The 114,207-nt window shown below is 37.4% G+C and overlaps 7 protein-coding genes across 7 annotated transcripts; 3 read left to right on the top strand and 4 right to left on the bottom strand.

Moving 5' to 3' along the window:
• The first annotated feature begins 6,089 nt into the window (after window positions 1-6,089).
• Window positions 6,090-7,276, top strand: LOC141620931 (uncharacterized). The gene is made up of 5 exons (XM_074437674.1): window positions 6,090-6,181; window positions 6,331-6,528; window positions 6,621-6,744; window positions 6,830-6,959; window positions 7,059-7,276. Exons 3-5 carry the CDS (start codon window positions 6,673-6,675, stop codon window positions 7,274-7,276), a joined length of 420 nt encoding a protein of 139 aa, XP_074293775.1. The 5' UTR covers window positions 6,090-6,181; window positions 6,331-6,528; window positions 6,621-6,672.
• Window positions 7,277-11,561: 4,285 nt separating this feature from the next.
• On the bottom strand, window positions 11,562-13,938 carry LOC141620930 (uncharacterized). Its single transcript, XM_074437673.1, has 5 exons — window positions 13,799-13,938; window positions 13,003-13,080; window positions 12,787-12,883; window positions 12,462-12,647; window positions 11,562-11,666 (listed from the first exon to the last, which is right to left on the bottom strand). The coding sequence occupies exons 1-5, from the start codon at window positions 13,936-13,938 to the stop codon at window positions 11,562-11,564; spliced, it is 606 nt and encodes a 201-aa protein (XP_074293774.1).
• Window positions 13,939-17,906: 3,968 nt separating this feature from the next.
• LOC141622388 ((-)-germacrene D synthase-like) lies at window positions 17,907-41,212 on the bottom strand. Its single transcript, XM_074438426.1, has 7 exons — window positions 41,065-41,212; window positions 40,705-40,990; window positions 32,778-33,150; window positions 25,521-25,739; window positions 25,197-25,335; window positions 24,730-24,978; window positions 17,907-18,524 (listed from the first exon to the last, which is right to left on the bottom strand). Exons 1-7 carry the CDS (start codon window positions 41,176-41,178, stop codon window positions 18,231-18,233), a joined length of 1,674 nt encoding a protein of 557 aa, XP_074294527.1. The 5' UTR covers window positions 41,179-41,212; the 3' UTR covers window positions 17,907-18,230.
• Window positions 41,213-64,970: 23,758 nt separating this feature from the next.
• Window positions 64,971-66,353, top strand: LOC141620928 (F-box protein CPR1-like). The gene has a single exon (XM_074437672.1). It carries the CDS (start codon window positions 64,971-64,973, stop codon window positions 66,351-66,353), a length of 1,383 nt encoding a protein of 460 aa, XP_074293773.1.
• A 4,267-nt stretch (window positions 66,354-70,620) lies between these two features.
• LOC141620927 (uncharacterized) lies at window positions 70,621-71,349 on the top strand. Its single transcript, XM_074437671.1, has one exon. It carries the CDS (start codon window positions 70,621-70,623, stop codon window positions 71,347-71,349), a length of 729 nt encoding a protein of 242 aa, XP_074293772.1.
• A 10,336-nt stretch (window positions 71,350-81,685) lies between these two features.
• LOC141622384 ((-)-germacrene D synthase-like) lies at window positions 81,686-83,024 on the bottom strand. Its single transcript, XM_074438421.1, has 3 exons — window positions 82,893-83,024; window positions 82,426-82,674; window positions 81,686-81,980 (listed from the first exon to the last, which is right to left on the bottom strand). The coding sequence occupies exons 1-3, from the start codon at window positions 83,013-83,015 to the stop codon at window positions 81,687-81,689; spliced, it is 666 nt and encodes a 221-aa protein (XP_074294522.1). The 5' UTR covers window positions 83,016-83,024; the 3' UTR covers window position 81,686.
• A 181-nt stretch (window positions 83,025-83,205) lies between these two features.
• Window positions 83,206-86,953, bottom strand: LOC141620926 ((+)-delta-cadinene synthase isozyme C2-like). Its single transcript, XM_074437670.1, has 4 exons — window positions 86,800-86,953; window positions 86,448-86,727; window positions 84,679-85,051; window positions 83,206-83,437 (listed from the first exon to the last, which is right to left on the bottom strand). Exons 1-4 carry the CDS (start codon window positions 86,914-86,916, stop codon window positions 83,206-83,208), a joined length of 1,002 nt encoding a protein of 333 aa, XP_074293771.1. The 5' UTR covers window positions 86,917-86,953.
• Between the last annotated feature and the right edge of the window lie 27,254 nt (window positions 86,954-114,207).

Here is a 114,207-nt window from a genome sequence, read left to right as displayed (position 1 = left end):
GTCAGTTTCGGGTCAACTATTATTAAGTTATTTATGAATAATAATCAATTTGCAGCGATAAACATTCGGATCGGGTTATTAATTCAGGTTTAGGTCAAACTCGGATTTTGAGTTCGAGTGTCGGGTGACTCGGGTCAGGTTAATTTTCCCAGGCCTAAGTAGGAAGTCCAATACCGAGCCTCCCACATAACAAGTCTAGAAAGGAAACTTGAACTATTGACAGAAACCTACTAAAATAAACTCGGATGAGTCGGATCCAAGCTGACCCGACCAGAACCCTTGGTGGGTGTAAAGGGCCTACATTTCAAACTGACCGATCATGTAAACTTATTTCAGCTGCAATGCAATCAGTACTTGATAATGATACTACAGAACCCTTGCGTTAAATCTTGCACACTTTATTATAACGAGCACATTTTTTTCAAGTTCGGGTAAACATAATTTTACATAAGATTGTTGAAAAATCTTGTGGCCTAGGGCTGTTTTCTAGACTTTTAGCTCGTCACCCTAAGAATCCCCCTAGTACTAAGAGAATAAAAATTCTCTTAGTTTTCCCTCCAAAAAGTATCTAGCTAAATAAGGTAATAAATAAAATTTTCTTTCATTACATTATTACCTTTTCAATAAATATATTCTTATAAATAAACTCTAATTTTTTAAATAAATTCATAATTATGTTTTTTTCATTAAAATAAAATAAAATTGATATTAAATTATAAAGTATAAGTTGCTAAATTTTTCAGTAATGCAATAATTATTACTGTAGAGAATAACTTGTCACATGCTTACTATTAGCTTCGTGACAAAAAAACATTCACTAAAAAAAATTCACAACTTAAATAATTTTTTTTATTAGTTTTCCATTTCAATTTTTTTGTTTCATATCAAAATACAATGGAGTGAACTGATAAATATTAATGAGGTGCAAATTTTAAAAGTATAAATCCTCCTATGTACTAAGACTCTGTTTGGCAAAACTATCTGAAAAGGTAAAAAAAATCGAAAAGGTAAAAACCGAAAAGCTAACTGAAACTCGAAAAGGTAATCGATAAGGTAGTGAATATTACGAGTTGATAAGGTAATCGATTATATAAAAATGTGTTTGAGACTATTTGAAAAGGTAGTTGATTTTGGCAAAATGACGTAAAAAGATATGATAATTATTTAATATTATAGAAGAAATGGGTACAAAATGGAAAATAAGTCATTTCGTGTACTGATTTCTCAAATGCTACCCGAGGTAGCATTTCATTTCAGATACCTTATTTGACCAAATAAGCTACTTGCCAAACACTTAAAAAATCGTATTTGAAATTTTGGTCAAATAAGCTACCTGAAGTGTCGTGCCAAATGGAGCCTAAGAGAATACAACTTCTCTAAAGTTTTCACTCCAAAGTGCTCAAACTTATATATGGAAACAAATTAGATTTTAATTTATTAAACTAATTTTCCATTTAAAATAATCTCACTACAAGAATTCAGCTCTCGGGCGACTAGTTTAAGCGACTGATTTGCTTAGTCACCAAGTTAGCGACAAATTAAAAATTCGGGCGACATATATATCGCCAAAATAGCGACCAAACCCAACAAAATTGGCGATTTGAATTGACCAAAATAGCGACGATTTCCGTCGCTAAAATAGCGATCATGACTGTAGTCGGTCGCCACTTTCGATCGCCCGTCTCTTTAACTCTATTTCCAATGACTTCTCCTTCTCTCTTTCATACTTTACCAAAAAAAAAAAAAAGAAAGAGAGACGGACGACACGACCAACAACCACCACCACCGACGACACCTCCACCGCCATTGTCACCGCCGGGTCCTTTGTTCATCACCATTCTTTTGATTTCATTCTCTTGTTGTTTGAAGGTGTGTTATTTTGTTTTAAATATCAATTTATTAGTTGGTTTTTGTATTGTTTGTTTAATTTGTGATTGTAATTAGTTGTTTTGATGTTATTATGATGTTTATGTATACTCATGTGATGCTTAAATTGTTTTTAATTGTTAATTAGTTAGGGTTTGTGTAAATTGATAATTAGGTTGAATATGAATTGGGGGTTTTGTGGAATTGTGAATATTAATTGAATTAGGGTTGTAATTGACAATGTAATTGTGATTTTGATATGTTTGGAGTGTATAATTAAAATATAGTTTAATGCTAGTATTGTTGATGGTGTTTGGAGTGTATAATTTTAGTATTGTATAGGGTTTGGAGTTTATAATTAAAGTTAGTCTAATATTTGTTAATGTTAGTATTGTTGAATTTACCAAGTTAGTCTAATGCTAGTTTTGTTGAATTTATTTAATTAGTATAATGTTAGTGTAATGGTAGTATTATTGAATTTATCAAAATTAGTATAATGTTATTATAATTTGTATTGTGTAATGTTAATATTGTTGAAGGTGGTAAATTAGTATAATGTTAGGATGATTTTAGTTTATTCAATTATTGTTAGTCTTGTTTGGAATATTTTTTAGTATAAGGTTGTAAACTAAGAAGTATAATAATGTTGTATGAGTTATATTGTTAAAAATTATTGTTTGGAATATTTTTTAGATTAAAATGAAGAGATCGGAACGCAAATGGATGTACGAAGATAGGGTAGATAAGAGGAAACGTCCCACTGGTAGATTTGTAAAGGGGGTTCTTGAGTTTATTGAGTTTGCTAAACAACAAGATGGATATGATTTGGTAGAAAATAAACTTAGGTGTCCTTGTAATAAATGCAAAAACTTGAAATATTTTCATTACATTCAAGTAGAAGAACATCTTTATACAAATGGGTTTTCTCCAAATTATTATAATTGGATTTGTCATGGAGAACCATATTCTCCAATTACTGAGCAACCTCAAGCCGAACAAAATGATAACCCATATAGAAATATGGTAGTTGATGCTTTGGAGTTTAATACTTTTAATAATGACAACCACGAGCCTATCATTGAACAAGAACCAAACCCACAAGCAAAATCCTTTTTTGAAATGTTAAAGGCTTCAGAAAAACCTTTATATGAAGGGAGTAGAATGACATTGTTACAAGCCGCCTCTAGGATAGTAACCTTAAAATGTGAGTTTAATATGCCATTTAATGCCGTTGATGCTATTGCGTCTTTGCTTGAGGACGCTATCCCCGACAATAACGTCATGACCCGAAGTTTCTATAATACCAAAAAAGTAGTTAAAGGCCTTGAGCTTCCGCATCAAAAGATTGATGCATGTCCTGAAGGATGTATGCTTTTTTGGGGAGATGATGCTTTGCTTGACAAGTGTAAGAAATGTCAAAGGGGTAGATATGAGACAAGTGAGGGAGATATTGTTTTGAAGGGAAAAGGCAAGAAGGGTAATAAGACGGGTCAAAAGAGTAAGAAACCAATATCACAAAACCAATTAATTTATTTTCCTCTTGCTCCAAGACGTCAAAGAATGTATGCAACAAAAAACATTGCTGAACAAATGAGATGGCACAAAGAAAATCCTCGTACAAGGGGAAGATGTGTCATCCGAGTGATGGAGAGGAATGGAAGCGTTTTGATAAGATGTACCCTGATTTTGCCGAGGAATCTCGCAATGTTCGACTTGGCCTATGTACGGATGGCTTTGCCCCTTTCACCCAATTTGGTAAACCTTACTCCTGTTGGCCCGTGATGATCACGCCATACAACTTACCACCTTGGTTATGTTTGAAAAGGCAGTTTATCTTCTTGTCGCTAATTATTCCCGGGCCTAGTAACCCAAAAGCCAATTTGGATGTTTATTTATAACCATTGATAGAGGAGTTGAAACATTTGTGGGAAGTTGGTGTGGAAACATATGATGTGTCCTTGAAGCAAAATTTTCAACTAAGAGCGTCACTTTTATGGACCATAAATGATTTTCCCGCCTACGGTATGCTATCTGGATGGTCTACCGCAGGACAAAAGGCATGCCCTTGTTGCATGGATAAGAGCAAAGCATTTTGGCTTCCTAATTCCAAAAAAATAAGTTGGTTTGATTGTCATAGAACCTTCTTATCGGATAGAGATCTAAAAAGAAGAAACAAAAAAGCTTTTATTAAAGGTAAGGAGGTGCTTGATGATGCTCCGGATCGGCTACCAGGGGATGAGTTATGGGAGTTGATACGTGATTTGCCATCTACTGTTGATGGTACTGAAGAAGAGTTTAAAGAGTTGAAGAAAAAGAAGAGCGGTTGGTTTAAAAGAAGCATTTTCTGGGACCTTCCGTATTGGAATATATTGTTACTCAGGCACAACTTGGATGTAATGCACATAGAGAAGAATTTCTTTGAGCAACTCATTCATACGATTATGGATGTAGAAGGTAAATCCAAGGATACTATTGCTTCAAGAAAAGAGTTGAAGAGATTTTGTGATCGTCCCAAACTACACATTCGTAAGGATGGGTCTAAGCCAAAAGCTATTTTTACTCTTGATAAAGCTCAAAGGAAGGCATTGTGTCAATGGTTAGGAAAGTTGAAGTTTCCTGATCGATATGCATCCGATTTCAAACGTTGTGTTGATCTTAAGAAACTGAAGTTGCAAGGGTTGAAAAGCCACGATTGTCATGTTTTCATGGAGCGCTTATTACCCGTTGCATTGAAACATCTCCTCCCAACTACCGTGTGGAATGCAGTTACCGAGATTAGTCAATTTTTCCGAGATTTATGCTCTTCAACCATATCGGTTGATGACATGATTCGTCTTGAAGACCAAATTCCAATTATCTTATGTAAACTTGAGATGATCTTCCCTCCTTCATTCTTTAATTCCATGGAGCATTTACCGGTCCATTTTCCTTATGAAGCAAAAGTTGGTGGACCCGTCCAATATAGGTGGATGTATCCATTTGAAAGGTATGTAATAATAATTTACTAGTATTTCAATTATAAATATTATTCATTTATGTATTTTATTCTAATAATAAAGAAATAACTACATTTTAATTTACATGTATAGGTTTCTTAATCATTTGAAGAAAAAAATTGGTAATAAGGCTCGGGTTGAAGGTTCTATATGCAATGCGTATTTAACGGAAGAGATTGCAAATTTTTGCTCTCTTTACTTTGAAAAACATATAGAAACCAAAGCAAAGAACTTAAATATTGATAAAGCCGATGAAGTGGACACAAGTGTACCCGAGTTTTTCCAAACTCATGATGATGAAGGGTGTTCATCAAGTGGGGAGACAAGATATTTGGATGACAAAGAATATAATCGTGCTCATCTTTACGTTCTTTCTAATTGTGAAATCTTAGAGCCTTATGAAACACAATTCGTGAACGATTTCATTAAAGAACATCCTAATGTGAGCAAGAATGATGTTTGGAATAAGCATGAGGATCAATTTCCATCATGGTTTCGGAAACATGTCATTGAATGCAATATCCAAGATGATTTGGTAAGGAGTTTAGCCTTAGGTCCTTCACGAAAGGTTAAAACTTGGAATCGGTATTCAGTTAATGGATTCAATTTCCATACATTCAATTACGGGAAGAGGAAGGTTAGATGCAATTATGGTGTTACAATTTCCTCCCTTGATGACAATGAATATTACGGCATATTAGAGGATATCCTTGAGTTGTGCTATAATGGGCGTGAACGTGCTTATAAAACAGTCTTATTCAAGTGTGAATGGAAAGATAATTCCATAGCGGGAATGAGAGTCCATGATCGTTACAAACTCGTAGAAGTTAATCATACCCGAACATACATGACTTATGACCCATTTATACTCGCACATCAAGCTCATCAAGTGTATTTTGCTTCTTATCCAAGCACGAGTAATGATAAACATCAAAAGCAATGGTGGGCGGTCTTTAAGACAAAGGCTAGATCAAAATTTGATACAACATTTTTTCAAGAAGAAATTGTATCAAAATCAGTTTTATCTCCAATTGATGATGAAATAATTCATGAGAATGAGAAAGAAGCGGGAGGGGAGGAGTTGGAAGAAGAGGAAGAAGATAATGTGGAGGGGACAGATGATCACATGGAGATGGAGATGGAGATGGAGATGGAGGAGGAGGAGGAGGAGGAGGAGGAGGAGGAGGAGGAGGAGGAGGAGGGTGAGGGTGAGGGTGACGGTGATGACGATGATGACGATGAGGACGATGAGGATGATGATGAGGATGATGATGATGATGATGAGGATGATGATGATGAGGATGACAAAGAGGATTAGGGTAATGAGGTTTTTACATCTTTTTGTTATCAATTTATTTATTATTGTGTTTCCTAGCCATTTTTTATGTTATATATATATGTTATATCCATTTCGTTTTATTTAATTTTAATTAACACTTTCTAACAATTTTATTTGTTCAATTTGTAGTATAATGGCACGTGGTCGTGGTGGTAGACAGCGGGGCGGAGGTAGTGGGGGCCGTAGTACGTAGGAGGAGGAGGAGGAGACCACTGAGGTCGAGCAGTCCTTAGAGGATGACACTGACGAGGAGGAGGAGGTCGAGCATGGGATCCCTGTCACATACACCGAGGATAACAAGATCATTATTGACATTAGGGGTCTTTGGTAAGAAATTCTCTTTATTTATTTTTTAATTAGTAGTTGATTTATTTTTAATATGAATATTTTTAATTCGTATTTAACATGTATAATTTCAGGTTTAATTCCAAGTATGTAGTTCGGGGAGTCACCGCTAGCACTCAACAAAAGATGACCAGGGGTATTACTTGTTGGTCAGATGCAAGCGAAGAAGAGAAGGAGAGATGGTTCAATAACTTCCGGGTATATATATTTTTAAATAATTTTCGTAAATGTATTCTAATTAATTAGTGATTTGTGTTTTCTAACGATGGTTCTATACGTCTAGCAAAACTATCATTGGCCTAAGGAACAAGAGCGTGCTGTTTGGGAGAGATACAATTACATCGGCAAAAAGAGGCTAAGAGATAACATGTATAAGGTTTCTAAGAGGAAGAAACCCCCTCAGTTTATGGAAGGTATTTAGTTACTTTTGGTGGTTGTATTTAATTAGTTAAATTATCGTCATTTGTTATCTATTTAATTAAATACTAATATTTGGCATTTTTTTTTAATAGGAACCGCATATAAAGAACTGATGGAGAAGAGAGATACCCCCGAATTTAAGGAGAAGTCGGCTCGAGCAGCGATCAATAAAAGGGGAGGGAAGAAGGATGCCCACATTGATGCTACGCATTACGGAGGTTCTCAATCATTCTATGACCGAGCAATGTCAAATGTACCTCCTGACTATTTTCTCAAATTTATACACGATAGCGACCAAATTGGCGACTGAATCAAAACGCGTCGCCAAAATGGCGACTGTGCTGGCGACTGAAAATGGTCGCTGATTGGCGACTACTCCCTCATCCGTCGCTATTTTTGCGACCAATAGTAGTCGCCATTTCCGTCGCTATTTTTGGCGACTACTCCCTCATCCGTCGCCATTTTAGCGACTGAAATCCGTCGCCCGAGTGATTTTAGGCGACTAACTGTTGCGACCACCACTTGGCGACTGATTGTAGTCGCCCGAGCACTTTTAGCGACTATTTTCTGTCGCGTAAGTCAGTCGCCTGAGAGCAGATTTCTTGTAGTGTCTATACATAAAAACTGTATCTCCTATTACTAATTTCGTGACGAAATTTTTTTTTTTTAAAAAAAATTGATGTAGTTAAAATATTTTCATAAAAAACACAATTCATGGAATTATTCAATTCTTTTGATTAATTTTAATATTAGTTATTTTTTATAAAAATTCTCGAGATATAAATCTAAAATCTATAACTAATACACTAAAAATTAAAAGGCCTATATTTACCGCACATTTGCGCGGGATCTACACTAGTTCGCTATAAAGATGTTGAAAAATAAAATAAAGTAAAAAAAAACTGTCATAAACAAGATCTCCATTTAAATGGAAATCTACATGGTATAAAAGATGTGTTTTTTAAAGGATTCCTATTGGTTGTTGGCTTTTTTTCCTTTTTTTTTTCTTCTTCTATTGTGGGTCCTCCATGATGTCCATAGAATTAATTAATAATCTCCCTACTACACTTATCCTCTCTTCATTATTATTCCTCTCTTAATTATACTTACATTAAAACCATACATTATACATCAAATGATTTCGAAAAAGAAAAAAACGAAATAAAATAGCTGCAAAAAAAAATTGATTCAAAGAAAAATTTCAAGGATCAAATGATATTATCAATCAATCATTCACTTTATGTACAAACGTAAAAATCTTGAGAACATTAATTGGACTAACTATTTAATTGGACTAACTATTGCAGAAAACGGAAAAAATACGTCTTATTAGAAAATTAACAAAGCGAAAACATTTAAAGTAAATATTTTGGAAAAAAAATATTAGAGGACTATAATTAGCGAAAACAAATTAAAACTAAGAAGTTACAAACACACTAAAATTGTCATTAATTCCATAATATCTTATAAATCGACATCAACAACATGCATGTACTTACCGAACTGATGAGTCGATCAAACTGAAGAAAAAATTGAACATTATCACATCGAACACCTAATCAAATATGAAAATATTCGACTTTATATCAGCAAATTTTCAGATTCACTTGATCGAATATTTTTTGGCTAACGATTTTGATAATTATTTTGAATATATAGATTAATTAATTGACAGGCTAGCTGAAAATTTAAATCTGTGAAAGAAGGTAAAAAACAAAAAATAAAATAAAAAAATAAGAGAGATAGCATGAGAGTGATGGTGAGGTGAATTATAGAAGTAGCTAGGTTAATTAATTATGTTTGCAAAAATATAGTAGTACTCCGTATGTGTCTCTTTCTAAGTACTGGGAAGTATATGATTTGGTTATGAGCCCAATTATATCTGCTTCTATAATACGAAGTATCATCCTACTATTTTCTTGGATCATATATGAGCTATTTTAGGATAACTTAATACAAAGTATTTTATTTGCGTTAACAAAGTTGATATGTTTTCATATACATTTATCATAAACAGTGTATCGTATTTTAGCCATTTGAGGATAACTTAATACGGAGTATTTTATTTGCGTTAACAAAGTTGATATGCTCCCATATACATTTATCATAAACAATGTATTGTATTTGAGCCATTTAAGGATAACTTAATACGGAGTATTTTATTTGCGTTAACAAGTTGATATGTTCTTATATATACATCTATCATAAACAGTTGTAACATAGATCTATCTATAGTAGTAGTTTAATGATAATTCTAATTAAATTATTTCATACTGTCTTCGTTTCGGTCAATTATTTACCTTTAGTTTTAACACAAAAGCCAACGAAAGTCGAAAGGGAAGGGTAATAATAGCGTCAAATTATAAATTACTTAACTAAAATTCATATTTATGTATTGTTTAATACTATTGAAAGGGTTTTATAATTAATAATGATCGAATAATTTCAATAAACGATATCACACTTAGACTGATAATTAATAGTTATAAGAAATTGGTCCGACCCAATAGACACTTTGATAAACATATTAAAATGGAATTTAAATGTAAATGATCAGCCATATATGTGTAAAATTGATAAATGAGTATTTTTTTCATTATATGTGAGTCTACGCCAATTATTTTCACCACCATAGGTTCATAAAAAGTAATGTATATCATAAATAAAATATTTTGCATGGTGAGTACACAATTTAAATTCTAAACTATTTAATTCCTGTATTCAATGGTAGCGCCTGCTACTACAGTTTACGACAATACAACCCGTGCATTTTTTGCACGGGTTTAAAACTAGTTTTCTAATCGTCCTTGGTGATCAAGGAACTCAAAAGCATATATATGCTCAAAATCGCAATACCCCTACACATCTCACTCTCGCGTGTATATGATAGACGGTTTTACATTACATGAGACTTACTCAAACCCTAAAACAATAACCTAGCGACCAAACTCAATTAATTTTATCACGTAAAAATGACAAAGAGGCGACGAAACTACAAAGGTAAACAACGACGGCGGCGATATCAGACGTTAATTCTATCAACAATTAATCCGCTGCCGTACCTTCCCGAAAACATCATCGAAGAAATATTACGCAAGTTACCTTGTAAGGCCATGGCGCGGTCCAAATCAGTTTGCAAGACATGGAATTCCATAATATCGTCTCCCAAATTCATGGATTATTATCATAAAAATCTTCGTCAAATCCAAGGTAATCTTTTAATCTTGTTCAACCACAAATACAGTCATGCGTCCGGGAATGAATTTAATTTCTACACCTTAAGTCCTAGTAATGGTACTATAGTCGAAATCTTGACCCGTTGGAATATTATATAAAACGAACAAAACCTTATAAAATAGAGTCTGCAATACTTTTGGGATCTTGTAACGGTTTGGTAGCGATATTGTATAATAAGAAGTTGATATTGTGGAACCCTTTAACTAAAGAACAGTCATTTATTCGAGTTAAAAGAAATCCGATACTTGACTTTGAAACTAAATTTCCCTATCGCTTTTTATTTGGGTTGTGTTACGATAGTAGTAAGGATGAGTATGTTGCGGTGATTGGGTTCGAGTATCAAAGGCCCTTATAACCGCAAATTTCGACGCTGATCAAATATATGGTCAATATGGAGGTAACGGAAGCATGTTTGTTTACTTCTACAATTTCAAGAACGGTTGTGAAAGAATACCTTTTATCCGGACTGGATTCCGTTTATTGGATAATAATTTATTCCATGGAGATATAGGAAAGGTTATTCATGGTTTACCTCATTGGGTTATCCAATACTACGATTTTATACATCCGATTGTGAAAAAGGATATTTTTTACTTTGATTTGAATGAAGTGAAGTTTAAAAAAATAGCACGACCGGATGGGATTGACGATAAAACAATGCTCGGTTTAGCGACATTAGATGGAGAAAATCAACTTGGTTGTGTTCTACATGATATCGCTTGTGAAAATTTAGAGGTTTGGGTAATGAAAGAATACGGAAATTCAGAATCGTGGAGTAATGTCTTCACGTTTCCATACATGAATATGGTTGACGATTGTAGATCGATAAATTATATGAATATCCTTGGATTTATGCCGAGTGGGGAATTAATTGTTTATTTGGATGATAAAGATTTATGGGTTTACGATATCCACAAAGGCAATCGTAAGGAAATGAAGTCGTGGTATATAAGTTTTGATTTCTTAATTGTATGTGAGCCTAAGTTAATTTCAACACCGGAACCCGATGAAGACAAAGACATATACGAATACAAGGACCATGTTGACGAGACTTACTATAGTCTCTATGTAAATGATTTCCTATATGAAATTTATGTAAATGACGTCGTATATGACATTTATGTAAATGAGGTTTATGCCAAGTGGAGTCGCTTAAGGTCTAGGGTCGGAAAAAAAACACTGCAATATCTGTATGCCTGATGTATGTATGTATGTTTGGTCTCATTTTTCTCGAAATAAATGTCGTTTGTTCTACAACATCCGATCCTAGTTGGTTCCGTCTTATTAAATACTTGTATTGTATTGTTGTTATAGGATGTCTGAGAGGAAACAAACAATGTTGAAATAGCTGCGTTGTATTAATTCGGATGCAGTCGGACTGTATAGTCCTTAAACTTAAAGACAGTGCTTTTACTGGCAAGTATTGGAAGCCCAAAAAGGGAGGGTTTCTCAGTCTTAAGGTGCTACATGTTTTTCATTAGAAATGATTTAATTAAAATCAAGTTGTAGTTATGAACTTGGACGTTGGTTAAGTTTTCGATTGCAATTTGAATGTTATCTTCTTTTGTTAAAATCATTGTCAATTAAAACCCACACACATCCATATTGGAATCAATTAAGCCTTTCCAAGGATGTGGCTCACTTTGAATAGGAAACATTTCGGAACCATGATAAATTGATAATTGTCGACGTTATTTAGTAATGTGTAGACGTTATTTAACACGCTCCTTGATAATATACATGTTCCTATCATTGTGAAGCGAAACATCCTAATCATTTTAGGAAACATGCGTGTCATCCTTACACAGGGGTCGTGTTAATCTGCTTTGTACCATAATCTCCAATAGGATAGGGACACTCGAGATCATGGCAGCGGCAGAACGGTGACTATAATCTAATACTCCCTCCCTCCTCGTCATTAGTTTACGTTTGGTTTTGGCATAAAGACCAAAGGAAGAAGTGATGACCAATTAGACAGTAGGGTTTACCAACTACAACCACAATTCAATAAGCCCCATGAAATGAGCTAGTATCATCCGGATGGTAAACATAAACTCCGATAGGATCGGGGCATTCAAGATCATGGCAGTGGCGACAAACAGGACGATAACCTGAAATCAAACATGTGACCAAACACTCAAATGTCTTTTGTTTTTTTATCAATTTCAAAGGATATCAATTGAGTAATAATAAAGAGACGAGTCAAACTTCAGATTATTAGACAATCTACAAACTAAAATGCATGATCATTTTTATACCTGAAGAAGAGTCGTTTCACGAAAGCAGCTAATGTCCTGATCTATCATGTCATACTCAACAAAATAAGCTGATGTCGAAGAATCTGCAGCACCTTTCTGCTTAGCTTTAAAGTTCAAATGAGCGAAAATTCTGGAGCCGTTGAAAACAGATGTATACAAGGGCTCCACAAGTTCATAATCGGACATCTGTAAAATTTTCAATTAAATAAGTTCAGCTAAGTATATTGTGAGAAAACGACAGTCGTTAATGACTACTGAAATCAAGGTGAAACGGGATGGGGTGCGTAACAGGTTTAGCAGAAGAACATAAGAGCAAAGGGTAAACCTCGGGAAACTTTTTCTGGATTATTAGGAAACATTCTTGACAAATTTCTGCACTTTGTTCCTTATACGTGTTAGGATCATCCCATCCAGGTGGATGCCTAAAGTTGCCAAAAAAACAAGGTATATTGAATTAAACAGAATACTCAGTCTATGATAATCAGACGGTGAGTCGATGACAAAGATGTAACGACTGATGGTAATATAAGATGAAACTTACAGCAAGAATTCATCAATTTCCTTCTGGTTTGCTGCATACTCTTCATAAGTCATATACGAATAGAAAGTTGCACCATGCCTGGAATATATTACAAAACATATTACAAAACAAAGTGTGCTCGAATGCTCGATCATTTCAATGTTTCTTCATTATTCAGACAAATAAACATGTCTTCTTATAATATACAGGACTCATTAGTCTCCCTTAAACAAAAACAAAAACATCCGTTTTACAGTTAAAACGAGCCAACTAATACCATTTTAAATAGATAGGACAAACTTTTTATTATTCCCTAGGTTATCCGCTTTTGTACTTATATTTTTTTCGAGGGATTTTTTTTTTTAAATGAGTAATACTTAACCCGTTTTAACTATAGAAGTATACCTCAGTCTTAAACAGTAATTTGTATTACTCTTTTTTTTTTATTGAACATGATTAAACGAAACTTGACCATGCTGAGCATTATGAATATGCACTTGTTTAGATACACAGATTAAATCAGAAAAAAAAAAAAATTGCATAACCCTAACAATAAAAACCCGATTTTTTCCCAAAAACTACCCTAAATCATTCAATTGAAACGATTAATTGTCAATTTATTAGTCTCTAAGTACTATCAAACAATCATTTGGATATTTCTTGGACCTCCTTTGATTTTACCTCAATTTTAATCGGATGTACCCGAAATTACGTCGAGAAAACCCTAACACGACAGAAGAATGATAGATAAATCATCGATAAAAGAGCAATGAAGATGAAGATATTAATAACAAGAAGTAGAAGGGGGAATACGAACCATGTGATTTTATTGAGCTTACGTTTCTCAGTTGATCGACTACTATCATCGCTACTATCTCGTTTTCGACATCGATTTCCAGAAATTTCACCGTCATAATCGCTTGATTCACGGTAATCAACACCCTTGACAACCTCCATTGTATAGTAATTGATAAACTAACGAGATGTATAATGTAGAGAATATGTGTGTCTCATTGAATACATGGACACGATTTATATAATAAACCACATTAGTCTAAACCCTAGACGGTAGCCGTCATAACTTAACCCTAATGATATTCGGCCCTAATGGGCCTAATATCCTAATACCCTCCCGCAATCGTAAAGGCAGTACATACGAACTTTACGATTGGAGAATTACAATAAAATCAAGATAAAATTAAAATAAGAAAAATCAATCTTCATCGACTCCTTCGTCTTCATTATCCATCTCCGTCTTCGCAAGGTTGGTAAAATAAACGAGTATTAAGACTCGTTAGAGATTTCTTCGAACAAGAACGTTAAGTTTTTCGGACTTGTCGAACATCAAATAATTTGTTAGGAACACTAATCGGACCTAAACAAATTTCAGTAAAACGGAAAATTATCCATTAATTTAAAGTTAGGAGAACGCTAAGTTTTTCGAACTCCAAATAGATCGGAACCACCATCATGGTGATTAAAGTTGCGTAACTCGCAAGTCAATTTAAATACCACCTTAATCGAAGAAAAGAATTTTAAATCAAAATAAAGAAAAATAGGGACGAAGTTGTGCCCCTGCCACATCGATAAGATGATGATGATTCTTGATTATTGTACCTAATGACAAATCCTACGTAGTGTGAATTTTTTTTTTTTGAATTCAGAAAAAGGAAATTATTGTTTGTGGTTGAAAAATCCTACCGGTGGGTGTAAATTTCCGGCCACCCATCGGTAAGAAAGCGGAAGCGGTTTATAGAGACCTCAAGAACGAGGCTCTGATACCATGATAAACTAACGAGATGTATAATGTAGAGAATATGTGTGTCTCATTGAATACATGGACACGATTTATATAATAATCCACATTAGTCTAAACCCTAGACGGTAGCCGTCATAACTTAACCCTATAATAAACCACATTAGTCTAAACCCTAGACGGTAGCCGTCATAACTTAACCCTAATGATATTCGGCCCTAATGGGCCTAATATCCTAATAGTAATCCTAATTTCAAGAAATCCCCAATTTGATCAGTTTATCCTTTCTTTTGTGTGGGAGATCAAGGGACATTGTTGGTCTGATCTATACAAGGGCAATAGACCTATCTTATCTATATTAATGCAAAAGACAATGCTCAACACAGGATGCCCCACGTCATTCATCCAATTTTTCTTTCTTTTTTTTTTTTTTGGGAAATTCAGGTAATGTTAGGTCCCGTTTACGTGGAAAGAGTTTATTTCTACAAACATGCGACAAATTATGTCATAGAAAATATTTTATGAAATAAATAGATAATCGGCAGAAGTAAAAGTAATTGCATATAAACGGAATGAATTAAAAATCGAAATAAATGAAAATAATTACATATAATCGGACTGAATTACATAGTTAATGAAATAAATAGATAATCGACAGAAGTAAAAGTAATTGCATATAAACGGAATGAATTAAAAATCGAAATAAATGAAAATAATTACATATAATCGGACTGAATTAAGCAAAGGCTGGCTCGATTCAAAAATCTCGCGAGCGGCTCGAACTTGGGTGATTACATAAGATATTACTCATATTTTATAAAAATATATTTTATCATGATTTTGTATCACATATATCACATGTCTCGTTGATTTGCCAAATATTTTTACATATAACCTTCGAGCCTTGTTATTGAAAATATCGAAAGAAAAGAAATAAACAATTTTATATATGCTCGATTTGGGCTCGAGTTTGACTCGAGCTGGCAAGCTTTATAACAAGCACATTTTTTCAAGCTCAGGTAAGCTCGAGCTCGAGTTTTTGTTTCGAGCACAAACCGAGAAAGGTCAAGCTCGGACTCGGCTCGGCTCGTTAACATCCCTAACTATGGGTGCGCAATAGAGATGTTGAAAAATTTTATGGCTTAGAGCTATGTTTTCTAGACTTTTAGCCTGTCATCCTTAAGGACTTAGGGTTCGCTATAGAGATGTTGGAAAATAAAATAAAGTAAAAAAACTTGTCATACACAAAATCTCCTTTTAAAATGAAAAGTTCCTAACCGTCTTTGGTGAACAAGGAACTCAAAAGCATATATATGCTCAAAATCCTAATACCCCTACACATCGCACTCTCATATAAGAGACGGTTTTATGGGAGACGTACTCAAACCCTGAAATAACCTACGACCAAACTCAATTAATTTTATCACTCAGAAAAATGACAAAGAGGCGACGAAACTACAAAGGTAAACAACGACGGCGGCTGTAATACCCGTCCTTTTAGGGACCCGTTGACTGACGTTGACCGACCTTAGAAGCATGTTGTAGCCTTTGGGAATTCGTACAAGAGATGTCTGGTGTCAGGATAGGCTTTGAGTGAGTGGTACTCGATCTAGTCGAGGTTACTCGATCGAGTAGCTTGAGTACTCGATCGAGTAGGGGTCACTCGATCGAGTAAGTTGGTTACTCGATCGAGTAACGTCTTTTCAGCGAGGGTTTATAATCGTGTTTTGATAGAATCGCAAATCATTTCCGCCTCCTCTCTTCAGACCTAGATGTCGTCTTTCCTCATTTTCTTCACCATAATTCCTCCCATGGGAGCCTTTGAGGATGCTTGTGCCTTGGGGATAGGTTGCTTGAGTCGGGTAGCGGTCTTGACACCGATATGCTGTGCGTAGGTATGTCATCATCGTCATGTTTGTCGTTGTTGTTTCTTGTAGGGTTGTGGTAATAGTAATAGGTGTTTGTACTGTTTGTATAGGGGTTTTGCTTGCTTGGTTGATGTCATGTGATTGAACAAGGAATCGCTGCGGTTGGCTAAAGGCAGGTTCGCCTACTCAGTTTTTGTTGGTTGTCTAGTGTGTCAGTTGTTGTGTTGATTGTAGTGTCGGTATGATTGGATTGATTGTGTTGTTGGTTGGTGTTGTGTTGTCTCGATTGGCGTGTTTGTGATCATTGTATAGCTGTCTGTGATATTCGGGGCGTGTCCCTGGCTGAGTGGAGTCACTTGCGGGAGTGGCTTCACGCCCTAGTTTTGCCCTCCGTGGAACCCGCCACGGGAGGGGATGTCACATTAATGGGACAGGGTTATCGCTCGGTATGATGAGCGGGGATTTGGTGGGTACGGCTGCGGTCCCCCACTGGCAGGGCTGGTCCAGTGGACAGTCGGTGACGGTGATTGGCTGGAGTGGTTGTGACTTGCGTGTGTGCTTGGTTGTGTTCGTAGTAGGTTGGTCATTGATGTGGTGTCTTGCCTCAGTTACTGACCTTGTGTGATTGTTTCTTGTTTGCTTCTGTTGTGTCTTCCATGATCCCTTATGGTGAGCAGTCGGTCTTTCAGGTGATGTCTTGGAAGTTGGCTGGAGTCTTGGCAGGGATGGGTCTTTCACAAGTTACGTCAAAAGATAGTTCACCTAAGGATGTCGAGTTGTATCTTTGTATCAGTAGTCTAATCACTTGTAATAATTCATAAATGTTCTTTTATCGACTTTTGATAATTACTTTCCTCGGGCAACCGAGATGGTAATGCCTTTATATGCTAGGGAAGGTCTTCTTAAGGCTCCTTGGTATATGGGGGTGTTACAGCGGCAATATCAGACGTTAATTCAATCAACAATTAATCCATTACCGTACCTTCCCGAAAATATCATCGAAGAAATATTACGTAAGTTACCCTGTCAGGCCATGGTGCTGTCCAAATCAGTTTGCCAGACATGGAATTCCATAATATCGTCTCCCAAATTCATGGATTATTATCATAAAAATCTAAGTTACCCTGTAAATTGGCCAAAGGCTACTCGGAAACACGCCATAGACTACACGGTGTAATCCTAACAAGTTGTTAAAGTTGTTTAGAAAATAGCCTTTTTCATCCGTTGTACAAGATAATATTTAATAAAAATGCAAATATATAGTACTAAATCAAAAAGTGAGAACTTCAAAAGCATCTTAAGAACATGTCCTATACATTAATTATATGGCGTCTTGTATAGAATTGTGTAGACAACACAATTATTATTACTTTTTGGTGACAAATATGGATTAGTCCATTACAATTATAACAAGCAATTAAAAAGAGTAGCAGAAATGATTAAATGAACTATAACAAACAAACTCAGACATAAATATGGTGCACAAGATTACTTAGCTTGATTTTATTTTTTATTTTGACATAAATAAATAGTGTAAAAAGGGCTTAGAATCCACGCAAGAAAGGAGTTGATCCATTAAACAGTATCTAAGATACTCCTTAATAAATCCACTCCTTTTTTTTTTTCTATATTATTTGTAGGGGAATAAGGAGCAATGAGTCAACAAGAGGCTTCATTTTGTGAGAGTGAGTGTACATATCTTCTCCCGTATAAAGCAGCTCTATCACTCGAACTGAGTTGAGAATTCGCATCAAAACAGGCATTGAAGGTGCCTTGGGATCCAAGAAAGCTTGGTTAATATCCTTCCACGCATTTTCAACCTCAATGCTCAGCACTTGACATGCTTCCGATGCTGTCACCTTATACTCCTTCATGTAGCATTCTACTGCTGACGGTATGTGCGCTCTTTTCCGCTCCAGCTGCATTCAAATTAACATTTAAAGTTAATAATAATAATAATAATAATAATAATAATAATAATAAGCGTTTTTCTAAAGTGTGCCCTTAGGGCACATATTAATAACACATGCAGTATTTGGTAAGATTATCAACATATTCACATGAGATACTGAAGAATATTCTCATTTTTACAATATTTAATGAGAATATGTTGATAATCTTACCATATATGGATTATTAATGTGTGCCTCCAGGGTACACGTTAGAAAAACCCTAATAATTGTTGAAAAAGATGGCTGCAAAAGCCAACTTGGTTTATCCAAGTTTTCAATACTTGTCCCACATCGGTGGGTTAGTGTTGCCTTGGTCAGTTTATATTGACTATTGTCTCCCACTAGTTAATTGTGTGGACTAAGGAGGCTTTTGTTGGAAGTATTGGGCCTGTGGGTTTGGGTCCAAACACACACGCGTGCGCGCCAGTCCGGCCAGGCTCGGGCTCGAGTTTGAGTTTGGGTAGAGCACCTGCGGTGCGGGCCAAAGGCCCCTTTTTATCTTTTTGGGCTTGTGTGTGAAGTGGGTTGTCCAACTAGTTGTGTGTGAGTAACAGTCAGTCAAATGTGAGTGTTAGTGGGCGCTGTTAATGCTCCACTAATTACGTCATTGACTGCTGCTTTTATGGAGTAGTTTTTGGCTCCGTCTGTTGCCCTATTTTGCTATAAATAGAGCGACTGCCTTTACTCTTTACACACAACTACAACATACTTCTTCTTTCTTTCTTTTTCTCTTCTCTCTAAAAATTCTGGGTAAAGTTCTGATCTGTTCCAGGTCCTTCAGTTTCGAGTGGGCGATTCTGAGGGGCAGCAGTAGTGTAATCCTTGGGGAACTACCGGTGCATTGCTGATTGCCACCACGGTCGTACCGAAATAATAGTTTTCAAGGCAGTGGTTCCGCACCACGTCACTACCTTTCACTTTTGGTATTTCTGGTCCTTCTCTAGTTACTGCATTTATTTTCCAACAATTTGAAAACTATTATATTATTGCAGTAGCTATGTCTGTTATTTCGAAAATTGTTCCTGAATTGGCGAAACTAGAGTCGTTGGATGGTCACAATTATAAGCGTTGGTCCCAGAAATTATTGATGTATTTTGAGCAGTTAGAAATTGATTATGTTTTATTTAATGACCCGCCTAAACCTATCACCCCTACTGATGTTGAGACGACCCCTCCTGCTGCTAAAGATGTTAAGTCCAATGAAGAGGATATTGCAAAATTTGTGAAGGACAACAAAACTGCTAGGTGGCACATTCTGAATAATATGACAAACACCCTGTTCGGCTTATTTGTTGTGAATAAGTCCGCTAAGTTTATTTGGGAGGCTTTAGAAACTAATAAGTATGGGGCTGATGATGCGGGGAAAAAGAAATATGTTGTGGGAAAATGGTTGGGATTTCAAATGGTTGACGGGAAACTTATCATGGATCAAGTCCATGTCTATGAAAACTTATGTGCTGATGTTGTGAATGAGGGCATGAAACTTGATGATATCTTTGTAGCTAATGTTCTGCTAGAGAAATTCCCTCCCTCCTGGTCTGATTACCGAAACCAACTTAAGCACAAAAAGAAAGACATGTCCCTTAAAGAACTTATAGGACATATGAGGACCGAGGAGGCTAATCGCCTTAAAGACCTTCCTGCTAGTCAATCTGTGACTGTTCCTGCTGTTGCTGCTGTTAAAGCTAATCTGGTTGAGTCTGGTGGTCCGTCTAATGCTGAGAAATATAAGGGTAAGGGTAAGGCCAAGGTTGGTCAGGGTAAGAACCAGGGTCCTGCTAAGAAGAATGGTCCAGGGAAGCATACCAAACCGGTTCCTAAGATTCAGAAAGCTGCTAAGGGTCCTATTGTCTGCTATGTCTGTGGAAAAACTGGGCACAAAGCCTACCAATGCTCTGAGAAGAAATCTGTTGAGGCCAATGTTCTTTGTGATGATGATGTTATTGCAAATTTTGTGGTTGTGGAAGCTAATCTGGTGGGTAATGTTTGAATGGGTCTTGATACTGGAGCTTCGAGACACCTCTCGGCCGATAGGGGTTTATTTCCGAGATTCGAGGAATTTGCTGATGGGGAATGCGTCTACATGGGTAACTCTTCATCTGCAAAGATCACAGGCAAAGATAAGATCTTTCTCAAACTCACCTCGGGGAAAACACTTGCTCTCAGTAATGTTTTATTTGTACCCTCATTGCGTCGAAACCTTGTGTCTGGTGCCTTGTTAAACAAAGCTGGTTTGAAACTTGTTTTTGAGGCTGACAAGGTGGTAATGTCGCGTAATGGGGAATTTGTGGGCAAGGATTATCTTTCTGGGAGTCTTTTTGTATTGAACACTGATTCTGCTATTATTAATATTGCATCTTCTTCTGCCTATATCGCTGAGTCTATTGATGTTTGGCATGGTAGGTTAGGTCATGTGAATGTGGATTACATTAAAAAACTTAGAACTATGAGTTTAATTCCGAGTTTGACGAGTCAAGAATTCTCTAAATGTGCTAGCTGTGTTGAGGCTAAGTTTACAAAGAAGCCTAGTAAACCTGTGACTACTAGGAACACGAGTCTTCTTGAGTTAATTCACACCGACCTAGCTGACTTCAAAAATGTTGCAAGTAGAGGTGGCAAGAATTATTATGTTACGTTTATAGATGACTGTTCTAGATACACTCGTGTCTACTTGCTTAAGACTAAAGATGAAGCAGAACAATCTTTTATAAACTTTAAGAATGAAGTTGAGAACCAACTTGACAGAAAAATTAAAAGGGTAAGGTCTGATAGAGGTGGTGAGTATAAATCCAGTTATCTAGCTGACTTTTGTGCTGCAAACGGTTTAATACATGAGACTAGTCCACCTTACTTACCCCAATCCAATGGTGTAGCTGAACGTAAAAATAGAACCTTAAAAGAAATGATGAATGCTATGCTTTTAAGTTCGGCCTATCCGACGATTTGTGGGGAAGCAATTCTTTCAAACTTGTCACATTCTTAACCGTGTACCTCATAAGAAAATTGACAAGACACCCTACGAGATTTGGAAGGGCTATCCTCCTAACCTGAGCTTCCTTAGGGTATGGGGGTGTTTAGCTAAAGTGGGTTTACCTGAATTTAGGAGACCTACCGTTGGACCTAAGACCTATGATTGTGTGTTTATAGGTTATGCTCAAAATAGCTCTGCTTATAGATTTATGTCTTTGAGTGACCGTTCTATATCTGGGGCTAGAGATGCCGAATTTTTTGAGCATGTTTTTCCTTTTCAGAAAACTGTTGTACCATCTCCTAGTTTATCTGTTGCATCTCCTAATTTGTCTTCACATGCTAGTGCTAGCACTTCTATTGATGTTTCTGTTGAACCTAGAAGAAGTAAAAGACCTAGATGCCCAAAGAACTTTGGTGATGATTATGATACAACTATGTTGTCTGAACTTGGCTACACTGTTTGTGCTAGTGATGAGTTTGTTTCAGCCTTTTTAATAGAAGATGACCCAAAAACCTATAGTGAGGCAATGAAATCCATTGATGCTAATTTTTGGAAAGATGTTATTAAAAGTGAACTTGACTCTATTGTGTCAAATCAGACTTGGGAGTTGACTGATTTACCTAAAGGTAGTAAACCCATTACAAGTAAATGGATCTTTAAAAAGAAAATAAGACCTGACGGTACAATAGAGAGGTTCAAAGCTAGACTTGTAGATAGAGGCTTTACACAAAAGAAGGGCATTGATTATTTTGATACTTACTCTCCTGTGACCAAAATTTCGACTATTAGGACTCTTGTCGCCTTAGCTGCTATTCATAACCTTGTTATACATCAGATGGATGTTAAAACTGCCTTTTTGAATGGTGAACTAAGGGAAGAGATCTATATGTCTCAACCTGAAGGTTTTGTGATTGAGGGTCAAGAGAGTAAAGTATGTAAACTGAACAAGTCGCTTTATGGACTGAAACAAGCACCTAAACAGTGGTATGAGAAATTTAACAACACTTTGATAAGTAATGGGTATGTGGTTAACAATTCTGATTCATGTGTTTATTCAAAATTGATGGGATCTGATTGTGTAATTATATGCCTATATGTTGATGACATGTTAATACTTGGTAATAATTTGGAGGTGATAATTAGAACCAAAGAATTTTTGTCATCACATTTTGAGATGAAGGACTTAGGAGAAGCTGATGTTATCCTAAGAGTTAAGGTCATCCGAAACCCCAATAGAATCTGTCTAAGTCAATCTCATTATGTTGAAAAAGTGTTGAAAAAGTTTAACTCTTTGATGTTGTGCCTGCTAGAACACCCTATGATTCTAGTATACATTTGTGTAAAAACTCGGATAACAGTGTTTCCCAAGAAGAGTATGCTAAAATCCTAGGTAGTGTGATGTTCCTTATGAACTGTACTCGACCAGATATTGCATATGCAGTTAGTAGACTGAGTCGTTATACACATAACCCTAACATTGAACACTGGAATGCTCTTCGTCGCTTGTTAAAATACCTAAGAGGAACAGTTGATCTGTGTTTGCATTATGGTAAATTTCCTGCTGTGTTAGAAGGATATTGTGATGCAAATTGGGTTGCAGGTAACGATGAGATTTGTTCTACTAGTGGTTATGTCTTCACCATGGGTGGAGGTGTCATATCATGGAAGTCTTCTAAACAGACTTGTATAGCACGCTCTACCATGGAGTCGGAGTTCATAGCTCTTGAGTTGGCAGTAAAAGAAGCTGAGTGGTTGAAAAACATATTGGTTGATGTACCAGTATGGGGAGGACGGCTTACACTGGTCTCCATGCTGTGTGACTCGAAAACTGCTATTGGCGTTGCAAAGAATAGTGTCTATAATGCGAAAAAGATACACATGCGAATAAGGCACGCTGCAGTTAAACAACTCCTTGAGAACGGAGTGATTACTGTGGACTATGTGAAATCCGAAAGTAATCTTGCCGATCCCTTTACTAAGGGGCTTACTTGATGAATTATACACCAGGTTGGACTTATGTCCTTAATGGCTCGTGTGAGAAGTGCTAGTGGGAAGCACTTGAGCCACCTACGTAGGTGTGATGATCCCAAGACTATGAGAAGTCTTGTGAACACATCTATTAGTACCAAGGTAACGCATAAGCTCTAAAAGGCGCGTTGCACTCTGAAAATCGTGGAACGATCAAATTCGAAGGTATGATATGTGTTGTGGGGGGTATCGACTGAAGCTCAGTTAGGAATTCAAATCGCAAGATATTCTCTCGCTGTAAGTAAGTTGTTTCCTCACTTCACTAAAGTGTCAATTCAAATTGAAAGATATTGATACCTAAGTATCCAAACTTTCCTTTACTCAGAAATTTCTTCTCTTTGCTTTTCTTCGCCATCTGTGGGGGATTGTTGGAAAAGATGGCTGTAAAAGCCAACTTGGTTTATCCAAGTTTTCAATACTTGTCCCACATCGGTGGGTTAGTGTTGCCTTGGTCAGTTTATATTGACTATTGTCTCCCACTAGTTAATTGTGTGGACCAAGGAGGCTTTTGTTGGAAGTATTGGGCCTGTGGGTTTGGGTCCAAACACACACACGCGCGTGCGCCCCGGCCCGGCCCGGCTCGAGCTCGGGCTCGGGCTCGGGTTTGGGTTTGGGTAGAGCACCTGCGGTGCGGGCCAAAGGCCCCTTTTTATCTTTTTGGGCTTGTGTGTGAAGTGGGATGTCCAACTAGTTGTGTGTGAGTAACAGTCAGTCAAATGTGAGTGTTAGTGGGCGCTGTTAATGCTCCACTAATTACGTCATTGACTGCTGCTTTTATGGAGTAGTTTTTGGCTCCGTCTGTTGCCCTATTTTGCTATAAATAGAGCGACTGCCTTTACTCTTTACACACAACTACAACATACTTCTTCTTTCTTTCTTTTTCTCTTCTCTCTAAAAATTCTGGGTAAAGTTCTGATCTGTTCCAGGTCCTTCAGTTTCGAGTGGGCGATTCTGAGGGGCAGCAGTAGTGTAATCCTTGGGGAACTACCGGTGCATTGCTGATCGCCACCACGGTCGTACCGAAATAATAGTTTTCAAGGCAGTGGTTCCGCACCACGTCACTACCTTTCGCTTTTGGTATTTCTGGTCCTTCTCTAGTTACTGCATTTATTTTCCAACAATAATAATAATCAAGTAAAAAGTATATAAACACGAACATGAACAATGAAATACCTCACGTGACACAATGTCATCCATAAATCTACAAATGCAGCATATAGAATGTAGAAGTGGAGGTTCACTAAGTAACCAAAGGAAGACATCCTTAGTTGCGACTTCTTCCATTCCAACCAATGAAACCACTGACAACATTGGATAACCTGTGGATGGCAAGGCTATTCTCAAGTACTCTTCCATTGTTGGCACCTTTTTTTCTACAAGCCATTTTGCTTCCTCTAGATACGCTTTCACTAGCCTTTTCATCTGATCATCAAATTATCGATCTTAATTTTGATGAAATTACTGAATTTTAATATTGACAATTTTAATTATGGTTAATTAGCGTTATCAAGTGACATTGATATTAAATACTCCCTTCTATTCACTTTCATTACAACATTAGTTGAATATATGTGAGTAGTATTTTAATGAAAACTGCAATTTCAGGGAACTGGGGTGAAAATTGACATAATCCAACTTACCGCTTCTTTTGCATAGCATATTGCAAAAGACCGCCCTCTTTTGACCATTTCTTCCTCCATTTCGCTATAAATTTCAAGAACTGCTTGATAAATTGTCTTCATATACTCCGGGAGTTCATCCATGACATGAATATCCCACCTAATTTGGGGTACTCGTAAATTTGTTATTGTTCAATAAAATCTTATAAAACCATAGAACAATAATGTTTTTTTTTTTTAACAAAGACAATTGAATTATTATATTGTGAAATCAACGATCTCTCGTCTATAGACTCATTATTATGTGGCTATGCTAAATTTTGTTCCCAAAATTACGTATTGTACCTCTCGAAAGCTTGTGTGAGACGTTCTAGCTCTTCATATGTACCATAGACATCATAGGTATCATCAAGAACTGAAGCCAAAGCGATGACTTTGACAGCAAACTTACGGGCCAAGGCATATTGAGGCTCATAATAAACTCCAAGTATCCAAAAGTAACACTCTGTTATTCTATCACGAGCGTATGGCAACTTATTCTTCACATCAAGGTCTTTCCACCACCTACACGTTCAAAATCAATGAACTAATGCTAAGATAGAGGTAAATAATCGTACAGATTGATACGTTTAATCTTGGTTAAAGTACGTATGTTTGAAGGGAAAATATTTAAGAATTAATCTCTTAATACATATAATAGGGGATGTTTAAACACAATTACAAATTTATAACAATGTTTAAACTTGGTTGTCAGTATCGTCTACTCATCGTCTTGGTATGTATCGTAGACTGAGTTTTATTATTGTGTTATTTGTGCACTTAGTTTAATCGACCAATATTATTAGTTTTTCTTTTTGACATATATCACATTTGGAATAATATATGCGTTTATTTTAACAAAATGCAATACCTATTTGGCAAATTCAATGAGAAATTATACCAAAATATTTATACGTTTTTATATGAAATTATAAATCTCAACATCACAAGTTTAATTTCTAAACTTTACATGTTTATATTAGATGAAACTAAAGATTAATTAAATAGATTATTAATACGACCTCCCAAAGAGCCGTTGCAACACAACACAAAGAGCCGTTAGGCTCCAGCAAGAAAACAGGGCAACAAGTTATTTCCTTCCCCTGTTTTGGTACATAATATAATTAGCTTAATTTGTTTCCGTAAATATTTGATTCCCTTTGTTTGTATAAATAGGCTTCAGGAATTCTTTGTACAGAACAAGTTTGATAATAAGAATATAATCTCATGTTAATATCTCAATATCATCTTATAATATGGTATCAGTGACCTAATTCTGTTTTTTTTGCCAATCTGCCGTCTTCTTCTTCTGCATCTATTCAATTTTTTTCTCCATTTTTTTTGAGTCTCTACTATGACTAATCCTCCTAATCCCGATACAACCAAATCTCAGTCTGTGTCGTATGTTCACGTTGAGAACACGGGCCACAGCATCACCCCCGTCGTTTTCAACGGGAACAACTACGATGAATGGTCTAGATCTTTCAAACTCGCTCTTATGGCCAAGGGCAAACTCGGATACATTGACGGCACTATCGAAAAACCATCTACGACTGCAGCAACTTTCGAAACATGGCAATCAACGAATGCGTTGCTCACCATGTGGATCTACAATACTATTGATTCTACTCTCCGGAATCGTTGGCCAATCCGAGGCCAAACTGGTATGGATTGATATTAAAAATCGTTTTTGTCAAATTAATGAGGCTCGTCTTTACCAACTGCAGGCCGATCTATTAGCTTGTCGGCAAGGTCCCACAGAATCTCTGGTTGCATACTACGGGAGGATGACCGCTATTTGGAATGCTATCTCTGACTTGGACGCACTTCCGTCTTGCTCGTGCAATCCTTGCAAATGTGACTGGTTGCCTCTTATCAATGCTAGACGGGAAAAGAAAAGAGTCCGTGATTTTTTAATGGGTCTTGATGAACGTTTTGCTAGCACTCGTTCTCACATTATCGGTATCAACCCTCTTCCTTCTTTAGATCTTATTTATAATCGTTTGTTACAAGATGAGGGCGTTCGTAATTTATCTTCCCACGTTACCGATCCTACACCCACTGCCATGGCTTTCGCTGCTCGTCTCAATCATGGGGCACGACAGTCCAGTGGTGGGCGTAGCGACAATAGAAATGACCGTCGCAATTCTTCCGAACCTTCCAAATATTACTGTATTGCTTGTAAGAAATCTGGTCACAGTCTCAAATTTTGTTATCAAGTAACCGGGAAATTTCCCGATTGGTGGGGCGATCGTCCCCGTGACCGTATCTATATCGACCCAAATGCTACTGACTTGAGTGGTGCAGTCTTTGTACCGGATCCCCGTGGTAAATCCCAGGCTGACCGCTCCAAACCAAGAGTCTCTGGTGCTCCACCCAAGGCGCACATGGCCACTGTCAATGGTGCTCATGGTGCATCGTCTTCCTCCCAGACGCCCCTGGCACAATTTGATAAAATTGATCTTAATTCATTGACTCCCGATGAATTGGACAAACTGGGGAACTTGTTACAGGCTCGGAAAACAGAGCAGTCTAGTGACCGTCTCAATGGTAATTTTTCTCCCTTTACTTGGATTATTGACACCGGAGCATCCCACCATATGTCGGGCTGTCTCTCCTACTTTTCGAATTTAACACAGATTACTCCAATTTCTGTCGGTCTTCCTAATGGCGATCTTACGATCGCTACACAAAGCGGTGATGTCAAACTATCACCCCGTCCAGTTTTACTGAAATGTTCTTTATCTTCGCCAATTTAAATTGCAATTTAATTTCAGTGTCTAGCCTTCTTGTTGATACTACGTTAACAATCCAATTTTCTCATAATTTGTGTCTTATTCAGGACCGTTTCTCGAAGACGGTGATTGGGGCGAGTGAGCAATACGAGGGACTATACTACCTCAAAAGCGTCCGAGATGAGCAAGCCTACGCCTGTATGACTGGGTCTCCTAACCCTCTTGAGTTGTGGCACCGAAGGTTGGGGCATCCATCTTCCAATATTTCCCGTTTTTTGCCTTTCTTTAATAAAACTCAAACTTCTCGATCTCAGGATGTTTTTCACAGTAAGACTTGTGATATTTGTTTACGCGCGAAACAAACTCGCGAACAATTTCCTTTAAGTAATAGTCATGCTAATTCTCTTTTTGAGCTTATACATTGTGATTTATGGGGGCCATACTCCAAAAATGCGTCATGCGGGTCTCAACATTTTTTAAATATTGTGGACGATTTTTCCCGTTCCACATGGGTTTATCTTTTGCGTCGTAAAAGTGATACAAAACAAACTTTATTAAATTTTTTTGCTATGATAGAGCGTCAGTTTGACAAGAAAATAAAAATTTTTCGCACCGATAATGGTACCGAGTTTCGCCCCCTTATTCCTTTCTTTCACAAAAATGGTATTTTATTTCAAACATCGCAAGTGGACACCCCTCAACAAAATGGTCGGGTGGAACGCAAGCATCGTCATATTTTAAATGTCGCCCGCGCCCTTCTTTTCCAAGCTAGCTTACCCTTATATTTCTGGGGATAATGTGTCTTAAGTGCGGTCTACCTAATAAATCGTACTCCGACATCTCTTCTAAATGGCAAAACTCCTTACGAAATGATTCTTAATAAACCACCGCCTTTCGAAAATATTCGCATCTTTGGCTGCTTAGCCTATGCGCGCAATTTAAATCGCTCCCATGATAAATTTGCATCTCGAAGTCGCAAATGTGTTTTTATTGGTTACCCATTTGGTAAAAAGGGGTGGCGTCTTTTTGATTTAGACAACGGATCCTACTTTGAGTCCCGAGATGTTATCTTTGTTGAAAACGAATTTCCCTATAAACATTTAAACATTCAGGAATTACATACAGAGGCTCCTTCTCATACTCTCGACGACGCTTTTTCTATTGAAGCACCCGTTTTTATCTCTTCTCCACAGACCTCTAATGACACCACAACTCCCTCATCTAGCACTATATCAGACCCGTCCACTATACCCAGTACAGACCCGACTTCTACCGCTACAGACCCGTCTTCTACACACACTACCATACCCTCTCCCGACCCTTCTACATCCGCTGACCCGACTACTTTGAGACGAGGCCATCGAATCAAAATCCCAAATAGCAATCTCAAAGACTTCGTTTTATCAAAACCTCGTCCCTCGTTGAACTCACTCATCGCCACAACATCGTCTTCAGGTACCCCTTATCCCATTTCTCGTTATCTTCATTATAAAAAGTTTTCAACTAATCACCGTGCCTTCTTATCGGCCGTGACCAAAAATCACGAGCCTAGTCTCTATAAAGATGTCGTGCAGGTCCCCGAATGGCGTGACGCTATGAAGCTTGAAATTGACGCTCTTGAAAGGAACAATACTTGGACTCTTGAAGATCTCCCTCCCAATAAGAAAGCAATTGGTTCCAAATGGGTCTACAAAATAAATACAATGCCGATGGCACAATTGAACGCTACAAAGCTCACCTAGTTGTAATGGGCAATCGTCAAATTGAAGGCGTTGATTACAATGACATTCGCTCCGACTATAAAACATGTCACGGTCCGGACATTGCTCGCTATCGCTGCCGCCAAACAATGGGTCATTCATCAAATGGACGTTCATAATGCCTTTCTTCATGGCGATCTTCACGAAGAAGTTTACATGAAACCTCCACCGGGTTTTCTTCCCTATAATAATGGCAAAGTATGTCGGCTACGAAAATCTCTATATGGCCTCCGTCAAGCCCCTCGATGTTGGTATGCTAAACTTGCTTCCGCTCTCTTACAATATAGGTTTAAACAATGTCCGTACGACCACTCCTTATTCTCTATTTCACGGCCTGATGCCGAGGTCCATGTCTTGATATATGTCGATGACTTGGTTGTTTGTGGCAACAATCTCAACTTCATCACTCGTTTAAGGCATACCTCAGCAAGTGCTTCCACATGAAAGACCTCGGGACGCTCAAATACCTTCTTGGTCTCGAAATTGCTCGTCACAAATCGGGTATATTTATCTCGCAGAGGAAATATGCACTTGATATCTTGACCGAAACAGGTTTGCTAGGCACCAAGCCCGCCTCTACTCCAATGGAACCCAATCATAAGCTTGCTCTCTCCAAAGCCGCACCCATGCCTAATCCCCAGCAATATCGTCGTCTCGTGGGTCGACTCGTCTACCTCACCATCACCAGGCCAGAATTGACGTATTCAGTACATACACTTGCCCAGTTCATGAATAATCCGACAAGTGAACATTGGGCTGCAGCTCTAACTGTCGTGCGCTATCTCAAAAAATCCCCGGGACAAGGGATACTACTACGGTCTGACAGTAATCTCCGACTGAACGCATACTGTGACGCCGACTATGCAACATGTCCCACCGGCCGCCGTTCTTTATCTGCTTATCTAGTGTTTCTCGGGTCATCCCCGATATCGTGGAAAACAAATAAACAAGCAACTGTGTCACGCTCCTCGGCCGAATCAGAATACCGAGCAATGGCGTTTACAGTTTGCGAACTCAAATGGCTAAAAGGTTTGCTTACTTCACTAGGTATACATCATCCTCAACCTATTCAACTTCGATGTGACAACAAATCTGCTCTCTACATTGCCCGGAATCCGGTATTTCAGGAACGTACGAAACATATCGAAGTTGACTGCCATTTTATACGAGATGAAATTACGAGAGGTGTCATTGCCCCGAGCTACGTTCACACCAAAGCACAACTTGCAGATATTTTCACCAAAGCTCTCGGCCCTGCCTCCTTCGACACTCTCCTCTCCAAGTTGGGTGTCTCGACTCTCCACAGCCCAACTTGCGGGGGGGTAATACGACCTCCCAAAGAGCCGTTGCAACACAACACAAAGAGCCGTTAGGCTCCAGCAAGAAAACAGGGCAACAAGTTATTTCCTTCCTCTGTTTTGGTACATAATATAATTAGCTTAATTTGTTTCCTTAAATATTTGATTCCCTTTGTTTGTATAAATAGGCTTCAGGAATTCTTTGTACAGAACAAGTTTGATAATAAGAATATAATCTCATGTTAATATCTCAATATCATCTTATAATAATTAGGGTTATTTCATGAGAATAATCCAACCTATGCCCTTCCTTCCTATATTAATCCAACCTATGTTTTAACTCATATTAATCCAACCTATACACTTATTTTTCTCATAATAGACTAGATAACCGACTACTTGTTTATCAGGTCACTTCGAAAAAAAAAAAAATCATTAACAATAATACAGCAACTTTTTTAACTCCTTCCCTTCTTCAACCCCTTCATTCTCATCACCAATCACCAAACACCCCACCACCATCACCACTACCAGATTCCACCATCAACGCCACCAGTTTCGCCTACGACCACCCACCTTTCCCACTCACCACTAACCTCCTACAACTCTCGCCACGACCTGAGCCTCCCCCCGCCGGCGTACAAGATATACCAGATCTGGTCGACCACCATTTTCGAAGCTTCTCTCCTCCACCATTCGAGATGCGGGTGTTATGCGTGGTCGTCAACTTGTCATGGAGTACGCTGCGAATCTCGAATGGATAAATAGATGGTTCAATATGTGGGGTGTTGGGGCGGATGGCGAAGGAGAGAGAAAGGATGATGGCGGTGGTCATGAGTAGTAAAATGGGCAAGTTAGTTTGCAATGATTATTGTAGTTCAATAAATAAAATTGGAGTTCATGTCTAAGGAAATTATGGGATTTTTGTATTTTGTACTGCTAACTCAAGGTTGGCATCATATCGTGTATTTTGTCTTTAGATTGTAAAAGATTGCATATGGTCAATTGAGCAAGAACAGGCTCTAGGCTTTAGTAGTGTTTCGACGAACATCCGCAAGACAGTGATTTTCTCATGGATCCCTTTAATTAGGTTATTTGATTAGTGAGTTTTTCTGGGTTGTATGAGTGATTGATTGAGGGATTTTAGGAATGTGATTTTCTGGATTTTGTTTTTAATTTGGAAAAAGTTGAATGGAGAAGATGAATTAACTCAATTTAGTGAAGAAGAACAAAAAAATAGGGGTCATAGCCTTGTGACCTGAAACTTTACAGGTTGTAACAGGTAACAATTTGGCCAAGTTCACTAAAAGATAAATGAGTGTATAGATAAGATTAATATGAGTTAAAATAAAGGTTGGATTAATATAGGAAGGGGAGCCATAGGTTGGATTATTCTCATGAAATAACCCTAATAATTATAAAATTATAAACTTTTACTGGTGAAGTCGTCATCCCTTTCATTGTAATTTCCTTTCATTTGTTTTTGAATGAAATGAAATGATAACTTTTTTTTTTTTTTATGACGAGGGGGTTGAATCCCCCCGGGCCCATGCATTCCCGCACCACCACATGGACCATGTAAGCCACCCCTTCGGGGGCTGCAGTGGCCAAGTGATCATCGCCCCAACTGGTAGTCGAATTCGGGACCTCTCAACTCCTGCATTTATGCAAGCTTCAAGGTTTAACCCGGCTACCACTGGACTAACACCACTTGGTTAAATGATAACTTTTTGAAAAAAAAAAAAATTGTAAATGACATACAATACTTACTTTGTAATAATAGTAAGCTCCTCTTGATGTTGCAATTGCAGCAAGTTGAAGTCTAACTTTGCAAACTTGAGAAGAACTTCGTTGTGAAGCTCTATTTCTTGGTAAAGGGATATGTATTTTCTTGCTCCTACTCTTGGAAGACATTTCTGAACCGGCCACCGCAACGTGTGCGATACACGCGCCGCTAGAGAGGGTCTAAGAGATGGTAACTTGAGCTCAAGGGTATTCTTAGTAAACGCAAGGGCTTTATCCAATATGAGTTCGCCTCGCAACCTGAGGTGTGTTGCTTCGTATAGGCATAACATCCCTTCTACATCCTCGAGAATTAAGTCCTTAAATCCATCTTTGTTGCCCCTAAATTTATTGAAAATACCTGCCAAGTATAGCATAGTCGTGCTTCTAGTTAGAATAATCCGCGGGTCAAAAACTTTGGGACCGCAAGTAGGTAGATTCGTAGCACCGAAATGAATACGAATATGGACACGAAAACGAATGCCGACACAGACACATACACAAATAGAATGAACATGTGATACGGTATCATATATAATAATATAATGTAGGTCACGGGACACATTTTTAAATTTAACAAAATACACTCCGTATATTTTGTAGTTATACAAGAATTTGTTTTGTTTATAGTCATATTACTCGTATAAATTTGTTCTCTTTTGCGCTTACCTTCAAGTCTCCAATAACATACGTGTCAGTTATTTTCATATTGATTTTTTTTTCTTCATATAGCTTAATTTGCATATATTAAAAATATATAGCGATTTTCTCACTTATTTCCCTCTAAGGTGTATCCCTCCTTTTTTCACTACACTTTGACCGATTATAACTCTTGGCTATAAATTCAGAAATTGGTATTTTTTTCACATTGACCGTAGCTACGAATTCAAAAAACGATGATGTTTTTTTTTCAAATTCAATGCCTTTATGAGATATTTAGAATGAAAAAAAATTACCATTTTCTGAACTTATATCCAAAAGTTATCGGGGTCAACGTTTTTGTGCAAAAAAGGAGTGATAGACCTTAGAAAATAAAAAAAAGTTGAGGGTACAAATGAGAATCTCAAACATATATTATTAGAATATTAAAATATTGATTAAATTTCAACCATCACCTTAAACTTTTGGTTGAGATGGTTTTCTCAACATGGTATCAGAGCCAGGTGACCGAGACATATCTAATTAAAATATTGAGGAGGCGTATTAGGATAATAAAATATTGATTAGACCTCTATTTATGATGTTTGATTTCGTATTAACTTGATATCTATACTATCTAATTAAAAGGCTACCTTAACACATTTAATTTTATTACACATCACCTTAACACATTCGGGGGGTGTTTGGTTCACGCGTGGGTATGGGTTTTTATTTTGGGGGTATGGGGTTAGAAATCAATCAAAGCTAAAAAAATCTTCAAAATACAATATTTTTGATAATAATTTTTATACTATTAAATCATGTAGAGTAAATTTAATCAAATAAATATATAAAAAGATTTTTTTACAATTATTTTTATCATTTTTTAATATTTCTAATTTGATACTATGGTATCAATCTCATACCCACCCCACCTCTCTGGGTATAAGAAACCCATGCCTCATGGGTTTGAGGTATGGGTATGAAACCTTCATTTTTGTCAAACAAACACATGGCATTCCAAACCCATACCTCATACCTATATTAGGTGAACCAAACACTCCCTCAATTTTATCCCACATGCGATTTGTACACCTCATTAATTTATATCATTTTCAAATATGGAATAATAATTAAATCTATACAATATAGTTAAAAGGCTAACTAAAACATTCAATTTTATTTCAAGTGACATTCTTATAATTAATTTTATTTATTATTTGATTATATAATGACCATAATTAAAAATTTAGAATAACAAAAAAAACATTTAAAATAAAAACCGCAAAATCTCAAATGATTTTCACACAAAATTAATAATTTTAACCCTTGAAAAGAAAACGAGGATTAAATAGGAAAACAAATAAAAGAGTTGTTGATCAGAAGATGATAAGATTATAGAGGGGATCAGAGAATCGCATAAGAAAATATTATTATTGATCATCTATCTAATTCTGATTCAATACATGGGTGTATATATATAATAAACCCTACTAACATAAACCCTAGACGATAACCGACCTTAATGAGCCTAATATCCAAATACCCTCCCGCAATCGTAATGGCAGTACATAGTACGAACTTTAAGATTGGAGAAATATAAAGAAAAAAATATAAAAAGAAAAAAAATGAAATCTTCAATCTTCATATTCTTCGATCTACATTAATCTTCTTCGTCTTCAAAGGTAGGTAAGAAAAGAGTTTACACTCGTTAAATTTCTTCGAACAAGAACGTTAAGTTTTTCAAACTTATCGAATATGAGTTAATTTGAAGGACCACTAATCGAACCTAACAAATATCAATAAAACGGAAAATTATTCGTCAATTTCAAGTTCTGGAGAACGTTAATTTTTTCTAACGCCAAATAGATTTGGACCACCATCATGATAATTATAAGTGCGTAACTCGCCGGTCATTTTTATACCACCTTAAACGAATTTGAAGATTTTTAATCAAAATTCAAAAGAAATTATTTTTGGAATCTTTCGATACCATTGATCAGGGATTGAGGGGTACTCTCATGATAACCAATTGGCTAAAATCAAGATGAGGAGAAGACACAAGGTGTCGTACACAATTATGGGATTTTTCTTTAAAGCTTAACAAATTGTTGTAAAATCCCGCCAGTGAGCACCATAACCTTTTACTCACCGGCAAGAATGCGGAAGCGGTTTTCTAGAGTCCTCAAGAAAGAAACTCTGATACCATGATAAGATTATAGAGTGGAGAGAATCACATAAGGAAATATTATTTTTGATGATCTATCTAATTCTGATTCAATACATGGGTGTATATATATATATATATATATATATATATATATATATATATATATATAATCCCTACAAGCATAAACTCTAAACGATAGCCGGCCCTAATGAGCCTAATATCCTAATACAGTACGGACTTCCGTGTTATTATGTTTAATTTTCATAATGCACATCCTATTTTTTCATTTGGCATGTTTCCAAATCATTCGTGCTTATATATAAAGATAGTATTAACTATTGACCAAAAGAGAGAAACTTATACAAGGTTTCAAAACTAGTTGTCTTTTAAATAAGAAGTTGCTAAATCTTTCCAATTCGCGGTATTATACTCTATAATAAACAAACAAAATAATTTAATAACATTCTAACCTTAGCTTAGACCAACTAATTCACAATTTTGCGTATAATATCCCATGACATTAAGTTTATAGACAAATTAATTCAACTACCCATTTATCTATACACTAATAGAGTATTACTTCGTATGATATAATACTAGTGTAAATCCCGTGTATAAATGCACGATTTTTTTAGTTCGGGATGTTAGAGAGCTTAACAAATAAAGATGATAAAATTAAAGCGAATTTAAATATTTACACACTATGGATAAGAGATATTAAGTTAAAGTCGAAGAATATATATTTATTTGTAAGTTTGTACGTAGTATTAGAAGCTAAAACTCTATGTGAATATCTTCATAGACAATGCCAATTAAAATTGCGTAAAACATTTAGCGGAGAATATATGAATTTTCATATTTATAAAATTTAGATTAAATATATTATTACAAAACGACCTATATGAAATGTTATTAATTACGTAGTAGCGATTTGTTGTACTGCAATCATGTTTTATATGTAGACTAATACATGATATAATATTGAGATCATATAAATCAGATGTAAGACTCAACTTTTAGAATAATGACAAATTGACAATTAATAGAACCAAACTCCTTACTAAAATAGTTGAGTAGAAAAACTTAGAGTAAGACTTATTCTTTTAGTTCAGGCAGATGAGAAAAAAAAAATGAACTTGAAAATTAATAAAGAAAATTGAGTGAAGTCGTGAAATGTATATTATATTGTTTTAACACAATTAATGATTTCAATTTATACATTTTATCAAATAATTTTCTTGAATTTTTTTTATGAATCTAATAATAGTTTTATAGTTTTTTTTATACAGGGTAATTATGTGTTAAGTCATTCTCTAATATATAATAATAACACTAATAAAAGTGTTCCGGGTGTAATTCCAGAGCAAGTATAGTTACCACCCGTGGCTTGTTGAATGATGTCTTGAGTTGAATTCTCCCTTGGTCTTAACCGTTCCTCTCGGCCTCTCCTGCAACAATGAACGAACTGAGGGCTTGGCTTTGAGCCAAGCGTACCCACTCCGACGCCCAAGTCAGTAAACTTAGATGTATAAGTTGTATGCTAATTGGCTAGGAATATATTGTAGAGAGATAAGGAAGATTATACCAGATGAATAGTGTATTTAGGTCAAGTTATGTATTTCTGGATTGGATGGGATCCTTTCCTCAATGAAGGTTGAGGAGTATTTATAGACTTCACCTTTTGTCACGTAGTGGCCAAGTGGCCAAGTGGCTAGCAGGTGGAAAGACTGATCTACCCCTCGGCCGAGGGACCTATGGCTGGCCGGCGGGCCCTGGTGACCCGCCACCGAGGGGTCTTGGATATGAGTACGCGGATATGGGTCCCGGCTGGCAGGTTGTCATTGCCGGGACCCAGATTGGCAGGCCGATGGGCCGCATCGGCTAGGCTGTCTAAGTCGTTGACTTGCTGTGGACATCTTTGACCTTGCTCAATATGTTGACTTGGTCAGCGGTGCAGAATATGCCCCATCAAAAAGATTTAGTAATTTATAATTTTTAAATTTATATTAGTTTTGTTTTGTTTTAATTAAATGATTACAATTCAGAGTTTAGAAAAGATTATATAATGTAAAACTAGTTTGAATGCCCGTGCGTTGCAACGGGGTAATTAACTTATTTATAATGCAAAAAAAAAACATAAGGGTTTAATGTTTACATTCCATGTCTAATGATTTGTTTACATATTATTAAAATATCTCTTTTAAAAAAAAAATAAAAGATTAATATATACGTGGGTTAACTCTTATTTAGAATCATATAATCACCCCACCTTATACTAATCTTTCGATGTGGTACAATTCTACTATTTATAAGTAATATATTCACCAAACTTGGATTATTTTTCTAATGTGGGACAATTCTACTATTTATACGTAGTATATCATCAAACCCGCATTGTTTTTCAATGTGGATAAATAACATACTCAGAATTACACCATCTTTTTTGCACTTAGTTCGACATTCAACCAGATCCCGAATACCGAATACGGTTAATTGTTACACATTATATTTAATAGTTATATTTAAATTTAATAATATGATTAAATACTCTCCATTAATATTTGTCGCTGTTTTTCTTCATTTTTTTTTTATCATAATTGAGATACGGAAATTTCCCGTGGTACCCCTTAATTTTGTCAGATTTTTCATGTTACCCCTACTTTTAAGAATCTACCTACGGTATCCTTGAAGTTCCATTTTTTTGCCCATGGTACCCCCTAATGTAAAAATTTGTTAAATAGACGTTAAGTTTGATGGCGTGACAATAAAATAACAATTAAAAAATAATACCCCTTTATTGTTTTATTGGTACGGATATCTCTCTCTTTTAAATGAAAATTTAATTAAGTATATCATTATAATATTGGAAATTTCTCATGGTAACCTTGAACTTTGATAGATTACACATGGTACCCCTAATTTTAAGTTTCTACAAATGGTACCCATGTGTTCACCTTTTCTTTAAGAATACCATTTGACAACTTCCGTCATAACGTCATTGCTCCTATGACTTTTGACCCCTTTTTCTTTTGTTATCTAGTACACAAACACTTCATCATCTAATTCTTAAATCCAAATTTTATTTAATAAACTAACATTTAATACCTAAATAACAAAACACAAATAGCATGGTATGCTCAATTACTCAAGTTACTCATAGGAGTAACGACGTTATGAAAAAAGTAAACACAAGGGTATTATATGTACAAACTTAAAATTAGGGGTATTATGTGTAATCTAACAAAATTCGAGGGTACCATGAAAAATTTCCGTTATAATATTGACCATTTTATCGATCTTTCTCCCACCTAAAAAAATGTTACAACTTTAAAAATTTAACATTTAATTCAAGATTATATTTAAAGTCTCTTATATAATAAGTATACTTTGAGAGATTCCATATATTTGGGGTGATACCTAAGTTCCAAGGATAAATTCTATTTATAATTATGGGATCACCCCACCTTATGATAATCTTATGATGTGGGGACAATTCAACTATTTATACGTAGTATATATTTATCACACCTACATTATTTTTCAATGTGACGAATAACATATTTAAAAGTACACCATATTTTTTGAACCTAATTCGAAATTCAACCCGATTTAATAATAAGCAAATACTACATTATCTATTAATATTCATATGTTTGTTTTTTATTTATTCTTATCATAATTAAAATATGTGCAAATGATATGAACCTATACTCTAATGATAGAATTTTTTTTAACACAATTCTAATTATATTATTTAAACGTAGTACATTTACCACACCTATATTATTTTTCAATGTGGGACATATAAAATCTATAGGTAGAAAATATAATGACATAAGAGACTCAAAAGATTTTGGGTTGATGCCTAAATTCCAAGTATGCCTCCTATTTATAATTATAGAATCAGCCACCTTATACTAATCTTTCGATGTGGGACAATTCTACTATTTATATGTAGTATGTTCACCACACCTACTTATTTTTCAATGTGGGACAAAACATACTAAAAAGTACACAATTTTTCATATTAAGAAGTACACCATCTTTAATATGTGCAAATAATATGAAATTTATACTCTAATGATAGCATTTTTTACCACAAAGTTAATTATATTATTTTCATAATTTTTTTAACGATATTTTTTTTGACAAATGAAATGTAAAAGTTTGATATAAAAATTGGAAATATCACTTGAATATAATTTAGGAAATATACATATTATAATAATTAAAAGATTCTCTACTTTATTTTTTACATCAAAAATTATACTTTCCTAAATTAATTTTTGATGATGTGGACGCTCTCAGATCGCTCGAAAAAACTCTCTTTTATATATATATATATATATATATATATATATATATATATATATATATATATATATATATATATATATATATATATATATATATATATAGATATTATATAAAAAGGAAAAAAGGTAATGAAAGAAAGACTTATTTCCATATTTAGCGAGATTTCTTTTGCAGGAAAACATTGGAAAATTTTTATTTGGGATATTCTACATGGTACCCCTCAACTTTTCGACTTTCTACGTGGTACCCCTACACTTTTTAAAACATACATGGTACCCCTAATTATTGTCATTATCACTAAATGCACCCCTAAACTTTATTTTCCGTCAATTAAACTCAGTTTTAGGCGTTAAGTGATGACTTGGACGTGTAGCCAAGCTTGTCATTTATTATCCCATGACATATAGACTCTATTAAGCTCAATATCCATCTCGATCCTAATATTTATTGATATATATGGGCTAAAAAATTTTTGACGGAAAATTTATTGATCCCATGCCAAATTATCACGTCCAAAGATGGATATTGAGCCTAATAGAGTCCTTATGTCATTGGATGATAAATGACAAGCTTGATTACGCGTCCAAGTAATCACTTAACGTCTAAAACTGAGTTTAATTGACGGAAAATAAAGTTTAGGGGTACACTTAGTCATAATGACAACAATTAGGGGTACCATGTATGTTTTAAAAAATATAGGGGTACCATGTAGAAAGTCAAAAAATTGAGGGGTACCATGTAGAATATCCCTTTTTATTTTCTTAGAATATAGGAGGATGTGTGACATACCAGTTGAAACATTGTAGCCATGTTGCCGTAGAAGTCGAAACAAGAGGGCTAAGGTTACTAGTTCATAATGTTCGTGATTATTCTCGTCCTTAAAATGCTCGAAAACTCGTCGCAACATATCTTGAATTTCCGTCTCAAAGTGGTACGCAATCCCCAAACGCTCAACTGCATCAATAATGCTCAACTTTTCACTAAGATGTTCAATGGTGAAGTCATCTTCATGTTTGAGCATTTTTTGCACTTTTTCTTTCAGCATTTCAGCTTCCTCAAGCCATACACGAATATTCTGTCAAAAAAAGGACAATTATTGTTAATTTACATGAATCTGGCCGGGACGAGTATCGTATTTAGCGAATGTACCTTATTGTCACAGGCATATGTGACGAAGAAATCCCCCCAAACTGAGGGATCGTAATTTGCAGACTGACGTTGCTGCAAATTTCCTGCACTATTGTTTGATGCCGTTGCTGCCATTTTTCTTTTCTTTTTTTGAAATTTGTTGTCTATAAGAAATTAAGAATTTTGATATTGGTGATGAGTTGAATCAAAGTTGTACGTTATTTATAGGGAGCATATGTGCATGTCAATGTCATGATCGTGGGAAGGAGAATCCGAAGGCAATTTAATACAACATGCGAAATTTGACAATCCCTCCAAATGTATTAGACCTTTGCTTTAACAATTGCTCTTTTATAAACGCTTAAGAATAAAACGGGTCAAATACTATCTCACAAGGCTAGATAAGACAATTATTTGGTAGTGTCTAGGGATGGCGGTCTCCCTTACTGCTGTGGATATCCATCCACCGAAATGAAATGGGTGGGATATGGATGACGAATTTTTTTCGAATTTAGGATAGGATATGGATATGGGTGAATTTAGGGTGGGATATGGATTATCGTCTCACCCGCTTAACCACCCTGTGGATATCCGAAATTACTATTTATAATTAATTTTTTATTAAGTTAATAATTATTGGAAAATGAAAGGGCGCCACCGGGTGACACCCAATTTGGGCGCCACCCTCTCACATGGGGTGAGTGGGGACCCCTTCATTAAAGAATGGTTGTGAGAGGGTGGCACCCAATTTGGGCGTCACCCGGTGACGCCCTATCACTATCATAATTATTTAGGTCATTAACGATTTCCCTTCAAAATTATATTACTTGTGTTTATGTGGATATTGTTATTTTCACTAATTAAAGTAACTTACTTTTGTTAGTTTAATCAATAATATAATGCGTTTGGTGGTTTCTTTGTAGTTGGCGTGGCGTATTTGTATGGTCACTTACTTTGCAAAGACACTTTGTTGTTGGATATATACTGGGTTGCTATTTGCTAACACATATTGTTACTTGAATTATGTATGCCTTTTAATTTTATCGTCACAATTTTTTTACGATATATTATCTTTAAATTTTATAAGCCGTGAAAATATCCAACGGATACCCGCTCCACCCACTTCACCCGGTGGATATGGATATGGATGGATGAAAAAATATTAAATGGATGAGGGTGGGATATGAATGACCATAAATTAAATGGATATGGCTCCACCCCATCCACATCCCACCCATTGCCATCCCTAGTAGTGTCTAAGAACTTTCTTTTTATCCTATCTATACTAAGTGACCCGTCTTACAATAAAAACGAATATATCCGTCTTCAATGAGAATTTGGTTGCTAAAGTCATACTGAGGGCCACCAGGCCAAATACGAGTACTATCCACTTACAAAAAGGTGAGTAACTTTGATAATTTGAACTTGTTATATTTTTTTTTTTTTTTTTTTTTTTGGTGACGAGGGGTTGAATCCCCCCGGGCACATGCAATACCCTGCAAACCACGTGTGCCATGTAAGACATCCTTTAGGATGACAGGTAACCGCAGCACTCCCGTGTAGGGAGTCGAACCCGGGACCTCTCAGTTCGTTGCCATTGCAACGCTTTGAGGTACTCCCGCACTCCACTACACTCAAGCCACTTTGGTTGAACTTATTATATTAATTTCGAGTACTTATGTTTTGATAACTTTGATATCAGTGGTGTCCTCAAATTACTGCGAATCATAATTGTTCTCTATGTAAATCAATATTTGAGGTTGCCTTGATTGAGAATGCCGTATCCTTCTGACAATTGGTCTATAAAAACTATTTCAGATTTTGCGTGATGCATATATGGCAAGTCATTAAAAATGAAGAAAATCCAAAAATGAATACTTTAAGTCCTTTTCTTGCCCTTAACTCATTAAAATTAGGAAAATGAGATGGCGGCGCTATCGGGTGGTATTCAAATCTGGCGCCACCGAGGATATTATAGTAATTTACATAACTATTTTCAGTTCCCTTCCTAAAGTTTGAATTTTAAACTAATTAATTGGAAAAGGGTAGCTTAGGAAGTAAAAATTTTCTTAAATTGCATGATTAATTATAGTTATAACAATAATGAATAAGTAAATAACAATAATCAGTAAAATTTGCCTATTTTGGTGGATTGTTGGAACAACGACTGAAACTAGAAAAAGGATCACAAATTATTACGGTACATTGCATATCAAGTTGTTGGAGGTCAAAATTAATAAACTTGTGGTTAAAGGTGGATTGTTGGAACAAGCGATTGAATGAATTTGCTATCCGATGTATATACAACTAATCAGAAGTCCATTTATATTTTTCGTGGTCACCCAAACCTTGGACGATAAAAACATAAAGATTGAGTATTAATTCGAACATGGTTGATTGATATGCAAACAATAAACCATGGTTTACTAGAAGGAAAAAATTACAAATAACCACCACGTATTTGCGAGTTTTTATAAATTACCATCTCGTATTTGCGTATTTACAAATAACACCCAAACTTCAATGTATATTCCCCATTTACCACCGTATTTTTGCCCCGAGCATCATTTTTCTTATTTCCCGACTTGTTTAGTGACAATTTACGCAAAATACCAAGACTACCCTTATCGACTTACACGGCCTAAATTATTAACCAACTCTTATAACATTTCCCCCTTTTTTAATCTCAATTACCCTAGCTAATTCCCCCAATTATTTTCCAGAATTTGAGACACTACTTGTTGGATTTTCAAATAATGGTTTTCATAATTATGCTTGTGTATTGTTAAATAGGCTGACGTTGGTTGAGCGTGTTGATTTAAGAGAGATTTAATCTTCTGAAAGTCTGGAACTCAAAGCTTAACAAATTTGCAGATAGTGGTTGTGAATTAGAGGTAGTCTTCTAAATCAGATGGTAGGTCGAGGAGGAGTTAAGTAGCTAATACACCAGTACATAGATACAAATTAAAACATAAATAGCTAATTTTATCACCATCCAATGCTTCGAATTACATTCATACTTACAAATCGTCTTAGAACATTACAGGCGAAATGCGGAAAATGATGAGAGTGAGAATGTGAGGAATTTGAGGATTTAAGGTTGGAAATAATTGGGGGAATTTGTGAAATTGAGATTAAAAAAGGGGGAAATGTTAATAAGGATTGGTTAATAATTTAGTACGTGTAAGTCGATAAGGGTAGTCTTGATATTTTGCGTAAATCGTCACTAAACAAGGCGGGAAATAAAAAAAATGATGCTCGGGGTAAAAATACGGTGGTAAATGGGAGATATACATTGAAGTTTGGGTGTTATTTGTAAAAACGCAAATACGAGGTGGTAATTTGTAAAAACTCGCAAATACGTGGTGGTTATTTGTAATTTTTCCTTACTAGAATGACCAAACAATCAACATAAGAATCTGGGCGACTTTTGACGTCCATACTTTGTCGGGATATATGAAATGTCTTCTTCTACGAAAGGATTGTATTAAAATTGGTTCTCATTGGATATAGATGAGGAATCCAATCGATAAAAAACATATGAAGATCACAATATAATGTTGAAGAAAAGTAAAATCACGATGAAGATAATTTAGAATAAATTAGGTTTTATTAAATAAATTACATACTTATCCTTGAAATTTTGGCGCAAAAACGAAAACTGACATTTTATTTTTTTTTATTTTTTCATTTTATTAATTAGGGTGGCGCCGAAATTAGGTACCACCGGGTGGCGCCCTATCGCCATCCTTAAAATTATGGGATATGCTAAATCTCGCACAAAATTTTGCTTAAACCAACATATTTTTCCGCCTTATTCCGACTTTATCCCTCTCACTTATCACACCCAAATAGAGAGGTAAGTAAAACAAATAAAGAAAACCCCAAAAAAACTCAGATCATTGTCCATCAGCCGCCTAACCACCGCCCCCCCCCACCCTTCCCCCCCCCCCCCCGGCTCTCGCCGCGCCGACCACCACCTACACCGGTCGAATTCGCATTCCCCTTCGCAACCACGACTAGTACCTCAACGAGCCACCGCAGTACTCTGAAACAGCCACCGCAAGCGTCTGCCTACTGCGCCCTCCCCATAACGTCGACCCTTCTTCGACCACCCTACCCCGACGAATTGAACGACCACCAACAACGACTCTTTCAACCACCCAAAATCCAAACCCTAATAGAAAAAAACCTTTTTTTAAGAAAAAAAACATTAATTCAATCGATTAAATGATGTATGCTAATAAAACTGTTGATGAAACGGTGAAATTGTTGGAGTATGTGTCCTCAACAATAGTGCGATCACATGTTTAAATCTCATATTAAGAATACGTAAGGGATGATTCATTATATAGTCAACTGATCATCATTAATCAGTAATGATTGGCTAATTAGAGTTTGACATTACCGTCGTTTGACGGTGGTGGTCAGTTGCTCCCTTAAGGTCACACCTAAAGGACAATTCCCTTAATAGACAAATTGATTAATTGTATGACGATACAAGTTAATCAATTCCTTAAAATTGAACAATTCATTTGTGAGAGAGAATATTGCTATCTTATTGTAATGGGATTAAATAAGATTTATTTTAATAATTGAAATACTTTATTACTAAAATTGATTATTATTAGTGAAACAATTGAGATAAGAATGAATGGTCAATTATATTTACAAGATGTTGTGAATTATAATTATATGACCCATTTTATTTATGTGATCAAGTATCACTAGTCAATTTGTTGTATGTGATTTATTTAATTTATAAAATGATATTTATTTGATAAATATGCATTAAATTAATTAATAACATGTAACATACTACATGTGACATATTGTGTGACAAATGACAAATTCACAAAATAAAATGGCAGTCCATTTTATATGTGTTGGACCGAAATGGAGGGAGTTATGGTGATGTATAGTTGATTTATTTTATGAGAAATAATCATGGCTACTTCTTACTAGCCTTACAAACTTACACTACTTTCTTACACACCTACATAATTGATAAGAGTAAAAGGAAAAGGAGATTCCAATTTTTGGCTTGTACTCCTTGACCCCCACCGGTTTTCTACGTACTCTTTCTATAAGAGAATTGTTCTCTTATTTTCCAATTCATTCATTCATTTTTACATCACATGCATGCTTGCTAAATATTCTCTCTACCTCTCACAAAACAAGTTTTAGAACTTATTAGAAATTGTTCATCAAAATTCTAAAACACAATACAAAATTACTAGTGTAGTAATAAGTATATTATTAGAATTAATTTTAAGGGTACTAGTGTATTAATCTAGTTTGTTAAGAAACGTAATGTGTTGTGTTATTTATTGATTGGCCTTAACTCGGCTTAAATAGATTACACATAGACGGACTCCGTCATTTGGGTTTGGGCTTTGTAAAGTACATATATAATCCTAATACCCCCTCTCAAGCTTGGAGCATGGAGATCAAGAATGCCCAGCTTGCGGACGAGATAGGTAAACTGTGGAACGCCTAAAGCTTTCGTGAAAATGTCAGCCAACTGTTCACTTGTCGACACATGCTGCGGAGAGACCAAACCATCAACGATCGCATCCCGAATAAAATGACAGTCGATCTCGATGTGTTTGGTTCGTTCATGAAAAACCGGATTACGGGCCAAGTCCAATGCGGACTTGCTATCAGAGAAAATGGAAATAGGAGCCGTGACGGGTACGTCGAGGCTAAGCAAGAGGCCTTTGAGCCACTTTAATTCACACACCAGCTGAGTCATGGACCGATATTCTGCTTCAGCAGAAGAAAGAGAGACGGTTTGCTGTTTCTTGGTCTTCCAAGAAATAGGTGAGTCGCCAAGAGTGACAAACCAGCCTGTAACGGACCGTCTCGAAGTAGGACAACCGCCCCAGTCCGAATCACACCAGCCAGAAATAGAGAGAGGACGGTCAGCGCGTAAAAGAATTCCTTGGCCTGGACTACCTTTGAGATAGCGAACAGCACGATGAGCAGCTGCCATGTGCTCACTACGCGGGCTGCTAAAAAAACGGGACAAAATGTGCACTGCATAAGACAAATCAGGTCGGGTCACAGCAAGATAAACAAGACGACCAATGAGTCGTCTATAGGCCTCGGGATCGTCACACAAAGGACCGGCGAGCCCAAGCCGGTGATTTTGCTCGATGGGCGTAGCGCGGGTTTGGAACCAAGGAGACCTGTCTCAGCAATAATATCAAGAGCGTACTTCCGTTGACTAAGATAAATGCCCTCTTTGCTTCGCGACACCTCTAAGCCAAGGAAGTATTTAAGTTTGCCCAAATCCTTCATATGAAAACATTCACCCAAATAGGACTTGAATTTAGTAATTGCAGCTGAGTTATTACCCGCAATGACAAGATCATCCACGTAAATAAGGACAAATAATCGGACTGTATCTCGTGTGAAAGAAAACAAGGAGTAGTCGGAATAAGATTGAACAAACCCAAAGTCTTTCAAAGCAGCGGTCAATTTGGCAAACCAACACCTCGGTGCTTGACGTAAGCCGTACAAAGATTTCTTTAAACGACATACCTTGCCTTCCTTACCTCGACTGAAACCCAGAGGGAGTCTCATATAAACCTCCTCGTCAAGTTCCTCGTGTAAAAATGCATTGTGCACGTCCATCTGGTGTAATTCCCAATTGTTTACAGCTGCAACAGTCAAGAAGGCACGAATGGTGACCATCTTAACCACTGGTGCAAACGTTTCTCCATAATCCAATCCTTCCACCTGATGATTACCAAAAACAACAAGGCGAGCTTTAAGGCGTTCAACTGTACCATCGGATTTATATTTAATTTTATAGACCCACCGACAACCAAGAGCCTTTTTGTCAACGGGAAGATCGGTGAGCTCCCATGTTTCATTTCTTTCGAGAGCATCGATTTCGGCCTTCATGGCTTCACACCAGCCATTGTCTCGAATGGCTTCCTTAAAGGAGGGAGGTTCAACACCGGAAGTAATAGCTGCAATTAGTATACTAGTTTAAGGGATTAGTCTTGGGTACAATCAAAGAAGAATCTCTACATTGAGATTTTTGGAGGATCATCCAACATATTAAGCTCAAGAACAAATAAGGTAGGTGACCTTATTTGTGCCCATTATTTCGAACCATACAACAATGTATGTATGTAACAACCCGGATTATAAAACAAAGGAAAAACTTATATAACGTAAATATCAGAGTACGATACTGATAAAAGGGTCAAGGTGGCGGAAACACCTGACCAATCCGGTTCGCTACTAACTCCAAAACAAACTAATACATTATTCAAGGTTCTTAAAACATAAAGTAAGGTCCTAATTTATTATTAAGCTCGCTTCGCACATTCCCCAAGCAAGCATCAACCAAACAGCAACGAACTGAACAACCTGAAAGGGGGGTCGACAATCAGTCGGGAGTAACTAGATGCTCTCCCAGTCATGTTTACAACAATTGAATATAATCAACAATCATTAACAATTGAAATGCAAAATCAGTAAACATGCGAGATCATCTATACTCATGAAAACCCAACAAAGCTTACCATGTCTTATCAACCCTAGACGAATGCAATCATGCAAACCTAGACCATATGCAATCACTAGACCATGAATACTTACAAGACTAGTAATGACAAACGACCCACCAACAACCTAAGGCACAAAGCTAGCATTAAAGCATAGCAAACATGGTGACACACAATCCACAGCAACAGAAGGCACAAAGCTAGCAACAAAGCATAGCGAATAGAGCGAACGCCCGTTAGAGCGTATAACCATCGCCTCTAATCGATGGAGCGTATAAACCATCGCCTCCACCGGTACTATGTATAGCGTATAACCACTGCCTATATGTCTAAGACCTGGCCAGACTCTCGGTAAACCGAACGACACTCGGGGAACAGAGCGTATAACCACTGCCTCTGCTACCCCCCCGAACATAGACCCACAATCCCGCATCGACGGGTGACGTTATTTCGTTCCGATAGTATATAACTGATACTACTGCCATCTATTCAAACTAGCAAACAAACCAATGCACAGTATAATCGATCAGTCGACATGCGTGAACAACATCACGACTCAACTCATAGGACAGTATAACTGACCACCCTACTTATCATATGAACAAGAGTAACCAAAGATATATGCAACACAAGGACACAACATGTTGAACACAATACAACATATGAAACAAGTATAAGCAACCAATGTTATAGTAACTTCAACTATAACTTTAAGATTAATAATTCAATGCTATAGTAACCCTAACCATGACATAAACTCACGGATGCGAGGTTATAGTAACCTCTACTATAACTTCGATAAATATAACTCGGAAGTTATACTACCTCAACCATAACCTTGACACGAAATACAAAGTTATACTAGCAATAACCATAACCTTGAGCCATACATCTCGTGGTACGTTAGTTCTGACTATAACCTTGACTCGTACTTCAATGTTATAGTAGGTCCAGCCATAACTAGAGTAGCTACCCAAAGTTGTATTAACTTAAGCTATAACACTTGAATCATCATCAATGTTATACTAGCTTTAGCTATAACTTTGGAAAGAACCCTTGGCCGCCTATCATGCCGCCACTAGGGTTTATTCGTAAACCCTAATTACACTCATGACACCCATAATAAACATGTAAACAATATACGATATATAATTAATGCATCAAAACATATACGAACATGCGAAAACATAAGTAACATGATAACAAACAATCTAACACGTACCAATCATACAAGACAATCATTAAATCATATTAATTACATCAATTGGCATAAACACAATTAAAAGAAAACACCTAGTTACCTTATTAAGCAAATAACCCTAAAGATCGTCTTCAACGATGTAAACGTCTTCTCCAGGAGCAACTTCCACACCTTTATGAATCATCACGTGCCAAAGATAACAAATCTAATAAATATACTAACTATATATATATAAACTATAAAAAACTATAGAACTATGCGAAAACGTAAAACTTACGAAGAAGATAGATAAATCCAAGAAGTAGGATCGATCTAAGCACGAAAGAACGATGAAGAACGAAGAAGAAAGAAAGACGGCACGAAACCCTAGGAGGGGCGCGCGGCACGAGGAGGAAGAGAGGAGGAGAGAAACTAGGTTTAGGGTTTTTGTGAGAATTATAAGAAAAGAAGAGCAAGGGTTTGGTTTCCCTTCATATTTATAGAGAAGCTCATGGGTTTATTCTAGGTTTAGGCCCAAAACTCACCCATATACACTAAACCACACGTGAGACCCAAGAGAGAAACGGGTCTTCACCGTTTTTCGAGCCCAACGAGCCCAAAAGACGACAAACGGATATTTTCCCGAAAATAAAATATAAAAATATGGGAAAATAAAATTAAAGAATTATATTATGGAAATTAGGGGTGTTACAATCCAACCCCCTAAAAAGAAGTTTCGTCCTCGAAACTTGATAAGAGAACTACCTCACTCGAAAAGATGTGGATGCTTCTCTCGCATAGACGCTTCGGTTTCCCAAGTCTCCGCTCAAACTTCCGACTCCTCCATTAACCCGAACCAAAGGTACAACCTTATTCCTTAACCTCTTCTCCCGACGTTCCAAAATGCGAACAGGACGTTCCTCATAAGTCAGGTTAGGTTCAACCTCGATAACATCAGCCTGTAGAACATGAGAAGGATCACTGCGATAACGACGCAACTGCGACACATGGAAAACGTCATGAACCTTTGACAAGTTCGGAGGTAAAGCCAACCTATAGGCTACCTCGCCAACTCTCTCGAGCACCTCATACGGTCCAATGTACTTAGGACTAAGCTTGCCCTTAAGCCCAAACCTCTTAACACCTTTCATCGGCGAAACCTTAAGAAAAACCTTATTGCCAACCTCAAACTCAATCGGCCTACGCCGCAAGTCTGCATACGTCTTCTGTCGATCCTGGGCTGCCTTAAGCTTCTCGCGGATCAACCTCACTTGCTCAATCGATTCTTGAACTAACTCTGGACCAAGAACGACAGCCTCACTAGAATCGTCCCAACACAAAGGACTACGACACTTCCTTCCATAAAGTGCCTCAAACGGAGCCATCCGAATACTCGCTTGGTAACTGTTGTTGTAGGAGAACTCCACTAGCGGTAAACTCTTCTCCCAACTAACCTGAAACTCCAAAGCACAAGCTCGCAACATGTCCTCAAGCGTCTGAATCGTACGCTCAGTCTGACCATCAGTTGCAGCATGAAAAGCTGTACTCATCTTAAGCTCACTACCCAAAGCCAACTGAAGCTTCTTCCAAAACTGAGAACAAAACCTCGGATCACGGTCGGAGATGATATCCTTAGGAACTCCATGAAGACGAATGATCTCACGCTGATAAGCATTCGCTAGTTCCTCGAGACTCCAAGTCTCCTTCATCGGAATGAAATGCGCGACCTTAGTCAAACGATCAACCACGACCCAAATCGCATTCATTCCTCTCGGCGACCTCGGCGAACCCATAACGAAGTCCATCGAAATCGAATCCCATTTCCATGTGGGAATCTCCAAGGGTTGCAGTAGACCACCAGGTCTCTGATGTTCGAATTTGACCTTCTGACAAACCAAGCAACGACTCACAAACTCGGCGATCTCTTTCTTCATACCAGGCCACCAAAACTTTAGCTTCAGATCCTTATACATCTTATCACCACCGGGATGAACCGAATAGGGAGTACTATGAGCCTCTTTGAGAATCTTACATTTTAAGACCTCGCAGCTAGGCACACACCAACGACCATGGAATCGTAGACCATCATCAGGTCCAACGTCGAAGTCTTTGGCGCGCCCTTCGCTTATAGCGACTCGAACTCCTTCTAAGTATTCATCCTCTCTTTGCTTAACTCGGATCTCATGAAGGATCTCGGGTTCAGCAACCATCGCACTCAAATCTAAAGTACCAGGAAGAACTACCTCAAGGCTCATCTTCTGGAACTCTCGACTCAAGTCATCAGGTAACACCAACACAGATCTCATACCATGGCACACCTTGCGACTCAAAGCATCGGCAACCACGTTTGCCTTACCCTCGATAATCTGCACTCAATCTTGTAGTCGTTAAGCAGCTCCAACCAACGTCTCTGCCTCATGTTAAGGTCTTTCTGAGTGAAGATGTACTTCAAGCTCTTATGATCCGTATAAAAGTTGCAAGAGACTCCATACAAGTAGTGTCGCCACAGCTTAAGTGCAAACACCACTGCTGCTAACTCGAGATCGTGAGTCGGATAGTTCGTCTCATGAACTTTCAACTGACGGGAAGCATAAGCCACAACTTTACCCTTCTGCATCAAGACACAACCCAACCCAAACTTTGACGCATCGCAGAAGACATCGAACTCAACGCCATCTTCTGGTAGAGTCAACACAGGAGCGGTAGTCAACCTCTTCTTCAACTCCTGGAAGGCAGCTTCACAAGCCTCGGTCCAAATGAACTTGGATTCCTTCTTCATTAACTGAGTCATCGGTCTCGCGATCTTAGAGAAATCATGTACAAACCGACGATAATACCCAGCTAGACCAAGGAAACTCCGAACCTCGTTCACATTCTTTGGACTTTCCCAATCGACCACGGCTCGAATCTTCGACGGATCAACCATAACTCCATTCTCAGATATCACATGACCCAAGAAGGTAACTTCCTTTAACCAAAACTCGCACTTCGAGAACTTAGCATACCACTTCTGCTTACGCAGAATCTCCAAGATAACACGAAGGTGATTCTCGTGTTCAGCCTCATCTTTCGAGTAAATCAGTATGTCGTCTATGAACACCACGACACACTTATCCAAATACTCACTGAAAGTGCGGTTCATCTGATCCATAAAAACGGCAGGTGCATTCGTCAACCCAAACGGCATCACCACGAACTCATAATGGCCATACCTCGAACGAAAGGCAGTCTTAGGAATATCCTCATTCCTAATCGGAATCGATGGTAACGACCTCGGATCGATCTTCGAGAACACACTTGCACCACGGAGAGTGATCAAACAAATCCTCGATCCTCGGCAAAGGATACTTATTCTTGATAGTAACCTTATTCAGCTCACGGTAGTCAATGCACAACCGCATACTACCATCCTTCTTCTTGACGAACAAAACAGGAGCACCCCACGGCGAAGCACTCGGTCGGATAAAACCCTTATCGATCATCTCCTCAAGTTGCTTCTTGAGTTCCGTAACTCTTTGGTGCCATACGATATGGAGCTTTCGAAATGGGACCATTCCAGGTAGCAACTCAATCGAGAACTCTACATCTCGCTCAGGAGGAATACCAGGTAGATCCTCAGGAAAGACATCGGGAAACTCCCTAACAACAGGGATATCCTCTAACTTCGGCTCAACAGAAACACCATGGACACTGCACAGATAGATTTGATGACCCTTTCTACCCATGTTAACCATCTTCATAGCAGAAACCCACTTGACCGTAGGTGTAACCCTAACACCCTGATAAGAAACCCTCGAACCTGTAGGACTCTTAAGCACGATCTTCTGATCACGACACAGGAACCTAGCGTCATAGCGAGATAACCAATCCATACCCAAAATCACATCAAGCTCTCCGAGTTTGAATTGGACGAGATCGGCGGGGAAGGATCGCCCCTGCGATCTTCGCGGTACGTCCTTGAAAAGAACGGAGCAAGAAACAATCTCACCCGTAGGAAGGGATATAGAGGTATGAACGGATGAAGAAGAAGAGAGTCCAGCACGGACGGAAAAGGATTCGGATACGAAAGACATCGATGCACCCGTATCAAAAAGAACAAAAGCAGATAGAGAATGAACGAGAAAGGTACCGTAACCACGCCTCGGGATTAGCATCTGCAGCAGCGCGACTCATAACGAACACTCGTCCAGCCTTCGGAGCTTCAACCTTCGGCGTTTCCACCTTCGGTTTCTGGGGACAGTCAACCGCTTTGTGTCCCGGAGCTCTACACGTGTAACATGTGATAGGAGTACCAGGAGCACAACTCTTACCCGGGTGGTAAGCCTTCCCGCATCTGAAGCAAGACATACTCTCCCTAGCTTGATTCTGATCACGCGGGGTATAAGGACGAGCCTCATACTTCTGTTTCTTCTGGGAAGAACTGGGAGCAACATAAGGCCTCTTCAAGAACTTATTCTTCGCACTCTCCTCGGCCTCGGTAGCAAGGACAGAATCATAGATGCTAAGAGCACGATCGTAAGCCTGCTGGAAAGAAGTTGAAGGAATGCGGACATAGCGATCCAGGACCTTAGGAGCTAGATTCTTCTCATAGCGACGAGTCCTCGAAACCTCGTCCATAGCTACGTATAACGAAACGTGACGGCTTCACGAACTTGTTGGTGTACTCCTCAACGGTCATGGAACCTTCTTTGTAGACGAAGGAACTCCTGCTCCTTACGCCGCATCTCCTCGGGATAAAACCTCTTCTTGAGCTTGAGAAAAAGCCCAACCATATCCTGGTTGAACTTCCGGACAAACTCTAGCGAGAGCCCACCAGTTGTCGGCCTCGTCCTTCAGATAATAGGTGGCGATATCCACCTTCTGATCCTCAGGACATCCAGTAGCAAGGAACAACTTCTCGATCTCTCGAATCCAGGCCTCCAAAGCAGTAGGATCATTCGCACCATCGTACGTCGGAGGACGGTGACGAGCAAAGCGATCAAACAGAGTCTGCTGCGGATGGTTGTTATTGTTGTTGTTGTTGTTGAGGTGATTAGTGAAACCTTCGGCCATAGATGCCAAGGCAGCCTCAAGTCTCCTGATGCGATCAGCATCGGTCTCACCATTCGCGTTACGCACCATCTGCAAGAAAGAAATCTCGTTATAAGTGGTAGAACCTAGGTACCACTCCAAACAACTACTCATACACTTTACCAAGATAAGAAAACCAACCAATCTTATTGGTTTCTACCCCCATTTACTCTCACTCATTAACTAGGTCATTTATTTTAGTCATCAACTAAGCGAGAGTTGGGAGCGTGTTCGCTCTGATACCAACTGTAACAACCCGGATTATAAAACAAAGGAAAAACTTATATAACGTAAATATCAGAGTACGATACTGATAAAAGGGTCAAGGTGGCGGAAACACCTGACCAATCCGGTTCGCTACTAACTCCAAAACAAACTAATACATTATTCAAGGTTCTTAAAACATAAAGTAAGGTCCTAATTTATTATTAAGCTCGCTTCGCACATTCCCCAAGCAAGCATCAACCAAACAAAGAACGAATCGAACAACCGAAAGGGGGGTCGACAATCAGTCGGGAGTAACTAGATGCTCTCCCAGTCATGTTTACAACAATTGAATATAATCAACAATCATTAACAATTGAAATGCAAAATCAGTAAACATGCGAGATCATCTATACTCATGAAAACCCAACAAAGCTTACCATGTCTTATCAACCCTAGACGAATGCAATCATGCAAACCTAGACCATATGCAATCACTAGACCATGAATACTTACAAGACTAGTAATGACAAACGACCCACCAACAACCTAAGGCACAAAGCTAGCATTAAAGCATAGCAAACATGGTGACACACAATCCACAGCAACAGAAGGCACAAAGCTAGCAACAAAGCATAGCGAATAGAGCGAACGCCCGTTAGAGCGTATAACCATCGCCTCTAATCGATGGAGCGTATAACCCACCGCCTCCACCGGTACTATGTATAGCGTATAACCATTGCCTATATGTCTAAGACCTGGCCAGACTCTCGGTAAACCGAACGACACTCGGGGAACAGAGCGTATAACCACTGCCTCTGCTACCCCCCCGAACATAGACCCACAATCCCGCATCGACGGATGACGTTATTTCGTTCCGATAGTATATAACTGATACTACCGCCATCTATTCAAACTAGCAAACAAACCAATGCACAGTATAACTGACTGTACTGACATGCGTGAACAACATCACGACTCAACTCATAGGACAGTATAACTGACCACTCTACTTATCATATGAACAAGAGTAACCAAAGATATATGCAACACAAGGACACAACATGTTGAACACAATACAACATATGAAACAAGTATAAGCAACCAATGTTATAGTAACTTCAACTATAACTTTAAGATTAATAATTCAATGCTATAGTAACCCTAACCATGACATAAACTCTGGATGCGAGGTTATAGTAACCTCTACTATAACTTCAGTAAATATAACTCGGAAGTTATACTACCTCAACCATAACCTTGACACGAAATACAAAGTTATACTAGCAATAACCATAACCTTGAGCCATACATCTCAGGGTACGTTAGTTACAGCTATAACCTTGACTCGTACTTCAATGTTATAGTAGGTCCAGCCATAACTAGAGTAGCTACCCAAAGTTGTATTAACTTAAGCTATAACACTTGAATCATCATCAATGTTATACTAGCTTTAGCTATAACTTTGGAAAGAACCCTTGGCCGCCTATCATGCCGCCACTAGGGTTTATTCGTAAACCCTAATTACACTCATGACACCCATAATAAACATGTAAACAATATACGATATATAATTAATGCATCAAAACATATACGAACATGCGAAAACATAAGTAACATGATAACAAACAATCTAACACGTACCAATCATACAAGACAATCATTAAATCATATTAATTACATCAATTGGCATAAACACAATTAAAAGAAAACACCTAGTTACCTTATTAAGCAAATAACCCTAAAGATCGTCTTCAACGATGTAAACGTCTTCTCCAGGAGCAACTTCCACGCCTTTATGAATCATCACGTGCCAAAGATAACAAATCTAATAAATATACTAACTATATATATATAAACTATAAAAAACTATAGAACTATGCGAAAACGTAAAACTTACGAAGAAGATAGATAAATCCAAGAAGTAGGATCGATCTAAGCACGAAAGAACGATGAAGAACGAAGAAGAAAGAAAGACGGCACGAAACCCTAGGAGGGCGCGGCACGCACGAGGAGGAAGAGAGGAGGAGAGAAACTAGGTTTAGGGTTTTTGTGAGAATTATAAGAAAAGAAGAGCAAGGGTTTGGTTTCCCTTCATATTTATAGAGAAGCTCATGGGTTTATTCTAGGTTTAGGCCCAAAACTCACCCATATACACTAAACCACACGTGAGACCCAAGAGAGAAACGGGTCTTCACCGTTTTTCGAGCCCAACGAGCCCAAAAGACGACAAACGGATATTTTCCCGAAAATAAAATATAAAAATATGGGAAAATAAAATTAAAGAATTATATTATGGAAATTAGGGGTGTTACAATGTAAGGGACATTGTTTTTCCTTACTAATCTCTTATTTTGTTATGCATACACTAGATCTAAAGAACAAATATTAAGAAGTTAATTAGTTCACTATTAGAAGAGTCTAATAAGAGGTATATGAACCTAATGAAATTACTAGTGATATATGTGATTAAGATCTAAAATCATTGAATTGGTTAAAGTTTTGAGAGGGAGAGAAAGGAGAGAATTTTTTTAATTTGTGTTCAAGATGAAGGGTACGATTGGAAATTTGAGGTAAATTGTGCGGGATTTAGCAAAACTATGTGCAGGATTTAGGAAATACAAAAATTATAACCTGTAGACGGACATTATCCGTCTAAAGATGTAGACGAATAGTGACCCTCACAAAATGCAAGTGGGAGGGCAAGTGAAGGTATCCATTTTCCCACCCACTTGCATTTTCCACTCTCATTTTGTGAGAGGGACACTATCGGTCTACAACTTTAGACGGGACACTATCGGTCTACAACTTTAGACGGATAGTGTCCGTCTAAAGTGAGAACTTGTGTAAAATTAATACCTTTGAAATTTTCATATTTTATCCCATTATATACTCCCTCCAAGTTTTTTTTTATCTTCCCCTTTCAATAAAATACTCCTCATATATCAGAGAAAGGGGAAGATAAAAAAAAAAAAAAAAAAAAAAAAAAAAAAAAAAAAAAACTTGAAGGAGTATTAGGTTTTATAAAATAATTTGATCTCAAAACTGTGAGGAACTAGTATTGGTGCCGGCCTCCCGGCTACTCTACTTACCATTAAATTTTTTTTCATTAAATAAAATTATTTAAAGTTGCATAACCTATAAATTTATCATTAATATATTTTTCTATGACATATCCTTAAATTACGATAAAATAAATTTTGACACAAATTCACTACTTACTCTTATTAATGAAATAATAGTAATAACATTTCACTACTTGCCCGTAATCATTGTTACTTTCACTACTCCCGCCGTAATTATTGTTACTGTCACTACTGCCGCATTAATATTGATAATTTCACTACTCCCGCCGTAATAATTATTGTTACTTTCACTATTGCCGCATTAATATTGATTATTTCACTACTCCCGTTGTTGTTTCTACCACTTTCACTAATCTCGCTGATAATATTGTTACTTTTACTATTCAAATGAGTGATTATATATTTATATAAATATATTATATATATATATGCATTAAATCAAATCGAAAGAATTATGCAATATTATATATTATGGAATCTAACTTGAAATATTTATAACCTACTTATATTATATTTTTGTATGTTAAATTATTAACATCTCTATACATCTAATAAACTATAAAGTTTAATAAAATTTCATAGATTTTAAATTTAATATATAACTTTATGATGATAATAATTAATACCATAAGTGTGCATGTTTATACTAATTAATTATTTTATTTTAAGGAAATTGACCATCTTCTATAAATATTTAGGAAAATTACCAAGCATCTTTTTTCTTTTAGTCTCCTTGAAATTGACCATCTTAATTAATTATTTTCTTTTAAGGAAATTGATCATCTTAATTAATTATTTTATTTTAAGGAAATTGACCATGTTTTAGTCTCTTACAAATGTTTAGGAAAATTACCAAGTTTCTATATAATTTAATTTTAACCCAAACTATATAATATTTGTATTAAGATTCTTTAATTGGGTCCATCACACGGTGCGAGTAATTTAAAACTATATAGTATAATTAATTTGTATAACTTTCTTTAATTACATTGAAGTCCCTTGGTTTCTGGATTTAATATATAGTACTAGATTGGTGCCCGGCTTCGCCCGAGCTACCTCTACATACCATTAAATTTTTTTTTTCATTAAATAAAATTACGTAAAGTTGCATAACTCATAAATTTATCATTAATATATTTTTTACAATATATCCTAAAATTACGATGAAATAAATTTTGAGACAAATTCACTACTCCCGCTATTAATATTTTACTCTTATTAATGAAACAATAGTAATAACATTTCATTACTTGCCCGTAATCATTGTTACTTTCACTACTCCCGTCGTAATTACTGTTACTCTCACTATTGCCGCATTAATATTGATAATTTCACTACTCCTGCCGTAATTATTGTTACTTTCACTATTGCCGCATTAATATTGATTATTTCACTACTCCTGTTGTTGTTTCTACCACTCTCACTAATCCCGTTGATAATATTGTTATTTTTACTATTCAAATGAGTAATTACTATCATATAACTATATCTAATGTTACTACAATTCTTTTCTTTCTTGTGAAATTACTTTTACTACTTAGGCATGTAATTTTAAGAAGATTATATATTTATATAAATATATTACATATATGCATTAAATCAAATCGAAAGAATTATGCAATATTATATATTATGGAATCTAACTTGAATTATTTATAACCTATTTATTATAATTTTGTATGTTAAATAATTAACATCTCTATACATCTAATAAACTATAAAGTTTAATAAAATTGCATGGATTTTAAATTTAATATATAATTTTATGATGATAATAATTAATACTTTAAGTGTGCATGTTTATACTAATTAATTATTTTTATTTTAAGGAAATCGACCTCTTCTAGACTTCTATAAATATTTAGGAAAATTATCAGGCATCTTCTTTCTTTTAGTCTCCTTGAAATTGACCATCTTAATTAATTATTTTATTTTAAGGAAATTGACCATCTTAATTAATTATTTTATTTTCAGGGAATTGACCATGTTTAGAATAATTATCAAGCTTCTATATAATTTAAACCCAAACTATATATATTTGCATTGAATCCCTTAATCGGGTCCATCACACGGTGCTATTGATAAAAAACTATACAGTATAATTAATTTGTATAACTTTCTTTAATCACATTGAAGTCCCTTGATTTCTGGATTTAATATATAGGATTGATTTAAAACTTTCTTTAATCACATCGTCATGGTTTTGTTTAGAAATGGTGATCACATATGGTACAAACATTATACAAGCATTATAACGGGATGCTGAGTGTATTTAGAAGGGTTTTGGTTTTAAAGGGTGGGTTGCCATACCGAACAATCAAACCCGAGGTCTGTGGAGAGGCTCGTACCAAACAAGAGTAAGACCGATTCCTAGTCCATTTCCTCAAGTAGTGAAAGTCCTTGATACAAACAAGAGTAAGTACCATGGTATGGATGTCGTCAATCGCTATCCATCCTTAGGCCCAAATAAGAATTAGGACCGTTTAGACGGGACGATTGGTCGAATGGGTTGGGTTGGGCCTAGGAAGGCCGAATAAACGATCTAGGAAGACCGAGTTATGAAAACCGACAATTGTCTTGTACAAACTATTCCCTAACCTTGTTCAAGTTTCACCCTTTTGGCCACACGTAAGTGTATTATCCCCAATGAGTCGCCAAACGTGGGACGCGGGCCACGGGGCGAAAAGCGAAGCAAGCTTTTCACTCTTTAGTTTGTTTGCATTTGTGGAGTCGCCACCAATTTATTGTGGAAAATTGGAAACCGTTCGAATACCTCGTGTCATGTCAAGACACAAAGTAGTGACATGAACACTAAGCACTCGTTACCCTTAGCATTCTATGTCTAGAATGACTCTCGTGGATGCCAATGAACACGGATGTTCACAGAGATCTGGAGTAATGGGTGAGGTTACGTATTAGGAAGCTCTTTTGATCGAACACCTAATCCCGCCCGCCTCGATAGCGGCCTCTACTAATGATTAGGGAAATTGTCTATACTCGATATGTTGTCGATTATATGCGTGCAATGCAGCATTCATTAGATTAATCCTAGCATGTGAGAATTAATACTAAGTCGGTGAACACGTAATTTAACATGCAATAGGTCGAAGTAGAGATTTAGGATCGATTACATGTGAGAGCATACAAGCAATACAATAAAAGAAATACAATAATAATACAATAAAGGAAAATTACAATAATTACATCGGATTTAATGATTTATGTCGAAAATACATTTAAAACGGATGGTTTTAGAAAAGAAAGAATAAATAAACAAACGAATATATATTAGGGTGATAATACGAGTAATAGTTAATTAAACACGTAAGCTAATGACTAAGTCAAAGCAGAAACGGAATTTCAGGGGATGTAAATCAACAGAACAGAGCAGCAGAGTAAGCGTCCCTTGAAAAGGCGCAGCGATCAGCTGCGTTCTGTTCTGGGTTGAGTTCTAGCTGTGAAGCCGGAACCGCAACTCGTTAATGTTCATTGGTGAATTTAATGGTTGATCAATGGATAATTGACTCGGATGAAAGTGATTAACATATTAGTTACATGTGATTGAGGTCATAAAAACGATAAAACATGGGTGAAAACTAATTAGGATGAATTATTACAAGATTAATAAGGTTATTAATTACAAATCAACAAACTAAATAAATTAATTAGGTTAAACAGGTTATTAGTGATGAATTAATGATGGTGACGGATGAATAACGAATACAAGTTTATCAAAGATGAATTCCAGAGATTCAATATAGGTAAATCGAATCTCTAAAACCCGAATTGATTTTAATGACGAAAACCCGCAAATATGAATTATAAGGGATTTAAGTCGGGAATTTAAAAGATGAATTAATGAAGAATTATTAACATGTTAACATTATTATACTCGAAATTATTACGTCAATGAACAATGAACAATTGAAAACGAAACAAAACAATCGAATTACCAAAGGACGAAGGAAGAAGAAAGGAAGCAGGAACTGCTGCAGCCTCACGAAGAGGCGCAGCAGGTACTGCGTCCCTTCGAAGAGGCGCAGTAGTTGCTGCGTCCTTTCTCGACGGTTGTCTTCTGATAATCCGTAAAAAGGGTTTAAAACAAGGTTTTATAAATCGGTTTTAAAAATATTTTCGACATAAATCTTACATTAATGATTACAAAAATAAAGAACAATAATTAAAAGAAGGATTTACACCCTCAGACTTACATGTTTGACGAAACGAGATGAACTAAATTAACGTTTAGTGATGCTCGACTCGAATGTACGACGAAAGTGCCCTCGAGGAGGAAAACGAATAAGATTGATTAATGTTGATTGATGTGGAGTTGGTCAAATTGGTCGGTCATGCAAAACGAGGTGGTACTCGAGAAGGATCCGAGCTTACGTGGTCGAAAGTTCAAGCACGTAGACGCCAAAAAGTAAGAACGTGGTCTAGAATGCAAAGGGAGAAGAGAAGGGCGGACACTCGCGTGAGAAATATGTGAGACCGAAGGTCTCTATATTTATACTAATCACACGGAGGAAGTAGGGTTTTCGGAGAAACTTTGGAAGTGAATCTCGAAAAGATACAGAAAATACGCAGAAAGGGACTGAGGAAGAGGCGCAGCAGGCACTGCGTCCCTTGGAAGAGGCGCAGACCGCCGCGTCTATTCCTCGATGGTTTCCTCTGCGGAAGAAAGATTTCCGCGTTTCTATTATGGAATAGCGGATTAATCTCGTTTCCTTAATATTTTGTGTGAATATTACAGGAGATATTTTACTAAAGATCAAAAGATTGGAAAATATGGAATAGAAATATCCGGAACATTCTGACTCGGTTTTAGAAAATGAAGACGGTTTTTTGACCCGGACTCCAAATGTACTCTAATTACTGCCAAAACGACCATATCGGCACGTAGATGACAATTAAGAGGTAGATACAAGTGTTTGAGCGATCACTTGACGATAAACTTATGAACTGTCACAAATCGTTCCGTATACCAAACATGCGGCCCAATCATCACTGGGTGGTTTGCGAGAGGTGCAGAAATGAGGTATCAACAACCCGACCCAACCCGACCCGATAACCGATAACATCCTTATTTTTTCCAACCCGAACTCGACCTGAACCGACCCGACCCGTGACCCGATATTGACCTAACCCGATAGATGACCCGATAATGAATTAGCTTAATAATTGTGTAAATAAGACCAAATAGACATTAGTCTTAATTATTTTCACTTAAAATTACAATTAATACACCTACATGTTGTTTAAACATAAAATTACCCATCTAAAACTAAATATACAAGAGAAAATATACGCTTAAAATCCGACCCGATACTGACCCGACCCGACTTGCCACCCGTTGATGACCCGACCCGAAGATGACCCGACATGAACTGTAACCGACCCGACCCGTTGCTAACCCGACACAACCCGAACCCGATGTAACCTATTAACTCTCAAACGAGAAGGGTAGATTATAGCGGTCGTTAAAACTTGGGTGAAACTTCAAAGGGTCTCAGGTTCGTTCAATTCTCACTAAAAGCAATCTTATGGCCTAGAGCTATGGGCAGGGGGTGTTAATGAGAGGAGATAGCTCGTGAACTACTTGAGATCGGCTCGGTCAAAGCTCGGCTTATGCTCACTCGGCTCGAGAGCTTAACGAGTCAAGCCGAGAAAAGGCTTGCTCGACTTGAAAAACTCGCGAGCGGCTGGAACTTCTGTGTGATTACATAAGCTATTGCTCATATTTTATAAAAATATTTTATCATGATTATATTTTTGTATCACATATATCAAATGTCTCGCTGATTTGTCAAATATTTTTACATAACCTTCGAGCCTTGTTATTGAAAACATCGAAAAAAATAAAAAAATAAACAATTTTATATAGGTTCGATTTGGCTCGAGTTTGGCTTGAGCCCGCGTTAAATCTTGCAAACTTTATTATAACGAGCACATTTTTTTCAAGTTCGGATAAGCATATTTTTACATAAGATTGTTGAAAAATCTTATGGCCTAGGGCTGTTTTCTAGACTTTTAGCTCGTCACCCTAAGGCTCCGTTTGACAAGGCATTTCAGGTATCTGATTTGGTCAAAGTAGCTTATTTGACCAAAATTTCAGGTACCTTAATTTTTTGTAATCGTTTGGAAAAAGCTTATTTAACCAAATAAGCTACCTGAAATGAAATGCTACCTAGAGTAGCATTTGAGATTTCAGGTACCTGATTTGGTTTGATTTTCCGTTTTACCCTTTAAATCTATCTTTGTTAAATAATTATCATATCCTTTTACGGCATTTCATCATAATCAGTTACCTTTTCAGTTAGTTTGCCAAACATCTTTTTATATAAACAGTTACCTTATCAGTTCCTAATTTTCAGCTAGCTTATCAGTTACCTTTTAACGTTTCAGGTAGTTTTTCAGTTTTCAGCTATCTTTTTAGGTTTCAACTACCTTTTCAATTAGTTTTACCAAACAGAGCCTAAGAGTTCGCTATAAAAATGTTGAAAAATAATATATAGTTAAAAAACTGTCATACACAAGATCTCCATTTATTATGGAAATTTTCTAATCGTCCTGGGTGATCAAGGAACTCAAAAGCATATATATGCTAAAAATCTATTCCCCTACACATCTCACTCTCGTATGAGAGACGGTTTTATGGGAGACTTACTCAAACCCTGAAATAACCCTACGAACCAAACTCAATTAATTTTATCACTCAGAAAAATGACAAAGAGGCGACGGAACTACAAAGGTAAACAACGACGGCGGCGATATCAGCCGTTAATTCAATCAACAATTAATCGGCTGCCGTACCTTCCCGAAAATATCATCGAAGAAATATTACGTAAGTTACCCTGTAAGGCCATGGCACGTTCCAAATCAGTTTGCAAGACATGGTATTTCATTATATGGTCTCCCAAATTCATGGATTATTATCATAAAAATATTCGTCAAATCGAAGGTAACCTTTTAATCTTGTTCAAAAACATACGCAGTTATGAATATGGTAATGGAATTAATCAATTTAATTTCTACACCTTAAGTCCTAGTAATGGTACTATAGTCAATACTGACCCGTTGGAATATTATATGCGACAGCAATACTATATGCGAAAGCAGCAACCAAAACGTTATGAAATAGAGTGTGCAATACTTTTGGGATCTTGTAACGGTTTGGTAGCGATATTGTATAATAAGAAGTTGATATTGTGGAACCCTTTAACTAAAGATCAGTCATTTATTCGAGTTAAAAAAAATGCGGTACTTGACTTTGAAAGTAATTTTTCCCATCGCTTTTTATTTGGGTTGTGTTACGATAGTAGTAAGGATGAGTATGTTGCTGTGATTGGGTTCGAGTATCAAAGCCCCCCTGTTACACCAACGAATTTTGACGCTGACATAGGTTATGGAGGTAACGGATGCTTGGACGTTTACTTTTACAATTTCAAGTACCGTACTGAAAGACTAGATTTTATCCGAACTGAATTCCGGTTATTGGATAGGAAATTATACGTTGGTGATATAGGTAAGGTTATTCGCGGTTTACCTCATTGGGTTATCCAATACTACGATTTTATAGATCCGATTGTGAAAAAGGATATTTTCTACTTTGATTTGAATGAAGAGAAGTTTAAGAAATTGGCAAGCCCGGATGGGAGTGGTGATAAAACAATGCTCGGTTTAGCGTCGTTAGACGGAGAAAATCAACTTGGTTGTGTTCTACATGATATCGCTTGTGAAAATTTAGAGGTTTGGGTGATGAAAGAATACGGAAATTCAGAATCGTGGAGTAATGTCTTCACGTTTCCACGCATTAATATGGTTGATTATTGTAGATCGATAAATTATATGAATGTCCTTGGATTTATGCCGAGTGGGGATTTAATTGTTTATTTGGATGATAAAGAGTTATGGGTTTACGATATCCACAAAGGCAAGCCTATGGAAATGAAGTCGCGGTACATAAGTTATGATTTCGTAATTGTATGTGAGCCTAAGTTAATTTCAACACCAGAACCTGTTGCTGAAATTGGTAATGAGACAGAAGATGAAGATGAAGACGAAGACATATACGAATACAAGGACCATGTTGACGAGACTTACTATAGTCTGTATGTAAATGAGGTCTTATATGACATTTATGTAAATGAGGTCCTATATGACATTTATGTAAACGAGGTTTATGCCAAGTGGAGTCGCTTAAGGTCTAGGGTCGGAAAAAAAACACTGCAATATCTGTATGCCTGATGTATGTATGTTTGGTCTCATTTTCCTCGAAATAAATGTCGTTTGTTCTACAATATCCGATCATAGTTGGTTCCGTCTTATTAAATACTCGTATTGTTATAGCATGTCTGAGAGGCAACAAACAATTTTGTTGAAATAGCTCCGTTGTATTAATCTTTATTTGTTTCGGGTTGTCATCCAAGAACCCGAATAATTGTTTGAGACAGTCTCCTTGTTGGCTCAGCAGGCATCTGTTAGTTCGGATGCAGTCGGACTGTATGTTTTATTTAACCGGATTCACTCTGATCCTTCATCCTTATCAAATTACAAATCAGTTTATTCGTATTACGTATCCAAATTACGTTTATTCGTGTTTATTTATTCACAGCAAATTATTCACTGCATATTTGTATACAGGTTTGTGGGATGACACGGAAATAAGCACTATTTTTTTTTTGTTTGAGACCGTCTTAACTCTTAACTCGCCTTAACTTAAGCGGCTCTCACAATCGTCTTAACTTAAGATTGTGAAAGCCGTCTTAAGTTAAGACGGTCTTAAACAAGAATCACTGGAAAATAAGTATTCATCCATGTGAAATTGTGAATAGATCTCACCTACTTCATATTATCACAACTTTTGCTCTTTGTTCATCCATGTAGTGTTTTTATTGATATGACATTTTGCATACAAAAATTATAGGAAGTTGATATTGTCTGCGAAAACGACCAGAACATAATGACACGGAGTCTCTGATACTTTTCGGGTCTTGTAATGGTTTGGTTGGTTTGGTTGCGATATTGTGTAATAGGAAGTTGATATTGTGAAATCCTTTAACTAAAGAACACTCATTTATTCGAGTCAGAATAAATGCAGTACTTAAGGTCACGGTAGTCTTGTCATTAAATTTAGTCCGTATTTTTGTTTTAATCTTGTTTTTATTTTTATTGTTTTTTTATATAAAAATAGACTGTCTCACTTGTAAGACAGTTTAGAAGTTTTTTTATCATCAAATGGAGCAAAGTTGATATAAAGGGATAATCATCGATAAAAGAGCAATGAAGATGAAGATATTAATAACAAGAAGTAGAAGGGGGAATACGAACCATGTGATTTTATTGAGCTTACGTTTCTCAGTTGATCGACTAATATCATCGTTACTTATCTCGTTTTGGACATCGATTTCCAGAAATTTCAGCATCATAATCGCTCGATTCACGGTGATCAACACTCTTGACAACTTCCATTGTATAGTAATCCTAATTTCAAGAAATCCCCAATTTGATCAGTTTATCCTTTCTTTTTTGTGTGGGAGATCGGGGGAAATTGTTGGTCTGATCTATACAAGGGCAATAGACCTATTAAATCTCAAACGGGAAGGGTTGATTATAGCGGTTAAAACTTGGGTGAAACTTCAAAGGGTGTCACGTTCGTTCAAGTCTCACCAAAAGCAATCATCTTATGGCCTAGAGCTATGGGTAAGGGTGTTAATGAGACGAGACAGCTCGCGAGCTACTCGAGATCGGCTTAGGCTCACCTGGCTCGAGAGCTTAACGAGTCAAGCCGAGCAAAGACTGGCTCTACTCAAAAAACTCGCGAGCGGCTCAAACTTGTGTGATTACATAAGATATTGCTCATATTTTGTAAAAATATTTTATCGTGATTATCTTTTTGTATCACATATATTAAATGTCTCGCTGATATCTCTATAATTTATTTTCTATTTGATATACTAATTAGTATATGTAAATGACCATATTAAAACATCTTTGAGCTTTTGGTACAAAATCAATTTGAAAATCAATTTGAGGTTCATTTTTGTTAACATGGTGGGCTCATTTCATAGTCAATATTAGTCCTGTATGCGTTAGTAGATATAAATTTGATGATAATTGTGGGCCATTTGATTAGTGGGTTAATGGATTTTGGTAAAATTGTGTTTGGTATGAGGCGAGTATTTAGGCGGGAAATTAAAAAAGATATTTATGGTTTGTATTTTATTATTTATAAGGGTTTGCTTGGATTGAGGGTGAAAAGAGGGGATTGAATATGCGAGTAATAGGTAAGGTGCATTTTTCATGTTTGGCATGAGAGTAATTATTTACCTCTTGAATTTATTACCCTCATAGAAAGGTAATAAATTACCGACCCTCCGGGTAATGATTAAGGGAGTAAAATATCTACTTAGTAATCATTACCCTTATGCCAAACCTATCATCAATGAACTCATTACCCAGGTAATTAACTTCCCCGGTAATTATCACCCAATTAAAATTTACCCCCGAATTATTTCATGGATTCCAGGCAAGGCCTACAAATAAGAAATTGGTCACTTTTATCAATGCAAGTAGAATGTAGCCCGGTAAAAGTGACAAATTTATAAGAAATAGTGAACTCTCTAATGCATACCCTTTAATCCTTTGTTAATGTTTAAACAATGTCCACCACTCATAATCAAATTTCATTCGTATAAATTGCATTAACTAATAAATTTTTTTGAAGGAGATCGTAGATAGTCTCTAAATAAGTTATTGATATAACATTGTACTCATTTATTCGTTTTCATGAGCATTATATAATTATATTGTTAAGCATGACTTGAAACGACTCTTTAACTTTGTATATATTATCATTTTATTTTTAACCATGTATTCACCTGTTTATCAGACGTGGTACTGTTTTTTATTATAATTATAAAATAAGCTCATAATAAATTTATTGTGAGACCTTCGCTAAAGACATTTACCCAATGCTTCTCAAATCCAATTTGTTAGTTGTTAGATTATTCAATTTACTCGTGCAAGAAAAGGAGAGATGCTATAATAACATGATAATTATCGTAGGTCGTCAACAAAACATTAAGTTCATAGTAAAAAAAATTAATCAAGGAAATACTATGGCAATTGTTATTGTTTTATTAATTAGTATAGATAGTTAGATTGAAAGTTATGAACACTTTAATATGACTGACCACTTTAACAAATAGCTATTTACCGGTTTAAAAATGTTAAAGGAATGATTTTGAGACCAATGATTATCTAAATTGCATGATTAAACAATATTGTCTAATCGAGTAAAAACATGATGCTTGAAAATTTTAAATTCATGCCAAACAATTGTATATGCTATATAGGATATAAAATTTATTTTAAAAACAACCACAAAAGTATAAAACTAATTATGATATTATGGATACCTTAGAATATAGAGAAGCTAGTAAAAATAACAATAAAATATGATGGTATAAATCTTATACTAACAACATAAAAGAAGTTTTATATATTGGTCTATTTAATTAGTGGGCCTATTTTTAAGGAATCCTAAAATCTATGTGAAATGTGAAAGTGGGGTTTTGGAGGGAAAAAAAATATGTTGTGGTTGTTGTTTTATTACTTTACTAGTTTAAAACCCGTGCAAAGTTGCACAGGTATATATAAAACATTTTTTAAATTGTGGTCACAAGTTATTTTTAATAAAATTTGTATAATAAATGGTTCTCTCTCTATTCAATATTTGTTGTCATTTTTTCTCCAAAATTTATTTCAAATTAGTAGTTAATTGTATTGTATTGTAATAGCCAAAGAGTATCGGCTTAGTTTAATTGAAGTATTACCTTCTCCATCTTAATCATTTGTCTGTCTTTAATTAAAATACCTGTATTAAGAATAAAAATGGCAAACAAAAAATCGAGACAAAGGAAGTATTAGAGGACGTACTCTTTACGATAACGTCAATTGTATCATCTCTTCAGTATCTTAGTCAATCATGGTTTAGAAGCATATAAACGGCCAAAGAGTATTGACTTAGTTTAATTGAACCACTTGATTGAGTAAAGAAATCAAACCATTTTATTCTCTGTGTTTGTTATTACGAAAGTCTCTGTTAAGTTAGATGTATCTTTTGCAAAATTTTATTTCTAAAAATCTTATTTTCAAGAGGAGCTTAAAGAATACGAAAATAAGGAAATGACAAAATTGCGACTCGTTGATAATTTTGATATACCTTACCTTTGTTGCTTATTTTTTTTTACTAACTCATTATTCTTTTAATTGATGATGAAATGAACATATATTATTTTAAGTAATAGAGTTATGAAGTGTCGTAGTTACGTATGGCCGAGCCCATGGCCCATAATAAGTTGTATTGAGTCGGAACCCTAATATGTCATGTACTATATATTGATATCTCGTATAATGGAAGAGGCAAGCTATGATTTACCTATCTTAACATGGTATCAGTGTCTTCCAAAATTACAAAATTAAAATCATAAAAACCCTAACCCTAGCCGTCATGACTAACGGCGAAGGTAGCACGAAAATTGATGCCTCTTCTCCATACTATCTCGGTTCTCAAGATCGTCCAGGCGATTCTATTACTTCGACTCGTCTCACACTTACCAACTTCGATGACTGGGCGCACGATGTGAGTGTTGCTCTCAAGTCTCGACGGAAATTTGTGTTTGTTAATGGCACAATAACCGAACCCAAGCCTCCATGTACGACGGATGATTGGGAAACTATTCATTCCATGCTTGTGTCGTGGTTGTCTCACACGATTTCTCCGGAAGTGCGTGCCCTACTTCCGAAATACAAAAACGCTAAACGATTATGGGACGATCTCCATGATCGTTTTGGGGTCGTTGATGGCTCGCGAATTCAGCAAATCAAATCTGCCCTCCGTGACTGCCGTCAGACCGAGGATATGACGGTGGTCGTCTACTATGGTAAGCTTTGTCCACTTTGGGACGATTTAGATTCCCATGAACCTATTATTTCGTGTACTTGTTGTGATAACTGCACTAGTGGGACGCAATACGCGGCTCGTCGCGATTCTGATCGATTGCATCAATTTTTACTTGGTCTTTTGCCAAGTCCGTATTCCTCTCTTCGTTCTGTCATTTTGGCTCAGGTACCCTTACCCTCTGTTGCTCGCGCCTTCAATATGATCTCACAAGAAGAACGTGTCCGCGGCATTGATCGAGCCAATGACACGGCCGGAAGTCTCCACATTCAATGTTAAAGCAAGGTTCGACTCTCGTCAGCCGCCTAAAGAACCATCCCAAATGACGCGATCGGCGACAACAATTGCGGTGCAGCAATTGTAATCGCAAGGGACATGATCGAAGTATGTGTTTCGACTTATTGGACGAAATACCTGAATGGTGGTATGAATTGAAAGGCATAAAACCCCCTGGCTCTCGTGGTGGTAAAAACAACCGTGGACGTGGACGTGGAGGCATCAATTCCTCTCGTTCGCGTGATGAGGGTAGTCATAAAGGTGATGTCGCAGGTGCGTCGACATCGAGTACGGTGAATGCTACACCTACGGCTGCTGGTGAGTCTTCACAAACTGCTTCCGCTTCTCTAGTGACCGTATACAGTACTCCCACTCATACGCACTCTGGTAAGTGGTTACTTGATACGGGTTGCTCCTATCACGTTACGGGGAATTTTTCTTTACTATCAAATGTCAAAAATATACCAAGAAGGGTGGTGGGCTTACCCGACGGTTCCACTGTCTACGCCTCCCAATTAGGATGTGTCGAAGTGACTACCCGACTTTGTCTTGATTCGGTGTTGTTTGTCCCACAACTTCACTGTAATTTGATATCTGCTTCTCAACTATGCGATGCTTTGAACTGTGAGATTCTCACTAATGCCACTTCATGTGTTATACAGGACCGGGGTACGAAGGAGACGATTGGCATGGGTGAAAGGCAAGATGGACTATATTATTTGCGGACTGATTACGGGAAATTGAATAAAGTTGCAGCTGAGTCTTCGTTGAGTCTCTGGCACGCAAGATTGGGTCACCCATCCGAACCTGTTATTAAATTGCTTCCTTTCTTACGTACTAGCAAACAATCTTTGTCAAAGCCGTGTGAGGTTTGTCACCGTGCTAAACACATTCGTAACAGTTTTCCTTTGAGTAATAATCGAAGTGATCGTGCTTTTGAACTTGTTCATTGTGATTTATGGGGACCATATGATACCCCATCTATGTCTGGTGCCCGCTATTTTTTGACCCTTGTGGATGATTTTTCGAGGGGGGTATGGATTTATTTGTTGACTGCCAAAACCGAAGTACCCACTAAATTCTTACTATTTATGGCCATGATAAAAAGACAATTCTCCGCTGAAATTAAAATAGTAAGAAGTGACAATGGTACGGAATTCCATACTTTAAAACCGCACTTTGCTAAGAATGGCATTCTCTTCCAATCCTCGTGTGTTGGTACCCCTCAACAAAACGGGCGGGTTGAGCGCAAACATCAACATATATTAAATGTGGCACGTGCATTACGTTTTCAGGCAGGGTTACCAATTCAATTTTGGGGTGAGTGTGCTTTAGCTGCGGCCTATGTTATAAACTGCACGCCTTCTCGGGTAATTAACGGTCTCACACCTTTCGAGGCTATTTTCAATAGACCCCCAAACTTTGACATATTACGTATATTTGGCTCACTTTGTTTTGCCCACAATCAACGATCCAAGGGCGATAAATTCGCCAGTCGAAGTCGGAAGTGTGTATTTATGGGTTATCCTACGGGTCAAAAGGGGTGGTATTTATTTGATATCGAGAGAAAAGAATTTTTTGTGTCCCGTGATGTCAAATTTTATGAGACCGACTTCCCATTTCTCGTCCCTGGACACGACCTACATAGCACCACTGAATCATCCTCCATGAATGAGCCATACCGTACTGTCTGGGATGAAGAACCCCCACCCGCGGTTGACAACCCACATACTACTCCCAACCCACCTGAATCCACACCCACTACGGAGACTGTTAACCCTGCCACTGAGCCTGCTAGCCCCCCGGTCAACAGTCCCCCTGAGTCACCACCAGCCACCACGCCTCCTGTTTTGGGGCGCGGCCAGCGTACTCGTATCCCCACCAAGTCTCTTCAAGACTTCGTAACTGAGTTCTCTGATGATGAAGATCTTAGTCCATCTCATGCCTCGCCTGTACTCGTGCCATCGTCTTCTTCAGGTACTTCCTATCCTTTAGTTAACTATTTATCTTGTCAAAAATTTTCGCCCCCATATCGTTCATACATGGCAGCTCTTTTAAATCACACCGAGCCTCGTTCCTTCAAAGAGGCCGTGCAACATGAAGGGTGGCGCGATGCTATGCAAGCCGAGATGCAAGCTCTTGTTGATAATGATACATGGACAATGGCCGACCTTCCCCCGGGAAAGAAAGCCCTTGGGAGCAAGTGGCTATATAAAATTAAGTACAAATCCGATTCTTCCATTGAGCGATTAAAAGCCCGTCTCGTTGTCTTTGGGAATCACCAAACAGAAGGGGTGGACTATGATGAGACTTTCGCTCCAGTAGCTAAGATGACAACGGTTCGCACTTTCTTATCTGTTGCTTCTGCTAAGAAGTGGCATCTTCATCAGATGGACGTCCATAATGCGTTTCTCCATGGTGACTTGGAGGAGGAAGTATACATGCGATTACCACCGGGATTCCAGTCATCGGCTCCTGGGCAAGTGTGTCGCCTAAAGAAATCTCTTTATGGTCTAAAGCAAGCTCCCCGTTGTTGGTTTGCCAAACTCGGTCATGCTCTCAAACAGTACGGCTTTCATCACAGCTATTATGATTATTCGTTGTTTACTTATCATCGTGAGTCCGTGCACCTTCACGTGTTGGTGTATGTGGATGATCTCATTATTTCCGGTAACGACCTATCTGCTATGTGCGAGTTTAAGGCTTATTTGAATAGATGCTTTCACATGAAAGACTTGGGTGAGTTGAAGTATTTTCTAGGCCTTGAAGTGGCCCGTAACTCCGATGGGATATTCCTTTGTCAACGAAAATACGCATTGGATATCATCTCGGAAGCTGGCCTTCTCGGGTGCAAGCCCGCACCCACTCCGATGGAACAGCATCACCAGCTCGGCAGCTCAGATAGTCCCCTCCTTGTCAATCCGGAACCTTATAGGCGCCTCGTTGGGCGACTTGTATATTTGGCCGTGACCAGGCCCGACATTTCGTATGTGGTCCATGTATTATCTCAGTTTATGAGTGCTCCGCAACAAGATCATTGGAATGCCGCACTCCGTGTTATTCGTTATCTCAAAGGCACTCCGGGACAGGGAATTCTTCTTTCTCTTACGTCTGATATGACTCTCACAGGTTGGTGTGACTCCGACTGGGCAAAATGTCCCCTTTCTCGTCGCTCCGTTACCGGTTGGTTCGTATTTTTGGGCTCCTCTCCAGTCTCCTGGAAGACTAAGAAACAACCTACGGTCTCCTTGTCATCCGCCGAGGCTGAATATAGGGCTCTGCGTGCTTTGACGTGTGAACTTACTTGGCTCAAAGGCCTTCTGTCCGACTTGGGTGTATCCCAAGCGTCTCCTATTCCCGTCTTCAGTGATAGTAAATCCGCATTGCATATTGCTCAAAACCCGGTCTTCCACGAACGTACTAAACATATAGAAATAGATTGTCACTATGTTCGGGATGCCATTCAATCCGGCCTCATTGCTCCCTCGTTCGTCTCCACCAAGGTCCAACTCGCTGACGTTCTCACCAAAGCACTCGGCATCTCTCAGTTTGTGTCTTTAGTTAGCAAGTTGGGCATATTGAATCCCTATGCTCCGACTTGAGGGGGGGTAATAGAGTTATGAAGTGTCGTAGTTACGTATGGCCGAGCCCATGGCCCATAATAAGTTGTATTGAGTCGGAACCCTAATATGTCATGTACTATATATTGATATCTCGTATAATGGAAGAGGCAAGCTATGATTTACCTATCTTAACATTAAGAATTGATGTTTTTCCTGTACAACCACTTTAAATAAGTTGTTACTCTTGTCGAATTTGGGCCGATAAACTTAATTAAATAGTTAATTCATGTCAAGTTTGTGTAAAAGAAACCTCAAAAATAAATTAGTGCTTGTTATATATACCGTTGCCTAATGAATCTTCGATCACTGTATTTTGGGTTCGTATCAGCCATACAAATGCCAAGATACGTACTACTATTAAACTCTCGAGTCTCGACTGTAACATATGTGGCACACTTGACAACCAATTTTAAGCTCAGTCCCATGGCATTTGCTTTAATGATGTCAGGTTACTTGGTTGGCAACAACCATTGTTAAGCTTCCAGATAGGTATTATGTAACAAAAGTCCATCAAGGCCACATAAAATGACTCTCATCGCAGTTTTTATTTCCTGGTCATAGTATACAAAGAGTTGCACGGGTATATAGAAACGAAAATTGATAGAAATGAAAATTGGGAAGAAAATTATACAGTGCTCGTATGCAATGATAATGTCATATGACATACTTCATTGAGGATTTTTATTACATTGCTATTGGATTAAATTATTCAATGAAAATTGAGTTTTTGAGTAAGGGTGAGCATTGGACCGGACTGGACTGAATACCGAAACCATGAATTTTGTGGACTGAATAACAGATCTAAAAGTTTCGGTTTTGTACGGACCGAACCCGAAATATTCAGTTTGGTCCGGTCTTAGACCTAAATGAACCGAAAATTTTGATTTGTCACTAATAATCAATATCTATCTATCTATATTATTAAAGGAAGCTTTTTTCGAGCGATTACAGAATCTCCAAGTTTTGCAAACTACCTATAATATTAAAAAAATAGAATTATAATTAAGCGATAGTAAATTAGTAATAGTATTTGACATAGACTATGGAACTTAATAGGGAGTAACAATAAGCAAAGAATCATTGTTCAACTACACTTCTACCAACTTTACAGAGGTGCATCTAAACACTATATAAGCATTATATTTGTACGCACAAATCAAAAATTTTGCCTCCTGCTATACTTTTTTTCTTTTCTGAATTGTTTAGATTACAAGCTTAGTGGTTTTGTTTTAATTTTAATGTTCTTTTGACCTTTTGGATCGCATGTATATATATTGTTTTGTTATAGGACGATGTATAAGAGTTATAATCTGTATTTTGTACTAAAAGTGTTTGTGTTGATTGCAGGTATGAATAAATTAAACTTATAATGTGACAGTGAAAGTCATGGTTGAAAAATGTTCAAATAGTATATTCCTAAAGGTACGGTTAATATTGTCTTATCTATATACAAGTTTTTATATTATTAGCTCATAATTTTTCTCCCTCAAGTGATTACAAAGACCGAGAGATTTTCATGAATGCATGATGCCCATTCCCCCCTCATTTTATGTATAGTAAGTTGTATTAAAATCATAATTATATCAATTATTTACGTCTTTGATGTATACTTTTTATGCTAATTATATTATTAGTTGATCATACGGGGAAGTGGTGATTGACCCCCATAACTTTGAGCAATTGTGAAATTAACCCCCATAACTTTCAATTAGAGTGATTTGGCCCCATAACTTACATAATAAGTGAAATTAAACCCCTTTATCAAAATCTCACGAGAAATTCAATTTATCATATCAAAAAAGTGAAAATGGTTAATCTTTTTATGAAAAATACAAAATAAAAGTTTACAAAAATAAATTAAAAAAAAAGCATAATTAGATCAAAAAATTAAAATAATTTACAAAAATCAAACAATTTATTATTTTTATATAAAATACAGATTTTACAACTTTTTTTTTTTTACAATTTTTGTAAAAAAAATTCAATTGCAAAATATTTTGTTAGGTAGTTGTGTTAAAATCAGAAGTCGGAATAAAATATTTTCATGACAAAAAATATAATAAAAGGGCAAAAAAATATTCAATTTTTTTCTACTTTTCAACATTTCAAAAAAATTCACATAAAATTGTTAATTGTTTTTTTTTTAACAAAAATCATACCGAATTACATACGTATGTAAAAAAAGTTGAAAAAATATTTTGCAATTGAAATTGTTTTACAAAAAATGTAAAAAATAGTTGAAAAATATATACTTTATATAAAAATAATAAATTTTTTGATTTTTGTAAAGTAGTTTTAATTTTTTCTATCTAATATATGCTATTTTATTTTATTTTATTTTTTTGTAAACTTTTATTTTGTATTTTTCATAAAAACATAACCATTTTTACCTTTTTTGATATGATAAATTGAATTTTGTTGTGAAATTTTGATAAAGGGGTTTAATTTCACTTATTATGTAAGTTATGGGGCCAAATTACTCTAATTGAAAGTTGTGGGGGTTAATTTCACAATTGCACAAAGTTATGGGGGTCAATCACCACTTCCCCGGTTGATCATATTATCCGTTCATGTTTACTATACCGAGACCCTCATTAGATGATTGACAAAAGCAACTTTGGAAATTTTATTTGTTATGAGCCTCATCGACCTTAACTCATGATTATGATGTGCATATGGAGTTTATATGTGAAGAAACTCAAAGTCCACATGTGGGTTGTCCCACATTGATAAAAGAGGAGAAGAATTACCACTTTATAAGGCAAGGGGCTACTCCCTCTATTGCCAATTGGTTTTAGAGTGGAACCCTCTTGGGCCTAAGTTGTGGACTCTTTCTCCTCTGTTTGGGTGTGGCTCAGGCCCGTTGTTGAATTTAACATTATATTTGTAATTTATAAGAGTATTTACTGTATACTAATGATATATGTTTAATTTATGCACCCTCTAGGATATTTCCACGAACGTAACTATATGACTAAAACAATTGACATACATGTTGATGGTAGTTTTATTCGTAATTTTTGTATCAATATTATTCCACATAATATTATATTAGTTTACAAATTAAATATAGTTTGTTAGTCTTGGTATGTATTTTGCTGCAGATTTTATTGTTATTTGTATATTTATTTTTAAGGGAAACCATAAACATACTCGATGAAGTCTCAACATATGTAAGATGTATTTAAATTACTTTATCTATTTATTGCAAACTCTTAACTTTATCCTCATGTCCATCATGTAACACATCTAGCAAAGAAAGGACAAACATAAAATTCATATACGTCTACCACAATTAAGAGTTTACTCGGTTCTTTACTCCTTATCGTACCAGAGGTCCTATTATTATTAATTGTGTGATACGGAGTAATAATAAGAATATATGAGACCGATTTACAATGTAGTAATACAATCTCAAACGTTTTTGCTTTATAAGATCTACTATGTCTTAGTGTCTACTCCAGTAGTAGGTTTAAACAACGAATATATTGGCTTTTTATTTTAAACCGTCTGAAGCAAGACGGATTGATAATCTCTCTTAGCCTTATCACCCCTCATTCTGTTCTTTACATGTAGGCAATTTTTGAGTATTTTTGAATTTTGTATTATGATCATGAGAGACCATGTAATTCATGAAGGGACCGCGGTACATCACATGTAGCAGCGGAAGACAGAAACGCGGTCCTCCTGAGACCTATTGCATTTAAAAACTTGTAAAAATTGGGTAAAGGGACACATACTTTATGTGTAGACAATAAATTGGTCTAACCCCGAAAATACGGAGTCTCTAGTGTATCCACACCGATAGATAAACTAACGTTCTCAACACTTGAGACGACCTCAGAATATAGAGAAAACACTTTTCTCACTTTAGTGTAGATATGAGAGACCACTTTTTGAAACTTAGTTTGTTGTTTCTATGTGTGTACGTATAAAAGGCAAGGAATGCATGGCTATTTATAGCAAAAGAATACTTGGCCATTAAGTTACATCACGTAAGTCACGTAACCAACTTTGCTAAGAAAACCACACAAAAAATGGCACGTAGCAATTGGCTATGCATTACATACATGGATATGCATGCCAACGTGGAAATTAGCTTAATGCCAATCTGATTCGTTTCGATCCGTCTCTCGTACAAACGTCTTTCCGATATTAACTATATTTCCGTGTTAGCGGACAATATAAAAATATGTCGTCGAGATTATTTAATTAATTATCTCATAATAAATTAAATAACCGTAAACGTTAAATATCGACCGTAAGTGTGTGACCACATAGGTTCATCACTAAACCGGTAATAATTAATCTCATTAACTATTAATCGAGGTTGGCGTCTAACAACACTCCCCGACGGCCGGATAGCGTGAATACCAATATTCTTTGTACTTCACCGTACTCGAACCTGGTAAAGGATACTGTATTTATTTCCCTCCGTCGTTCCAACTCCGGATCGTCCTAGGGTATGGTTTGACTGTCAAACCCCACGAGACGACCACTATGTTACATGTCTATCATTATTGGTCGGAAATGACTTTAAGAAACTCCTTTCTTAAATCATTCGTCTACCCTGGCCAAGGTTTTTATATGACCAATAAGATTAATGACAACATAGAGTTCAAACTCATTACCTTGAGCTGACGGATTCCATCTTGACTCACCACTAATTGCATAGGTACTCAATTATACCCAATGACCATTCAACTAGCATTTTTACACACTAGGTGTCCGGTATCTAAGTATAATAAGTAGTCTATTAACTACAATGATGATCTCAGGTCAAAGGATAAAATATACAATTACTCCTTAAGAGAATTTCCACATTGACAGTGCATAGGTAATAATAACCATTTGGGAAATCTCACTGTTGATCACGTTCAATAATCATATCTCCATATGCATTATTTATATTATAACTTAATGAATGAGATCCATTAATACTCATCTCATGAGTACCGTTATCAATATATTGGTCTATCCGGATTATCATAGTCCCATTCTGATAATCACACGACCAAGAACACTTTTAGATTAAACTTTATAATACTCGACTCTCATTATCATAATCTCCATTATGATGTCAAATATACCAGTTTAATCAAGGACTTATCATCGTATTAATACCTTAATAAGATAATAAGAAAATGCCATCTAATTATTAATCTCCATTAATAATTACACTGTATGAAATTCGTTCAAAAACGTTTCATAACGATTGCTCTGGGGCATAGTTCCAACAATTCACGTGTTTAAAATAGATGATTCTCGATGTCTCTTTAATTTGTCCTGTCTCTTTAATTTGTGTGAGAAATGAAAGGGTAATGTCGGAAAAAAATGAGGGAAAATAAGTAGAATTTATTAGTATTTTGTATTCCCTTCCTGATCATTTGTTTGTCTATTCTATTTTGGGTGTCTCAATCAATTATTTGCCTTTCTATTTTAGGAATGTCTTTGATAGGCAATTGAATTCCTCCACACTCAATTTGATCTACTTGTCATCTAGTAATTGGTTTCCTCCTCTTTTCTTGGTCTTTTTTGCTAAAACCAAAGAAAAACAAATAACCGAATAGAGGGAGTATGTTGGAGTTAGCATGTCCCTTTTTTTTCTCTCTCCGGGGAAGCTCACCCTAATTTTATTTTCCGTAGTAAAAGTTAGCTTCATAATATCCAATTCTGATTCCAAGACCAATTTTAAATTAAAGAGTAGCGCCCAATAAATAACCTAAAAAATAACATGGTGTTACAAAGTTCTCTTTTTTTAAAAAAAAAAAAAAAAATCTTCCACTTTTCCTTTTTGAGCGATTTATTTAATTTTTTCCACCTTCTCATCTTAATATTACTTCTCTATTATCAAGGGTCCACCTACTTAATCTTATCTTCACTATTGTATAATTTACTCCTTTCGTTATTTTTTATTTGTCATTTTATAAAATTTCACAAGAACTAGGAATTATTGGAAGAAGTTCCATTAATAAGTAAGCGAAATAAATAATATTTGGAAATAGTAAAAGAAACTATTTAAACCAATCGAATAACTTAAAACATCATTTTCCTTAATAATTTTTGTTTTGGGAACTGTAAAAATCATGTAATACCTAGAAAACTATAAAACGGTAAAGAAAAAGAAATTATTGATCTTTTCTAAAAACGACAAATAAACTAAAACAGAGTGAGTATTATATTCCTTAAGAAACACGTCATTTTCAAAGTAGACGATATCAATTAAACGGAGGAAGTAATATTTAGTAGAATTAAGAGATTATTGAAAGACACATGTTGAAAAAGTAGTAGAGTGATAAACATCGTTCATTGAAGTCCATGATTTCCGGTTTTTATATAGTATTAAATAGATTAGATCAGATTAGATTACTACATAGTTGCTAATTAGCGACTAATTTACTACAAGTTGTTAAAGTTGTTTAGAAAATAGCCTTTTTCATCCGTTGTACAGGATAATATTTAATAAAAATGCAAATATATAGTACTAAATCAAAAAGTGACAACTTCAAAAGCATCTTAAGAACATGTCCTATACATTACTTATATGGCGTCTTGTATAAAATAGCCTTGTGTTAGTAATGTATACATGTCTTGTATACATTACTAACACAATTATTATTATTTTTGGGTGACAAATATAGATAAGTCCATTACAATTATAACAAGCAATTAAAAAGAGTAGTAGAAATGAACTATAACAAAACAAACTATTTTTTTCTATATTATTTGTAGGGGAATAAGGAGTAATGAGTCAACAAGAGGCTTCATTTTGTGAGAGTGAGTGTACATATCTTCGCCCGTATAAAGCAGCTCTATCACTCGAACTAAGTTGAGAATTCGCATCAAAACAGGCATTGAAGGTGCCTTGGGATCCAAGAAAGCTTGGTTAATATCCTTCCACGCATTTTCTACCTCAATGCTCAGCACTTCACATGCTTCCGATGCTGTCACCTTATACTCCTTCATGTAGCATTCTACTGCTGATGGTATATGCTTTCTTTTCTTCTCCAACTACATTCAAATTAACATTTAAAGTTATTAGGCGATAATAATAATAATAAGGGTTATTTCATAACAATAATCCATCCTATAGGTGGTCTGTAATAATCACTCCATCCTATCAATAATCTCAATTAAATCCAACCTAAGCCTCATATACCTTCTAATAACGAACCAGCTGATATTTTTTGAAGTTTATGTTGGAATATTTAATAGTTTTTGGAGAAGCTGGTATATATGAAGTTTATGTGTAATATTTGCAAGTGATGAATCATCATAAAATATGAGCTGGTTCGTTATTAGAAGGTATGATATTTAGGTTGGATTTAATCAGAATTATTGATAGGATAAAGTGATTATTGCAGACCACCAATATAATGAATTATTGTTATGAAATAACCCTAATAATAATAATCAAGTAAAAAATATATAAACACTAACATGAACAATGAAATACCTCACGTGACACAATGTCATCCATAAATCTACAAATGCAGCATGCAGAATGTAGAAGTGGAGGTTCACTAAGTAACCAAAGGAAGGCATCCTTAGTTGCGACTTCTTCCATTCCAACCAATGAAACCATTGACAACATTGGATAAGCTGTGGATGGCAAGGCTACTCTCAAGTACTCTTTCATTGTTGGCACCTTTTTTTCTACAAGCCATTTTGCTTCCTCTAGATACGCTTTCAGTAGCCTTTTCATCTGATCATCAAATTATCGATCTCAATTTTGACGAAATTACTGAATTTCAATATTGACAATTTTAATTAAGGTTAATTAGCGTTATCAAGTGACACTGATATTAAATACTCCCTTCTATTCACTTTCATTACAACATTAGTTGAATATATGTGAATAGTATTTTAATGAAAACTGCAATTTCAGGGAACTGGAGTGAAAATTGACATAATCCAACTTACCGCTTCTTTTGCATAGCATATTGCAAAAGACCGCCCTCTTTTGACCATTTCTTCCTCCATTTCGCTATAAATTTCAAGAACTGCTTGATAAATTATCTTCATATACTCCGGGAGTTCATCCATGACATGAATATCCCACCTAATTTGGGGTACTCGTAAATTTGTTATTGTTCAAGAAAATCTTATAAAACCATAGAACAATAATGTTTTTTTTTTTTTTAACAAAGACAATTGAATTATTATATTGTGAAATCAACGATCTCTCGTCTATAGACTCATTATTATGTGGCTATGCTAAATTTTGTTCCCAAAATTACGTATTGTACCTCTCGAAAGCTTGTGTGAGACGTGCTAGCTCTTCATATGTACCATACACATCATAGGTATCATCAAGAACTGAAGCCAAAGCGATGACTTTGACAACAAACTTACGGGCCAAGGCATATTGAGGTTCATAATAAACTCCAAGTATCCAAAAGTAACACTCTGTTATTCTATCACGAGCGTATGGCAACTTATTCTTCACATCAAGCTCTTTCCACCACCTACACGTTTAAAATCAATGAACTACTGCTAAGATAGGTAAACAATCGTACAGATTGATGCCTAGGTGGTAACTATCTAGAATATATAGATCCGTAATTCCGTCTAATTCTTATACGATGTATATAGTGTTGGGTTTGTGCCTTGATTTTGTTAGTCGCCGTTCGAACGACTATCTAGATTGATTCTGTCTTGAGCCTTTATTAGGTCATTCTGTAGAAGGCCTTAGAGAGTACTCCCTCCGTCCCGGTCATTTGTTGTCCTTTCATTTTGGCACAAAGATCAAGAAAATCACTAAATATACCAATTTACTCTTCACTCATGCATCAGTTGCAGCGGGAAACTCTAGCTTTGCTAAAAAAAAAAAGTGGGACCCAGATTCAAAAGTGGTACCGGCTTTCATTTTTCTATGAGACTTGAATAACTGCTTGCGTACATTCAGACTCCAGAGCATGCTAAAATAGAGTAATAGTGATACGGATGAGACTCCCTCCAAATTATTCTCATGGGATAGTATAGTTATTGAACCCTTTAAAAACATCCTAAAATGGAAAGGATATCAATTACTAAATGACTGAGACACTCAAAAAAGGAAAAGGACAACAAATGACCGGGACGGAGGGAGTATTATATAAACTCTCTAAGTCTCTACCTAGCAGTCATACCGTCTGAATCTGTAATCTGAAAACTCTTCACATATCAATAAAACTCTCTCTCTTCTGCCCTGTGGACGTAGCTAACACACCGTTAGTGAACCACGTAAATCTGTGCGTTTGTCTCTTTATTGTTCGTTTATCAGTTCTTTCTTGCTTTTGTTATAACATATAGATTTATACTTTTTTTTTTATACTTTTGAGTTGTAATGCTACCCACCTATTATAGATGGGTATATAGATTTATACTTATAAGTGTATTAATTATAAATATTCAATTGTCGACTCATTAATATTCAATTGTCGACTCATAAATCAATGAAATGATAACTTTTTTTTTTTATGACGAGGGGGTTGAATCCCCTCCGGGCCCATGCATTCCCGCACCACCACATGGACCATGTAAGCCACCCCTTCCGGGTTTCAGTGGTCAAGTGATCATCGCCCCAACTGGTAGTCGAATCCGGGACCTCTCAACTCCTACATTTCTGCAAACTTCAAGGTTTAACCCGACTACCATTGAACTAACACCACTTGGTTAAATGATAACTTTTTGAAAACAAAAATTGTAAATGACAAACAATATTTACTTTGTAATAATACTAAGCTCCTCTTGATGTTGCACTTGCAGCAAGTTGAAGTCTAACTTTGCAAACTTGAGAAGAACTTCGTTGTGAAGCTCAATTTCTTGGTAAATGGATATGTATTTTCTTGCTCCTACTCTTGGAAGACATTTTTGAACCGGCCACCGCAACGTGTGTGATACACGCGCCGCTAGAGAGGGTCTAAGAGAGGGTAACTTGAGCTCAAGGGTATTCTTAGTAAACGCAAGGGCTTTATCCAATATGAGTTCGCCTCGCAACCTGAGGTGTGTTGCTTCGTATAGGCATAACATCCCTTCTACATCCTCAGTAACGAAGTCCTTAAATCCATCTTTGTTGCCCCTAAATTTATTGAAAATATCTGCCAAGCATAGTCGTGCTTCTAGTTAGAATATGATTTAGTCACAAATATAGGTTTGATTGCAGGTTCAAAAGGTGCTTAGTAGACGAATCCGCGGGTCAAAAACTTTGGGACCACAAGTAGGTAGATTCGTAGCACCGAAATGAATACGAATATGGACATGAAAAAGAATACGAACACAGACACATACACAAATAGAATGAACATGTGATACGGTATCATATATAATGTAGTGTTATAGATTTAATCATCCGACTAAAAGACAATAACGTCATACTAAATTACTTGGTAAACTGTAGAGCGGAAGCGTACCTGATTACATACTATAGGGATCTCTCTACTTATGGGATGCGGGGAGATTAGGTTATTGTGTGCTACTAGGGACCATAACTCATGTGACTTATATATAGTCTCATTAGTCTAATGCGTCCATCATGCATTAGAAACCTAATGGATATCTACACAATTATGATATCCGGTCCATACTTTATAAGATGTAATTAATATGCCGGTATTATATTATCTAGATGGATCACTATATTGAGTTAAACTTAAACGATAGCAAACAAATACAATATGTATAATAGTGTGTCCACATAAATAGTATTGAACTCAATATTTTTACATATAGGTCACGAGACACATTTTTAAATTTAACAAAATACACTCCGTATATTTTGTAGTTATAAAACTACAAGAATTTCAGTTTTATTATAGTCATATTACTCGTATAAATTTGTTCTCTTTTGCGCTTACGAATTGTTGTAAAATCCGCCGGTGAGTGCCATAACTTTTTGCTCACCGGCAAGAATGCGGAAGCGGTTTTCTAGAGTTCTCGAGAAAGAGGCTCTGATACTATGATAAGATTATAGAGTGGAGAGAATCACATAAGGAAATATTATTATTGATGATCTATCTAATTCTGAATCAATACATGGGTGTATTTATATATAATAAACCCTATTAACATAAACTCTAAACGATAGCCAGCCCTTATATACCCTATTAACATAAACTCTAAACGATAGCCGGCCCTAATGGGCCTAATATCCTAATACAGTACGGAGTACCGTGTTATTATGTTTAATTTTCATAATGCACATCCTATTTTATCATTTGGCATGTTTTCAAATAATTCGTGATTTCAATTTATACATTTTATCAAATAATTTTCTTGAATTTTTTTATGAAACTAATAATATTTTTATAGTTTTTTTTTATACAGGGTAATTATGTGTTTCTGTTAAGTCATTCTCTAATATATAATAATAACACTAATAAAAAATTTAGGAATTTATAATTTTTAGAATTATATCCATATTTAACGAGATTCCTTTTACAGGGAAACAAATGAGAATTTTTATTTTCTTAGAATATAGGACGATGTGTGACATACCGGTTGAAACATTGTAGCCATGTTGTCGTAGAAGTCGAAACAAAAGGGCTAAGGTTACTAGTTCATAATGTTCGTGATTATTCTCGTCCTTAAAATGCTCGAAAACTTGTCGCAACATATCTTGAATTTCCGTCTCAAAGTGGTACGCAATCCCCAAACGCTCAACTGCATCAATAATGCTCAACTTTTCACTAAGATGTTCAATGGTGAAGTCATCTTTGAGCATTTTTTGCACTTTTTCTTTCAGCATTTCAGCTTCCTCAAGCCATACACGAACATTCTGTCAAAACAAAAGGACAATTATTGTTAATTTACATGAATCTGGAGCGAGTATTGTATTTAGCGAATGTACCTTATTGTCACGGACATATGTCACGAAGAAGTCCCCCCAAACTGAGGGATCGTAATTTGCGGACTGACGCTGTTGCAAATTTCCTGCACTATTGTTTGATGCCGCCGTTGCTGCCATTTTTCTTTTTTTTTTTTGAAATTTGTTGTCAATAAGAAATTAAGAATTTTGATATTGGTGATGAGTTAAATCACAGTTGTACGTTATTTATAGGGAGCATGCATGTCAATGTCATGATCGTGGGAAGGAGAATATGAAGGCAATTTAATACAACATGCGAAATACGACTTAAAATATACAACGTGCGAAATTTGACAATCCCTCCAAATGTATTAGACCTTTGCTTTAACAATTGCTCTTTTATAAACGCTTAAGAATAAAACGGGTCAAATTCTATCTCACAAGGCTAGATAAGACAATTTGGTTGCTAAAGTCATACTGAGGGCCACGATAAAGACGAATATATCCGTCTTCAATGAGAATTTGGTTGCTAAAGTCATACTGAGGGCCACGAGGCCAAATACGAGTACTATCCACTTACAAAAAGGTGAGTAACTTTGATAATTTGAATTTATTATATTAATTTTGAGTACTTATCTTTTGATAACTTTGATATCAGTGGTGTCCTCAAATTACTGCGAATCATAATTGTTCTCTATGTAAATCAATATTTGAGGTTGCCTTGATTGAGAATGCCGTATCCTTCTGACAATTGGTCTATAAACTATTCCAGATTTTGCGTGATCCCATATATGGCAAGTCATTAAAAATGAAGAAAATCCAAAAATGAACAATTTAAGTCCTTTTCTTGCCCTTAACGGCTTAACTCATTAAAATTAGGAAAAAGAGATGGCGTCACCGAGTGATACTCAAATTCGGCGCCACCGAGAATATTATAGTAATTTACATAACTATTTTCAATTCCCTTCCTAAAATTTGAATTTTAAACTAACCTGGAATCCATGGAATTATTAAGGGGGTAAGTTTTATTGGGCGATCATTACTGGAGAAATTAATTAGTGGGGTAATGAGTTCCTTGATGATATGTTTGGCATAAAGAGTAATGATTCTTCGATTTAGATCTTTTACTCCCTTAATCATTACCCAGGGGGGAGGGTGGGTAATGTATTACCCCTTCACAAGGGTAATAATTCCAGGAGTTGAATAATTACCTACATACCAAACATGGGAAATACACCTCACATATTACTCCCCTATTCATTCCCCTCCTATTACCCTCAATCCAAGCAAGCCCTTAATTGGAAAAGGGTAGTTTCGAAAGTAAAAAATTTCTTAAATTGCATAATTAATTATAGTTGTAGCAATAATGAACAAAGTTATGGGGTTCAATTACCACTTTCGTGATAATGAATAAGTAAATAACAATAATCATTAAAATTTGCCTATTTTGGTGGATTGTTGGAACAAACGACTGAAACTAGAAAAAGGATCACAAATTATTACGGTAGACTAGTTTTTGAACCCGTGCACTGCACGGGTGGTAATGAAAATTATTAACAAAAGTAAAGTCTAATGTATTTTTTTTGGGTTTTTTTTACATTATACCCTTATATTTCTTTGAATTTTACATGGTATTCTCGCTTTTCAAAAAAATCAATGGTACCCTAAAATAGCCAAAATGCTCTAATTCGGCCCTTTTAAATGTTTAGTCTTCACATTTTTGATTTATTTGTTAGTAATAATTTGTCATATCATTAACATAAACATTGTTTACTGAATCGTAAACATATTTTCTTTATAAAATTTAACTGTTTAAAAACATGATTTTTAGTAGTTTGGGTACACTACTACAATTTTATGCTAAGAGGACGCCCCTTAGAGTACGGTTGGGGACGCGACCGTCTTATATTCGCCCAAAAATTTGGCGCAATTAGTAATCACATACTTAGGACGGTTAATAAAGACACCCGTCTTCATTGTAAAAGTATCAAGGACGGTTGGTCAATACAACCGTCCTCTTATTAATATACAAGGCGGTTATTTACTAGAACCGTCAACTTATTTTTTAATAGTAACTATCAAAATTCCCAACCACGTTACTCTCCCACCCTCTCAATCAAACACTCGTTATACAATAGCAGAAACCACCATCACCGCCTCTCATTACCAGGCCACCATCACCTAACCTGACGCCACCCGCGCCTTGTAAACCACCACCACCACGTTCTCCTTCATCATCCCTTTAACTTAACACCACCGATCGCCTTATTCTTTCATCTCCTTATATACCGAGGTAATGTGTGTTCTTCATTTAGTACTCGTTTATTTAGTAATTAGTATAAATTGATTTCATAAACACCATAATGAACAATCAAATCAATTTTGCATATCATATTCTTCGTTTAATACCTAATAATTCGTTTATTTAACTTAGGTTTGTTGTTTAAAATGGGTTTTTGATTAATAGGTGTTTGTCAAATACTCCAAGTTTGATTGTGATTTGTGTTACATTTAGTTTGATTAACTAGGTTTTTGGGATGATCAAGGGACATAAAAGCTCACAAATTTCTGTGGTTTTTTAGTTTAAGTTGGTTTTTCGGAGTTTGCTCACACCCTCTGTGTATTGCTGACACGAGGGTAAGGTTACATACATCCGACCCCCTTATCCCGCAGTTTGCAGGAGCTATTGAGCCATTCGGGTAAATTGTTGTACCGAGTTTGCTAGTATCTCAAAATTATACCCCTGATGGCCTGATATTATGTGTATATTATTGAGGAAAGTTGATCATGATGGAATACAAATTTGTGTAAAAAAATAGTATAGAAATTTGTTTGCATCAGTATCACTCAAAATAACTAGTACCACTATTTGCAAATTGATAATCTTTTGACATTTTCTTGTCGATAAGTCCATAATTACAAGCACTTAGGCAGTGTATAATGTTGGACTTTTGATACTGTAGAAGAGTAGATCCATCCATGGTCCTATGTGTCCTTTATATGGAAATTGATATCTTATAATTGTTCCTCCGTTTTTTCGTACATATTGCTATTCCCAATCCCCATAGTCTGCTCTAGCTTGTGTGTAATTCTTGATCTTAGCTTTCTTACTGCACACTCTTTTGTAAGACGATTTTATAGTTAGATTATCATGAGACTGACCTTTATAATGGGAAATTGTTAGATTATTGATGTGCCTTGGGTATAAGGGTAGAAATTGCTGGAAGAGATTCTCCAATGGGATTCAAGGTCTTGAATGAAATGAATTAAATTCAAATAAAAAGATTATCTAAGAGAATTCCAGAACTTAATTTAGGATATGGGCACGATTTAGAAATTTACAACTACTTCACATTTTTCATTTGAATATGACGAGTAGGACACGAAGTTGAATGCAATGTTTAGCTAACTTGAATGATAAGAGTGGAACAACTTGGTGGTCTAGTCTTTTCATTTGCAATTGTTATCCCACACAATTGTTTGAGTGCCATGCCTCCTGACACCATTCTAAATTGGGAAGCAATCAAAGCTGTGGATACTCTAGCAGCATCCAAGCAGAGGAGGAGAACAACTTATCTGAACTGAAAAAAGAAATAGAAGCAACTTAAACATCTTAAGAGATTGTTTCTATCCAAATATATAAATCTTAAGAGTTGCTAAGATTTATTGTAATGGTTAACTATATGGTATAACCAACTAAAAAATGATATAAAAAGTTAAGGGACATACTCCAAGAATGCCTAGTAGATAAATAACTTAGAACTTCTCAAAATTCAAATACCAAGCTTGTGGAATGGTAGGGATTCTCTAGAAATGAAATCCATAAAACAATTTACTAATTTAGAAATTGCAGATATATGCCAATATATTGCTTTTTTATTAATCATTTCTAACCGTCAATGAAAATATTACTTCAAGGACCAGTAATTTATTTTGTAACTTTTTTTTTTGCTTAAATGTACGGTATATTAATGAAATAATTTAATTTACAAGAGAAGTATTTCTACAAGGTAGAGGACAGCTCCACCATCCATGTTTTCAGTACAGATCAAATTAGAAAGCTACGCTAAACCCATCCTTCACATTCACTGGATATCTAGTGAACTGAGGGCTTCGTTTTTTATATGCTGAACTGAGTCTTGCATTTGTTCCTTTGTTCCATTGCTCCTTTACTGTCAGTTTACTTTTATGCCAGCTGTCTAGTTTGTAAAAAAGTGGCGGTGACTTTGTGATTTAAGAATACTAATTCAAGAAATTTATATGCAGGTTGAGCGATGACAACGCAAAAGAGAAAAAACAGTTCGGGGCAATCTGATGATGGTATGACAAAGAGAGAAAAGCGTTCTGAGAGGGGTTGATCGGTCCTGAAGTTAGCATCAAAAGCTCTTAGAGATAAGGACCCAATTAAGTTAGAATGGGAAGGTGAGCTGAATTATACTGACGCGTATAGAATTTTGAGCTTAATTCTAGCATGCAATAGTCAGCCTCCATACTGCATCAATTTGTGTTTTACATTCAGTCCATTATTTAATTTAATTTGATTAATCTCAGTTTTGGTCGCACTTGTGGTATTGGCCTTGATTTTACCTTAAAGTGTAGTAGAATGCAGAATGCAGACAATTTCACCTCAGAATGCAGTTAGACATGGTTCTATGCTATTAGACATTTTTTGTTATTTAAGTTACTGTTTTTGTGGCAGCAAATTGATGATTATACAATGTAAAATGATCTTTTGGGATAAAAAACAGGCCATTAGTGAGAAAAACAAGAAGAATGCGGCTCAAAGGAAAGCACGATACCATGGTTCTCGAGGAGGATATGGGGGAATTGAGAAGAAAGTTGTAAGTTATCTTTTAATTTGATTAATCTCGGTTTTGGTACGCTTTAATAGTCACATAGAGTATACAACTAAGCTCTATATATTACGAGAGCTTCTTAGCCAAAGCCAGCCAACTACTCTTACCTCACCCTAGGCGCCAGCCAACGGTCATCCCACAAACGCAACAATCATCCTTGCCTTATTTACTTTATTCTATAGTTGTTGCATATAATTTGTAGTTAATCCCCTTCCGTAAATATGCTTGTGTCCTATAGTATATAAACTCGGGTGCATAAGTGTGTAAAGCAGATTTATTCAATATATATTGAATAAATCAATTACGATTTTTCATATTCTATCTATTTCATATTTTATTACTGTAAACATGTTGTTTTACAAAAAAACAAAGATTCAAACAATACAAATATTACGATTAAAAGTTTAAGACAACATCCTTATCAAGAACATTGAACTTTGTCATCCAAGAAGCTCATCCTATCCTTTGACCCCCAAGCCAAAGACAGTTTTCTAGCATATCACTTCTCTCCTGCATTTGAATTATTTCATAGATTTACATTTTTTTTAGTAAAATAAATATAATTAAGCTAAATCTATAACATATATTTATCAGAGGGCGATTATGAAGCTAAACTCTATGGATTCACTTTTCGGGTGTCACCAACAAAAACAACTTGAATGGAAAATAATAAAGGTACCCCTTCAACTAATAATACTTTTATCTCCTAAATTATATAGTCTATGTTTTATTACTGTGGGCCTATTGGGCTTATTGTATATACGTTCAAGTTGACATGCTTTCGATTTTAGTGTCCTACATAGCCTTTTGGGACCGTCTTATGTGGATATTATATCTGCCGATATCTGTTTGAGATCATCACAGGACGATATATTAATATTACTCCAAATGTACGTCCTTTCATTTGTTTATTTTGTTTCAATATTTACTTCATTTTATATAAATAAAACGTGTTGATATGTAAATAATTTAATTCTATTTTTTGGTTACTTTGTATATAGTTCATGATTAAAGCTCCAAAGACATATACTCGGTTGAGAAAATTGATGAGGTGACGGAAATTTGGGCTAAATAGGCATTGGAGTTCAAGGCGCAAGTATTTGATGGCAGCGTCTAAAGTATTTAGGCTGAACGCTTTGATATTACCTAGATCTGATAGTTTATGTGATGGTTTCGTGGATGGAGAAACTTGTGTTAGTGCTTGTGTTCAAAAATCAAGTGTCCATAGCTTGTATTTTGGAGGTTCAAACTTATTTTGTTTTGTTTGGTTGGATTTTAGACTATAATTGTAAGATTTGCTGGATTTTTTAAAATGTAGCTGGATACAATATTTAAGCTATACGACTTCTATTGTCGTATAGGGTATGAATGAACAATTTCCTTTTCAAAAATCTAGTTGTGAAAGAGCATGGATGTTTAACAATATTAGTGCAGGCTATATTCACGCGAAATTGATTTCAAAAAAAAATGTGTAGAAGACGGTTCCTTGACAAAGCGTCATGAAGTTGGCGCAAAAATTGCGCGCGCCATGTAATCAAAACAAGACGGTTCTGATGTGCACCCGTCCTCTTAGAAAACACAAAGAAGACGGTTCATACACATAACCGTCCTCCTTTTAAAAACTATAGAGGACGGTTTGACTTTATGTTAACCGTCCTCGTAGGCTACGAGGACGGGTGAATTAAGGACGGTTTGTTTACAAAGTAAGGACGGTTTTGAACCATCCTCTTTGTCAGTTTTTGTAGTAGTGGTAATTTGAGAATATTTTTACTAAGTTTAGGTGTGACACCCCGCGATAAAGCGGAAAATATAACTAATAAATTAAAGCGGAAATTTATGATATTTTAAAAACTTTTTATTACTAATTAAAGATCAACACGCGGGTGCCAAAATGAGATGAAACAAATACAACAATAGACAAACTTAGGTTATTACAACCTAAGTCTAGAAAGCGGGGAAAAGATATCCCACGAATAAACAAATAAGGAGTTTCTAAACTAGCAAACTAAGGTCCAAGGGCTTAGTTCTCGCTAGCCCACACGTCTTCCCCACGTAAGCGTCTTCACAACCTGTCATTCATGTAAACATGAACGCCACAGTCAGTGGGGAGTAACTCAAGGTTCTCCCAGCCACAAAATGTCGAAACACAGATATACAAGAATATATTAGAACATCATAAATATAACCATTTGATGCAAGCACTCAGACATGAGACTAACATTCAAAACAGGCGTAGTCAATCATAGATAAGGCATATGATACATCCAACTTGAAAACCAAACAACATACAATACATGAAATGGGACTACTAACATCACATAATAAGCAAAGCATCCGCTCGAGGCTACCTTTAAAGCATGTCCGAGACACAAGTCCTTAAGTACCTTGGCTCGTGTTACCTTTAAAACATGTCCAAGGCACGACCTCTAAAGTATCCGCTCGGTGGTTACCTTTAAAACATGTCCAAATACTACAAACAAGTGCCCGACTCAAAGGTTACCTTTAAAACATGTCCGAGGCACAACACATAAAGTATCGGCTCGTGATTTACCTTTAAAACATGTCCAAATACTACAAACAAGTGTCCGGCTCAGAGGTTACCTTTAAAACATGTCCGAGACACAACACATAAAGTATCCGGCTCGTGATTTACCTTTAAAATATGTCCAAATACTACAAACAAGTACCCGACTCAGAGGTTACCTTTAAAACATGTCCGAGGTACAACAAACAAGTATCTGGCTCAGCGGTTACCTTTAAAACATGGCCAAATACTACAAACAAGTGTCCGACTCAGAGGTTACCTTTAAAACATGTCCGAGACACAACAAACAAGTATCCGGCTCGGCGATTTTACCTTTAAAACATGGCCAAATACAACAAACAAGTGCCCGACTCAGAGGTTACCTTTAAAACATGTCCGAGGCACAACAAACAAGTATCTGGCTCAGCGGTTACCTTTAAAACATGGCCAAATACAACAAACAAGTACAACAAACAAGCACAACAAACAAGCACATAGAACGGGATTATTAATGTCATATTCATACTTATGGCTTGCATCTCACCATAAGTACGGATGGGAACATCAATCCCGACGACCTTATCGCAACTAGAGGGCCTTTGGCTCACCCCTAGTGTCCGATAGGACCGTGACTCAGGGACGGGATGATTAAGGTCACATTCATACTTATGGCCTGCATCGCCATGAGTACGGATGGGAACATCACTCCCGACTAATCATATCGCAACTAGAGGGCCTCTGGCTCACCCCTAGTATCCGATAGGACCAAGACTCAGGGACGGGATGATTAATGTCACATTCATACTTATGGCCTGCATCACCATAAGTACGGATGGGAACATCACTCCCGACGTTCATACCGCAACTAGAGGGCCTCATGCTCACCCTTAGTATCCGGTAGAACCAAAACTCTCACAACCGAACAATACTAGATATTATCTAGAGTATGACTCTTACAAGTACTTATTTATAATAAATATGTCATACATGTATTATATTAATAATTATTCCATTTTATAAATTAACATGCCGGTTAAATAAAATATAACAAGCGATAATGAATAAATTACGATATATGAAATTACGGAATAAAATGTGACCAACTCAAGTGACTCATTTATGAGTCCAATAAACAAACTATCAGGAGCCCAATAATCAAACCATGTGAGACCCAATACTTGGAATCACAAGAAATCCAACATGCCACCACCAGTCTAATGAATAGAATAAATTTAGCCCAACAAGCAAACTAGACGGGTCCAACTAAATTATCAAGGCAAATCCAACCACATTAATAAGATAAGCCCAATTAACTTAACAAGTTAAGCCCAAATGAATAAATGTGTAAAAGAAGATATTAACGAATTACGTTATATAAAATACGAGACGGATATTTAAACCATTCGAATAAACCAAACTTGACTCCGAAAGTACCCATGAACTAAATGTGGCCCAATAATCAAGCTTATAACTTGGTCCACTTATAACACATAACAACATGGCCCAATATGCTAGCCCAACCATCATAAAGGAAAAAAAAAGAGAAAAGGAATAAAGGAAGGGGAAAAGAAGGCAGGGAGCCGAGTATGAGAGCCCTATCTCGTGACTACCCCATCATAGCCACTGATGGGGCATATTCTGCACCCGCTGACCGAGTCAACATATTGAACAAGGTGAAAGATATCCACAGCAAGTCAACACCTTGGACAGCCTAACCGACGCAGCCTGTCGGCCTGTCACTTGGGTCTCGGCCACGGCAACTAGCCAGCCGGGGCACATATCCGCGAACTCATATCCAAGACCCCTCGGCGGCGAGTCAACAGGGCCCGCCGGCCTGCCATGGGTCCATCGGCCGAGGGTAGATCAGTCTTTCCACCTGCTAGCCACTTGGCCACTTGGCCACTACGTGACAAAAGGTGAAAGTCTATAAATACTCCACAACTCTCATTGAGGAAGGGATCCACAATTTAACCTAAGAATCACTATTCATCTGGTAATATCTTCCTTCTCTCTCTACAAAATATACTTCGCCAAGTAACAACAACTTATCTCTTTAAGTTTACTGACTTGAGCGTCGGAGTGAGTTCGCTCGGTCCAAAGCCGAGCCCTCAGTTTGTTCATTGTTTCAGGAGACCGAAAGGAGGATTCAACCAAAGACGTCATTCTACAAGCACGGGTGGTAACAAATAACTGCTCTGGAATTACACCCGGAACAATTGGCGCCGTCTGTGGGAAAAGACACTAGAAGCTAGTCACATTCATTCCCAAAAAAAAAAAAACACAAAACAAAAACCCACCCAAAAAGCTAAGAAGATGTCGAAACAACAAGAAGTATTCGTGTGACCGACGAAACCGGTCTGCCAAGATGATACCGTCCACAATTCAGGGTTGCGTAGCCCTCCACCCGAGTAATTCAACCGGAGTACAGGATGCCAATAAATAGATCACGCCGCCCGACCAGGTCACCATCATGGGACGTGTGGTTGATGCAAAGAAAAAGCTGAAGCTACCTCGGACCTAATTGTTAGTACGCCGACTTACACTGTCACACCGACAAGAGCGGCGGAACCCGTCCAGGAGACCAGGGCCCAAAATGTGACTCCGAGAAACTTGAACGGAGCACTAGGGGAAGCTGACCCTGTCAAGACGCCGGGGGAGCCCAGAGTGCTAGTGGTAGACCTGAGTCCTTCCCGCACTCGCGGGAGGACGGCGTCGCCGCAGCACCGACGAGGCACGCCCCAGAGGAGTGAAAGAAGTCCGACTCACCAGAGTCGGAGAAGAAGCCCGACTCACCAGAGTCGGAGAAGAAGCCTTTCCCGCCACGGGGAGAGGAGCCGGACTAGGGATGCGAGGAGCCGATCGCCGCGTGTCGTTCGACACGTGGTCAGACAGCCCCTCAGCGCCTACGTCCTAGAGACCCCGGTGCCGACTAAGCTGAAGTTGCCACCCATAGCATACAAAGGAGAAGGTGACCCAACCGACCACGCCGAGGCTTTCGAGTCTCACATGTCGGTATGGGAGCAACCCGATGAGGTTTGGTGCCGAGTCTTCCCAACGACACTGCATGGGATGGCACAAAGTTGGTACAAGGGGCTACCCGATGGGTCGGTATACTGTTACGCCGACCTAAGGGACATATTTTTAGCCCAATATTCTTGCAATAAGAGGAGGGCCGTCGAGACATCGGACCTCCGACTATCGGCGAGGAGGGAGGCGAGTCTCTCCGAGTTATGTGAAGTGGTTCGACGCCAAGGTTCGTGATTCGTGAGTGAAGCAATGACTGGCGGCCTTCGCACTAATGAAAGGCCTCCCGAGAGGAGACTTAAAAAATGAGCTCATCAAGTGCGGCGACCTGAACCTAGACTCCGCCAGGAAGATGACCGATCAAGCCATAAAGGTGGAGGACTACCACAAAATCTGGGTAGGCCCCGGCGAGGCCGGGCACTCAGAGAGAAAAAGCCGCCGGGAGGACAACCCGGACGAAGGACGCCATGACAATAATAGGTCACGGTCTGACAGATCTGCCAGGAAACCGAACTCGGCGGACGCCGGGGGGAGTTCAGGACCATACTACCAGAAACGGTTCAATGGCCACACCCCCTTGGTCGTATCTGCCGCCGAGGTCTTCGCCCTGAGCAAGAACGAGGGTCAGAAGTGGGAAAGGCCCCCCAGGCCGAAGGGGGACGGTGACACGAGCCAGTACTGTGAGTACCACGGCCACACCGGTCACCTTACTGACAACTGCCGGCATCTGAAGAATGCCATTGAAGAGCTGATCCGGAAGGGGAGCCTCGGCAAGTATGTTGCCAAAGGCCAAAAGACTGATGCCGGCGGTTCAAATAAGAAATCCGTCTTTGAACGGATAGGAGTGATCCATGTTGTCATCGGGGGCAACGAGAACGGTGGGTCCGCTCATGGGCACAAACGGCACCTGAACGAGCAGTGTCAGGCCATCAACTTTGTGCCCAAAACAGCGATCCCCGCTTCCAACGTCCCCGATATGACTATTGGGAAGAAGGACTACGAGGGAGTCATCGCCCCTCACAGCGACCCACTCGTAGTCCACTTGGACATATCCAACCACACGATCAAGAGGTGCCGATTGACACGGCGCCTACACGAACATCATGTTCAGGGAGTGCTTTCTCAACCTCGGTCTGAAGGTTGAAGACTTGAGCCCCTGCACCAATCCGCTATACAGTTTCTCCGGGGCCGGCCTGGTACCCTTGGAGTCGATCAGGCTGCCAGTGATGTTCGGCGAGGGGGATGCGGCTAAGAATATCCTAGCTGAGTTCGTGGTCATTGACGGCTCGTCCGCCTACAACGTTCTCATAGGCCGAGTCACTCTGAGTGAGGCCGATGCAGTAATGTCCATCCGGGCCCTGACACTGATATATGTCTCGGACCGGGGGGAAGCGCACAAGCTCGTCTCAAAGGACGAGAAGGACGAGGTGGTCAACGCCCGATATCCGGAGGGTGCAACATGCAATCCTCAAAGTGGCAAAGAAGTCGAGAGAAGGGGAAGAGCCCATCCTTGCTTGCAGGAGGGCGACCTCATGGATTCAACGTCGGCATGATCGAGGGAGCGAGATCGACAGACATGGAGGGTGTGCCTTTGATGAGCCATTGGAACACTGACAATCTCAGGAAATACTTTGTATAGCGGCGGAGGTGCCCAAGACAACTGTGGGCACCCCGACGCATGTTTATATCTAATGAAGAATCGTCCAAGTTTTCCATCAAAGTGTTCATTTCCCCCCGGCAGTCACTATCAAGAAGTAGACGCCACGGCAGTCACCCCAAGAAGTAGACGCCACTAGCGATCACTATCAACAAGTAGACGCCACGCAGCGATCACCCCAAGAGGTAGACGCCACTAGCATCACTATCAAGAAGTAGACGCCACGGCAGTCACCCCAAAAGGTAGACGCCACGGCAGTCACTATCAAGAAGTAGACGCCACGGCAGTCACCCCAAGAGGTAGACGCGGCAGTCACCCCAAGAGGTAGACGCCACGGCAGTCACTATCAAGAAGTAGACGCCACGGCAGTCACCCCAAAAGGTAGACGCCACGGCAGTCACTATCAAGAAGTAGACGCCACGGCAGTCACCCCAAGAGGTAGACGCCACGGCAGTCACTATCAAGAAATAGACGCCACGGCAGTCACCCCAAGAGGTAGACGCCACGGCAGTCACTGCCAAGAAGTAGACGCCACGGCAGTCACCCCAAGAGGTAGACGCCACGGCAATCACCCCAAGAAGTAGACGCCACGGCAGTCACTACCAGCGGAGTTGACAGATACGAACGCTGTCGCGCCGTAACCCCTAGTCGCCTCGGCCAACCGAAGGCCTGGCAGGGGACACAACGGTCGATACGCTAACATGTTTAAAAAACGTTAAACACAGTTGAGATACGCATTCTAAACTGCCTCGGCCAGGCCGAGGTAGAAACAAAAGAAGCGCTCAATTAATAACGTAAGAAGACAACTCAGACGAAGACAAGAAAAGACCTCGGCCAAGCTAGAGGCAAAATAAGCAAACTCTTATTAAAAATGATAACGGGTTACAAGTGAGGAGAATACAGACGACGGCCGTCCCCATAGGGATAAGCCAAAACACAACCTACCAAAGTTGTACAAAATACAAGGAAAAGAAAAGCAAAAGGTTACAGACATATCATTTGAAGCGCCAAAAGATGGCAGGGAGGAAAGGCTTAATAATTGGCCCACGACAGTGAAGCTATCCGAGACGCCGGTGAGTCCGTGACGACCGCTCGTCTCCCTATGCCTCGTTGCTTTGCCGTCGGCGCCAGCGTTAGCCGCATCGTCTTTGATGGGCGACCAGAAGTCTGTCTTGGCGTCTCGGCTTTCTCGGCGACCTCGGCCTTCTTGGCGGCCTCGGCCTCAATGACCTTTGCCTTCATCCTCTCGGCTTCCTCCTTGGCCGCCTTAGTCTTCAAGAAGGGCGCCTTCTCCGCATGCCACCTCTTCCTCCTTCTTCACCCTTACCTCCTCCTTGGCCTTCTCCTCCGCGGCCTTCTCCTTAGCTTCGAGCTTGTCATCAAACAGCTCGTCATATTTGTCCCACGGAAAGGAGCCGTCAAGAGGAAAGAGCTCCCCAATCACTTCCCTGGCGGCTTCCTCGGCCAGGTCCCGGTATTGGGCGCACATGTTAGGGAGGATAACGGTTTTCAATGTCCTCCTCCCTTTGGGCGATGATAGCATCCTTGTTCTGAACCACCTTCCCCGGGTGAAACATGCCCCTCCATTTGTCCCTCTCAGCTTAGCATAAAGGTCGGCGTGCTTCGAACGAGGTCACGCCCCTCGGTGACTTAGCGGCTTCAGCCGCCGCAGCCTCGGCCTTGGCTCTCTCAAAGAGACCTCCTTTTCAGCGTCCTCCCTGAGTCTTCTCTCAGCACGGACTGCCTCCTCAGCCTCAGCTATGGCCCTCTCGGCTTCCTTGTTCGCAACGTCGAGTTCGAGCTCGAGCCGCTCGAGCGTGGGGCGGCCCGGCAATGGCCTTCTCTTGCTCCACAATAAGAGCATCGGCCGTATCAACCCACTTCGACAAAGAACCTGGCCAAACTTAGGCCCTCCGACTTAATGTAAGGGGTAGGTGAGGGTAGGAGGTGACAACGGTGGCATCTTGACCACTCGCCAGCCGTAGTTTTCTTCTCGGCACGCCGTTCAATAGTGTGACCGTGTAAACGTGGTTGATCTACAAAAATTCAATTAAAGCATCCGTGTCAACATACATGGACATACCGAGAGCTGTCATCGTGAACGCCTAATGAACCAAGCTAAGTCCGAGCCACGGGATAGATCGTACCATGCTTGGCCTTCTTGCTCGAAGGACGCATTTCCTTGCCGCAACTTGTAGAAGCGATGAGCATGAAGCATTAGCATTAGCGGCGAGGGTAGGCTCTTTCCTCTTACGGACAAGGGGAGATCCCTCCGCATCGGAGTCCCCCCATTGGTAATGTCAACGATCACCACCGTCTCCTTCTGGACTGAAGGGATGGGAGGTGGAAGCGATGTCGACTCCGTCGCCGCCGAAGACTTTGTTTTCGCGTTCGGCGCGGCATGTTACTAGCAACCTTCGCCTGGGCCGCCTCCACATTCAAGCCTTTTTTTCGCGATCCATGAGATCATTCGGCGACGTTCGCGATCACGGGCTAGAGCCTTAGGATGCAAATCAGCAACGGTCTTGTCCTTGGCAAGCCCCATTCTCCGGAGGATATCCTCGAGCAGTCCGGTCCAAAGTGGTCTCGCAAAGGAAACAAAGCAAGAGTTAAGTAGAAGAAATAAATCGAAGTTCAAGAAACAGAAACATTGAGAGCGGAGATGGGCCTCACACCGACCCCACTCACCCTGTGCTAGGGTCGGTATGAGGCCGACATGTGAGCGACTCATCCTGAAGAATGATCTCGTGTCTAGGGGGAATCCATCTCTTGGCACCCCATTCTTCTCCGCCTCAAAAAGCCTCATCGCTGACTTCTCATCCGCATTAAGAGGGACCTTCTTTGGCGTCCATCTTAAGCTTATTCCGGTGACCCATTTGTCATGCTCCGCCTTAGTCTCGCACCGCAAATTAACTTAGTCTTTGGAAGGACCGGGCGCGGATAGTCATCCAAGCACCTCAACGTACACCCACCGATCTTTCCAGTCCTTGCAGGAGGAAAGCTTATCAACGGAGACGTAACCCGGCTCCATTTGTACGCTGTACCATCCGACGCGACCAGGAAACGACGGCCGAAGGTGGTGAAGCCGACGGAATAAATTAACCGTTGGGACCTCCCCCTTGAAGAGACAGAGCCAGACAAAGCCGACTATGGTCCTAATAGCCAACGGGTTCAGTTGGGCCACGGCGACGTTCATGGCTCTTATGATGGCCATAACGTATTCATTCAGCGGAAACCGGAGCCCGTACTCCGGTGGGATGTATACGCCGGTGCAACCCGGGAGGGCAAAAGACGGCTGACCCTCCTCGGGGATAACAATTTTGTACCCCCCTGCCGAAATAGAAATGGCCCTCGAAAAGTGTTTTCGGAACAAATGGCGAACTTATGGGTCCAAGCTCGGTCGGGCGGACCAAACGGGCGTCGCCGTGATCCATGATGTCTTGCCTCCCCTCATTAGGGACGAGCCCTTTCAAGCATCATCATCGTCATCATCAACATCATCATCATCCTCCCAACCCTCCAAAGCTTTCGGATCAACTTCGGGAGAAGGAGACCTAGGGCCCCCAGACCTTATCGGGATGGCGTCTAGTATCTCTTCCTCATCAAGACGCGACAGGGAACCCCCCGGCGCACGGTTACTAGGACCGGCATCAGCAGAAGACATGATTCACAACGAAAACTTAACAATGAAAAAGTTAAAAATTTGTTTGTTTACCTTGAAGAAAAGTGCTACGCCGGAGTAACGATTACGAAAGCTAGAGAGAAGTTTCGTCACAAAGAGGGCTAGAAAGAAGAAAATTTTTGAGAAAATGAAATTGGTGGCCAATTTGGGGATTAACGCCCTATTTATAGGGGAAAGCCCATGAAGAAGGACCAATCAGGGCACTGACCCATGAAACGTCACCAATCGTGCCCGACGACACGTGTCGGACATGCAACCGCGGAATGTCAATCGTTGCAGATTGAAGCGTCGATCAATGCAACAATGACCAAGCGTCTTCAACACGCCCTTCATATCTCTTTGCCTATTCATCTTCCTCAACAAATTCCTAAGTATCTGTTCTCCGCCGACCACATGATCAACCAAGCTAGGTAGCACCGGCCGGGGGCAATCAAAAACAACCGGCACTCTCAACCCCTGGTCTCGCCAACGTCACTCTCTTTTCCACATCGGATGCCCTTTACACATCCATGTGGATGGGGATATGGTGCGGCCTAAGCGAGAACCAAGCCGAGGTAGAAGAGGCCGAGAAAGAAAATTTTTACTTACGCAGAATATACGCTCAACATACATCGGAGCCCATACCACGGCATAGACTACGGCGAGGGCAAATTGATGGGGCATATTCGCACCCCGACCGAGTCAACATATTGAGCAAGGTCAAAGATATCCACAACAAGTCAACACCTTGGATGCCTAACAAGCGCAGCTTTGTCGGCTGTCACTGGGTCTCGACCCACGGCAACTAGCGGTAGGGGCACATATCCGCGAACTCATATCCAAGACCCCTCGGCGGCGAGTCAACAGGGCCCGCCGGCCTGCCATGGGTCCCTCGGCCGAGGGTAGATCAGTCTTTCCACCTGCTAGCCACTTGGCCACTACGTGACAAAAGGTGAAAGTCTATAAATACTCCACAACTCTCATTGAGGAAGGGATCCACAATTTACCTAAGAATCACTATTTATCTGGTAATATCTTCCTTCTCTCTCTACAAAATATACTTCGCCAAGTAACAACAACTTATCTCTTTAAGTTTACTGACTTGAGCATCGGAGTGAGTTCGCTCGGTCCAAAGCCGAGCCCTCAGTTTGTTCATTGTTTCAGGAGACCGAAAGGAGGATTCAACCAAAGACGTCATTCTACAAGCACGGGTGGTAACAAATAACTGCTCTGGAATTACACCCGGAACAGCCACAAATCTCGTTCCCAAAACAGCCATCGGGGTCGCATAGAGACGAGCTAAGTTCCATCAAAAACCCTTGCACTACTACAAATCTAGGCAACTACAACGCCCCTTTAACAACGATTATTCACGAAAATCACAATAGACGTTGTAGAATGTATGACGCGAATTTTACTAAAATAAATTACAACGGGTATGGTTATAAAAACCGTTGTTATTAGTTTTAATAACGGGTCACACATGCACAACCGTTGTTAATAATTTGGCGCAAAATTGGCGCAAAGTTAGTGAAAAGTAATAACAACGGTTATTTTTGAAACCCGTTGTTAAAACTTATTTAACAACGGGTGTTTTTTACAACCGTTGTTAAAACATATTTCACAACGGTTGTTGTTTAATAACCGTTGTCAATACCTTCCATACTATAAACCACACAAAAGAAGTCTGCTGACCACAAAACACAACCCTTATTAATACACAAACACAAACACAAACACAACAGACAAACAAACACAAAACACATACACACTCTCTTTCTCTCTTTCTCTCTTTCTCTCTTTCTCATCGTCGCTTTATCTTCTCGCCGTCACTGTGATTTCATCGTCTATTACGTTCTGTATTTATCAGGTAAATCTCGCCAAATCCTTGTTAGTTTCATCGTCATTATTTTCTTTTTCTATTTATTTCTTTTGCATGTATGTGTTTGTATCGACCATTATGTTATTTGTTTAAGTATTGTTCGCATAATTAGTTAGTAAAACAATGAAGAAGCAAGATGAAGAAGTAAGATAAACATAATTAATATATATATATATTAATTTATAAATACATAAATTAAAAAAAAATTACATATATAAAAATGCAATTCTTATATTTTCATAGAGGATCTTATTTTGCTCTATCGTATCCGTCCTCTCCTCCTTGGCTATTTGGAGGTTCCGTTCAGCAGATGCTATATCGTCATATAGCCGCAGCTGTCGCTTTCTCGTCAAGCCATCTTCTTTGGCGTGCTTGATGCGGATCGAGCATCCGCAAGGTAGCTCTCTGAAACTTTCCTCAATATGGAGGAACCAGGCGGATGAAGTTGTTGTTGTTCTCGATCATGGTAAGAGTCTTAAGGATGAAATCATTCATTTTGTTGGAGTTTTTGAGTTTGTTTTGAAAGATTAAGTAGACTTTGTTTTAGATTAGGGTTTGGAGATGAATATATTGAGATAATGGAAATGTTAGTTGAGATATGCAATGTATTTATACTAAGCAATGTGTGGGTTGAGTTGCTTTTTAATTAATATATATGTTAGGAAGTTGTGCCATAATCATCATCATATCTCTCAATAATCTTTGCTTCAAATCTTATTACTAACCCTTCTCATTCCATATTATCCGTTCATATGTACAAAGTGATGTCGGTAATAATGCATGCATCGAATTCTAACAGCCGTAATTATGCATGCATCTAGTAATATTTAATTTAATTTTTTTATTTTTTAAGAACAAACAACAACGGTTATTTTAAAACAACCCGTTGTCTTTAGTTATAACAACGGTTTTGTATATTAAAACCCGTTGTTATAACTTTCCCCCCAAAATTGAGTCACACTTTCCACAACGGGTTTTTATACATAAAACCGTTGTTAATAGTTTTAACAACGGCTTCCTTAAGAAAACTAACCGTTGTTAAAACCTTCTACAACGGACGCTTTAACAACGTCCGCTTTTTTTATATAACAACGGTTTTTGACCGTTATTATAGCCTGTATCTGTAGTAGTGGTGTCAAACAACTCAGAATTCCCGTCAAAACCAAGCCAACCACAACTCATCCGACCATTATAAAAACCGTGTCAACGCATTTAAGCCGTCACCTTCTTGTCCCGAAAAGAAGTGTAAACACTTGCCCAAAAAGAGTCCTCACGGTTCAAGGTGAGCAATTTAAAGCGGGAAAAGTAAGTACACCCAAGACCACCTCAATGCGAGGCAATTTAGCAGAACACCACCGCGGGGATCGATTTGTCCGTCCCAAAACAGGGACCCAAACTGCTTATACACGGTACAAAGAGAAGAGTTCCAGCAGCTCTTTAATCCAAAATTCAAGACGGAAAACAAAACACAAATACGAGACGAAGAGAGTACGGCTATACTAAGGAATAGCACCATTAATTTCTGTCATAAATGGGACTAAAACAGCCACACTCAGCAACAACTCAAGACGGAAATTTCGAGCATAAGTAAGACGAGTACCCATGTAAACCATACAAATGAAAGTAAACCTAAAGAACACAACTTTCACACACAAGGAGGCTAAAAACGAGTTTATGGAGCGAAATATCGACACTTTGTCGAGTAACCTATCACCGTTACCTTTAACTCCTCAAATTCCCGAGTAAAAACGTCAAAAATGGGAGTCTCTCGTTAGTCTTCAGCTAAAAGGAGGAAAACGAGTCGATTAAGACAAGAAATCGAGTTGTCATTTAAGACGGTATTTTCGAAACCTCAACAAAATAGAAGCTTTCTTACCTTAAAAGAATGAGGAGGGAACGAGGAAGCTAATGGTACAAAAATAATGGAGTTGGTTGAGAAGTAAGGGAGAAATCTGGGTTTGAAAGTCGAATAAAAAAAATGGGTGTACGGGCTCTGGGTTTCGTTGCTGCTGTTGCTGTGTTTGAAAGAAGAAGAAGAAAGGAGGAGGTGTATGTGGGTACAGCACGGTCCACGACAACAATAAATAATACTCCCTCCGATCCACACCAAAGGTAACATGGGGAAAAATGGAATATTTAAGAAAATGTGGAAAAAGTAAGGGTAAAAAGGGAAAAATAGTTGGGTCATGTAATTGTGGGTGTAATTGTAGAATGGTATGTGGGGTATGTAATGACATTTTGTGTAAATATGAAATAGGTATAAGGATAATTTGGTAATGTTTTGGGCCAAATAAGGTATGTTACCTTTGGTGTGGATCGTCTGTTTTAGGTAAGTGTTACCTTTGGTGTGGATCGGAGGGAGTAATAACAATAATAGAATATAATAATAGTAATAATAATAATAATAATAATAATAATAATAATAATAATAATAATAATATATAAATATATAAATATATACAAAAGTAGAGTGTGTAAGTGGTAGGTGAGCGTGTTGTCGATTTTCGATTGGTCCGTGTTTAGATAAGATTCCTCATTGAAATGTGACGGTCTAATGTTAGACGGAAATTATTATTATTATTATTATGGTCATTATTATTGTCCGACCAAAAATACGTATTTTTCTATAAATTAAACTTTAAAATATTCTTTTCATTAAAATCGTGCGTAAAATGAATTAATTAAATTAAATAATTTAAAAATATAAAATAAGGTAATTGAACGGTTTAATAAATTATAATTGTCAAAATGGGATATTCGCGGGTGTTACATTAGGAGTACCACTGATGTTTTCAAATAAGTAGGGGTACCACGTAGAATTCGAAAAAACACAGCGGTATCACATAGAAAAACTCTTTTTTTATTTAGTTAATAACTATTAGAAAATTTTACTTTATCTACCCATACATTTTTGATAAGTTTATGTTGCTTAATTTTATTCGAAATACTCTACTTTTTAAATTATGAGAGATAAAATCTGAAAAGTGGATAAAAAGTTATTGTAGATTTCATAACATGTTTAGTACGCAATGTACATTTAATTTTACTTGTTGTACACTTTTTATTATATTACCCCTTTTGTTTGTTCTCCTCTCAATTCTCTAACTCTCTCTCATTTCCTCTCCCACCCACCATCGCCTAGACGTCTGGAAATAGCATTCGCCATCACTGACGGACTACCTCGAGACCCACCAGCAGACCCTCCGTAGCGGTGACAAACACTTACTATGTAAATGATGAGGTCCAATATGACGTGTATGTGAATGAGCTTTATGCCAAGTGGAGTCGCTTAAGATCACGGATGGGGAAAAACACTGCATTGTTTGTATGTAAGTAAAGAAGAGAGACGGTAAATGAAGCGCACTTTTACATTGCACATGCTGGCTTTCAACCTTAAAGTTCAGATGTTTGTCATTGTCTTTACAATCTGGAAGACGATGCTGCTACTAATAATTTAAGGAAACATAATTAGACAGTATTGTTTACCAACTACGACGACGATTCAACAAGCACCACCAAATGAGCTAGTATCATCCGGATGGTAAACATAACCTCCAAAAGGATTAGGACCTTCAATATCATGGCAGTGGCGACAAACGCGACGATAACCTAGAATTAAACAAGTGAACCACAATTAACACAAATACTGCATACATCTCAACAGTCAAGTTTGTCTTCAAAGGATGTTAATTGATTAATAATAAAAAAGATGAGTCACATCTCGGATTATTAGACAATTTTTATACCTGAAAAAGGATCGATTTGTATTTCACGTAAGCAACTGATGTCCTTTTCTATCATGTCATATTCAGCAAAATAAGTTGATGTAGAAGACTTTGCGGCACCTTTCTGCTTAGCTTTAAAGTTCAAATGAGCAAATATTCTGCAGCCGTTGAAAACAGATGCATACAAGGGCTCCACAAGTTCATAATCAGACATCTGTAAAAATTTTAATTAAATAACTTCAGCCAAGTATTATTTGTTAATTGCAAATAATTAATTTTACCTTGATCTAAATAAATGGTGCATGCATTTTAATATCAGGCTTCTATAAATGATTTCACATGATTATGAATTCACCAAGTATTTGTGAATCCTAATATACTAGGGTATCTCACTAGTTTAACTAAATCATTGCACATCTACATACACATACATCGTTATGTGTACCACCACGGCACACTTCCCAATTCAGACAGTGAAATACTCCTCCCACCGTCCCATCATTTGTTTACACAAGATTTTTAAAATACCCTCACAAAGAATAAAAAAGTTTAAACAAATGAATGAGACAGGGGGAGAGGGAGTATAAGGTCATGAACAGATGATAAACAAAAAGCTGAAAGTAAACTAATAAATCTCCAACAATGAATTGTCATGATGTAAGAACATCTAGCTTGATACAAAAAATCTAGCAAGTCCCATTTTGACATAGATGGTCTTATCTTTTTTAAAATTGAACTTTTGTATTTAGTGAAAAAACGGCGGTTGTCAATGACTACTGTAATCAGAGGTGAAGAATATCCATGGGACGGGGCAAGTAACAGAGTAGCAGAAGAACATAAGAGCAAAGGATGAACCTCGGGAAACTTTTTCTGGATTATTGGGAAATATTCCCGACAAAGTTCTGCACTCTCTTCCTTATACATGTTAGGATCATCCCAGCCCGGCGGATGCCTAAAGTTGCCAAAAAACAAGATATATTGATTAAAACAGAATACTCTGTATATTATGACTATGAGTCGATGACAAAATGAAACTTACAGCAAGAATTCATCCATTTCCTTCCGAGTTGCTGCATACTCTTCATAAGTCATATATGAATAGAAGGTTGCACCATCCCTGAAATATATTACCAAACAATGTGTGCTCGATCACTTCAAATGTTTCTTCATTATTTAGACAGATAACACGTCTTCTCATAAAATACAATACAGTATTACTCCGTTTTGGTTAAACATGATTAACAAAACCTTTTGAAAGAATGACATCATTTCTAATACTTCAAATGATATCAGAGCGGTGGATGGTATACGGCCTTAAGCAAAATAAAGATAAACTAGCCTTCAAGCTGGAGATAGTATACCGCCTTCCCTTCACTTCCTCTTTCCAATCCCCTCCATTTGCCACCATTTTTATAACCAAACAAGGCTGATATGAGATCTACCCTGCCATGAGGCGTAACAGGATGGCTATCAATATTCAATACAGCTTTACGGCCTTGTTTAGATACAAAATGAGACCCCAAGACAACGGAGGCCAGGATAGTATACGGTCTTGTTTCCTTTCCCTCCCTTCCCTTTTTAGAGGACATTAAGGCGTTGTGCGCCACCGGGTGGCGCCCAAATTAGATACCACCCTCTCACGTGCATTATTAATTGAAGGGGTTCCCACTCACCTCATGTGAGAGGGTGGCGCCCAAATTGAGTGCCACCAGGTGACGCCCTTTCATTTCCGAGGACATTAAGATTCAGTATCCAACAAGACCCCAAGACCCAGAAGGCTAGGATGACAATTGGAGGAATAAAATTCTATAGAAACCATAAGATTACAGTTCATAATGACAAATACACAGATTAAATCGATCAAAAGAAATTAAAGCATATATGAAACTCAAGCATAATCCTATATTGAACCTTTAAGCACGAGATGGTCTTGCTTAAGACCGTTTTAACTTCAACCTCTCACTACCTCTTTTGATTTTGACCTCAATTTTAATCATGGCAAAAGTTATCTTAAGTTACCCGATCTTAAATAAGAAATGGTGTAAACGCAACTACGTCGATAAAACCCTAACACGACAGAAGAATGATAGATAAATCATCGATAAAAGATCAATGAAGATGAAGATATTAATAACAAGAAGTAGAAGGGGGAATACGAACCATGTGATTTTATTGAGCTTACGTTTCTCAGTTGATCGACTAATATCATCGTTACTATCTCGTTTTGGACATCGATTTCCAGAAATTTCAGCATCATAATCGCTCGATTCACGGTGATCAACACTCTTGACAACTTCCATTGTATAGTAATCCTAATTTCAAGAAATCCCCAATTTGATCAGTTTATCCTTTCTTTTTTGTGTGGGAGAAATTGTTGGTCTGATCTATACAAGGGCAATAGACCTATTAAATCTCAAACGGGAAGGGTTGATTATAGCGGTTAAAACTTGGTGGGTGAAACTTCAAAGGGTGTCACGTTCGTTCAAGTCTCACCAAAAGCAATCATCTTATGGCCTAGAGCTATGGGTAAGGGTGTTAATGAGACGAGACAGCTCGCGAGCTACTCGAGATCGGCTTAGGCTCACCCGGCTCGAGAGCTTAACGAGTCAAGCCGAGCAAAGGCGGCTCTACTCAAAAACTCATGAGCGGCTCAAACTTGTGTGATTACGTAAAATATTGCTCATATTTTGTAAAAATATTTTATCGTGATTATCTTTTTGTATCACATATATTAAATGTCTCGCTGATATCTCTATAATTTATTTTCTATTTGATATACTAATCAGTATATGTAAATGACCATATTAAAACATCTTTGAGCTTTTGGTACAAAATCAATTTGAAAATCAATTTGAGGTTCATTTTTGTTAACATGGTGGGCTCATTTCATAGTCAATATTAGTCCTGTATGCGTTAGTAGATATAAATTTGATGATAATTGTGGGCCATTTGATTAGTGGGTTAATGGATTTTGGTAAAATTGTGTTTGGTATGAGGCGAGTATTTAGGCGGGAAATTAAAAAAGATATTTATGGTTTGTATTTTATTATTTATAAGGGTTTGTTTGGATTGAGGGTGAAAAGAGGGGATTGAATATGCGAGTAATAGGTAAGGTGCATTTTTCATGTTTGGCATGAGAGTAATTATTTACCTCCTGAATTTATTGCCCTCATAGAAAGGTAATACATTACCGACCCTCCGGGTAATGATTAAGGGAGTAAAATATCTACTTAGTAATCATTACCCTTATGCCAAACCTATCATCAATGAACTCATTACCCAGGTAATTAACTTCCCCGGTAATTATCACCCAATTAAAATTTACCCCCGAATTATTTCATGGATTCCAGGCAAGGCCTACAAATAAGAAATTGGTCACTTTTATCAATGCAAGTAGAATGTAGCCCGGTAAAAGTGACAAATTTATAAGAAATAGTGAACTCTCTAATGCATACCCTTTAATCCTTTGTTAATGTTTAAACAATGTCAACCTACTCATAATCAAATTTCATTTGTATAAATTGCATTAACTAATAAAAAATTTTGAAGGAGATCGTAGATAGTCTCTAAATAAGTTATTGATATAACATTGTACTCATTTATTCGTTTTCATGAGCATTATATAATTATATTGTTAATCATGACTTGAAACGACTCTTTAACTTTGTATATATTATCATTTTATTTTTAACCATGTATTCACCTGTTTATCGGACGTGGTACTGTTTTTTATTATAATTATAAAATAAGCTCATAATAAATTTATTGTGAGACCTTCGCTAAAGACATTTACCCAATGCTTCTCAAATCCAATTTGTTAGTTGTTAGATTATTCAATTTACTCGTGCAAGAAAAGGAGAGATGCTATAATAACATGATAATCGTAGGTCGTCAACAAAACATTAAGTTCATAGTAAAAAAAATTAATCAAGGAAATACTATGGCAATTGTTATTGTTTTATTAATTAGTATAGATAGTTAGATTGAAAGTTATGAACACTTTAATATGACTGACCACTTTAACAAATAGCTATTTACCGGTTTAAAAATGTAAAAGGAATGATTTTGAGACCAATGATTATCTAAATTGCATGATTAAACAATATTGTCTAATCGAGTAAAAACATGATGCTTGAAAATTTTAAATTCATGCCAAACAATTGTATTTGCTATATAGGATATAAAATTTATTTTAAAAACAACCACAAAAGTATAAAACTAATTATGATATTATGGATACCTTAGAATATAGAGAAGCTAGTAAAAATAACAATAAAATATGATGGTATAAATCTTATACTAACAACATAAAAGAAGTTTTATATATTGGTCTATTTAATTAGTGGGTCTATTTTTAAGGAATCCTAAAATCTATGTGAAATGTGAAAGTGAGGTTTTGGAGGGAAAAAAAATATGTTGTGGTTGTTGTTTTATTACTTTATATAGAATATAGATAGATATAGATAGATATATAGATAGATTACACGAGCTAACTCTTCTAAACATAAGCTAACAAACACCACATAATATGGATGATACATAAGACTATCAAAGGAAGAGGACTTTGACTAACAATATACAAGAGGATAGGAGGAAGAATAGGAGTTACGTATGACTAGAATTAGTAGCTTATTGAGTGCTCAATGTGGACACTTTAAAGACGAGATTAATATCCTTAATACGCTCCCGCAAGAATAAGGCCAATCTTGGAAGTAAGTAGGTTGAACCGTGACCTTGACAAGGGTTTAGTATGAGTGTCAGCGATTTATCGTCACCATTAACATGTTGAATACGAATAGTACCTAACTGAACTTGTTCCCGAACAAAATGAAAACTTAATGCGAGATGCTTCATACGAGAATGGAAAATAGGATTAGCGGAATAGTTAGTAGCACCTAGGTTGTCACAAAAACAACTAGGGCAGACAGTAAGGAAATTCCTAGTTCAGTGAACAACAATTTTAACCATAGGAGCTCAGATGTAGTATCGGCAATACCTCTAAATTCCGCTTCAGTGGAGGACCTGGACAAAGCTCGCATCGTTGTTTTTTGCTTGACCAGGAGATAGGATTCTGACCAATAAAGATGACATACCCGGTGGTAGAAATAGAGTCATGGCGATCACCACCCAAATCAGCGTCACAAAATGCGTGGAGATTAAATGGAGTATGCTTGAGCTCAGATGTAGTATCGGCATTACCTCTAAATTCCGCTTCAAGAAACGAAGCAGCCTTTTTAGAGCGGACCGGTGCAACGATGTTGGATGGCTGGTGAGGCGGAGGGTTGGGGTGGCATCATCAATACCAAGCATAATCCTAACAGTCAATTTTATGGGGTGGCTGGTGAGATGGAGGGTTGGGGTGGCTGGTGGGAATCGTGGGTTCATTTTTTGGATTTCTTGGGTTTTGATTAATACTTTGTCCTGTCTCTTTAATTTGTGTGAGAAATGAAAGGGTAATGTCGGAAAAAAATGAGGGAAAATAAGTAGAATTTATTAGTATTTTGTACTCCCTTCCTGATCATTTGTTTGTCTATTCTATTTTGGGTGTCTCAATCAATTATTTGCCTTTCTATTTTAAGAATGTCTTTGATAGGCAATTGAATTCCTCCACACTCAATTTGATCCACTTGTCATCTAGTAATTGGTTTCCTCCTCTTTTTTTGGTCTTTTTTGCTAAAACCAAAGACAAATAAATAACCGAATAGAGGGAGTATGTTGGAGTTAGCATGTCCCTTTTTTTTCTCTCTCCGGGGAAGCTCACCCTAATTTTATTTTCCCTAGTAAAAGTTAGCTTCATAATATCCAATTCTGATTCCAAGACCAATTTTAAATTAAAGAGTAGCGCCCAATAAATAACCTAAAAAATAACATGGTGTTACAAATTTCTTTTTTTCTTAAAAAAAAAAAAATCTTCCACTTTTCCTTTTTGAGCGATTTATTTAATTTTTTCCACCTTCTCATCTTAATATTACTTCTCTATTATCAAGGGTCCACCTACTTAATCTTATCTTCACTATTGTATAATTTACTCCTTTCGTTATTTTTTATTTGTCATTTTATAAAATTTCACAAGAACTAGGAATTATTGGAAGAAGTTCCATTAATAAGTAAGCGAAATAAA

The sequence above is a fragment of the Silene latifolia genome, chromosome X (genome assembly GCF_048544455.1).
Source record: "Silene latifolia isolate original U9 population chromosome X, ASM4854445v1, whole genome shotgun sequence".
Taxonomy (NCBI): Eukaryota; Viridiplantae; Streptophyta; class Magnoliopsida; order Caryophyllales; family Caryophyllaceae; genus Silene; species Silene latifolia.
This window is presented reverse-complemented; position numbering and strand designations above follow the sequence as displayed.

Coding starts and splice junctions, on each gene's coding strand:
- LOC141620931 (XM_074437674.1), top strand. CDS start 6,673: ATGACCAGGGGTATTACTTGTTGGTCAGATGCAAGCGAAGAAGAGAAG. Junction 6,745..6,829: donor GATGGTTCAATAACTTCCGG/GTATATATATTT, acceptor CTATACGTCTAG/CAAAACTATCATTGGCCTAA. Junction 6,960..7,058: donor ACCCCCTCAGTTTATGGAAG/GTATTTAGTTAC, acceptor TTTTTTTAATAG/GAACCGCATATAAAGAACTG.
- LOC141620930 (XM_074437673.1), bottom strand. CDS start 13,938: ATGGAGGTTGTCAAGGGTGTTGATTACCGTGAATCAAGCGATTATGAC. Junction 12,884..13,002: donor GAAATTGATGAATTCTTGCT/GTAAGTTTCATC, acceptor TGGCAACTTTAG/GCATCCACCTGGATGGGATG. Junction 11,667..12,461: donor GTGAAACGACTCTTCTTCAG/GTATAAAAATGA, acceptor AAAAACATGTAG/CACCTTAAGACTGAGAAACC.
- LOC141622388 (XM_074438426.1), bottom strand. CDS start 41,178: ATGGCAGCAACGGCATCAAACAATAGTGCAGGAAATTTGCAGCAACGT. Junction 40,991..41,064: donor CATATGCCTGTGACAATAAG/GTACATTCGCTA, acceptor TTTTTTTGACAG/AATATTCGTGTATGGCTTGA. Junction 18,525..24,729: donor ATGACATTGTGTCACGTGAG/GTATTTCATTGT, acceptor ATTTGAATGCAG/CTGGAGCGGAAAAGAGCGCA.
- LOC141620928 (XM_074437672.1), top strand. CDS start 64,971: ATGGCACGTTCCAAATCAGTTTGCAAGACATGGTATTTCATTATATGG.
- LOC141620927 (XM_074437671.1), top strand. CDS start 70,621: ATGACTAACGGCGAAGGTAGCACGAAAATTGATGCCTCTTCTCCATAC.
- LOC141622384 (XM_074438421.1), bottom strand. CDS start 83,015: ATGGATGAACTCCCGGAGTATATGAAGATAATTTATCAAGCAGTTCTT. Junction 82,675..82,892: donor TATGCTATGCAAAAGAAGCG/GTAAGTTGGATT, acceptor TTTGATGATCAG/ATGAAAAGGCTACTGAAAGC. Junction 81,981..82,425: donor ATGACATTGTGTCACGTGAG/GTATTTCATTGT, acceptor ATTTGAATGTAG/TTGGAGAAGAAAAGAAAGCA.
- LOC141620926 (XM_074437670.1), bottom strand. CDS start 86,916: ATGGCAGCAACGGCGGCATCAAACAATAGTGCAGGAAATTTGCAACAG. Junction 86,728..86,799: donor CATATGTCCGTGACAATAAG/GTACATTCGCTA, acceptor TTGTTTTGACAG/AATGTTCGTGTATGGCTTGA. Junction 85,052..86,447: donor TGGCTACAATGTTTCAACCG/GTATGTCACACA, acceptor TATGCTTGGCAG/ATATTTTCAATAAATTTAGG.